This window comes from Hyperolius riggenbachi, chromosome 6 (genome assembly GCF_040937935.1).
Source record: "Hyperolius riggenbachi isolate aHypRig1 chromosome 6, aHypRig1.pri, whole genome shotgun sequence".
NCBI lineage: Eukaryota > Metazoa > Chordata > Amphibia > Anura > Hyperoliidae > Hyperolius > Hyperolius riggenbachi.
This window is the reverse complement of record NC_090651.1, coordinates 382,451,713-382,595,891: the sequence shown is the minus strand read 5'-3', so window position 1 is coordinate 382,595,891 and position 144,179 is coordinate 382,451,713. Positions and strand designations below refer to the sequence as shown.

Genomic DNA, 144,179 nt, shown 5'->3' with positions numbered 1-144,179 from the left:
TCCCCAGTATATGTAGGCAGGGGTATATGTGCCCAGTATATGTAGGCAGGGTTATATGTGCCCAGTATATGTAGGCAGGGTTATATGTGCCCAGTATATGTAGCCAGGGTTATATGTGCCCAGTAGATGCAGCCAAGGTTATATGTGCCCAGTATATGTAGCCAGAGGTATATGTGCCCATGGGTAGCCAGGGTTATATGTCCCCAGTCTATGTAGCCAGGGTTATATGTGCCCAGTAGATGTAGCCAGGGTTATATGTGCCCAGTATATGTAGCCAGAGGTATATGTGCCCATGGGTAGCCAGGGTTATATGTCCCCAGTCTATGTAGCCAGAGGTATATGTGCCCAGTAGATGTAGCCAGGGTTATATTTGCCCAGTAGATGTAGCCAGGGTTATATGTTCCCAGTAAATGTAGCCAGAGGTATATGTGCCCAGTAGATGTAGCCAGGGTTATATGTGCCCAGTAGATGTAGCCAGGGTTATATGTGCCCAGTAGATGTAGCCAGGGTTATATGTGCCCAGTAGATGTAGCCAGGGTTATATGTGCCCAGTAGATGTAGCCAGGGTTATATGTGCCCAGTAGATGTAGCCAGGGTTATATGTCCCCAGTAGATGTAGCCAGGGTTATATGTGCCCAGTAGATGTAGCCAGGGTTATATGTGCCCTGTAGATGTAGCCAGGGTTATATGTGCCAAGTAGATGTAGCCAGGGTTATATGTGCCCAGTAGATGTAGCCAGGGTTATATGTGCCCTGTAGATGTAGCCAGATGTATATGTGCCCATGGGTAGCCAGGTGACCCCCCAAAGCAGGAGGGGAGCAGCTCGCTCTCCCCTCCTGAACTAAGATTGAGTGGCTGGCAGTGGCAGGCGGCAGTGAGCGGAACTTACCTGCGTCTTCTCTCGTCGCCGGCGCGGGATGATTTGCCGCTACTCTGGTCTGGTCCAGACCAGAGCAGCAGAACTTCTGGCACAGGAGCGAGACGGAAGGTAAGTCCCGCCCGCTGCCAAGCACCACTGCCAGCCACTCAGTCACTTAGATCAGGAGGGGGACAGTCAGCGAGGGAGGGAGAGCACTAAGGTGAGAGAAGGGGGGAGATTGCCCCCCTTCTTCACCGCTGCCCACAGCTCTTCATCAACTGCGCCGCTGTCCTCCTGCAACAGAGCGGGCGGCCGATTGGCCGCCCTTTTACGGACGCTGCTGAATTCCTTACGGAATTCACGGGCAGCTTAATTTGTATAAAAAATTACGGGCTGCCCGTCATTTTATGGGCGGTTGGCAACACTGACCGGGACAGGTGAGACGCTACACTGCCAAAGACATTGCAGGGTCCATGGGAAGCACAGTTTAGTTGGAGGGTGACCTGTGGGGCCTGGCTTCTGCTTGGAATCCTGGGGCAGTTGCCCAGGCTACCCAAATGGTGGCGGCGGCCATGGGAGTGGTGAGTAGGGATGCTCATTCAGAGTCAGCGGAATTGAAATTTCCAATCGGAAATCCTAATTTGCAATTCGGAAAACGTATTCCGTGGAAATCCGATTTAACACAACTCAGGAATTTTAGCCCAATCACAGAACTTGGAAGCATTGCACCAATCAGACAATGCTGAATTTTCCTGCAAAATTTCAGACCAATCACAAGACTGATTTTCCTTTTTTTTAAATTTCTGTTTTCCCGATATTTTCTTTTCCTTTTTTTTGCATTCACTGATGCAAAAAAATGACTAATAAAACACTTCCCGAAAATCAGAAAAACGAAAACATCGGAAATCGGAAAATTAGTAAAATGGAAAATTGGGAATCGGGAAAATTGAATTTCCAACCATCCCTAACGGTGAATGGCAGGTGAAATCCTAGAGAAATCATGTATGTTTAGTACACTGTGTCCTTTATGTTGACTTCTCCCACATTTTTCCCCCCACGTTATGGAATTTCTCTAGTGCCGCCCAACAACAATGATGTGAGTGGGGTGATTTGCCCTGCCTGCTTTGTCATCAACATTGATCGATGTCTACACAAGACCTCTATAAAGTGTAAAGGAAAGGAGACCCGCTGCACATACTATGTAAAAGACGACAATCATGGTATGTACATATAACACCCATCCACTGTCAATATATGAAAGGAGATGAGCAAAACGCTGGAAATAGGAGCTTCTGAATTTCCCAAAGTTTGGCTGGAGGGTCCAATTAGTGTTGGGCGAACAGTGTTCGCCACTGTTCGGGTTCTGCAGAACATCACCCTGTTCGGGTGATGTTCGAGTTCGGCCGAACACCTGACGGTGCTCGGCCAAACCGTTCGGCCATATGGCCGAACTAAGAGCGCATGGCCGAACGTTCCCCGAACGTTCGGCTAGCGCTGTGATTGGCCGAACGGGTCACGTGGTTCGGACCCGAACGCGCTCTGATTGGCCGAACTGTCACGTGGTTCGGGTAAATAAATACCCGAACCACGTCATATCTCCGCCATTTGTCTGTGGGTTTAGCTTTGGGTAGGCAGGCAGGGTAGTTCGCGCTCCAGCCACGCTAGCCAGGGTCCCCCCCAGTCATTGTGTGTCACTGCTGGGAACAGTAGTACACCGCTCGTTCAGCCACACTATATAGCATTCTGTGTACTGTTCTGTGTCTGCTGGGAACAGTAGTACACCGCTCGTTCAGCCACACTATATAGCATTCTGTGTACTGTTCTGTGTCTGCTGGGAACAGTAGTACACCGCTCGTTCAGCCACACTATATAGCATTCTGTGTACTGTTCTGTGTCTGCTGGGAACAGTAGTACACCGCTCGTTCAGCCACACTATATAGCATTCTGTGTACTGTTCTGTGTCTGCTGGGAACAGTAGTACACCGCTCGTTCAGCCACACTATATAGCATTCTGTGTACTGTTCTGTGTCTGCTGGGAACAGTAGTACACCGCTCGTTCAGCCACACTATATAGCATTCTGTGTACTGTTCTGTGTCTGCTGGGAATAGTGGTACACCGCTCGTTCAGCCACACTATATAGCATTCTGTGTACTGTTCTGTGTCTGCTGGGAACAGTAGTACACCGCTCGTTCAGCCACACTATATAGCATTCTGTGTACTGTTCTGTGTCTGCTGGGAATAGTGGTACACCGCTCGTTCAGCCACACTATATAGCATTCTGTGTACTGTTCTGTGTCTGCTGGGAACAGTAGTACACCGCTCGTTCAGCCACACTATATAGCATTCTGTGTACTGTTCTGTGTCTGCTGGGAACAGTAGTACACCGCTCGTTCAGCCACACTATATAGCATTCTGTGTACTGTTCTGTGTCTGCTGGGAACAGTAGTACACCGCTCGTTCAGCCACACTATATAGCATTCTGTGTACTGTTCTGTGTCTGCTGGGAACAGTAGTACACCGCTCGTTCAGCCACACTATATAGCATTCTGTGTACTGTTCTGTGTCTGCTGGGAACAGTAGTACACCGCTCGTTCAGCCACACTATATAGCATTCTGTGTACTGTTCTGTGTCTGCTGGGAACAGTAGTACACCGCTCGTTCAGCCACACTATATAGCATTCTGTGTACTGTTCTGTGTCTGCTGGGAATAGTGGTACACCGCTCGTTCGCCACTGTACAGCATTGTGCTCTGTGTCGCTGCTGGGAATAGTGGTACACCGCTCACCCGTCACTGTATAGCATTGTGCTCTGTGTCGCTGCTGGGAATAGTGGTACTGTATAGCATTTCTGTACTGCCACTGTACTGCTGCCAGTCAGCGTGTACTGTAAGGATAAGTGAAATGAGGAAGAAATCCGGTGAAAGAGGGAGGGGCAAGGGAAGAGGTGTTTCCCCTGACGGTTCACGTACAGGCCACAGGGGAGCACCCAAGAAAACCCACTCAATACCGCCCATGTTGTCCAGGACAACAACCCTCACAAATCCAAAAGAACAGGACCAGATAATTACTTGGATGACCTCTCAAGCGTCCAGCAGTGGGTTAAGCAGCACCAGCACATCACGCACGAGGTCCGAGTCCTCAGCCAGTTACAAGGAGCCAGTGGGCACAAAGCTGACACAACCGGCAGCGACACCACGCACACAACTGCCAGATAACCAGTCCGATGAATTACCTCAGGACACAATGGGGTATTCGCAGGAGCTATTCCCAGCCCAACAAACTTCCACCTTTCAAAGGTCAATGGAGGAACAGCCAGAAATGTTGTGCCTGGATTCACAACCGTTAACTGTGGGAAATGCACCGCGCACTGAAATACAAGGCGAGTCCGAAGAGGACTCGGAAACCCAAATCCCAGAGCAATTTGGGCAGGAGGGGTTGCAATTGCAGGAGGTCGGCCGACAAGATCTGGAAGACGACGTTGGAGTGTGCTGCGCAGAGGTTGTTGTGGGGAGCTCTACTCCACGGCGGTGGCCCACAATGACATATGACGAGTTTGAGGAGATGGAAGAGGAGGGTATGGACAATGTGGACAGAGACCCAGATTTTGTTTGTGAACGAGAACATCGCCGTCGTAGCAGCAGCACAGATGAGTCTGTTGAAGAACACACTGCTGCACGAGTTCGCCTTGTGCCACAAGGTAGGCGGCGCGCAATTTCAGGCACCACAAGCGTGGAAGTTCAAGTGAGAGGCAAAAGAGGAGCAAACAGAAATCGCCAGCAAGGAGGCAGGTGCTCCAAAGTCTGGGCTTTCTTTGAAGACTGCACTGAGGATGTTACCATGGCGATTTGCAAGGTGTGCAAGACCCGCCTGAGCAGGGGGAAAAATATTAACAACCTCTCCACCACCAGCATGAGCCGTCACATGCTATCCAAACATCCCACTCTTTGGGCAAACGCGTCAGGACAGGGTACCAGAAACAACACTGCCTCCCTTGGGTTCACCAGACTCACCACCAGACCCGCCTCAGCAGCAGCAGTAGCCCAGCCATTGCGTGGTTCACAACATTCACAAACATCAGACGACGCTGACACTGTCACTTTCCGGAGTAGTGCTCTTGAGGTCTCCCAGTGTTCATCAAACACAACAACCAACAGCCCTTCCGTGTGCAGCGCTACGGTTCAGTTGTCTGTGTCGGAGATGTTTGAGCGCAAGAGGAAATTGCCAGCAAATGACCCCCGGGCCGTGGCAGTAACAGCCAGCATAGCCAAGCTTCTGGCCTGCGAAATGCTGCCATATCGATTGGTGGAGACAAACAGCTTCAAGGGCATGATGTCAGTGGCCATCCCACGTTACGTGGTTCCCAGCCGCTACCACTTTGCACGCTCTGCAGTGCCTGAGTTGCATGAGCACGTGGTCAGCAAAATAACCCGAAGCTTGAAGAATGCCGTTGCCTGCAAGGTTCACCTCACCACTGACACCTGGACGAGTGCGTTCGGCCAGGGTCGATACATCTCCCTTACCGCGCACTGGGTGAACCTTGTGGAGCCTGGCAGCGATTCCTCACCTGCTACGGCACGGGTGTTGCCCACGCCACAAACAGCTGCACCGCCGTCCCTCCCACTGGATAACAGCAGCACCTACCTCTCTGACTCCTTCTCCTCCAACGCATCTCAAAGCTGTACCTCATCCGGAAACGCTAACCCAGCAGCAGTAGGATCGTGGAAGCAGTGCAGCACAGCTGTTGGCATGCGTCAGCAAGCGTTGCTGAAGCTAATCTGCCTTGGGGATAAGCAGCACACAGGGGAGGAAATTTGGAGGGGAATAAAGGAACAGACGGATTTGTGGCTGGCACCGCTGGACCTGAAACCGGGCATGGTTGTGTGTGATAATGGGAGTAATCTCATTCGCGCTTTAAGGTTGGCTAAGCTGACACACATCCCTTGCCTGGCGCACGTGATGAACCTAGTAGTTCAGCGGTTCCTGAGGACATACCCAGGCGTGCCCGATCTGCTGTTGAAGGTGCGTCGAGTGTCCAAACATTGTAGAAATTCCAGTACTGCTTCGGGGGCACTCGCCAAGATGCAGGAGCGCTTCAATCTCCCCCACCATCGCTTGCTGTGTGATGTCCCTACGCGCTGGAATTCTACGCTGCACATGCTAGCCCGCTTTTGCGAGCAGAAGAGTGCAGTGGTCCAGTACATAACGGCGCAGTACCGAGGCGCATCCGGCCAGCTGCCAAGCTTCTGTGGATCCGATTGGGCCAACATGTTGGACCTCTGCCAAGTCCTCCAAAATTTTGAGCAATCCACGTTGCTTGTGAGCAGTGACAACTCTTCAGTCAGCATTACCATACCACTGCTGTGTTTACTGAAGAGGTCGATGTTAAAAATCAAGGAAACAGCTGTCATGATGCAACTGGGGGAATCTGAAGGAGAAAACGATCAGCGTGATGGTACCAACATCAGGCCATCCGCCTCAGGGAACGCTGGCCCCAGCAGCTATGACGAAGAAGAGGAGGAGGAACAGCTGGAGTTGGAGCAGGAATTTCATGCCACCACTGACGAGGGCCAGAGCGGTGCACGTTGGACTTCCACAATTCAACGCGAATGGTCAGCAGAAGCAGACCAGGAGGAAGGTGACGACTATGATGCATCACAACAACTATCACAACGCTCACAAGAGGATGATGAGGATTCTGGTAGGACTCTGGCACACATGGCTCAATTCATGCTAGACTGCATTGAACGTGACCCACGCATTGTGCGCATTCTGGACAACACCAATTACTGGGTTTATACCCTTCTGGATCCACGGTACAAACACAATGTTCCAAAACTGCTTGAAGAAAGAGTCAGACAGGTCAAAATGGAAGAATACCAGCAGGCCCTTGTGGAGACTTTAGAGAGGAGATTGACATCCTCCCCCTCCTCTAGCCAGTTGTACGCAGACAGACTGACTTCCGCAAACCCAGGACGACCAGGAGGGCAGCAAACAACGCAAGCCGCAGCTAGTACCCAAAAGGGAATGGTATCGGCAGTGTCCTTGGAGTGGGAAAATTTTCTGACACCCATGCAGCCGCAGCCCACTGAACAGCAAGCGTGCAGATCCACCTCCAACACCGATCGCCTGGAGAAGATGGTCAAGGACTACATGTCAGATGGCGTAGCTGTGTCGAACCATCCATCTGCACCCTTCAACTATTGGGTATCGAAGCTAGACACCTGGCACGAACTGGCAATGTACGCAATAGAGGTGCTGGCTTGCCCGGCAGCCAGCGTTATGTCGGAACGCTGTTTCAGTGCTGCCGGAGGCATCGTCACAGATCGGCGTATCCGCCTCTCTACAGAAAATGCAGACCGTCTGACTCAAATTAAAATGAATCAATCCTGGATTGGAAATGACTACGCAACACTCCAGGACCCCAACCAAGTAACATGACCAATGAACATCTGGGATGGTGTTGCGTTTCCGGGCCCTGTTTATTGAACCTCTCATCTGTATTACATTTATGACTGCATGGCGGCAAAAAGCATTGCTGCTATATCCGCACGCTTTTTGTCCACATGCAAGGCCTGGGTTGTTGTGTCTCACAAAGCGTGGCCTTCTCCTCCTGCGCCTGCTCCTGTTCCATCACGTCTGCTGCTGCTGGGTTAGCGTTGCCGCGTGGTCCCTGTTTATTGAACCACTTATCTTTATTACATTTATGACTGCATGGCGGTACAAAGCATGCTATCCGCACGCTTCTTGCCCTCATGCAAGGCCTGGGTTGTTGTGTCTCACAAAGCGTGGCCTTCTCCTCCTGCGCCTGCTCCTGTTCCATCACGTCTGCTGCTGCTGGGTTAGCGTTGCCGCGTGGTCCCTGTTTATTGAACCACTTATCTTTATTACATTTATGACTGCATGGCGGTACAAAGCATGCTATCCGCACGCTTCTTGCCCTCATGCAAGGCCGGGGTTGTTGTGTCTCACAAAGCGTGGCCTTCTTCTCCTCCTGCGCCACCCTCCTCCTGTTCCATCACGTGTGCTGCTGCTGGGTTAGCGTTACCGGTCCCTTTTCCTGGAACCTCTTATATGTATTACATTTATGACTGCATGCCGACAAAAAACATGTTACCTGTGCAAAGAAAACAGACATTTCCCGCATTTAAAAGACAGTTTTCCCTTTGAAACTTTAAAATCGATTTTCTCAAAAACTATAAGCTCTTTTTGCTAATTTTTTTTCCCTCTTGTACCCACTCCCAAGGTGCACATACCCTGTAAATTTGGGGTATGTAGCATGTAAGGAGGCTTTACAAACCACAAAAGTTCGGGTCCCCATTGACTTCCATTATGTTCGGAGTTCGGGTCGAACACCCGAACATCGCGGCCATGTTCGGCCTGTTCGGCCCGAACCCGAACATCTAGATGTTCGCCCAACACTAGGTCCAATTAAAGCGGAATATAACCCAGCATTTCAACTTTGCTCTAAAACATTATTTACAGCATATTATATGCAACCAGCATTTTTTTTTACTAGGCCAGCACTGGAAGGGTTACACACAGAGCTTTAAAGTTCCGTGGAGAGAAATGTGGACGCATCCGAAGTTTAGATAGATACATTTAAGTAAACACAATGTAACAAGTGTGGAATGTGATACACACTCTGACTGTGCAGGAGCTCCCGGACACAGAGAGAGAGTGAGTCACATTCCACACTTGTTACATTGTGTTTACTTAAATGTATCTATCTAAACTTCGGATGCATCTCCATTTCTCTCCACGGAACTTTAAAGCTCTGTAAACCTTCCAATGCTGGTCTAGTAAAAAAAAATGCTGGTTGCATATAATATGCTGTAAATAATGTTTTAGAGCAAAGTTGAAATGCTGGGTTATATTCCGCTTTAAGCCCCGAGCCAATGTATTAAAACCTGTATGTAAAAATGGGGAAACTTCTTACAACATACAGAGGATAATTCTGTTCTGGGCAGAAGTCTGGGATTTATATTACAGGAGCCTATAGGCACAGATGTCCTCCTGGCACCCTAGACTCTGCCCTCCCTGAACCTACAAACCCCCGTTGAACTGCTCCGCAAGCAGGGGTGCAGCTAGGGTTATGGTGGCCCAAGCAACCTATAACTTGAGGCCCCCTCCCCCAACCCCTTCCATGAATGAAGTATTGCAAAACGAGTGGGGTACCACCACCAAGGTGAAAAAAGTGGGCGTGTCCAAGACAAGATGTGGGTGGAGCCAAACATTAGCAAAATACAGGTAGTCCCTGATTAATATGTGAGATAGGGTACAGGTGGTACCCTCAGTATAGGAAGCGAGCTATAGGTGCTGCAGTATAGGTAGCCAGGTACATATGGTGCCCTCAGTAATAGGTAGGGAGCTATAGGTGCTCCAGTTATAGATAGCCAGGTTCATGTGGTGCCCCAGTAAAGGTAGCGAGCTATAGGTGCTCCAATATAGACAGCCAAGTCCATATTGTGCCCTCAGTATAGGCAGCAAGCTTTAGGTGCTGCAGTATAGGTAGCCAGGTACATATTGTGCCCTCAGTATAGGCAGCAAGCTGTAGGTGCTGCAGTATAGGTAGCCAGGTACAGGTGGTGCCCTCAGTAATAGGTAGTGAGCAGTAGGTGCTGCAGTATAGGTAGCCAAGTTTATGTGGTGCCCCAGTAAAGGTATCGAGCTATAGGTTCTCCAGTATAGACAGCCAGGTACATATTGTGCTTTCAGTATAGGCAGCAAGCTTTAGGTGCTGCAGTATAGATAGCCAGGTACATGTGGTGCCCCAGTATAGGTAGTCAGGAATAGGTGTAGCCAGTATAGTTAGAAAAAGGTGGTCAGGAACAAATGTAGCAAGAAACAGGTTATCAGGAATAGGTAGTCAAGAATAGGTGTAGCCAGGAACAGGTAGTCAGGAACAGGGGTAGCAAGGAACAGGTAGTCAGGAACAGGGGTAGCCAGGAACAGGTAGTCAGGAACAGTGGTAGCAAGGAACAGGTAGTCAGGAACAGGGGTAGTCGGGAACAGGTAATCAGGCATAAGGGTAGCAAGGAACAGGTAGTCAGGAATTGGGTAGTAAGAAACAGGTAGTCAGGAATGAGGTAGTCAGGAACAGGTAGTCAGTCAGGAATAGGTAGTCAGGAACAGGTAGTCAGTCAGGAATAGGTAGTCAGGAATGGGGTAGCCAGGGAGAGGTAGTCAGGAATAGGAGTAGTCAGTCAATAGGAATAGGTAGTCAGGATTGGGGTAGTGAGTCAGGAACAGGCAGTCAGGAATAGGGTAGCCAGGAACAGGTAGTCAGTCAGGAACAGGTTGTCAGTGAGGAACAGGTAGTCAGTCAAGAACAGGTAGTCAGGAACAGGTAGTCAGTCGGGAACAGGTGGTCAGTCAGGAACAGGTAGTCAGGAACAGATAGTCAGTCAAGAACGGGGTCATCAGGAACAGGTAGTCAGTCAAGAACAGATAGTCAGAACAGGTAGTCAGTCGGGAACGGTTGGTCAGTCAGGAACAGGTAGTCAGGAATGAGGTAGACAGGAACAGGTAGTCAGTCAGGAACAGGTAGTCAGGAACAGGTGGTCAGTCAGGAACAGGTACTCAGGAACAGGTAGTCAGTCAGGAACAGGTAGTCAGTCAGGAACAGGTAGTCAGTCAGAAACAGGTAGTCAGTCAGGAACAGGTAGTCAGTCAGGAACAGGTAGTCAGTCAGAAACAGGTAGTCAGGAATGGAGTAGCCAGGAACAGGTAGTCAGGAACGGGGTAGTTAGTCAGGAACAGGTAGTCAGTCGGGAACAGGTAGTCAGTCAGGAACAGGTAGTCAGGAACAGGTAGTCAGTTGGGAACAGGTAGTCAGTCAGAAACAGGTTGTCAGTCAGGAACAGGTAGTCAGGAATGAGGTAGCCAGGAACAAGTACTCAGTCAGGAACAGGTAGTCAGTCAGGAACAGGTAGTCAGGAACAGGTAGTCAGTCAGGAACAGGTAGTCAGGAATGGGGTAGTCAGTCAGGAATGGGGTAGTCTATTTCTCCCCCGCCCCATTTACCTATTTTTCCGCCTGGTCCCCTACGATCAGATCCCCCTCCTGCCCGGCGGCTCAGCTGTCACTCCGCATACCAGCGGTGACATCATGCAAGTAAGCAGCTGGCAGCGAGGAAATGTCCAATAACAGAGCTGCTCGTATACAGGAAGTGATGTTTAGGAGATTTAAGGTACCCATAAATCTAGCAACTCCGACCATCGACCATCCAATTCAATAATTATTATCAGGGCAGTTTCTAGGCTCAATTACACCCAGGGCAAGGGTGTAAAAATTGCCCCCCCCCCACCACCGTGGAGCCAGGTATAGGTGCCCACGGTATAGGTTAGCTACGTCGGTGCCCCCAGTAGGTGTTAATTGCCTAGGTGCCCGCAGTATAGGTTAGATAGGTAGGTGTCTGCTGCATAGGTTAGGTAGGTAAGTGACTGCAGTATAGGTTAGATAGGTAGGTGACTGCAGTATAGGTTAGATAGGTAGGTGCCAGTATAGGTTAGATAGGTAGGTGACTGTAGTATAGGTTAGACAGGTAGGTGACTGCAGTATAGTTTAGGTAGGTAGGTGACTGCAGTATAGGTTAGGTAGGTAAGTGACTGCTGTATATGTTAGATAGGTAGGTCCCAGTATAGGTTAAATAGGTAGGTGACTGCAGTATAGGTTAAATAGGTAGGTGACTGCAGTACAGGTTAGGTAGGTAAGTGACTGCAGTATAGGTTAGATAGGTAGGTGACTGCTGTATAGGTTAGATAGGTAGGTGACTGCAGTATAGGTTAGGTAGGTAAGTGACTGCAGTATAGGTTAGGAAGGTAAGTGATTGCAGTATAGGTTAGATGGGTAGGTGCCAGTATATGTTAGGTAGGTAAGTGACTGCAGTATAGGTTAGTTAGGAAGGTGACTGCAGTATAGCTTAGATAGGTAGGTGCCAGTATAGCTTAGATAGGTAGGTGCCTGCTGTATAGGTTAGATATGTAGGTGACTGCAGTATAGGTTAGGTAGATAAGTGATTACTGTATAAGGTAGATAGGTAGGTGCCAGTATATGTTAGGTAGGTAAGTGACTACAGTATAGGTTAGATAGGTAGGTGACTGCAGTATAGGTTAGATAGGTAGGTGCCAGTATAGGTTAGATAGGTAGGTGACTGCAGTATAGCTTAGATAGGTAGGTGCCTGCTGTATAGGTTAGATATGTAGGTGACTGCACTATAGGTTAGGTAGATAAGTGATTACTGTATAAGGTAGATAGGTAGGTGCCAGTATATGTTAGGTACGTAAGTGACTCCAGTATAGGTTAGATAGGTAGGTGACTGCAGTATAGGTTAGATAGGTAGGTGCCAGTATAGGTTAGATAGGTAGGTGACTGCAGTATAGTTTAGGTAGGTAAGTGACCGCAGTATAGGTTAGATAGGTAAGTAAGTGGCTGCTGTATAGGTTAGATAGGTAGGTGACTACAGTATAGGTTAGGTAGGTAAGTGACTGCAGTATAGATTAGGTAGGTAAGTGACTGCAGTATAGGTTAGATAGGTAGGTGACTGCAGTATAGGTTAGGTAGGTGATTGACTGCTCTATAGGTTAGATAGGTAGGTGACTGCAGTATGGGTTAGATAGGTAGGTGACTGCAGTATAGGTTAGGTAGGTAAGTGACTGCAGTATAGGTTAGATAGGTAAGTAAGTGGCTGCTGTATAGGTTAGATAGGTAGGTGACTGCAGTATAGGTTAGGTAGGTAAGTGATTGCAGTCTAGCTTAGTTAGGAAGGTGACTGCAGTATAGCTTAGATAGGTAGGTGACAGTATAGCTTAGATAGGTAGGTGCCTGCTGTATAGGTTAGGTAGATAAGTGATGGCAGCATAGGTTAGGTAGGTAAGCGATTACTGTATAGGTTAGATAGGTAGGTGCCAGTATAGGTTAGGTAGGTAAGTGACTGCAGCGTGGTGGGAGCGGGCATAATAGTAATAACTCACCTTCCTTCAGCCGAATACATAGCCGATCCCACGCTAAGCTAGCAGGCCATTTTGGAATGGCGAAGACACTCGAGTTATTACAAAGAACTTTTTGGTGGCCTGAGATGACCAAGGACTGCTATCATTTTGTGGAGACTTGCGAGACCTGTGCCCGGTCCAAGAGTTCCCGCACCAAGCCCTGGGGTCTGTTGAACCCGCTGCCCATTCCAGAACGGCCCTGGGAGAACATAGCCATGGACTTCATAGTAGAACTTCCGCCTTCCAAGGGTTTCACGACTATCTTGGTGGTAGTCGACCGATTCTCCAAAATGGCACACTTCTTCCCTCTTAGGGGACTGCCCACGGCTGCAGAAACTGCGGAAATTTTTTTGAAAGAAGTAGTTAAGCTCCACGGATTACCTAGAGACATTGTTTCAGATCGAGGAGTCCAGTTCACCTCTAAGTTTTGGCAGGAGTTGTGCAACAGACTGAATATTCACACTTCATTATCATCAGGCTATCATCCGTAAACTAACGGTCAAACAGAACGGACAAACCAGACCCTTGAACAGTACCTCCGATGTTTTTCATCTGCTTCACAAGAAGACTGGTCTTCACTCCTGGCCACTGCAGAATTTGCTTTTAATAACACAATCCATGCCTCCACCAACCAATCTCCATTTTTTTTGAATTATGGATTCCATCCTTCATTTCTGTTAGGTTTCAAGTCGGAATCTAAGGTTCCAGGAGTCCAGGAGAGAATATCTTCCATCACCGACAACTTCTTTAAAGTACAAAGAATTCTGAAAGAATCCCAAGAGAAGGGAAAGAGATTCGCCGACAGACACAGAAAGCAGGGGCCAAGTCTTGTACCAGGAGATCAGGTTTGGCTCTCTACAGTTAATTTAAAGCTTCGATGTCCATCCAAGAAGCTTGGGCCAAAATTTATTGGACCTTTTCCTATTCTGAAGCAGGTGAATCCAGTAGCCTTTAAGTTGTCATTGCCAAGGTCCTTACGGGTGCACCCAGTATTCCATGTCTCCTGTTTAAAGAAAGTGGAGGTTAGTAAATTTCCTGGACGTTGCCCTTGCCCTCCTGCTCCAGTTCTTGTAGAGGGTGTGGAGGAATTTGAGGTAGAGAAGATCCTGGATAGCAGGAGGATTAGGAATTCCATTCAGTATTTAATTAAGTGGAAGGGTTTTGGTATGGAGGAGAACTCTTGGGAACCGGGCAGGAATATTCACGCTCCGAGATTGATTAGGCAGTTCCATCAAAGATTCCCACAGAAACCAAGACCTGAGGGCACCCGGAGGTTGCCATTAGGGGGGGGGGGGCAATGTCATACTCACCGGGTCCGTGACCCTCAACGCTTCCAGGCAGGGGTCTCTACGCGTGCGCGCGGAGGGACGCTGAGTCTTGTAGTCCCTTTCAAGTCAAGATGGCGCACGATGTTGCGCGCGCAGCGCGCATGCGCTGCGCGCTGGGCGCGCGTGCGCGGAGCTGTGTGCGCGCACGCGACGCTGCGCACTGCACTTGCGCAGGGTGGTGCGCGCGCTCGGCACGGCGCACTGCGCATGCGCAGGCGTTAATTCTGGCGCCAGATTCAATTGCCACCAGTATTTAAGCAGCACTGCCCTTCACTGCAGTGCTGCTTGTTCTGGCAGTTTGGCTATTGTTCCTAGTGTGATACCTTGATATATTTATCTCTGATCTCCTGTTGTGACCCGGCCTGTGTACTCGACTATCCTTGAACTCCGCCTGCCCCGACCTTCGGCTTGTGACATCGATCATCCTTGAACTCAGCCTGCCCTGACCCTTGGCTTGTACTGTGGAATACATCTCTTCACCCCAGTCCTTCACTCAGCAGTATCCTCCTGTTCTCCGAACCACTGTGGAGCTTCCTCTGGCGCAACCTGGTGGGCACTAGGCAGCGAAGCGCGGCATCCCCATTAGGGGGGTGTTCCGGCATCTCCATTAGGGGGGTGTCGGTGAAGACCCGTGGTCACTTAGACTCTGCGCTGGAGTGGTTCTATATCAGTGGTGAGGTCAACAGTCTCCTGATCATAACAGGCGCAGTGTAGGAGGGGGCGCACAATTCATTAAGCTGTCATTCCCAATTGTGTTTGAAGCAGAAATAAATAAGAAAAGAGGATACATGACAGTGACTGCAAGACAGATAACTAGAGATTAAGGTGTTGGGGAGGTTGGGGGCCTTGGGGCACCTATTAGTCTAATAGCAATCAGTGTGTGACTGCTGGGGTGGGAGGGATGGAGGGGGAGCACTTTGGTGTCTCAGCCTTGGGTGCTGGAGGACCTTGTCCCGCCTCTGGGAAGGGCTACCATAAAGATTCTGATCACAATAACGTCTCGATGAATATAGTAGGAAGCCCATTCCAGATGTATAATGTGACTAAGGAATATACCAGCAAGAATGCCAGTTTTTGCCAAAGTTTTTTTCAGCGACAAAGTCTCAGTTGCAAAAATGAATCCCTAGTGTTTTGCAAAAAAATATATTATGAATTAAAACACAACCTTTGTTGCTAAGCTTATAAGGTCTTCTATAATTACTGTTTCCCCCCAGAAAACTTCACCGTGAAGGAGATCTTATATGGCTGTACCACCAATGAGATCTGTGAAGCTGGACCCAGATCCTTCTATGAAAAAGGAATGTATTACAAGACCTCAAAAACAGTTATTACCTGCAACAGCGCACCCCAATGGAGGAGCGGGGCTCCCAGATTATTATTACTAACTGTGACCGCCCTCTCTGTCTTCATATTTCATTGGCTGTCAGCCAGTGACTATGCAAGAAATTACATGTGAACTGGAATGCTAGTTAATATGATAAGGACATGATCTAATCTTAGCATTGCAATAAGTGATCTGTCCATGCAGTTCCAGTTCTAGACTTTTTGCTGCCTGCGGCAAACTTGTGAGGATGCGCCTGTCACACGCCCCCTAGTGGCCGGACCGCACAATTCCTTCCAATTGGTTTCAGCACACAGACCATCCAATCTCGTGGACGCAATCGATGAGCTGAAACCGCTGGAATTTTGGCAGCAGATAGACCAGAGGGAGGCATGAGATCTATTAAACACAAAATACTAGGCTGCCACCCCCTCTTTTTGATGGGAAGAGGAGCCCCAATCTGCCTAACTAATACCTGCAAATAGAACGGTTAAAACACACCCTGTTCTGACTAATAACAATTATCAGTAGCGATCTTCAGAAGCTAGAATTCAGTTTGTGCAGCTGAATAGTAGGAGTAGCTGAACAAATAAATGACTTTTGAGTTGTTTATTATAAATGCAATATAAATAATTAATATATACAGAAAATCATTAAAATCAACAATTATAGAGACAATAGTAGCACAGGATGAAAATAAAAATAAGGGAAGAAATAAACTGATACTTAAGCTCAGGTTAAAATATGTCCTTTCTGGGAAAACACGTGAAGTTTCTTTGTTTCCGGAGCAAAGTTCAAACAAAGATGGCCGCTGCTCAATCCTCAGAGCAGCAGCATGCTTGCATGAAGATGGAATTTTGAGGACCAAGGGAGGAGTCCCTAGCAAGTTCTTTTAAATGACCCACATTTTTGGGTGGGGTCTCAGGTTCAGCCCAGGGGCTGGACAGGGGCAGTTACCCTCCTGGGTGGGACATTTCCCATTCACCAAATATGACATATTTCATAACTCAGCTTACACTTCCCACACACACATCACGACCACAGATTCATATTCCTCAGAATCTGACAGTTCATATGACATCAAACTTGATTACCATATTATGTGTAGTTCCTGAGATGTTTAATACTTTGTTGTGGCTTATCCCTGGCCCCCGAAGACGGGTTTCAAAATGTCCATCATAGCACCACGAATCAGGTGATATACCTCCCATAACTGTCCTGGGCACGGTATTCCTTAGACACGCAAAAAATCATATATAGCATTTATTTTCTCTCTGCTTCCAATGGAGTCGAGCAGTCTGATCTCCTGCTGAGTTTATCAAGCCCTTACAGGAAAAAAAACAACACTTTGCCATTTGGGGCTTAAGGTAGCCATACACTGGTCGATTTGCCATCAGATTCGACCAACAGATAGATCCCTCTCTGATGGAATCTGATCAGAGAGGGATCGTATGGCTACCTTTACTGCAAACAGATTGTGAACCGATTTCAGCCTGAAACCGTTCACAATCTGTGGTGGTGGTGCTGCCGCTGCTCCCCCCGCATACATTACCTGCTCCGCCGCGTGACTGCCCCCGGTCACCGCTGCTTCGTCTCTGCTCTGGTCTCCGGCATGCTTCACTTCTTCCTGCCCGGCAGGAAGTTTAAACAGTAGAGCACCCTCTACTGTTTAAACTTCCTGCCGGGCTAGAAGAAGTGAAGCATGCCAGACCGGAGACCAGAGCGGAGACGGAGCAGCGGTGACCGGGGGCAGTCGCGCCGGCGGAGCAGGTAATGTATGCGGGCTCTATTGCGTGGGTCGTTAGCTAGCGATGCGCTCCCTACCCGCGGGCGATCGACGGTAATTTTCCGCACGGAGCGATTCACGGGATCGGACGGGATAGATCGAAATTCGGCGTGTAGCGGGAACGATGTGACAGCAGATTCAATCCCAGTGATCGAATCTGCTGTGGATCTGGCGGGAGTATGGCCAGCTTTACTGCTGGGAAGCCTTCACACCTAGCTTTCCCTGGTCAATGAAGGAACTCCTTTTGAAAGAGTTAATTACACAAACAGGTCTTATCAGAGAGCCAACTTGTCTCATGAAAAGAAAGTTCTGCTAACGGCTATGAAGAAAACAGAGACCCCCAGGCTTGGCTGCCTGCTAAACCCTGTCAGTGCAGCAAACAGATTGTGATTGTGTTCTCTTTTCTCATGGCTCTTCCGTGACAGTGCCCCCTCCCCCCCCGCCCCCCACAACCGGGCAATTTACTCTGCTTCATTTAATGTTCTCACATGACATGCTGCAGCTCAACACAATAGTAGCACACTGGCTGGCTGTGAGTCTGTGACAAACAAACTGCTCACTCTCAGCCACTCCATTTCTGCTCAGGAAGGTACACACAGTACAAAATGCTGCCCCCTCCCTTTGGAAGCCGGACTGCAAGGCAGTATTCCAACATGATAACAACCCCAAACACACCTCTAAGATGAGCACTGCCTTGCTATAAAAACTGAGGGTAAAGGTGCTACACTGGCCAAGCATGTCTCCAGAGTCCAGACCTAAACCCTATTGAGCATCTGTTGGGCATCCTCAAGGGCAAGGTGGATGAGCACTATGATCACATCCACCAACTGCGTCATGGAGGAGTGGAAGAGGATTCCAATGGCAACACATGAGCCCCATGCCCCGGGAGCAGACAGTGCTGAAAAATCTTGGTGGGCACATAAATATTGACACTTTGGGCACAGTTTTGCCATTCTCCACTCAGGGGTGAATTCTGTTGCTAGAAGTCTAGACAATAATGGCTGTGTGTTGAGTTATTTTGATGGGACAGCAAATTTACACTGTTACACAAGCTGTACACTTACAATGCATCATAGTGTAGTCAGGGCCGGATTTGTACTTCTTACCGCCCAAGGCCGACTATTACCAGCCGCCCCAACCGAAACTGTATCCTACCACCTCTCTCCACACACACCAATCCAAAAAGTTTTGGGCCGATGGTGTCCACTATTGGGGCTAGTGCCGAGGTCTCCATGGCAATGTGAAGTGAATCAATCATGTCACACGGGGGAACTGGTCAATCAAGCGATCTACAGGTGATGGGCGTGGTGGGAGCCTTCCACCACACACACAGTCTAAAGTGGCTCACAATTGGACATTGGGTGGGGTCAGCAACACGTAAAAGTGAGTCCTGTACCCACTGCTGTCTCCAGGGTAACAGCGCTGGCCAATCAATAATTAAGAAATGGGTACTGTGAGAGGCTGCCTTCTGTATTCTGTACTATTTGCTGGTGCTGCCCCTTGTCCTTTCATCCCCCACACCAAGTGCGTGAGACCTGGCCTTCTGTAACTGCCTGCAGCTGCTGCTATGTCATTGGACAAGGTCTGGCTTTTTGCTAGTCACACACTGTTCACAAACATTTAATTAACGGACTGCAGCTGCCTGTAGCACTGCACAGGCAGATGCCAGCTGGTACTAATAGTGCAGTTATCCTGACCACTTTCATTTGTTTGGACACTTGCAAATAATGCCTTGCAAATAATGCCCACTGTCTGCAGGCCGCCCCTTGTTTATCTGGTGCCCTAGGCCATGGCCTATGTGGCCTTGCCAGAAATCCGGCCATGAGTGTAGTATCTTTAGTGTTGTTCCATGAAAAGATATGATAAAATATTTACAACAATGTGAGTGGTGTACTCCCTTTTGTGAGATACTCCCTTTGTAGCTCACACATTCCCAAAACATCAGTGGTCCACCACCATGTTTTACAGTAGGAATGATGTACTTTTCATCATAGGCCTTGCTACCTCCTCTCCAAATGTAGCATTTATGGCCAAAAAGTTACATTTTAGTCTCATCACTTCAAATGTCTTTGTACCAGAAGGTTTGAGGCTTTTCTCTGTGCTGGCATATTGCAAGCGGGATACTTTGTGGCATTTGCGTAATAATAGCTCTCTTCTGGCAACTCGATCATGCAGACCATCTTTCTTCAAGCTCCTCTTTACTGTGCATCGTGAAACGGCCACACCACATTTTTTCAGAGTCCTGCATTTCACCAGAAGTTATTCGTTTTTTTTTTCCTTGCATCCCGGACAACTTTTCTGGCAGTCGTGGCTGTTGGTCTACCTGCCCGTGGTTTGGTTTCAACAGAACCTATCATTTTGTACTTCTTAATTAGAGTTTAAACACTGCTGATTGACATTTTCAATTCCTTGGATATTTTCTTATATCCCTTTTCCTGTTTTATAGAGTTCAACTACCTTTTCCCGCAGATCCTTTGACATTTCTTGTGCTTTCCCCATGACTTAGATACCAAACAACATTCAGTGGTGCCCTGGATGAAAGATGCAAGGGTCTATCCCAGGTCTAGAAACTCATTGACCTTTTATACGCACCCAATAATTACAAGCAAACAGTTCACAGGTGAAGATGGTTACCATTAAAAGCCATTAAAGAGGAGCTGTCAGCCATACTATCTCAGAAAAAAAACATATATAAGTAGATAAGGAAGCAGTAGATTTGGGCGCATGAGACAAGTGGACAAAAAGGGCGCCCCATTCACTTCCATTATAAATATCGTTTAATGGGGGGTCTTAGGTTTAGGCACCAACAGGGGGTCTAGGGGTTAGGGATAGGTACAGGGAGGGTTTTTAATAAACGAAAATATAAGTTTCACTTTACAAACAGGGAAGATTAACGTTTTAAGAATTGCCGATCTCATACACATTATTTAGTGATTTATAAATTCTTAAAACACTATTTATAAACGAAATTCTGCACAATAATTTCTATAAACGATATTTCCATTTATCGTTTATACCACGCGCCCTTTTTTCCCGACGCCCTTTTCGTACGTACGCAGTAGATAAATACTTGCTCTACTTACATAACATATGTATTGCACTGTCCACGTTTTGCGTTTAGTGATTTTTCTACAGTAAAAAAAGAGAAAATCCTTCTTAGCATTTCCAATTTTAAGTGTGGCTATTTTGAAGCCAATGCCGATATTATTTCCTACTTTAGTCTCCTCTGCTTGATTGTGCATGCACTATCCACTATAGAAAGTGCATTCTCTGCATGAGAAATATTGGCCAATCAGAGAGGAACGGTGGTGTGGGAGGGGAAAACAAGAGGGAAAGAGGCTTCAGCCAATCAGGCTGCATTAGTGAAGTCTGAGGGGAAGGACAACATAGCAACTTCCTTTTTGTGTACCAAATTGTGTCTGTATCAAATAAGAGTCAGGTGAACTGGGGAATGATCATTAATCAACAAGAAAAATAATAATGATTTTAACTTTTGGATTGCCTGGTTAGCATACTTATTACTTGTTTACCAGATAAAAATAAAGAATTGATTTTTGATTTTATGCCCCACAGTTACTCTTTAAAATCCGTTTATGTCAAGTTGTTTGCATGATAGCGGTCCAAGTCCTTAGGGTAGGTAAACTTTTGACCAGGGTCATTTGGGTACTTTGTGTAGTGATTATACCGTATATACTCTCATATAAGCTGACCCGCATATAAGCCGACCCCCCCCCCCGTTTTACCTAAAGAAACTGTAAGAAATGATTGACCCCCATATAAGCCGGGGGTAGGAAATGCTGGCCGCCTTATTCCCCTAGTGTGTCCCAGTATAGCTAGTATAGTGCCCTGTATAGCTAGTATAGTGCCCAGTATCGCTAGTATAGTGCCCTGTATAGCTAGTATAGTGCCCTGTATAGCTAGTATAGTGCCCAGTATAGCTAGTATAGTGCCCTGTATAGCTAGTATAGTGCCCAGTATAGCTAGTATAGTGCCCAGTATCGCTAGTATAGTGCCCAGTATAGCTAGTATAGTGCCCAGTATAGCTAGTATAGTGCCCAGTATTGCTAGTATAGTGCCCAGTATTGCTAGTATAGTGCCCAGTATCGCTAGTATAGTGCCCAGTATCGCTAGTATAGTGCCCAGTATCGCTAGTATAGTGCCCCAGTATCGCTAGTATAGTGCCCAGTATAGCTAGTATAGTGCCCTGTATAGCTAGTATAGTGCCCAGTATAGCTAGTATAGTGCCCAGTATAGCTAGTATAGTGCCCCAGTATAGCTAGTATAGTGCCCAGTATCGCTAGTATAGTGCCCCAGTATAGCTAGTATAGTGCCCAGTATCGCTAGAATAGTGCCCCAGTATAGCTAGTATAGTGCCCAGTATCGCTAGTATAGTGCCCCAGTATCGCTAGTATAGTGCCCAGTATAGCTAGTATAGTGCCCTGTATAGCTAGTATAGTGCCCAGTATAGCTAGTATAGTGCCCAGTATAGCTAGTATAGTGCCCCAGTATAGCTAGTATAGTGCCCCAGTATCGCTAGTATAGTGCCCCAGTATAGCTAGTATAGTGCCCAGTATCGCTAGTATAGTGCCCCAGTATCGCTAGAATAGTGCCCCAGTATCGCTAGAATAGTGCCCCAGTATCGCTAGTATAGTGCCCCAGTATCGCTAGTATAGTGCCCCAGTATCACTAGTATAGTGCCCCAGTATCGCTAGTATAGTGCCCCAGTATCGCTAGTATAGTGCCCCAGTATCACTAGTATAGTGCCCCAGTATCGCTAGTATAGTGCCCCAGTATAGCTAGTATAGTGCCCCAGTATAGCTAGTATAGTGCCCAGTATCGCTAGTATAGTGCCCCAGTATCGCTAGAATAGTGCCCCAGTATCGCTAGAATAGTGCCCCAGTATCGCTAGTATAGTGCCCCAGTATCACTAGGTAGTGCCCAGTATAGCTAGTATAGTGCCCCCAGTATAGCTAGTATAGTGCCCAGTATCGCTAGAATAGTGCCCCAGTATCGCTAGTATAGTGCCCCAGTATCGCTAGTATAGTGCCCCAGTATCACTAGGTAGTGCCCAGTATAGCTAGTATAGTGCCCCAGTATAGCTAGTATAGTGCCCCCCGCCTCCCCTCTCCCCCGCGGCCGCCGCTGCTTTTACCTTAGCCGACGCCGCTTCTTCTATTCCCCTCCTCTCCGGCTCCGTAGGACAGCAGCACTCTTCACGGCGGCTGCTGTGATCAGACAGGAAGCAGCGGAGAGCGCGGCTTCCTGTAGCGGCGGTTGCTATGGGAACTGCTCTCTCTCTACTGCAGCCGCTGTGAAGAGCGCTGCAGTGAATTACGGAGCACCGGAAAGGAGGGAAATAGAAGAAGCGGCGCCCGGTACGATAATTGCAGCGGTAGCGGCAGTCGCAAGGGGGGGGGGTATCTTGGATGCGGGGGGCTCGGACCACCACTACCACCACCAGCACCAGACTCGCATACAAGCCGACCCCCCAACTTTTGACCCACTTTTTGGGGGTCAAAAATTCGGCTTGTATGCGAGTATATACAGTAATTTAAAAAGAATAAACAGTTATTTTCCTGTTGGCAGCTGCACTATACACCTTGACTGCATTAAGTGCGGTAACTGTTGGGGCGCCTTGACTCATATACGCCTGGCTTTAATTAATTGCACTCACTTATAAAAGTAAAATATGTTATATTAAGTGTGGTATAAAATAAAATATTGTTGACTGGCCACAATTTGCTTTAGATGATGCGTCAACCTAGAAAGATACTGGAAGAACGTTTTTAGTGAAATGAAGCCAAAATAAATATTTTTTTCTTTTTTGGTTTAAAATGGACCTGAACTCTTGCACAGCACTGAAGAAATACATAGAGAAATGCATCCTGTATGTATTTACAGAGTTTTGCCTGTCTAATTCCCCCTCATTTGTGACTAATCACAAGTTGTAATCTGATCTCTCCCCGTGTCACCTGACTGCCTATGGCAGAGATGGCAGATAAGCCCATTTGAAAGCACAGGCTGTAAACAATATGTCTACTTCCATGAATCAGGAAGTAGAAACAGTGCAGATTTATTTAAGAATTTGTATCAGCTGTAATAAATAAATGGGTTTTTTTTGTTTAAAGGTTATTTTGCTGTTACATATCTTTTAGAGCAGAGAGGTTGTTCTGAGTTCAGGTCCAATTTAAATGAGGAGAATGAATTTGAATTAGAACCTTATCCCATCTGGGAAACGCCATGTTGGGTTTTCTGGTTTGGGCTTGCCAACTGTGGATGGAACAATTAATTTTGTAACAGAAAAAGGAAAGACGAGTGAGAGCCCTTGATAGTGTAGTATGTTAGATGTCCAATACAATGTAGAAAGGATAGGAAAAAAAAAGGGGGGGAGGGGTTGTGCATCCCTAAAAACATGCTGCGATTGACTGGTTAATCGCTCAGGCATGCACCACCTCTACTAGGCTGAAAATGCATGCCCTGCGTCCAAACAAATGCTACATTTATTATACTATGGAGGAACTTTAGCATCCACTATGGTTTGCATGCAAGTTATAATACACTTGACACTTGCACCACGATGAGGTAAACCTCCAAGCAAGAGGCCTAACCTTAGTTAAAAACAACATATGTATAACTCTGGGAGCAGCTAGGAAAAAATGTGTAACTTACATTTAATGGACAGCGAGGAGAATTTATACTGTATAAAGGATGGCAGGGGCGTAGCAATAGGGGTTGCAGAGGTTGCGACCGCATCGGGGCCCTTGGGCCAGAGGGGCCCCGAAGGGCCCTTCTTCAACTACATTATTAGCTCTCTATTGGTCCTGTGCTCATAATAATCACTTCTATAGATACTTTGAATAGTGATAATCATTAAAAAACTGTTCCCCAGCCCCTTCTTGCACCTCTGACACTGTAGTTGCCATTGGCAGGGATTGCTATGTATAGAGTGCTTGGGGGTAATCAGTAACAAGCTGTTCCCCATCCCCTTCTTGCTCCTCTGACACTGTAGTTGCCATTGGCAGGGATTGCTATGTATAGAGTGCTTGGGGGTAATCAGTAACAAGCTGTTCCCCATCCCCTTCTTGCTCCTCTGACACTGTAGTTGCCATTGGCAGGGATTGCTATGTATAGAGTGCTTGGGGGTAATCAGTAACAAGCTGTTCCCCATCCCCTTCTTGCACCTCTGACACTGTAGTTGCCATTGGCAGGGATTGCTATGTATAGAGTGCTTGGGGGTAATCAGTAACAAGCTGCTCCCCATCCCCATCTTGCACCTCTGACACTGTAGTTGCCATTGGCAGGGATTGCTATGTATAGAGTGCTTGGGGGTAATCAGTAACAAGCTGCTCCCCATCCCCTTCTTGCTCCTCTGACACTGTAGCTGCCATTGGCAGGGATTGCTATGTATAGAGTGCTTGGGGGTAATCAGTAACAAGCTGCTCCCCATCCCCTTCTTGCTCCTCTGACACTGTAGCTGCCATTGGCAGGGATTGCTATGTATAGAGTGCTTGGGGGTAATCAGTAACAAGCTGCTCCCCATCCCCTTCTTGCTCCTCTGACACTGTAGCTGCCATTGGCAGGGATTGCTATGTATAGAGTGCTTGGGGGTAATCAGTAACAAGCTGCTCCCCATTCCCCTTCTTGCTCCTCTGACACTGTAGTTGCCATTGGCAGGGATTGCTATGTATAGAGTGCTTGGGGGTAATCAGTAACAAGCTGCTCCCCATCCCCTTCTTGCACCTCTGACACTGTAGTTGCCATTGGCAGGGATTGCTATGTATAGAGTGCTTGGGGGTAATCAGTAACAAGCTGCTCCCCATCCCCTCTTGCACCTCTGACACTGTAGTTGCCATTGGCAGGGATTGCTATGTATAGAGTGCTTGGGGGTAATCAGTAACAAGCTGTTCCCCATCCCCTTCTTGCTCCTCTGACACTGTAGTTGCCATTGGCAGGTTTTGGTGCGCCATAACGATTGTTATGGATAGAGTGCTTGGGGGGCCCCATTGTAAAACGTGCATCGGGGCCCACAGCTCCTTAGCTACGCCACTGAAGGATGGTACTCACAAAGGTGAGTTACGGCTAAGGTCGGGGCCGGCTCTAGACTTTTTGAGGCAAACTTGTGAGGATGCCGCCCCCCCCCCCATAGGTAGTAACAGTGCCCCCAGTATAGGTAGCCTAGAGGGGGTAGCAGGCAGGAAGGGGGAGGATCATTCACATCGGTGGAGAGGGGGGTCGGACCAGGGCCGGATTACCCACCAGGCACCCTAGGCAGCTGCTTTGGGCCCTGGTGGGACGTACTGTACATCATTTAGGGGTCCCAGCTGCCATCCTTTAATGCCGATGGGAGAGCAACAGTAGTCGCTGTCTGTGTGTGCCTGCTGTGCAGTGCACGCTGAACACAGCAGCACAGCCCGCACTGCTGTGAAAGCTCCAGGGCCGGGCCGACACATAGGCTGGCAAGGCTGCAGCCTCTGGGCGCTGGTCAGTGAGGTCATTGATGGGCGCAAGATCGGGTCCTTCTATGTGCACACACTGCCCATCGCTTGCTGTGCTATTTGCGTCTATTTAATTAGTGCTGCGGGCGGCGCGAATTGTCTCTGCAGTCTGCACAGCCCTCTCTGAGAGAGAGTGTACAATAGTTGCCAGGGCGACAATAATGCCGCCCCCCTCCTCTCTCCAGCCAAGCATGGTTGCAAGCGTGCGGTGCGCCTCACGGAAGCCGAAGCAGGAAGCAAGCAGGGGCCGGGAATTATGACACTGACACATGGCATGAAGCTCTGCAGAGGTATGGACCGTGCCATGTGTGTCACCAACAGAAGGGGTGAAACTGGGGGTAAGGAGAGACAAAGTTTTTATACTTAGACCAGGATAGTGTATTAGTGCCTGCCTGCTTGATCTGACTTTTCTTCCTCAGTCCTAGCAGCAGCTCCGTGGCCATCAAAGTGCAAAGAGGAGGAAATTCTTTCTATCCATCCATCCCTCCCCCCTACCTCCAAGAAGCCAGCTCTTCCATAGTACTGAAGTGGAGGAGAGAACACGTTGGTCGGCTCGGCAGCACCGGTGAATTCAGTGAGCAAGATTGAAGGGGGATGTCAGTGAGTGTGTCTTTGTGTTTATGTGTGTGTCAAGATGGAGAAGTGTGTGTGTGTGTGTGTGTGTGTGTGTGTGTGTGTGTGTGTGTGTGTGTGTGTGTGTGTGTGTGTGTGTGTGTGTGTGTGTGTGTGTGTGTGACTGTAATATGTGTGTGTGTGTGTGTGTGTGTGTGTGTGTGTGTGTGTGTGTGTGTGTGTGTGTGTGTGTGTGTGTGTGTGTGTGTGATTAAAGAGTGCTGCAAGTTTGAAGGGGGATGGGTGTGTGCATACCAGTGAAAGTGAGTGTGTGTGTGTATATATATAGATCTGTGAGTGCTGCTAGGAGAAGTGTGTGTTTGTATCAGTGAGTGCTGCTTGAAGTGTATGTGTGTGATTCAGTGAGTGCTGCAAGTGTGTCTGTGTATTTATTTGTGGGTATATATGCATTATCTATGTAATGTGTGTTGGTTTTGTGTGTATTTGTGTCTATCTGCATGGAGAGAGAGAGGGGTGAAAGAGAGAGGGGTGAGAGAGTGTGAGCGCTTATCCTGGGTCCCGCTGGCAGCTTCTAATGCTGGGCATACACTATATGTTTTTTTCTTATCAATCGAGCCGCTGATGGCTCGATTGATAAGTTCCGACATGTCCGATTGCCCGCCGGATCGATTCCACGCTCGATACCCGCGGGCAGGACAATGGAACTAAATGAGCGCAAGATTAGGAAGTGCCCGCAGGGACAAGCGGGAATCGATCCAAACGCGAGCGGGGACGTGGAGGGAGTCGATCAGGCAGGTAATCGAGCCGCAGAAACGTATAGTGTATGCCCAGCATAAGGATTGCTGAACCCTGATGGGTTGCATCTTCTGCGCATGCTTGCGCCTGCCCACGAATGCGCTTATGTCACTGGGAGCATTCTACGCCTGCGCAGTAGTATGCTCCCAGTGACTTGGGTGTGTGCACGCATGCGCAGAGGACACCAACCGATCGAGGGTAGCCAATCCTTAGATGCAGCCAGCGGGACCCAGGAGAAGACCGGCGCTGTGGTGAGGGACTTAAGCTGTGGTGAGGGAGTTTTGTAGATGAAGGAAACAGAGGAGAACGGATATGCCACATTTGTACATCGAAAGGGGGGTGTATAGGTGGAAACTAGGAAGGGGGGGCGCTATGAAATTTTTGCAGGGGGCCCCAAGGTTTCTATTTATGCCCCTGCAAGTAAGCCTACATGTGGCTCTTGCGTGAGCCTCGTCCCCTTCTCTTGACGCTGGCTGGTGTCTGACTGGCCTGAATGCGTGTATCTGACTCAGACCCCCCTTCTTATTAAGTCCCTCGCAGCGTCTTCTTGCTGGCTGGCTACGTAATTGGGACTGGCACCTGTGGCCATATTTTCAAAAATTAAAAAGTCAACTTAAAATCCGTTTTCCTGTGGACAAATACTGATTTATTTATGCATAATTTATTGGTACATTTAAACGGGGGGGGGGGGGGGCGCACTTGGACAGCTTAGCCTCTGTTGGTGGTGGACCTTGTCCCGGCCCTGGAAAGCTCATTAGCATATTCACAGGACTTCCGTTGGGGCTGCCTTCCTGCATGTTGCTCTGCTCTGTACAGGGGCCCTGCGGAAGACTTCTTATGTTATGCTGCACTCACTCACACACAGAGGACACACAGACTGCTGACCTGTATTGCAGTCTCCTGTGTCTCTGAACTTCTGACCCCCTGTGAGCTGCTGCCACTGTTATCTCCCCTCTCCCGACCTTAAAGGAGGAAAGAACACCGACACTTGCAGGGACAGTGCCCTGTGCAGACTCAAGTCAAGTGAAACGTCATCTCCATTCTCCAGCTGACTGCTCAGGACAGGATGATCCCAGCAATATCCTGCCCAAAAGTTCCCAGGAAAGTGAAGCAGCCAGCCTGGAGGTATGGTGAACAGTGTGGCAGGAGAGAGGCTGTATTTTTTATTTTCTGTGGAGTTGCCATGATAGAGTTGCCAGCCACTCACAGATATCATCATGGTATAATAGCTTTGTGGCATATGCCTTTTTAATGCAGGTCTGAAGCCACTTAAAGGATACCAGATGCAAACTAAATAGGAAAAAATGGGGGGAAGGGGGGGGTGCAGGCATGTACTGGCAGCTATCCTGATGCCCACAGTTTCCCCCTTTCTCCTCTCTGCCCCTCCTTTACTACCTAAATGCCCCCCAGCAGTCTCCTCCGGTTCACTGGAGTCGGGAATTAGTGCACAGGAACTGGCCTGGCTGCGCGCATCCTACAGTACACGCCTGCGGCCAGGAGCGCACAAAGTCACAACTATGTCATGCACAGATCGCTCACAGCCGTGCACTGTAGGATGTGCACAGCTGGGCCATTGTTTGCGCACTAATGACCAACTCCGGTGAACTGGAGGAGACTGCCAGGGGGCATTTAGGTAGGATTGTATGGGCAGAGAGGAGAACGGGGGAACATCTTCCAGTACATGCCTACCCCCCCCCCACCCCACACACATATTTCCTACTTAGTTCGCATCTGGTATCCTTTAAAAAATTACATACTCACCTATGGAGAGTGACAGCTCAGGATCTTAAAGAGCCTTCCCTCCCCTTTCTTGGTCTCCTTATTCCAGTGCTGTCCTCCATGCAAATTTGTCATCTTCAGCGGCAATCAGAAGGCTCTGAATCATTCATGTCCTCCAAGTGCTTCTGAAAACGAGCGGCTTCATACTGTGCATGCACTCCTAAGCGCTCACGCATGCGCAGTATGGAGCAACCCATCTTCAGAAGCACTTGGGGACACTATGTGGTAGTATAATTCCCTGAAGTCTTCTGTCACCTGCTTGACTTAGGGCTCTTTCACACTACAGCCCCTTTTTCAGCGTTTCAACGCAAAGTAAAAATTTTGCGTTGACCAAGGTAAAATGAAAGTCCATAGACTTTCATTTTACCTTTCACACCCGACGCTGCCTTTCGATGCGTTGCAGTACGACGCACCCAGGAGCATTTTATCGTCAGGAATCGGCGTTTCCCTGTCGGGTTAATTAATTACCACCGCTGCTACTCGGCGCCACACCGCAAATTCCCGACAACATGCCACAGCCAACGGCTCCTGCACGTGTTGTTAATGTGAAAGAGGCCTAAGATTTTCCATATGCCTGATCACTTTTTCAGTCAATGTAGCAGGGGGCCCAAGGCCATTGCTCTGCTTGGGGCCCAGTCTTGTCTTAATCCGGCTCTGGGTCGGACCCCTCCTCCCTCACCTGGAGCTGCCCTGACCACGCTCCCCCTCCAGCTATTTTGCCTACATTTAGGTCATCAGTGAGCGGGCTGGGGAAGCAATGACTCACCTTCCTTCTTCTGTTCCAGCATTGCGCTCCACCGCTCGTGTCACTTCCTGCAATTCCGCACACTGGTCAGTGCGGTCGGGGGAGCCCCAGGTGAGGGAGGAAGGGGTTCCAACTCCCCTCCCCACCACTGTGCTCGCTGCTCCCCCTTTCTGGCTACTACCCCCTCCAGCTCAGCAGCCTCCCCCACTCACGGCCAGGTGGGCGCTGCCCCCCCCCCACTTCCGCCACCTGAGGAACCTGCTTCACCCCACCTCACGGGTGGCCCGGGACTGGCTAAGGTAATGAATTACATGCATGATGAATTTTGTACTATACCAGAGAAATCTAAAGGAAAGCATCAGGAAATCTTTCTGTGAACTGAATCTCAAGAGACAATGGCTCATTATTAACTTTCCTACCGTGTTTTCCCTAATATCATAATTCAAAACCTTGCTATCGTTAAAGTCCCCACCAAGCAATACTTCAAATAAGTTTGATATTACTTTTTTACCTACCTTGTAGTACTTTTATGGCTAAGTGCTGAAAAGTTATTTTTTTTACATACGATTAAAGAGTAACTGTCAGGCTGCAGAAGCTAATTTAAACCTCTATTCTCCTGTGTTAAACAGTTTAGAAGGAAGCCCAAAAGCAATTAGTGAAGATAAAAATCTCAGTTACCTTTGATGTGTGCTTATCAGAAAGGCTGTTATAGACCCATAAGGACGCAAGCCGCATACTAAACTGCAAAGCATTCTGGGGCCCTCCCCTCGGCTGCTAATGAGACGTTACAGCAGCTTGTAATCAGTCCAGCGCGTAGCACTGATAAATCTTCGGGCAGAGTACACTGCAGGAGTCAGCTATTGTTCCTAGCCACATGGCTCATTAATATTCACTGCACACTGTGTTATTTAGTACAAGCTTATCTGTGATCAGGAAGCAGGCAGGACATGACGACACATTTGACAGAAAAACATGGAGCCTGCCATGAGCTGTCAGGAGCATCTATCTCTGCATATACTATATACAAATTCTGTGAAATCCAAACGTGGACAGTGAAATGCATATGTAATGTAAGTACAGCCAATCTTTAGCTACTGATATATGTGTTTATTTTCTCTGAGACCTTATACCTAACAGCTCCTCTTTAAAAACAATCCTCTGAGTTCTTTACTAATCTTCCAGCCCTATTTAGCTGTCACATGATTTTGGAATGCTATCTCAGAGCCAGGACCATGGCGCATACAATAGGCCAATACAATAATATCTACCTAAGTAGATCTATCTACTGTATTTCTGAATAGTAAATAGACTCCATGCCGTGGTGAGTGAGGTCTTTTGTTCCCTTTACCTTAATTGTATTACCGTACTTTATTGACCCCCGGCGCCGTCCCCCCTTATGTTAAGTGTACGCCCCCCTTCCCTGTGTCCAGTGCATGTTATACATTACCTTTCCGCCACCTCCACTTGTCCTTGCTGGCTCCAGGCGCACTCCTCTCTACATACACGTGCGCCCCATGTGGTTGCCTAGTAAGGCGTCAGACGTCACACGTGGCCATGTTACTAAGTGTATGAAGAACAGACTGCACCTGGAACCAGCGGGGACAAGTGAAGGCCGCAGACAGGTATTGTATAACATGCACTGGGCACTGGGGGACACTTAACATTAGGGGCAAAGCTCAGGGAAGAGAGGAGGTTGAATGCAACGTCACAAGGCTGATCCCAGATCGATTTCAGAATGAAATTGATCAGGAATCGGCCTGCGGTGTATGCGCATTGGGCAGCTGATACATCTCTCTCTAATCAGATTCAATTAGAGAGAGATTTTAATCTTTGTCAAACCTGCCCATCATTGCTAGATGTACGGTTAGCTTTACCCCTCTGTGTAATGACTACTATGTTACCTGATCTGCAATATATTCATGTCTTGAAGTAAAGATACAATAAAATGATCAGATTTTACGGCAATTCGATAAAAACGATCGGATCACTCGAAAACAATCGAAAGCTTTTTTTTTTCATTCGACTGAAAAATCCGATCGGATTTCCCGTTTTTTTTTTATCGATCCGGAATGCCAGATATTTTAATTCTTTTCTAAAGATCACATGGTGTGTGTTAAGGTGGCCACACACCATACAATTTTTTAAATATCTGTTCAATTTAAGAATTGCAATCAATTTTTCTGACTGATTGCAACATTTCAAAAATCTGACCAATGTACCACACACGTATGTTAAATTTTTCCCCCAATTATCATAAAAATGATTGGAAACTCTGAAAAAATTGCTAGGGTGTGTATATGAAGAAATTGACAATCCAGGAAATGGTTCTGATCTCTGTTCTTGGAGTATAGCTGGTGCAGCGGTTGCTACCAGCTATCTCTTCTGTTCTGTCTCCTGGGATCGTGCTAGCCACTTTTCGCTAGCGCTGTGGATCCTTCTGTTCTGTCTCCTGGTATCGCGCTAGCCACTTTTCGCTAGCGCTGTGGATCCTTCTGTTCTGTCTCCTGGGATCGCGCTAGCCACTTTTCGCTAGCGCTGTGGATCCTTCTGTTCTGTCTCCTGGGATCGCGCTAGCCACTTTTCGCTAGTGCTGTGGATCCTTCTGTTCTGCTACTCTGTACCTGGATCGCACTCGCTTTGCGCTAGTGCTGTGGATCCTTCTGTTCTGTCTTCCTGGATCGCGCTAGCCACTTTCGCTAGTGCTGTGGATCCTATCTCTCGCTTGTCCCTGTTTTCGTGTGTCTGTCTTGTCTGCTACGGACGCTTGCTGGAGGCTCGGTGAGGTAATCGTTAAGCAAGCGTTCGCGTCCTCTGTTTCATGTTTGTCTGTCGATTGTTAGTTAGGCGTGCTTGTCTCTATTGTGCTTATCACGTGGAGACCGCGCATAACCGCGTGCACTGTTGCGAATGACTGCGGTGTTCGCGATTAGCTAGCGTTTGTTGTTTTCCGCATCTCCTCATTGTATGATTTGCTGTGCCTTTGCTACTCTCGTGCTCCGCCTTGCTGTAGCCTTGTGTCACGTCTGGCGATTGCACCTCTCGTGATCGCGTTCCTGTTTCATATCTGCAGTTGTGTGTGCACTGTTGCGGGGTGGCGACTAGGTTGGTGCACACACATACAACCTGTCCCTTTGCTCGTTCTCATTCGCAATCGCCTCTCTTGCGATTGCGTTCTGCGCTTCGTACAATTCCTGTCTGGAATTTGTGGAGGTACAGAGGATTGGTTCCTCTGCACTCCCCAGCGCCATCTGCCGACAGGAATTTTCCCTCTACGGGTGTGTAGCACCTTTTGCTGGGTGCCTGCAAATATACGCTTGTGGAGGATTTCCGCCGTATCAGCGCACGCGTTGTGCGCTCATCACGGAGAAAGTTCCACAATCGTTACAGTATGACCAGCCCAACCCAAAACCCCAGTGTAGACGGAATTTCTGATTTGTACGATTTTGTCGAGTTTGGGTCCTGTGTCTTTAAGAGCTTTAAAGGGCTAAATTCAGAGACCAAGGCGGAATTTCTTTCTAAATGTGTGAAGTTTTGTCTGAATCCCACCTTTCAGATTTCTGATCCATCCACATCGGCTCTTCTTTTTGCCTATGTGCTCTTAAAAGACGATTTGTTCACCTGGGCATATGATCTGTTAAAAATCAATTCCTGGAATGATAATCTGTATCAGTTTCTTGCAGTGATATTCTCTCACTGGTTTAAACTGCCTGGCTTGCCACCTGCTCTGATTGAGTGTGTAGCTGCTGATAGGTCAGCTGATCTTTCCCTTCCATGCAAAACCTTTCAGTATGACAATCAGTTCAATGTGTCTGTTGCCACTTCAGGTTTTAAACAGCTGTGAGGGACTAGCATCAACTGGTAGGCTTGGCAGACAGTGAAGCAGGCTCTGACACAGTTTCAAAGTGCAAAACTTTGTATTTTTTTATTCCACAGCAAAGTGACACAAACAGTTCAAAGACAGTAAGTCCACAGCAAAGCAAACCTTAATATGCAGCGGGTTTCAAACAGCACTTTCCATGCAAAGTCCATATGAAAGGTGGTAGCTTTTGAATAATGCAATCCTGGATAACTCCCAGCAGTTTTGTCAGAGTCTCTGACTAGCAGCCATGCTGCTCACACACACACCAACCAGGAAGTGATCACCTTTTTTATGTGTCAGCTGTGAAGCTGACCAGTTGAGGTAAAACCCGGAGTGCAATTCCACCCAGGATAGGACGACCAGAAGCACCCACCCGCCTTGCTTCTGGTCAGCTCCAGCCCAATAGTGAGACTTAGCTATTCACATAACCAAGCCACACAAACTCTGGAGCTGCTACTGCATGTAGCGTCGGATCCTGGGTGCAACATACCTCCCATCTACTACCATTCCAGACAAAGTGCATAAATACTTTCTATCCACTTTGTCACATACCTCCCCCCTCTGTTCGAACCCATGGGTTCGGACACCTTCTGCCATGAGAGAATGTGTCCTTGAGAGGGCATCAGCATTTCCTTGCAGTTTCCCAGCCCTATGTTCCACAGTGAACCTGAAGGGCTGTAGTGCCAGGAACCAACGTGTTACCCTGGCATTCTGCTCTTTATTTTTACACATCCAGGTGAGTGGAGCATGATCAGTAATGAGACGAAATTGACGACCCAGGAGGTAGTATCGGAGAGCCTCCAGAGCCCACTTGATAGCAAGGCATTCACGCTCTACAATACTATAATTTCTCTCCGCAGGTGTCAGCTTTCGACTCAGATACACAACTGGATGCTCCTCACCTTCCACTTCTTGAGACAACACTGCTCCCAACCCAACACTTGAAGCATCAGTTTGTACAACAAATTCTTTATTAAAGTTAGGAGTGATAAGCACCGGACCCCTGCACAAAAGGGTTTTAAGATCCTGAAATGCCTTCTCAGCCTCCGGGCCCCAGTGTATTTTACCGGAGTCTTTCCCTTTTGTCAAATCAGTAATTGGGGTGGCTACCGTGGCAAAATTGGGCAAAAACCTTCTGTAATAACCCACCAGGCCTAAAAAAGTCCTTACTTGTTTTTTTGTTTTAGGCTGAGGCCAGTCTCTAATGGCCTCAACCTTGTTTATTTGGGGCTTTATCAAACCCCGCCCTATGGTGTATCCTAAATACCGGGCTTCCTCTAGTCCTACCGCACATTTCTTTGGATTGGCTGTCAGCCCAGATTTTCTGAGGGAGTCTAAGACAGCCTGCACTTTGGGCAGATGACTGTCCCAGTCATGGCTAAATATGACTATGTCATCTAAATAAGCTGAAGCAAAGTATTGATGGGGCTTGAGAATTCTGTCCATCATTCTTTGAAAGGTAGCAGGAGCCCCTTGCAACCCAAAGGGCATTTTTTTGTAATGAAATAACCCCTCAGGAGTGGTGAATGCTGTCTTCTCTTTGGCCTGCTCAGTTAGAGGGACCTGCCAATATCCCCTAGTTAAATCAAGGGTTGTTATATACCTGGCCGGGCCCAACCTCTCAATTAATTCATCCACCCTGGGCATGGGGTATGCATCAAATTTCGATACCTCATTTAATTTTCGAAAATCGTTGCAAAACCTCAAGGTCCCGTCTGGCTTAGGGACTAGAACTATGGGACTGTTCCACTCACTGTTAGACTCTTCAATAATCCCCAGCTCTAGCATTCTCTGAACCTCCTCTGCTACTGCCTGTCTACGGGCCTCAGGAATTCGGTAAGGTTTCACACGAACTTGTACATAGGGATCAGTAACAACATCATGCTGTATCACACTAGTGCATCCTGGAAGCTCTGAAAATATGTCTTTATTTCGTAACAGGAACTCTTTAACTTCCTGTTTCTGGGAAGGGGACAGGGTATCAGCAATTGTTACTTCTGGAACTCCCCCACCTCGTGATTCCTGTGACACCACTGTAGCGGCCAGGGCCACTCTATCTTTCCAAGGCTTAATGAGGTTGACATGGTACACTTGCTCTGGCTTTCGTTTCCCCGGTTGGTATACTCTGTAATTTACTTCCCCCACCTTCTCAATGATCTCATAGGGGCCCTGCCATTTGGCCAGGAACTTACTTTCTACCGTGGGAATGAGCACGAGTACCCGATCCCCAGGGTTGAAAGTTCTAACTTTTGCTGCCCTGTTATATATACGGCTTTGAGCTTCCTGAGCTTGTTGCAAGTGTTCTCTGACCACGGGCATCACTGCTGCTATCCTTTCCTGCAGAAGGGAAATGTGCTCTATTACACTTCTATGGGGAGTGGTTTCTTGTTCCCAGGTCTCTTTGGCTATATCCAGTATACCACGGGGTTGCCGTCCGTACAACAACTCAAAGGGCGAGAACCCCGTGGAAGACTGGGGAACCTCCCTAATGGCAAACAATAGATAGGGCAGGAGACAGTCCCAGTCCCTGCCATCTTTTTCCACTACCTTTTTCAGCATATTTTTTAGTGTTTTGTTAAATCGTTCTACCAGACCATCCGTCTGTGGATGGTATACTGAAGTACGTAACTGTTTGATTTTCATTACTTTACACAATTCCTTCATTACTTTGGACATAAAGGGTGTCCCTTGATCTGTTAAGATCTCTTTTGGAATACCAGTGCGAGTAAACATCTGAAACAGTTCTTTTGCTATTGTCTTGGAGGAGGAGTTCCTCAATGGAATTGCCTCCGGGTAGCGGGTGGCATAATCCAAGACAACTAAAATGTATTGGTTTCCTCTGGCAGATTTAACCAACGGGCCCACTAGATCCATTGCTATCCTATCAAAGGGTACCTCAATGATAGGCAATGGAACGAGGGGGCTGCGGAAATGTGGCAGAGGAGCAGACATTTGACACTCAGGACATGATTCACAGTATTTCTTTACATCGCCATGCACCCCAGGCCAAAAGAACCTTTGTAAGATCCGATCCTTTGTCTTTTCAGCCCCCAGGTGACCCCCCAGAGGGTGTTTATGTGCTAGATCTAAGGCTAGCTGGCGAAAAGGTTGAGGAACCACAAGCTGTTCGACCACTTCACTTCGGACTTTTTCAATTCTATACAGTAACTCATTATTAACAGCCATATGTGGAAACTCACCCTCTGCACCTGGAGCCTGACTCACACCATTTATTACAGTTACATTTTCCCATGCCCTAACCAGAGTAGGGTCCCTCATTTGGGCAGTACCAAAATTTTCTCGGGAGACCTCCCACTCTGGCATAGGAGATTCACTGGTTGTTTCCCCAGGTTCCCCTATTTCACCTGCCATAACTGTTAAAGGGTAAGACACAGCATCACCTCTGAGTTCCTCATCATTTTTACACACATTTTGCTCACATACAGGCAATAATACTGGAGGTTCAGATACACATTCCAACTTCATATTGCATTGTTTTTGCCCCTCCCACAAGGTCCAGAAAAGGGGAAAATCTCTTCCCAAAATGACACTGTGTGCCAAGTTTGGGACCACTGCTACTTCATGAGAGGCCACTCCACAGTTTGTTTCCAGGGGTAAAACAGCAGTGGGGTACTTTTTACAGTCTCCATGAACACACAGAACCGCTATGTGCCGTTCACCAAGCAGGTTACTCTTTACAAGACTGCCATGGACCAGTGTCACAAGGCTGCCTGAGTCCAGAAGTGCATGCACACTGTTACCAGCAATCTTGACCACAGTCATATGTGACTCAGAGTTCCCCTGGCAGACTGTTAGAGCAAAGAAAGACAGTCTGCGAGCATGGTCACACTCCATAGCAAGCGGACAGTTAGCTGCAATATGTCCCCATTCGTTACACCGCCAACATTGTATAAGTCCTGGGTTTCTAGAGGGAAGTCCCACTCGCTTCCCAGCAAACCCTTTAAGTCCCTCTGCAGCATGACGCTCCCCTTCTACACCCCCAAACACCACAGGTTTAGTCTTACCCATTGCCTTGGGAGCTGACGGCTTTGGGGCTGGGGCTCGCTGAGCTGTCGACCAGGCCAGGGATTCCTCAGCAGCAAGGTAGCATTCCACCATCTCGATTAGCTGGTCTGCCGATTTTGGATTCGAATGGCTCACCCATCTCCGTAAAGCTTGAGGAAGCGCTCGCAAGAAACGGTCCATAGTGATCCTTTCCACGATCTGAGGACCTGTTAACACTTCCGGCTCAAGCCACTTTTTCATCAGATGAATCAAGTCGTGCATCTGGGACCTAGGAGACTTTGACGGTGAATACTCCCAACTGTGTACTCGTTGGGCCCGTACGGCCGGCGTGACACCCAGACGTCTCAGGATTTCATTTCTCAGTTTGTCATAATCCTTGGCGTCTTCCAGGGCAAGGTCAAAATAGGCTTTCTGGGCATCGCCCGTCAGAAAAGGTGCTACCAACCCTGCCCACTGGGTTTTAGGCCAGGCCTCCCTTTCTGCAGTCCTTTCAAACGTATGCAGGAAGGCCTCCACATCATCATGCGGTGTCATTTTTTGAAGAAAACAACTAGCTCGGATAGAGCCAGCATTGCCCGGGACACCCGCTTGGGCCTCTGAGCTTCGCTCAGCAAGTTTTTGTACAACCTCAGTCAGAAGCTTTCTGTCAGCCTCTGCAGCTGTAGCCAGTCTTTCATACATTTCCTTAGATTGCTCCTGCATAGCTGTTGTTTGCTGCTGAAGGACTGCATTAGTTTGCCGCTGTTCAATAGTAGCCAGTGCCAATTGCTTGACTAACTCCTCCATTCTGCTGTACAGATTCTCAGTCCAAGGAGATGAAAACAATTATCGATGGCACTGTCCCTTTAAGAGCACTGCATTTCACTCTGCCACTTTGCCCGCATCCGAGCACCAATTGTGAGGGACTAGCATCAACTGGTAGGCTTGGCAGACAGTGAAGCAGGCTCTGACACAGTTTCAAAGTGCAAAACTTTGTATTTTTTTATTCCACAGCAAAGTGACACAAACAGTTCAAAGACAGTAAGTCCACAGCAAAGCAAACCTTAATATGCAGCGGGTTTCAAACAGCACTTTCCATGCAAAGTCCATATGAAAGGTGGTAGCTTTTGAATAATGCAATCCTGGATAACTCCCAGCAGTTTTGTCAGAGTCTCTGACTAGCAGCCATGCTGCTCACACACACACCAACCAGGAAGTGATCACCTTTTTTATGTGTCAGCTGTGAAGCTGACCAGTTGAGGTAAAACCCGGAGTGCAATTCCACCCAGGATAGGACGACCAGAAGCACCCACCCGCCTTGCTTCTGGTCAGCTCCAGCCCAATAGTGAGACTTAGCTATTCACATAACCAAGCCACACAAACTCTGGAGCTGCTACTGCATGTAGCGTCGGATCCTGGGTGCAACATACCTCCCATCTACTACCATTCCAGACAAAGTGCATAAATACTTTCTATCCACTTTGTCACACAGCAGACATGCAAAGTTGCAAAAAAGGGAAAAACTAAAAAGCGCAAACATCTGAATAAAACACTCCCTAATGATGTGTATGATGATGTTGCTCAATCTCCAGGGTTTTTGCCCCAATCCAAAGCTTATGTGGATCCTGCAGTAGGTAGGATCGCACACTATATTAAAGCAGTTAAAAAATCTGTTCTTGCTCCTGAACTCCACCCATATGGAGATTATCTAGATACTGGCTTGTTTGAACCCCCATTTGCTTCCTGGGATGTTGGGGCCTTGCTGGAGGAATTCGATTTTGATTGGAAAGCCTTTTGCGATTTTTACATCGCAAAAAGCGAAGATGTCTTGAATGCTTGTCTCGATTCTATGTACCTTCTGATTGATTCCGATGAATGTGACAAGGATGATGTGGATCTGGTGATCTATGTATGGCAAACGATTTTGGATGAATTGCACACACACCAATTGATTCCAATAAAGAGACATCGTTGTCGGATGATTGTTCCTGCCTTTCTGGGGTAAAGCATGAGAGTCTTGACTTTGTGCAATCTGAAATGAATGAGTATGCTGCTGTGGTTGATTCCTGTGCGAATCCTGAAGGATTCTCTCCTGACAGTGTGCAGTTTGAATCTGTGCGATCTGATGCCTGTTTTTCGGATGTTCCTGCAGATTGTGATCGGCATGAGTCTGCCGGTTTCCTCAAGGATGTGTGGGATCCTTTGTCATTTAGAAACAGATCTTTGAGATCTTCCGTCTGTGACCCTGCTATGGGGAAAATTCCTCGACTATGCAGCCTCAAAAGTAAAATTAATATGCCTAATAAAGTTTATCCTGTTGATGTCGCTATTTCTTCTGCAAATGAGTCTCTGTCTCACCCTGTTCACACTTGTAAGGGCCCGTTGCCTGGGGACAGTTGCTCCAGTGTTTTGGTCCTAGATGCCTTGCAGTCTGCTCCGCAGATCGCGGAGGTTTGCGCTATGGAAGCGTCAGTTTCACAACCTAAAGCGATTTTTGATTCGCAGGTTTTGCGTTCTGGCTCCTCGGATTTGACATTGTTAGCCGAATCTAAGAGTGAGACAGCGCTTCAGTTTTGCGAATCTGACTCTGAAACAGCTCTGCTGGGTCCAGAGAAAGTTTCTCTGAGCCTGCCCTGTACCATGAATAACAAAATGATGTCCAATCACACTGACATTTGGGAGTCCCTTTCTTGCTTTGAAGAAAGTTCTGACTCTCCACCCTGTACTCTGGATGAGTCAATAATGCCTTGTACAATATCTCCTGCCCTGCCCCTAGAGGCTCGTCTAGGTATTGCTGCTATTTTTAGCTGTTTTTCTGCAGTTTTGGAGTTGCAAGCTAGTTTGACTACTACGCAGAATTCTGGGTGCAGCGAGATTAAAGTTAGGGAGTCAGTGTGTGGTCCAGTGAATATTCCTGTACGTTCCACTCATGATGATGAAATTCAGTCTCAGTTTATGGTGGAACCTTCCCTGGGACATCTGCCCTGTTCACAAAATAAAGTTCCAGTTTTGCCCTGTAACATGGATAGTACAGAATCCTTCTTAGAAAACTTGAAAAATGATGTTCCTGAGGTCTTGTTTGATGTTCTGGAGGTCTCCGAGTTCCTCCCAAAGGGTACAGAACTTGTAGGAGATGTCTCCTGTCCCCCAAGTCCTTCTGAGGTGTTGCCCTCTTCCGTAGGCATTGCTGCCTTGTTGGCTACCTTTTTAGCTCTGGTGGAGCTTCAGTCATGTGTAGTCAATGATGATATTGCAGTCACAGAAATTTCCGAATTTGAATCCGAGTCTTCTTTTGAAAGTCCAGTGCTTGAGACCATTGCTCGTGATGATTCTCTGCCCGGTCCTGGTTTTGGTTTCCTCGTGTCGGACTCTGAGGTTAGCAGTTCCCCAACATGTCCTGAGGTTTCTCCTGTGCTGGTGTACCCCATTGTGCTCTGTGACCCAGAAAGCCCAAGTGTGCCTCAGTTATCAGCATACTCAGATGCTTCCTCGGTGGAGACATGTTCTGATTTAGCCTGCCTGCTTGCATGCCCAGAAGTGGTCCCTGAAAGTCTTGATCTTGATGGGTGTCCTCGTAATTCTGAGTCTGGAATTGTCATTGGTTCCATAGGGGTTCTTGATAGTTCTCCATGTGAACCTGGTGATTGTTCTGCCCTCTTGGGATCTCTGTGGAGCTTCAAAAGGTTCTGGGAGATTCCGGGAGAAATTTTGCTTGGTACCCTGGATAAGATCAACGGTGGCTTTTGTGTTGTAAGGGACACTTCGAACAGGTTTTGTGGCAGATTTGGTATTTTCGGACGCTCCTTGGAAGGTGGTGGGTATTGTCTGGAGGGTTTCAGTGGCTTCTTCACTGGTATCCACAGTCCTGATGGGTGTTACGCTGAGACTGGTAGTGCTGATGGGCATGTTTCGGTGGCTTCTGTTTCCGATGAGGTCGGTTTCGGGTGGACTGACTCTGGAATTGGACTTTGTCGGGCTGTCCCGACCTTCATGAGTCTTCAGTTTGAGTCTGTTGCTAATAGCACTTTTGAGGGTTGTCTGGAATTCGACCCTGGAGGGGGGGGTACTGTGATGATTTGCTCAGCTGCCTGTGCAGGCAGGCAGCTTTTTGACCATTGTATAGGTTTGCATGCTGCAGGACTCTGGAAAGAAGAGCTTCTGTCAGTTTTGCAACTTGTGCTTGCAGAGGAATTTGCATACGTTGTCCTGCAAATTGCCTGGCCACATTCATTGGAGGCGTGTACTATAAGTACTATGTCTTTCCCACAATGCTTGGCTGTTCATAAGGAGTCTTCCTGTGAAACACTCTGGAGAGTGTCAGCCATGCTCTTTGTTTGAAGATCAGCTTAGAGTAATTCCTGGAAACTGTGCTAGGCAGATTCCCTAGTTGCAGTTAGGCTTGTTTATCTGTTTGTTTGTTCTGTTGCTGTTGTCCTGTCCCAGCGTTGGTCGACAGGAAATGGTTCTGATCTTCTGTTCTGTCTCCTGGGATCGCGCTAGCCACTTTTCGCTAGTGCTGTAGATCCTTCTGTTCTGCTACTCTGTACCTGGATCGCACTCGCTTCGCGCTAGTGCTGTGGATCCTTCTGTTCTGTCTTCCTGGATCGCGCTAATGCTGTGGATCCTATCTCCCGCTTGTCCCTGTTTTCGTGTGTCTGTCTTGTCTGCTACGGACGCTTGCTGGAGGCTCGGTGAGGTAATCGTTAAGCAAGCGTTCGCGTCCTCTGTTTCATGTTTGTCTGTCGATGGTTAGTTAGGCGTGCTTGTCTCTATTGTGCTTATCACGTGGAGACCGCGCATAACTGCGTGCACTGTTGCGAATGAGTGCGGTGTTCGCGGTTAGCTAGCGTTTGTTGTTTTCCGTATCTCCTCATTGTATGATTTGCTGTGCCTTTGCTACACTCGTGCTCCGCCTTGCTGTAGCCTTGTGTCACGTCTGGAGATCGCACCTCTCGCGATCGCGTTCCTGTTTCATATCTGCTGTTGTGTGTGCACTGTCGCGGGGTGGCGACTAGGTTGGCGCACACACATACAACCTGTCCCTTTGCTCGTTCTCATTCGCTATCGCCTCTCTTGCGATTGCGTTCTGCGCTTCGTACAATTCCTGTCTGGCATTTGTGGAGGTACAGGGGATTGGTTCCTCTGCACTCCCCAGCGCCATCTGCCAACAGGAATTTTCCCTCTACGGGTGCGTAGCACCTTTTGCTGGGTGCCTGCAAATATACGCTTGTGGAGGATTTCCGCCGTATCAGCGCACGCGTTGTGCGCTCATCACGGAGAAAGTTACACAATCGTTACACCTAGCAATTTTCTCAGAGTTTCCAATCATTTTTATCATAATGGGGAAAAAAATTAACATAGGTGTGTGGTACATTGGTCATATTTTTGAAATGTTACAGTCAGGAAAATTGATTGCAATTCTTAAATTGAACAGATGTTTAAAAAATTGTATGGTGTGTGACCACTTTTAGACAAGTCCAGTTTTGTATATGGTGTATTGATAATAGCGATTGAATGGTCCGAGGACCACTGCTCCAATGATGGTTGGTGAATCCGTGGCTTAATGGGGACCACAGATCTTTTGGAGATGTCAAATTACAGAAATGTATCCTTATACATTTTAATTCACTGTAACATACATTTATGTTTATTAATTATAGTAGTTTACTCAACCAGAATAAACATTTTAGGATATCAGTGATGCTTAGAACACCTTTTCATTTCTTTTTAAAGAGAGTCTGAAGCGAGAATAAATCTCACTTCAGAGCTCATATTCAGCAGGGACATGTGTGCCCCTGCTAAACCGCCGCTATCGCGCTGCTAAACGGGGGTTCCTTACCTCACAAATCCCCTCCGTGCAGCGGGGGATCTCTTCCGCATAGAGGCAGGGCTAACCGCCGCAGCCCTGCCTTACACGCATCTGTCAGCGCGTATCTCCGCCTCTCCCCCGCCCCTCTCAGTCTTCCTTCACTGAGAGGGGCAGGGGAGAGGTGGCGATGCGCCGCTGATAGACGGCGCTGAGAGGCAGGGCTGCAGCCATTAGCCCTGCCTCAACAGCAGCAAAATCTACGACCAAGTTGGTCGTAGATTTTGCAGGGGGAGGTTTGGGGGGTAAGGGACCCCCGTTTAGCCACGGGATAGCGGCGTTTTAGCAGGGGCACACATGCCCCTGCTGAATATAAGCACTGAAGCGACATTTATTCTCGCTTCAGTGTCTCTTTAAGGAATATTTACCTGAGTAAGGGGCTCCAAGTCACAAAACGCGTTGTTGTTTGTCCTTTTTGCTTGTCCTTTCATTGAACCACTGTATACCTGTTCTATCAACCAAATATTACAGACAACTATGACAGTGTTTTTTTTTTTTTTCTTTTATTGGGGTGGTTTGTCCTAGGAAGTCTGGTGCTAAAGCATGGTGCTAGGGATTCTACAGAATTCAAATTTCCGCATTTCCGATCGAAATGGAAATCGGAATTCAGCGGCGATCCGTTTTACTGCAGATCGGTAATTTTGGCCCAATCACAGAACTCTGAAGCATTGGACCAATCAGTGAATCCAGAATTTTTCAGCAAAAATCGGATTACCGCGCTAATTTTAAACCAATCACAAGACTTTGTGTTTCCGATATCCAATTTTTAGGGGGCGTTTTTTTTTTTTTTTTTTTTTTGCATCAGACAATGCAAATAAAATATGACAAAATACTCCTCAGAAATTTGAAAATCGGAAAAACGGAAAATCAAAAATTGGAAAAGCAGAAATCAGCTAAAAAGAAAATTGGAAATTGGAAAAATGGAAAATCAGAAATCGGAAAAAGAGAAATCAGAAATTGGCATTGGCGTAAATCAGAATTTCCACGGGAATGGGCATTTCTGACCATCCCTACATGGCGCTATCTGCTCTACACATTATACTCTTCAAAGAGGTACTGCCTACAAATCAACTTTGTCATGAAAAAGAAGAAAACTAGGCGGGCTTTGCTAGTCCATGTGGTGGCGCTGTTACAGACAATGTCAGTTGTTACGGTCTTGAAATAATTTGCTCTCGGAATAGACTTGCTGGATCCCGCTTTACAAATCCCCTCGGTGGCGCAGCCATATAAGCTTTCTGTAACTGTAAGGACACCTGTAAGACACAAGGGGATTCAATCAGGTTGAGGTTAGTGCAGAAATAGAACTTTACTGGATTGTTTCTATCGATGCTGAATCTAATTTTGCCTTCTTAAAACAGAAGGTATTTGCAATAATTCTGCTTTAGAGTAAACCAGAGATGGCGTGTGTGGGCCATGAGGTGCTTGGAGTCCCTCGCCATCCTCCCCGACTGCTCTGTTCTCTTAGAAAACCTCCCGTTAATCAGGTCAGCCACACTCTCCTGCGCATGCTTGCACGCACGCACCCCTGTTTTGCTCCTGCAGCCTGGAGCATTCTGCGCCTGCACATGTGCTGAAGAAGACCACGACTGGTGGCAGCTGATCTGATTGACAGGAGGATTTCTGATAGAACGGAGTGGCCAGAGGACGTTGAGGGACTCCAAGCACCTTGTGGGCCTGAAGGAAGCCCCAGGTAAGTATTAATTGGCCCACACACACCATCTCTGATGCACTTTAAGTGAGCAACTGTGGTCTCCCATGATGCATAGCACCTGAATATGCAAATCCTATCTTTCTGCCCCTGATGCCAGGCTTACAGTCAGAACCGCTGGTGTATAGCAAGCCTATAGCGTATAAATTGTAAAGAGTGACATCAACCCAACATGCAGACTGTTCTGGACTTTCTGTACATCAGTGCATGGCAGGGATTCATATGACTCTATGTGATAGCACTTGGATCAGTACTACAGAATACCCAGACAGCTCATGGTGACTCACAACCACTAGGAGAGTATAAGGAGCTAAAAGTAGGGATAGTCGAAAATGCACATTTACGATTAAGTGTAAATTCCGATTTCTGCCATGTCAATTTCCGATTTTCTGTTTTTCCGATTTTCAATTTTTCAATTTTCGAGGAGCATTTTATTTGTCAATTTTTTGCTTCGGAAAATGCAAACAATTACAAAAAAGTCAGAAATTCGGAAATCGGAAAAAATGGAAAATCAGTCTTGTGTTTGGTCTAAAGTTATCACAGTAATCCGCACTCTCTGATTGGTCCAATGTTTCTGAGTTCTGTGATAGGGTTAAAATCAGTGTTGCTTGCGAATTTTCGCCAAAGCCATTTTCGCATCGAAAATCCCATTTTCGATTTCTACGAATTTTCGCGAAAATATATACTATTTTCGCTTCAAAAGGCGAAATTTCGCATTAATATTTTCGCATTAATTTTCGCCTAAAGTCCGTTTTTTTCGCGTTGAATATCTAAGCCCCCTTAAAAGCTAGAATCACCAAATTTGCAGGGTATATTAAAGAGATATGTGGGTACAAGAGGAAAAAGAAATTTTTCAAAAAGGCCTTATAGTTTTTGAGAAAATCGATTTTAAAGTTTCAAAGGAAAAAAGTATACATTTAAATGCAGTAAATGACAGTTACTTAAAGGGAACCTTAACTGAACGGGGGGTAAAGAGTTTCACTTACCTGGGGCTATTACCAGCCCCCTGCAGCATCCCTGTGCCCTCGGCGCCGCTCTGGAATCCTCTGGTCCCCCGCTGTCACTTAGTTTCGTTTTTGACGACTCACCAGTCGCCGGCCGCCATGCGTATTATTGGACGCATTCACCAATGCAATTAGCGCTATTGCGGACCGCAACACGCACAAAAATACGCGTTGCCGCATATCTACGCATGCGGAATGCGGCAACGCGTATTTTTGTACGCGCTGCGGTCCGCAATAGCGCTAATTGCATTGGTGAATGCGTCCAATAATACGCATGGCGGCCGGCGACTGGTGAGTCGTCAAAAACGAAACTGAGTGACAGCGGGGGACCAGAGGATTCCAGAGCGGCGCCGAGGACACAGGACTGCTGCAGGGGGCTGGTAATAGCCCCAGGTAAGTGAAACTCTTTACCCCCCGTTCAGTTAAGGTTCCCTTTAAAAGGATACTGTTGGAGGGGGTCGGGGTAAAATGAGTTGAAGTTACCCGGGGGTTCTAATGGTCCCCCACAGATATCCTGTGCCCACGCAGCCACTCCCCAATGCTCCGGCCCCGCCTCTGGTTCACTTCTGGAATTTCAGACTTTAAAGTCTGAAAACCACTGCGCCTGCGTTGCCGTGTCCTCACTCCCGCTGATGGTACCAGGAGCATACTGTGCAGGCCCAGTATGGTCTGTGCTTGCGCCGTGTGCTCCTGGTGACATCAGGGGAAGCGAGGACACGGCAACGCAGGCGCAGTGGTTTTCAGACTTTAAAGTCTGAAATTCCAGAAGTGAACCGGAGGCGGGGCCGGAGCATTAGGGAGTAGCTGCGCGGGCACAGGATGTCTGCGGGGGACCATTAGAAGCCCCAGGTAACTTCAACTCATTTTCCCCCGACCCCCCCTACAGTATCCCTTTAAGCAAACCTAGAGGTAGTGTAAAATTACTAATATCAAAAGAAAGGGCCAAGTGCCAAGTGCAAACTGCCAAGTGCAAAGGGCCAAGTGCAAAGGGCCAAGGGTCAAGTTCAAAGGGCCAAGTGCAAAGGGCCAAGTGCAAGGGCAAAGGCCCAAGTGCAAAGGGCCAAGTGCAAAGGCCCAAGTGCAAATGGCCAATTGCATGTGCAAAGGGCCAAGTGCAAAGGGCCAAGTGCAAAAGCAAAGGGCCAATTGCAAGTGCAAAGGGCCAAGTGCCAAGGCAAAGTGCAAAGGCAAAGGGCCAAGTGCAAAGGGCCAAGTGCAAGTGCAAAGGGCCAAGTGCAAAGGCAAAGGGCCAAGAGCCAAGGGCTCTTTGCACTTGGCCCTTTGCACTTGGCCCTTTTCATTTGACCCTTGGCCCTTTGCACTTGCACTTGGCCGTTTGCACTTTGCACTTGGCACTTGGCACTTGGCCCTTTGCACTTGGCACTTGGCCCTTTGCACTTGGCAGTTTGCACTTGCTCTTGGCACTTGGCCCTTTGCACTTGGCACTCAGCCCTTTGCACTTGGCAGTTTGCACTTGGCACTTGCTCTTTGCACTTGGCAGTTTGCACTTGGCACTTAGCCCATGGCACTTACACTTGGCCCTTTCTTTTGATATTAGTAAATTTACACTACTGCTAGGTTTGCTACAGTAACTGTCATTTACTGCATTTAAATGTATACTTTTTTCCTTTGACACTTTAGAATCGATTTTCTCAAAAACTATAAGGTCTTTTTAAAAAATTTATTTTTCCTCTTGTACCCACATATCTCCTTAATATACCCTGCAAATTTGGTGATTCTAGCTTGTAAGGGGGCTTAGAAATTCAACGCGACAAAAACGGACTTTAGGCGAAAATTAATGCGAAAATATTCGGCGCATTTTCGCCTTTCGAAACGAAAATAGTACTTATTTTCGCGAAAATTCGGCGAAAAGAATATTTGCATTTTCGCTCATCACTGGTTAAAATTACTGAGTTTCGACAAATTGGATTTCTTTGAAATTCCAATTTCCGATCGGAAAGTCAGCTGAATGTGAATGAGCATTCCGAGCTAAAAGAGACAGAAAAACATTTCTGAGTTTAAAAATCATTTTTCTTTGCATTTTTAAAATCGCTTTTTCTCAAAAACTACAAGGTCTTTTTGGAGAATTTTTTTTTTTGGACTTGTACCCCCTATTCTCCTTAACATATGTAGCAATTTTGGTGTCAATGGCATGTATGGTGGCTTTGATATTTGCTGCCAAAGACGGCATGAAATTACGCAAAAATTACACAAAATTTTACACAAAATTACAAATGACTACACAAAATCAATTAAATGTACAAATCGTAATTACATATAGGCTAAATTTACACAAAAATTTCCGTAATCGTAATTAGCCGATTTTGATCATCACTAAAAATAACTAATAAATAAACAATAAAGCCCATTGATACTTACCTTTTATCATCCACTGCCCTACTTTCAATAAATGCAATTGGGACCAGTGCCAGTATTAGTAATTTTAGCATGAGGGTTAGGCTTTGCATCAGGACTAATTTAATGAGATGTCAACAATCGACACCCCACCTCTCTCCTCCAGGTCTCTATAGCTGCCTCCATGGCTGGTACAACCATTATGCTACTGCATAACACGCAATATACATATTTGAACTCTCGCCTTGTCACGCATACCAAGACCTACCCTGAAAATAAGACCTAGCTTATACTTTGAGTATGTTCGAAATATAAGCCATCCTCCTAATATAAGACCTAGTGTGGCAGTGGACCAGGCAGGGACACAGCTGGTATTGGGGACCTGCTCCCTGACCCCCCGCTTTACCTCCTCTTTTCCTGCCCGCTTTACCTCTTAAGTCCTCGGCTCCCAGCCCCCTCCATTAAGAAAGTCCGGATCCCCTGCTGCTTATCCTTTGCATAACTCAAACTGCAGATCAGCGGTGACGTCAGCCATGTAGTCCGATAACAGCGCCACCCTTTACAGGAAGTAAACAGAGATCACTTCCTGTATACGGCAGAGCTTACTGGACTACATGAGCTGCCTTTACCGCTAATCTGCATTGTGAATTAGGCAAGGGATAAGCAGCGGGGGATCCGGACTTTCTTAATGGAGGGGACCGGGAGCCAAGAACCTAGGTAAATTGGTCAAGCGGGAACTGAGGAAGTAAAGCTGGCGGGCAGGCAGGTGGAGATCAGTTTGTATACTAAGGGGATCTGGCTATATCCAGGAGGAATCGGGCTATATACTAGGGGATTTAGCTATTGCCAGGAGGAATCTGGCTATATACTAGGGGATTTAGCTATTGCCAGGAGGAATCTGGCTATATACTAGGGGATTTAGCTATTGCCAGGAGGAATCGGGCTATATACTAAAGGGAGATCTGTCTACCCCCCAGAATATAAGACTCCCCCAAAAATATAAGACAGGGTATTTTTTTCGGGGAAACACGGTATGTACCTACTTTTTTTTTCAGTCCTCATGTAGTGTATGCAACGATTTTCCTCTCCGGTACATTTTAAATTGTTGCGGCCTATACATCGATCAGAGTTGGGGACAAAGCAAGCTGAGCAGATCACCCCGTTGTCCTCATGGCTGGCTGATGGCACTAAGAAAGGATGAGAGCGATAACAGTAAGTAAATATCAACTTGAGTGGAAAATTATAATTAGATGTACTTTTTTGGGGGTTGAATTCAAATCAGACTGTTCCATTTCAAAGAACTTAGTGTGACTTTGTTTTACCAATTTGTAGGTAGTCATGCTACACGATGCACCTTAGTTCCAAGATTCTTACCTTGGTATCATGAAGTTTCTTATGTGCAGAGAGCTTATATGAACGAAGATAGTAATATACAGTAAGTTCCAGTACATACACATGCACACAGACCATGCATTCAGTCCACACACTAAGCCTTATTTTGTAATGCTGTAGTCAGTGGATAAACTATGTGAGCCAGTAAACCTGGGCTGAATTCTTTCGACCCTTTCAATGTTGATATGATTGATTATTTAATTAGGTCATAATTGTTAAAACTGCCACAGATGATCTTTTTGAGTGATGGCAGTTAAGCATTTGTAAGGGCCTTTGTTACTTTGTGAGGTGGGTGTGAAGAGTTCTCCATGGAAGGAAAACAAAAGAATTGAATTAACCTTGAAGAACTGGCTTAACCTCAGAATATATGGAGAAAATGAGAGAAACTGGTTTGACATCATGTTGCTAGAAGTACGGTAAGTAATTTAGGACACATGCATCATTGAATAGTTTATTTGAGGAACTCAAGGAAGGTCTAGGAAGATAGTAGTAAATCATTTATACTGTTCCTCAGGGCCCGGGCCGAGGCAGAGGCAGGATAGGCTCCAGCCTCAGGGCACAGTGTAGGAGGGGGGAGCAGGGCCAGGCCGAGGCAGAGACAAGAGAGGCCCCGACCTCAGGGTGCAGTGCAGGAGGGGCGCACAACTCACTCAGCTATCATTCCCCTATTGTGTTTGAAGCAGAGAGAAATAGGAAAAGGGAATACGTGGCAGTGACTGAAAGCCAGATAATTAGAGATTAAGGTGTTGGGGGCAGGGGCGTAGCAATAGGGGGTGCAGAGGTTGCGAATGCATCGGGGCCCTTGGGCCAGAGAGGGGCCCTACTTCAGCTGCAGTAGTAGCTTTCGATTGGTCCTGTGCTCATAATAATCAATTCTATAGATACTTTGAATAGTGGTAATCATTAACAAGCTGTTCCCCATCCCCTTCTTGCACCTCTGACACTGTAGTTGCCATTGGCAGGTTTTGGTGCACCATATCAATTGTTATGTATAGAGTGGGCCCCAGTGTAAAACTTGCATCGGGGCCCACAGCTCCTTAGCTATGCCACTGGTTGGGGCTCCTGGGGCACCTCTTAGTCTAATAGCAATCAGTGTGTGACGGCTGGGGTGGGAGGGATGGAAGGGCGCACTTTGGTGTCTCAGCCTTGGCTGCTGGAGGACCTTGCCCCAGCTCTGCTGCTCCTTTCTTTGTAAAGATACTTGCTTTTTCTTCAGTTCGTATCAATATTCACAAATTTTGCTGGGGTTTCCTCTTGAATCTCTCTAGCTGTATGTTAGAAGTTTCATGATAATTCCACAAGAATGTAGCTATACTGTAATGTCCATAGTAGCAGCATGGTGGCGTAGTAGTTAGAACTTTGGCCTTGCAGTGCTGCATCCCAGCCAGGGCATTATTGGCATAGAGTTTGGATACCCCCCATGTCAGTGTGGGTTTCCTCTGAGTACTCTGGTTTCCTCAGACATCCAAAAAACATACAGATAAGTTAATTTGCTTCCAGCTAAATTGGTCCTAGACTACGATACATAAATAGTCATATGACCATGGTAGGGATTACATTGTGAGCCCCTCTGAGGGACTGTTAAGTGACAAAACAATATACTCTGTACAGCACTGCGGAAGATGTCGGCACTATATCTATATATATAAAATCGTATGTATGTGTGTGTGTGTGTATGTGCCGCGATCACTCGAAAACGCCTTGACCGATTTGAACGAAACTTAGTATACAGACTTCTGACTACCTGGGATGATATGTTCTGGGGGTCTCGGGTCCCCCCTGCACACCTGGGCTGAGCTACAAACAGCCAATCAGATTCCACCCATTTAAGTGAATGGAAAAAATGGAAAAGGCTGCCATTCTCACAGTAATTGAGCCAGAGTCCCCACACTTGGCACAGTTGGTCACTTGGTGACCGAGGTTACAAATCCAGGAAAAGTGGGCGGAGCATAAAACAGCCAATGAAATTTCAGACATTCATTTTAAATGGAAAAATGTAAACTGCAGCCATTCTTACACTGTTAATAGCAGGGTTCTCAAACTTGCCACACTTGGTCACTGGGTAAATGAGATTAAGATTCAGGAAAGTGGGCGGAGCCTGCAACAGCCAATCAAAATTCACCTATTGATTTTCAAGGGGTATATTTAAACTGCTGCCATTCTTACACTGTTAACGGCAGAGGCTTCAAACTTTCTACAGTCGGCCATTGGGTGATTGGGGTTCAAATTCACTAAAGGGGTGGATAAACTGCTTCCATTCACACATTATTGATGCCAGGAACCAGAAAGCTCACAAGCTTGGTCATTGAGTGACTGTGTGTCCAGGTTATAAAAAGTGGGTGGAGCCAAAAATAAATTTCTCTTGGAAAATTTAAACTGCAGCCATTCTTACACTGTTATTGGCAGGGTTCTCAAACTTTGCCCAGTTGGTCACTGGATGACTGGGACTAATATTCAGGAAAATGGGTAGAGCCTACTACAGCCAATCAAAATTCACCTATTGATTTACAAGGGGAATATTTGCATTGCTTCCATTCTTACACTCTTAATGGCAGAGGCCTCAAACCTGGTACAGTCAGGGCCGGATTTGTACGTCTTACCGCCCAAGGCCGACTATTACCAGCCGCCCCAACCGAAACCGTATCCTACCACCTCTCTCCACACACACCCAAAAAACTTTGGGCCGATGGTGTCCACTATTGCGGCTAATGCCGAGGTCTCCATGGCAACGTGAAGTGAATCAATCACGTCATATGGGGGAACTGGTCAATCAAGTGATCTACAGGTGATGGGCGTGGTGGGAGCCATTGACCACACACACATAGTCAAAAGTGGCTCAAAATTGGACATTGGGTGGGGTCAGCAACACGTAAAAGTCCTGTACCCACTGCTGTCTCCAGGGTAACAGCGCTGGCCATCAATAATTAAGAAATGGGTACTGTGAGAGGCTGCTTTCTGTATGCTGTAGTATTTGCTGGTGCTGCCCCTGGTCCTTTCATCCCCCACACCAAGTGCGTGAGACCCAGCCTTCTGTAACTGCCTGCAGCTGCTAGTCATTGGACAAGGTCTGGCTTTTTGCTAGTCACACACTGTTCACAAACATTTGGTTAACGGACTGCAGCTGCCTGTAGCACAGCACAGACAAATGCCAGCTGGTACTAATAGTGCAGTTATCCTGACCCCTTTCATTTGTTTGAACACTTGCAAATAATGCCCTGCAAATAATGCCCACTGTCTGCAGGCCGCCCCTTGTTTATCTGGTGCCCTAGGCCATGGCCTATGTGGCCTTGCCAGAAATCCGGCCATGGGTACAGTCACTGGGAGACTGGGGTTTAAATTCTGAAAAGGGAGCTGGGCCACAAACAGCTAATCAGATGTATTTAATTTCAATGGGAAAATGCAATGTATTCATGCCAAGGGCCCCAAAGTTCATAAACTTGGTCATTGCGTGACTGTATGTCAAAGTTAGAAACAGTGGGCAGAGCCAACAACTTTTTACATGGGAAAATATAAACTGCAGCCATCCTTACAGTGTTAATGGCAGGGTTCTCAAACTTGACACAGTTGGTCACTGGGTTACTGGGATTAATATTCAGAAAAGTGGGTGGAGCCTACAACACCCAATCAAAATTCACCTATTGATTTTGAAGAGGAATATTGAAACTGCTGCCATTCTTTCACTGTTAATGGCAGAGGCCTCAAACCTGCTACAGTCGGTCATTAAGTGACTGGGGTTCAAATTCACTAAAGGGGTGGAGCCACAAACAGCAAATCTGATTTGTTGAGTGAGTGACTGCGTGTCAAGGTTACAAAAAGTGAGTTTAGTCAAAAACAGATTTCCCTGGGAAAATGTAAACTGCAGCCCTACTTCAAAGTGGATGGAGCCTAAACAAGCCAATCAAAATTCACCTGTTGCTTTTCAAGGGGAATATTACAATTGCTGCCATTCTTGCACTGTTAATGGCACAAGCCTCAAACCTGGTACAGTTGGTTATTGGGTCACTGGGGTTCAAATTCAGAAAAGGTGGCAGAGTCACAGCCAATTAGATTTATTTAATTTCGCTGGGAAAATACTAATTATTGATGTCAAGGACTCCAAAGCTCAAAAACTTGGTAATTGAGTGACTGTGTGTCAAGGTTACAAAAAAAGTGGGCGGAGCCAAAAACAAATTTCCCTGGCAAAATATAAACTTCAGCCATTCTTACACTGTTAATGGGAGGGTTCTCAAACTTTGCTCAGATGGTCATTGGGTGACTGATTCATATTCGAGGAAGTGGGTGGAGCTTTTAATAACCAATCAAAATTCACCTGTAGAGTTTCAAGGGGAATATTTAAATTGCTGCCATTTTTACACTATTAATAGCAGATGCCTCAAATCTGCTACAGTAGTTCATTGGATGACTGGGGTTTAAATACTGGAGAGGGGCGGAGCCACAAACAGCCTATCTGATTTGTTTAATTTCTATGGGAATATACAAATTATTGATGCCAAAGACTCCAAAGCTCACAAACTTGGTCATTGAGTGGGATAGAAAAATGGGCGGAGCCAACACCAGCCGAATACAAACCCGGGCAACGCCGGGCCATCAGCTAGTACTAAATAATAATAGAAAAGACAGAGTAGTGATACTTAGTTAAATATAAACATGTGCCCTGCCATATGGCTGAATGCCTGTTTCAGACTTGACTTTTAAGCTTTATAGTCAAAAGCTCTTACAATTCAATGGCAGAGATGCAGTGACTCCTCATGGTCTCTACAAATAAAATGGCCCAGTTTCAAAGATAATTGTCAGACAAAAAAAAAAAAGGTAAATACAGATATATGCGTGTGTGTGGCATGGTGTGAGGAGACACATTTTTGAAGGTGTCTACCTAACAATGAAATCATTTTTGAATAAAAAATTTTGTATTTTTAAATCTTTTTTTTTTTGTCTAATGGTTGTATTGGGCCAAAGGCCTAGTAGGTAGTGTTGGGCGAACAGTGTTCGCCACTGTTCGGGTTCTGCAGAACATCACCCTGTTCGGGTGATGTTCGAGTTCGGCCGAACACCTGACGGTGCTCGGCCAAACCGTTCGGCCATATGGCCGAACTAAGAGCGCATGGCCGAACGTTCCCCGAACGTTCGGCTAGCGCTGTGATTGGCCGAACGGGTCACGTGGTTCGGACCCGAACGCGCTCTGATTGGCCGAACTGTCACGTGGTTCGGGTAAATAAATACCCGAACCACGTCATATCTCCGCCATTTGTCTGTGGGTTTAGCTTTGGGTAGGCAGGCAGGGTAGTTCGCGCTCCAGCCACGCTAGCCAGGGTCCCCCCCAGTCATTGTGTGTCGCTGCTGGGAATAGTAGTACACCGCTCGCTCAGCATTCTGTTTACTGCCACTCTGTGTACCTCGCTCAGCCACACTATATAGCATTCTGTTTACTGCCACTCTGTGTCTGCTGGGAATAGTAGTACACCGCTTGCACAGCCACACTATATAGCATTCTGTTTACTGCCACTCTGTGTACCTCGCTCAGCCACACTATATAGCATTCTGTTTACTGCCACTCTGTGTCTGCTGGGAATAGTGGTACACCGCTCGCTCAGCCACACTATATAGCATTCTGTTCACTGTTCTGTGTCTGCTTGGAATAGTGGTACACCGCTCGTTCAGCCACACTATATAGCATTCTGTGTACTGTTCTGTGTCTGCTGGGAACAGTAGTACACCGCTCGTTCAGCCACACTATATAGCATTCTGTGTACTGTTCTGTGTCTGCTGGGAACAGTAGTACACCGCTCGCTCAGCCACACTATATAGCATTCTGTTCACTGTTCTGTGTCTGCTGGGAATAGTGGTACACCGCTCGCTCAGCCACACTATATAGCATTCTGTTCACTGTTCTGTGTCTGCTGGGAATAGTGGTACACCGCTCGCTCAGCCACACTATATAGCATTCTGTTTACTGTTCTGTGTCTGCTGGGAATAGTGGTACACCGCTCGCTCATCCACACTATATAGCATTCTGTTCACTGTTCTGTGTCTGCTGGGAATAGTGGTACACCGCTCGCTCAGCCACACTATATAGCATTCTGTTCACTGTTCTGTGTCTGCTGGGAATAGTGGTACACCGCTCGCTCAGCCACACTATATAGCATTCTGTTTACTGCCACTCTGTGTACCTCGCTCAGCCACACTATATAGCATTCTGTTTACTGCCACTCTGTGTCTGCTGGGAATAGTGGTACACCGCTCGCTCAGCCACACTATATAGCATTCTGTTCACTGTTCTGTGTCTGCTTGGAATAGTGGTACACCGCTCGCTCAGCCACACTATATAGCATTCTGTTTACTGTTCTGTGTCTGCTGGGAATAGTGGTACACCGCTCGCTCAGCCACACTATATAGCATTCTGTTCACTGTTCTGTGTCTGCTGGGAATAGTGGTACACCGCTCGCTCAGCCACACTATATAGCATTCTGTTTACTGTTCTGTGTCTGCTGGGAACAGTAGTACACCGCTCGCTCAGCCAGAGTATATAGCATTGTGTTTACTGCCACTCTGTGTACACCGCTCAGCCAGACTATATACCATTGTTTACTGACACTCTGTGTACACCACTCAGCCACACTATATACCATTGTTTACTGACACTCTGTGTACACCGCTCAGCCAGACTATATACCATTGTTTACTGCCACTCTGATTCTGCTGGGAACAGTAGTACACCGCTCGCTCAGCCAGACTATATACCATTGTTTACTGCCACTCTGATTCTGCTGGGAACAGTAGTACACCGCTCGCTCAGCCAGACTATATAGCATTGTGTTTACTGCCACTCTGTGTACACCGCTCAGCCACACTATATAGCATTGCGTACTCTGCCAGTCAGTGTGTATATTGCTGGGATCAGTAATACTCCACTCACCGTCAACCACTATATGAGCTCAACATGAGTTCCCCAGAGACCTCCGCTGTGAGCAGCACGCCCAACAACAGCAACAGCCAACGCCCCACGCAAGCTATAACATCCACCCCAGCAGCCAGTGGTCAGCAGCAGCCCTCCCCGGAGGAGAACGTTGTGTCCATCAGTCCGTCGCCAGAGCGATTAATGAGGGCTGCCATTGAGGAGATGATGGGGCCTGATGTGGAGGAGGAGGTCTGGCTCAGGCCAGCATCCCAAGTTAATGTTGAGGACGATGAGGGGTCTGTGTCTGGGGATGTTGGGGTGGCAGAGGTGGTGGGTGGGTCAGACTCAGGAGAAGAGTTGTATGATGAGGATGATGATCGGGACCATCTGTATGTGCCTCAGAGTCCGACCCCGGAAAACATGTTGTATCGTGTGTTTAGGTACTAAAATCTGCGTTCCCTCCCAGTAGTGTTGGGCGAACAGTGTTTGCCACTGTTCGGGTTCTGCAGAACATCACCCTGTTCGGGGTGACTATATAGCAGACTATATAGCATTGTGTTTAATGCCACTCTGTGTACACGGCTCAGCCACACTATATAGCATTGTGTTTACTTCCACTCTGTGTCTGCTGGGAACAGTAGTACACCGCTCACCCGCCACTGTATAGCATTGTGCTCTGTGTCACTGCTGACAATAGTGGTACACCGCTCACCCACCACTGTATAGCATTTCTGTACTGCCACTGTACTGCTGCCAGTCAGCGTGTACTTTAAGGATAAGTGAAATGAGGAAGAAATCCGGTGAAAGAGGGAGGGGCAAGGGAAGAGGTGTTTCCCCTGACGGTTCACGTACAGGCCACAGGGGAGCACCCAAGAAAACCCACTCAATACTGCCCATGTTGTCCAGGACAACAACCCTCACAGATCCAAAAGAACAGGACCAGATAATTACTTGGATGACCTCTCAAGCGTCCAGCAGTGGGTTAAGCAGCACCAGCACATCACGCACGAGGTCCGAGTCCTCAGCCAGTTAAAGTCTGGGCTTTCTTTGAAGACTGCACTGAGGATGTTACCATGGCGATTTGCAAGGTGTGCAAGACCCGCCTGAGCAGGGGGAAAAGTATTAACAACCTCTCCACCACCAGCATGAGCCGCCACATTCTATCCAAACATCCCACTCTGTGGGCAAACGCGGCAGGACAGGGTACCACCAGCAACACTGCCTCCCTTGGGTTCACCAGACTCACCACCAGACCCGCCTCAGCAGCAGCAGTAGCCCAGCCATTGCGTGGTTCACAACATTCACAAACATCAGACGATGCTGACACTGTCACTTTCCGGACTAGTGCTCTTGAGGTCTCCCAGTGTTCATCAAACACAACAACCAACAGCCCTTCGGTGTGCAGCGCTACGGTTGAGTTGTCTGTTTCTGAGATGTTTGAGCACAAGAGGAAATTGCCAGCAAATGACCCCCGGGCCGTGGCAGTAACAGCCAGCCAGCATAGCCAAGCTTCTGGCCTGCGAAATGCTGCCATATCGAGTGGTGGAGACAAACAGCTTCAAGGGCATGATGTCAGTGGCCATCCCACGTTACGTGGTTCCCAGCCGCTACCACTTTGCGCGCTCTGCAGTGCCTGAGTTGCATGAGCACGTGGTCAGCTAAATAACCCGAAGCTTGAAGAATGCCGTTGCCTGCAAGGTTCACCTCACCACTGACACCTGGACGAGTGCGTTCGGCCAGGGTCGATACATCTCCCTTACCGCGCACTGGGTGAACCTTGTGGAGCCTGGCAGCGATTCCTCACCTGCTACGGCGCGGGTGTTGCCCACGCCGCAAACAGCTGGATAACAACAGCAGCACCTACCTCTCTGACTCCTTCTCCTCCAACGCATCTCAAAGCTGTACCTCATCCGGAAATGCTAACCCAGCACCAGCAGCAGTAGGATCGTGGAAGCAGTGCAGCACAGCTGTTGGCATGCGTCAGCAAGCGTTGCTGAAGCTGATCTGCCTTGGGGATAAGCAGCACACAGGGGAGGAAATTTGGAGGGGAATAAAGGAACAGACGGATTTGTGGCTGGCACCGCTGGACCTGAAACCGGGCATGAAGCTAGACACCTGGCACGAACTGGCAATGTACGCAATAGAGGTGCTGGCTTGCCCGGCAGCCAGCGTTATGTCGGAACGCTGTTTCAGTGCTGCCGGAGGCATCATCACAGATCGGCGTATCCGCCTCTCCACAGAAAATGCAGACCGTCTGACTCAAATTAAAATGAATCAATCCTGGATTGGAAACGACTACGCAACACTCCTGGACCCCAACCAAGTAACATGACCGATGAACATCTGGGATGGTTTAGCGTTTCCGGTCCCTGTTTATTGAACCTCTCATCTGTATTACATTTATGACTGCATGGCGGCAAAAAGCATTGCTGCTATATCCGCACGCTTTTTGTCCTCATGCAAGGCCTGGGTTGTTGTGTCTCACAAAGCGTGGCCTTCTCCTCCTGCGCCTCCTCCTGTTCCATCACGTGTGCTGCTGCTGCTGCTGGGTTACCGTTGCCGCGTGGTCCCTGTTTATTGAACCTCTTATCTTTATTACATTTATGACTACATGGCGGTACAAAGCATGCTATCCGCACGCTTTTTGTCCTCATGCAAGGCCTGGGTTGTTGTGTCTCACAAAGCGTGGCCTTCTCCTCCTGCGCCTCCTCCTGTTCCATCACGTGTGCTGCTGCTGCTGCTGCTGCTGGGTTAGCGTTGCCGCGTGGTCCCTGTTTATTGAACCTCTTATCTTTATTACATTTATGACTACATGGCGGTACAAAGCATGCTATCCGCACGCTTTTTGTCCTCATGCAAGGCCTGGGTTGTTGTGTCTCACAAAGCGTGGCCTTCTCCTCCTGCGCCTCCTCCTGTTCCATCACGTGTGCTGCTGCTGCTGCTGCTGCTGCTGGGTTACCGTTGCCGCGTGGTCCCTGTTTATTGAACCTCTTATCTTTATTACATTTATGACTACATGGCGGTACAAAGCATGCTATCCGCACGCTTTTTGTCCTCATGCAAGGCCTGGGTTGTTGTGTCTCACAAAGCGTGGCCTTCTCCTCCTGCGCCTCCTCCTGTTCCATCACGTGTGCTGCTGCTGCTGCTGGGTTACCGTTGCCGCGTGGTCACTGTTTATTGAACCTCTTATCTTTATTACATTTATGACTACATGGCGGTACAAAGCATGCTATCCGCACGCTTTTTGTCCTCATGCAAGGCCTGGGTTGTTGTGTCTCACAAAGCGTGGCCTTCTCCTCCTGCGCCTCCTCCTGTTCCATCACGTGTGCTGCTGCTGCTGCTGCTGCTGGGTTAGCGTTGCCGCGTGGTCCCTGTTTATTGAACCTCTTATCTTTATTACATTTATGACTACATGGCGGTACAAAGCATGCTATCCGCACGCTTTTTGTCCTCATGCAAGGCCTGGGTTGTTGTGTCTCACAAAGCGTGGCCTTCTCCTCCTGCGCCTCCTCCTGTTCCATCACGTGTGCTGCTGCTGGGTTAGCGTTGCCGCGTGGTCCCTGTTTATTGAACCACTTATCTTTATTACATTTATGACTGCATGGTGGTACAAAGCATGCTATCCGCACGCTTCTTGTCCTCATGCAAGGCCTGGGTTGTTGTGTCTCAAAGCGTGGCCTTCTCCTCCTGCGCCACCCTCCTCCTGTTCCATCACGTGTGCTGCTGCTGGGTTAGCATTACCGGTCCCTTTTCCTGGAACCTCTTATATGTATTACATTTATGACTGCATGCCGACAAAAAGCATGTTACCTGTGCAAAGAAAACAGACATTTCCCGCATTTAAAAGACAGTTTTCCCTTTGAAACTTTAAAATCGATTTTCTCAAAAACTATAAGCTCTTTTTGCTAAATTTTTTTTTCCTCTTGTACCCACTCCCAAGGTGCACATACCCTGTAAATTTGGGGTATGTAGCATATAAGGAGGCTTTACAAAGCACAAAAGTTCGGGTCCCCATTGACTTCCATTATGTTCGGAGTTCGGGTCGAACACCCGAACATCGCGGCCATGTTCGGCCTGTTCGGCCCGAACCCGAACATCTAGATGTTCGCCCAACACTACTAGTAGGGAAGGTTTCCTCTAATACTGATGCCTTTGTTCATTAGGTTTCACAGATACTTACAGGCTGGCACAGGTGGATGGCACAGAGTCTGGTTGCAGCAAGTGGTGTTCATTAGTATAGCCTTAGTTGAGCTTGTGATAGTCCCGGCGCGGCTGCACTCACTGGACTTCCCACACCGTCTGGTGATCTCGGTTTCATCCTTTCCATCTAGTGAAGTATGGTCCGGTGTTAGTCGAGTAGCAGAAATGCAGACATCAAACCAATGAAGGTTGATTTCGGTGATACCTTTAATGACTAGTTGTATATGGTTTATTGCAAGCTTTCCAAACTTTAAGTTTCTTCTTCAGGCATTATACAGAACTGGATTGTATGGTTCTGATCCAGTTCTGTACATTGCCTGAAGAAGAAACTTAATGTTTTGAAAGCTTGCAATAAACCATGTACAGTTAGTCATTAAACGTATCACCAGAATCAACATCCTTTCCATCTGAAACAGAAGACTGGAAAATGTCCCATCTCTGATTTCCATGACTTAGTATTAGAGATGGCCTGAACGGTTCGCCAGCGAACGGTTCCAGGCGAACTTTGGGTGGCTCACGTTCGCCAGCGAAGGAGAACTTTTCCGAAGTTCGGTTTGCCCCCATAATGCTCCATTAGGGTCACCTTTACCCTCTACATCACAGTCAACAGGCACATTGTCGCCAATCAGACTACACTCACTGCTGGAGCCCTATCCCCCCTTATAATATGCAAGGTTCTCCAGCCGTTTTACTCACTCATCTGCCTACAGTAATTAGTGAAGGGACAGCTTCTGACAGACTCTGCTAGGGAAAGCTTAGTTAGACTCTTGTAGGCTTGTTAGCTTGCTGATTGTTATTCCTTATATAGCACCCCACAACAGCTTCTCCCTCTTCCCTCCTCCTCCGGAGGAGAATCTTGTCTTCCAGGGATGTGTAGGATGTCAAAAGCACACTCACATACCTTGGCCAGGTATCTAACCCAGGTCAACTGCTTGGAAGGCAGCTATGCTCACCACTATACCACCAACTCTACAGGCTGGCCTGGGAAGGATGAAAAGCTAGGTGGCCATGCAACCATTCCTGCTAACCTAAAGCTTACTTGTGTCTTACAACACATTGGCTTAATACTGTACCAAATCCAATGCTCCAATATGGGGAAGCTTCTCTGTTTGCTGTTTTTTGGTGTCACAGTTCACTCATCTCTTCAACTACAAGAAAGGCCCAGGAGTAGTCTTAGCTACCTTAAATATCTATGTTACGGCAGGACCCTTATTAAACTTTCTCTTTCAGGGCTATGGAAACCATTTTGCACATGCGATAAAGCGAGGTGCAACAATGAAATCATGCCTAGCAGAGGATGGTTTCGATCCATCAACCTCTGGGTTATGGGCCCAGCACACTTCCGCTGCGCCACTCTGCAGTCTGTTTACATTTGTATACAATATTTAAAGCGAACCCAAACCAAACATTTTTTTAATTCAAAATATTTAGTTGCACCACTCTAACACATACAAAGATAAGTAAACACTCCTGCAAGCCTATGAGCATTTCAGTGCATGCTCAGGAGGAGGAGGAGGAGGAGGAAGAGGAGGACTACAATTCCGTTCCGACTACCAGAATCGGAAATGACCTATTTCCGGCCGGAAACACGGAATTTATCGAGCATCCCTAGTGGTGAGCATAGCTGCCCTCCAAGCAGTTGACCTGTGTTCGATTCCTGGCCAATGTATGTGAGTGTGCTTTTGACACCCTGCAAATCCCTGGAAGACAAGATCCTCCTCCTCTGTTGTGGGGTGCTATATAAGGAACAACAATCAGCCAGGAGCAAGCTAACAAGCCTACAAGAGCCTAACTAAGCTTTCCCTAGCAGAGTCTGTCAGCAGCTGTCCCTTCACTAATTACTGTAGGCAGACGAGTTAGTAAAACAGCCTGAGAACCTTGCCTTTTATAAGGGGGGAGTGGCTCCAGGAGTGAGTGTAGTCCGATTGGCGACAATGTGCCTGCTGACTGTGATGTAGAGGGTCAAAGTTGACCCTAATGGAGCATTATGGGGGCGAACCAAACTTCCGCAAAAGTACTGTACACACACACACACAACACACACACACACACACACATTGTGTGTGCACAGTGTGTGTGTGTACAGTGTGTGTGTGTACAGTGTGTGCGTGTGTGCACTTGTTTAAATAAAATGTGCATATTGAAGAAAAAATTACTGTAAATGTTTCTTATTTTTTCAAATAAACAGACGTCTTCATCGAGTGAGCACAGAGAAGGCATGTCCTTGCAGTTTTCAACATTGTTATTGGAACAAATATAACACCGGAGGAAATGACCTGAAAGAAAAAGAGTTATATGTAATTATGTTTAATTAGAGAGCTGTTCAAAAAAAAGTCGTTTTAACTTCCATGCAAATTTAAAGCCAGGCACTTCAACATACACACACACACACATGTTAATTGCGGTTAGTGCTGATCATAATCTGCTTATTATGATTACAAACAATTTTTCTTGAATTTTTGCAATTACAGCCATACGTAATTATGATTTGAACATTCAACTGATTTTGTGTAATCCTATATAATAATCCTCCTGTATCCTCATTTGTCCCTGTGCCAATGCATTTTTGCTACTGTGCATGTTCAGCCCAGACAGCCATTGGAACAGGAGGACAGGGCCAGGGGGCCAGGCGGTGTGCGCGGACGGTCATGTGCTCGTGCGCACAGAGCGGGGGTGTGCGTACAGAGGTCAGAGAAAAATGGCACACAGTGCCGATGTTTGAAAAATGGCGCCGCATTGAAAACATAGCCTTAACGTTATTTAGCAATATCAATGTTTAATTATGGCGCGCAGACGAAAAACTAATTGAAAGGTTAAATTGTTAAGCGGCATATCGCTAATTATCATTTTACAGTCTTTAACGTTAATTAACCCACCGTGAGGAGGGTTTCCTCTGCTGCTGGCTCATTCACTGACACAATTTCCTCGTATGTGGCGGCTTCTCAAGTTTTAAAATAAGCAGCAGGAGGGAAGAGAGAGGAGTGGACGGGTGGAGAGCGGACACGTTAGCCCTGCCGGCTGCCACCTTTGCCATCTAGGAAAATCAGATCCTGGGATGAGGATGGTTGGCACAGCTCGGGGATGATGCTGGCAGCAGGAGAGCGCAGCAGCAGGAGGGAAGAGAGAGGCGTGGACGGGTGGAGAGCGGACACGTTAGTCCTGCCACCTCTGCCGTCTAGGAAAAGCAGATCCTGGGATGAGGATGGTTGGCACAGCACAGGGATGATGCTGGCAGGAGGAGAGTGCAGCAGCAAGAGGGAAGAGAGAGGAGAGAGGAGTGGACGGTTGGAGAGCGGACACGTTAGCCCTGCCACCTCTGCCATCTAGGAAGAGCAGATCTCGGGGTGAGGATGGTTGGCACAGCACAGGGATGATGCTGGCAGGAGGAGAGTGCAGCAGCAAGAGGTAAGAGAGAGGAGAGAGGAGTGGACGGGTGGAGAGCGGACACGTTAGCCCTGCCACCTCTGCCATCTAGGAAGAGCAGATCTTGGGGTGAGGATGGTTGGCACAGCACAGGGATGATGCTGGCAGGAGGAGAGTGCAGCAGCAAGAGGGAAGAGAGAGGAGAGAGGAGTGGACGGGTGGAGAGCGGACACGTTAGCCCCGCCACCTCTGCCGTCTAGGAAAATAAGATCCCGGGGTGAGGATGGTTGGCACAGCTCGGGAATGATGCTGGCAGGAGGAGAGTGCAGCAGCAGGAGGAAGGGAGAGGAGTGGACGGGTGGAGAGCAGACACATTAGCCCTGCCACCTCTGCCATCTAGGAGAAGCAGATCCCGGGGTGAGGATGGTTGGCACAGCACAGGGATGATGCTGGCAGGAGGAGAGCGCAGCAGCAGGAGGGAAGAGAGAGGCGTGGACGGGTGGAGAGCGGACACGTTAGTCCTGCCACCTCTGCCGTCTAGGAAAAGCAGATCCTGGGATGAGGATGGTTGGCACAGCACAGGGATGATGCTGGCAGGAGGAGAGTGCAGCAGCAAGAGGGATGAGAGAGGAGAGAGGAGTGGCTGGGTGGAGAGCGAACACGTTAGCCCTGCCACCTCTGCCATCTAGGAAGAGGAGATCTCGGGGTGAGGATGGTTGGCACAGCACAGGGATGATGCCGGCAGGAGGAGAGCGCAACAGCAGGAGGGAAGAGAGAGGAGTGGACGGGTGGAGAGCAGGCACGCTACTTCTGCCACCTCTGCCATCTAGGAAGAGCAGATCCTGGGATGAGGATGGTTGGCACAGCGCGGGGATGATGCTGGCAGGTGGAGAGTGCAGCAGCAGCAGAAAGAGAGAGGAGTGGATGGGTGGAGAGCAGACACGTTAGCCCCGCCACCTTTGCCATCTAGGAAAAGCAGATCCTGGGGTGAGGATGGTTGGCACAGCGCGGGGATGATCCTGGCAGGAGGAGAGCGCAGCAGCAGGAGGGAAGAGAGAGGCGTGGATGGGTGGAGAGTGGAAACGTTAGCCCTGCCACCTCTGCCGTCTAGGAAGAGCAGATCCTGGGATGAGAATGGTTGGCACAGCACGGGGATGATCCTGGCAGTAGGAGTGCGCAGCAGCAGGAGGGAAGAGAGAGGAGTGGACGGGTGGAGAGCGGACACGTTAGTCCTGCCACCTCTGCCGTCTAGGAAAAGCAGATCCTGGGATGAGGATGGTTGGCACAGCACAGGGATGATGCTGGCAGGAGGAGAGTGCAGCAGCAAGAGGGAAGAGAGAGGAGAGAGGAGTGGACGGGTGGAGAGCGGACACGTTAGCCCTGCCACCTCTGCCATCTAGGAAGAGCAGATCTCGGGGTGAGGATGGTTGGCACAGCACAGGGATGATGCTGGCAGGAGGAGAGTGCAGCAGCAAGAGGGAAGAGAGAGGAGAGAGGAGTGGACGGGTGTAGAGCGGACACGTTAGCCCCGCCACCTCTGCCGTCTAGGAAAAGCAGATCCTGGGGTGAGGATGGTTGGCACAGCTCAGGAATGATGCTGGCAGGAGGAGAGTGCAGCAGCAGGAGGAAGGGAGAGGAGTGGACGGATGGAGAGCGGACACGTTAGTCCTGCCACCTCTGCCGTCTAGGAAAAGCAGATCCTGGGATGAGGATGGTTGGCACAGCACAGGGATGATGCTGGCAGGAGGAGAGTGCAGCAGCAAGAGGGAAGAGAAAGGAGAGAGGAGTGGACGGGTGGAGAGCGGACACATTAGCCCTGCCACCTCTGCCATCTAGGAAGAGCAGATCTCGGGGTGAGGATGGTTGGCACAGCACAGGGATGATGCTGGCAGGAGGAGAGTGCAGCAGCAAGAGGGAAGAGAGAGGAGTGGACGGGTGAAGAGCGGACACGTTAGCCCTGCCACCTCTGCCATCTAGGAAGAGCAGATCCTGGGATGAGGATGGTTGGCAGAGCTCGGGGATGATCCTGGCAGGAGGAGTGCGCAGCAGCAGGAGGAAAGAGAGAGAGAGGAGTGGACGGGTGGAGAGCAGACACGTTAGCCCCGCCACCTTTGCCATCTAGGAAAAGCAGATCCTGGGGTGAGGATGGCTGGCACAGCGCGGGGATGATGCTGGCAGGAGGAGTGCACAGCAGCAGGAGGGAGGAGAGAGTAGTGGACGGGTGGAGAGCGGAAACGTTAGCCCTGCCACCTCTGCCATCTAGGAAAAGCAGATCCTGGGGTGAGGATGGTTGGCACAGCGCGGGGATGATGCTGGCAGGTGGAGAGTGCAGCAGCAGGAGAAAGAGAGAGAAGTGGATGGGTGGAGAGCAGACACGTTAGCCCCGCCACCTTTGCCATCTAGGAAAAGCAGATCCTGGGGTGAGGATGGTTTGCACAGCGCGGGGATGATCCTGGCAGGAGGAGAGCGCAGCAGCAGGAGGGAAGAGAGAGGCGTGGACGGGTGGAGAGCGGAAACGTTAGCCCTGCCACCTCTGCCGTCTAGGAAGAGCAGATCCTGGGATGAGAATGGTTGGCACAGCGCGGGGATGATCCTGGCAGGAGGAGTGCGCAGCAGCAGGAGGGAAGAGAGAGGAGTGGAAGGGTGGAAAGCGGACACGTTAGTCCTGCCACCTCTGCCGTCTAGGAAAAGCAGATCCTGGGATGAGGATGGTTGGCACAGCACAGGGATGATGCTGGCAGGGGGAGAGTGCAGCAGCTAGAGGGAAGAGAGAGGAGAGAGGAGTGGACGGGTGGAGAGCGGACACGTTAGCCCTGCCACCTCTGCCATCTAGGAAGAGCAGTTCTCGGGGTGAGGATGGTTGGCACAGCACAGGGATGATGCTGGCAGGAGGAGAGTGCAGCAGCAAGAGGGAAGAGAGAGGAGAGAGGAGTGGATGGGTGGAGAGCGGACACGTTAGCCCTGCCACCTCTGCCATCTAGGAAGAGCAGATCCTGGGATGAGGATGGTTGGCACAGCTCGGGGTTGATGCTGGCAGGAGGAGTGCGCAGCAGCAGGAGGGAGGAGAGAGGCGTGGACGGGTGGAGAGCGGACACTTTAGCCCCGCCACCTTTGCCATCTAGGAAAAGCAGATCCTGGGGTGAGGATGGCTGGCACAGCGCGGGGATGATGCTGGCAGGAGGAGTGCGCAGCAGCAGGAAGAAAGAGAGAGTAGTGGACGGGTGGAGAGCGGAAACGTAAGCCCTGCCACCTTTGCCATCTAGGAAAAGCAGATTCTGGGGTGAGGATGGCTGGCACAGCGCGGGGATGATGCTGGCAGGAGGAGTGCGCAGCAGCAGGAGGGAAGAGAAAGGCGTGGACGGGTGGAGAGCGGACATGTTAGGCTTAGCCCTGCCACCTCTGCCATCTAGGAAGAGCAGATCTCATGGTGAGGATGGTTGGCACAGCACAGGGATGATGCTGGCAGGAGGAGAGTGCAGCAGCAAGAGGTAAGAGAGAGGAGAGAGGAGTGGACGGGTGGAGAGTGGACACGTTAGCCCTGCCACCTCTGCCATCTAGGAAGAGCAGATCTTGGGGTGAGGATGGTTGGCACAGCACAGGGATGATGCTGGCAGGAGGAGAGTGTAGCAGCAAGAGGGAAGAGAGAGGAGAGAGGAGTGGACGGGTGGAGAGCGGACACGTTAGCCCCGCCACCTCTGCCGTCTAGGAAAATCAGATCCCGGGGTGAGGATGGTTGGCACAGCTCGGGAATGATGCTGGCAGGAGGAGAGTGCAGCAGCAGGAGGAAGGGAGAGGCGTGGACGGGTGGAGAGCGGACACTTTAGCCCCGCCACCTTTGCCATCTAGGAAAAGCAGATCCTGGGGTGAGGATGGCTGGCACAGCGCGGGGATGATGCTGGCAGGAGGAGTGCGCAGCAGCAGGAAGAAAGAGAGAGTAGTGGACGGGTGGAGAGCGGAAACGTAAGCCCTGCCACCTTTGCCATCTAGGAAAAGCAGATTCTGGGGTGAGGATGGCTGGCACAGCGCGGGGATGATGCTGGCAGGAGGAGTGCGCAGCAGCAGGAGGGAAGAGAAAGGCGTGGACGGGTGGAGAGCGGACACGTTAGGCTTAGCCCTGCCACCTCTGCCATCTAGGAAGAGCAGATCTCAGGGTGAGGATGGTTGGCACAGCACAGGGATGATGCTGGCAGGAGGAGAGTGCAGCAGCAAGAGGTAAGAGAGAGGAGAGAGGAGTGGACGGGTGGAGAGTGGACACGTTAGCCCTGCCACCTCTGCCATCTAGGAAGAGCAGATCTTGGGGTGAGGATGGTTGGCACAGCACAGGGATGATGCTGGCAGGAGGAGAGTGCAGCAGCAAGAGGGAAGAGAGAGGAGAGAGGAGTGGACGGGTGGAGAGCGGACACGTTAGCCCCGCCACCTCTGCCGTCTAGGAAAATCAGATCCCGGGGTGAGGATGGTTGGCACAGCTCGGGAATGATGCTGGCAGGAGGAGAGTGCAGCAGCAGGAGGAAGGGAGAGGAGTGGACGGGTGGAGAGCAGACACGTTAGCCCTGCCACCTCTGCCATCTAGGAGAAGCAGATCCCGGGGTGAGGATGGTTGGCACAGCACAGGGATGATGCTGGCAGGAGGAGAGCGCAGCAGCAGGAGGGAAGAGAGAGGCGTGGACGGGTGGAGAGCGGACACGTTAGTCCTGCCACCTCTGCCGTCTAGGAAAAGCAGATCCTGGGATGAGGATGGTTGACACAGCACAGGGATGATGCTGGCAGGAGGAGAGTGCAGCAGCAAGAGGGAAGAGAGAGGAGAGAGGAGTGGCTGGGTGGAGAGCGGACACGTTAGCCCTGCCACCTCTGCCATCTAGGAAGAGAAGATCTCGGGGTGAGGATGGTTGGCACAGCACAGGGATGATGCCGGCAGGAGGAGAGCGCAACAGCAGGAGGGAAGAGAGAGGAGTGGACGGGTGGAGAGCAGGCACGTTACTTCTGCCACCTCTGCCATCTAGGAAGAGCAGATCCTGGGATGAGGATGGTTGGCACAGCGCGGGGATGATGCTGGCAGGTGGAGAGTGCAGCAGCAGGAGAAAGAGAGAGGAGTGGATGGGTGGAGAGCAGACACGTCAGCCCCGCCACCTTTGCCATCTAGGAAAAGCAGATCCAGGGGTGAGGATGGTTGGCACAGCGCGGGGATGATCCTGGCAGGAGGAGAGCGCAGCAGCAGGAAGGAAGAGAGAGGCGTGGATGGGTGGAGAGTGGAAACGTTAGCCCTGCCACCTCTGCCGTCTAGGAAGAGCAGATCCTGGGATGAGAATGGTTGGCACAGCACGGGGATGATCCTGGCAATAGGAGTGCGCAGCAGCAGGAGGGAAGAGAGAGGAGTGGACGGGTGGAGAGCGGACACGTTAGTCCTGCCACCTCTGCCGTCTAGGAAGAGCAGATCCTGGGATGAGAATGATTGGCACAGCACGGGGATGATCCTGGCAGTAGGAGTGCGCAGCAGCAGGAGGGAAGAGAAAGTAGTGGACGGGTGGAGAGCGGACACGTTAGCCCTGCCACCTCTGCAGTCTAGGAAGAGCAGATCCCGGGGTGAGGATGGTTGGCACAGCACAGGGATGATGCTGGCAGGAGGAGAGTGCAGCAGCAAGAGGGAAGAGAGAGGAGAGAGGAGTGGACGGGTGGAGAGCGGACACGTTAGCCCTGCCACCTCTGCCATCTAGGAAGAGGAGATCTCGGGGTGAGGATGGTTGGCACAGCACAGGGATGATGCTGGCAGGAGGAGAGTGCAGCAGCAAGAGGGAAGAGAGAGGAGAGAGGAGTGGACGGGTGGAGAGCGGACACATTAGCCCCGCCACCTCTGCCCTCTAGGAAAAGCAGATCCTGGGGTGAGGATGGTTGGCACAGCTCAGGAATGATGCTGGCAGGAGGAGAGTACAGCAGCAGGAGGAAGGGAGAGGAGTGGACGGATGGAGAGCGGACACGTTAGTCCTGCCACCTCTGCCGTCTAGGAAAAGCAGATCCTGGGATGAGGATGGTTGGCACAGCACAGGGATGATGCTGGCAGGAGGAGAGTGCAGCAGCAAGAGGGAAGAGAGAGGAGAGAGGAGTGGACGGGTGGAGAGCGGACACATTAGCCCTGCCACCTCTGCCATCTAGGAAGAGCAGATCTCGGGGTGAGGATGGTTGGCACAGCACAGGGATGATGCTGGCAGGAGGAGAGTGCAGCAGCAAGAGGGAAGAGAGAGGAGAGAGGAGTGGACGGGTGGAGAGCGGACACGTTAGCCCTGCCACCTCTGCCATCTAGGAAGAGCAGATCCTGGGATGAGGATGGTTGGCAGAGCTCGGGGATGATCCTGGCAGGAGGAGTGCGCAGCAGCAGGAGGAAAGAGAGAGAGAGGAGTGGACGGGTGGAGAGCGGACACGTTAGCCCCGCCACCTTTGCCATCTAGGAAAAGCAGATCCTGGGGTGAGGATGGCTGGCACAGTGCGGGGATGATGCTGGCAGGAGGAGTGCGCAGCAGCAGGAGGGAAGAGAGAGTAGTGGACGGGTGGAGAGCGGAAACGTTAGCCCTGCCACCTCTGCCATCTAGGAAAAGCAGATCCTGGGGTGAGGATGGTTGGCACAGCGCGGGGATGATGCTGGCAGGTGGAGAGTGCAGCAGCAGGAGAAAGAGAGAGGAGTGGATGGGTGGAGAGCAGACACGTTAGCCCCGCCACCTTTGCCATCTAGGAAAAGCAGATCCTGGGGTGAGGATGGTTGGCACAGCGCGGGGATGATCCTGGCAGGAGGAGAGCGCAGCAGCAGAAGGGAAGAGAGAGGCGTGGATGGGTGGAGAGTGGAAACGTTAGCCCTGCCACCTCTGCCGTCTAGGAAGAGCAGATCCTGGGATGAGAATGGTTGGCACAGCACGGGGATGATCCTGGCAGTAGGAGTGCGCAGCAGCAGGAGGGAAGAGAGAGGAGTGGACGGGTGGAGAGCGGACACGTTAGTCCTGCCACCTCTGCCGTCTAGGAAAAGCAGATCCTGGGATGAGGATGGTTGGCACAGCACAGGGATGATGCTGGCAGGAGGAGAGTGCAGCAGCAAGAGGGAAGAGAGAGGAGAGAGGAGTGGATGGGTGGAGAGCGGACACGTTAGCCCTGCCACCTCTGCCATCTAGGAAGAGCAGATCTCGGGGTGAGGATGGTTGGCACAGCACAGGGATGATGCTGGCAGGAGGAGAGTGCAGCAGCAAGAGGGAAGAGAGAGGAGAGAGGAGTGGACTGTGGACGGGTGGAGAGCGGACACGTTAGCCCCGCCACCTCTGCCGTCTAGGAAAAGCAGATCCTGGGGTGAGGATGGTTGGCACAGCTCAGGAATGATGCTGGCAGGAGGAGAGTGCAGCAGCAGGAGGAAGGGAGAGGAGTGGACGGATGGAGAGCGGACACGTTAGTCCTGCCACCTCTGCCGTCTAGGAAAAGCAGATCCTGGGATGAGGATGGTTGGCACAGCACAGGGATGATGCTGGCAGGAGGAGAGTGCAGCAGCTAGAGGGAAGAGAGAGGAGAGAGGAGTGGACGGGTGGAGAGCGGACACGTTAGCCCTGCCACCTCTGCCATCTAGGAAGAGCAGATCTCGGGGTGAGGATGGTTGGCACAGCACAGGGATGATGCTGGCAGGAGGAGAGTGCAGCAGCAAGAGGGAAGAGAGAGGAGAGAGGAGTGGACGGGTGGAGAGCGGACACGTTAGCCCTGCCACCTCTGCCATCTAGGAAGAGCAGATCTCGGGGTGAGGATGGTTGGCACAGCACAGGGATGATGCTGGCAGGAGGAGTGCGCAACAGCAGGAGGGAAGAGAGAGTAGTGGACGGGTGGAGAGCGGAAACGTTAGCCCTGCCACCTTTGCCATCTAGGAAAAGCAGATCCTGGGGTGAGGATGGCTGGCACAGCGTGGGGATGATGCTGGCAGGAGGAGTGCGCAGCAGCAGGAGGGAAGAGAGAGTAGTGGACGGGTGGAGAGCGGAAACGTTAGCCCTGCCACCTTTGCCATCTAGGAAAAGCAGATCCTGGGGTGAGGATGGCTGGCACAGCGCGGGGATGATGCTGGCAGGAGGAGAGCGCAGCAGCAGGAGGGAAGAGAGAGGAGTGGATGGGTGGAGAGCAGACACGTTAGGCTTAGCCCTGCCACCTCTGCCATCTAGGAAAAGCAGATCCCGGGGATGAGTATGGTTGGCACAGCGCGGAGATGATGCTGGCAGGAAGAGAGCGCAGCAGCAGGAGCCGGAATGCCACGCAGGCAGCAGTGTGCTGGGTCACCCACACGGGATCGGCTGCCTGACCACTTCCAGCACCACCAGACAGCGGGCACTGCCAGCCAGCCACTAGCCTGGAGCATCATGCACAGGGTAAGAAAGTACTTTCAGTGGCAGTGGCAGAGCCCTTGCATTTATATTTGTAGCCTCTGTCATCTGGCTGATAACATTTTATAGCTAAACGTTAAATAAAGTTTAATAACGTTTATAGCTTATTGTTAACCACTTGAGGACCACAGTCTTTTCGCCCCTTAAGGACCAGAGCCTTTTTCTCCATTCAGAAGAAAGAAAACACACTTCGCGCTGACCACAAATGTTGTGCACTGGATCGCCCCTCTGGAGATCAAAGATAAACTATAGCAATGCCAGAGGTAGGCGCTCACAGTGCCAGCAAAGTGTCTGGCTTTCGCCTGCCCAATTCTAAGGTGCGGATGGAAATTAATCTATATGTCTAGGCATTATCATCAACAGCATGAATAAACAAACAAATGTTCCAGGTTGCGGGGACAATGTTCCCAAATTGCACACAGTTCCAATCCAGGAGTCAAGGATCTATACACATAGCATCACTCGCTCCACAATATTTTCCAGCATGTATGCTATCAGCAGCACAGTGAGTTCAAGTCCTTTAGGTGGCTATAAGTCTCCTCTCAGGAACAGATAAAAAGCCGTCACCACACCCCTGTGAGATACACTCACCAGATATTAGGACCTACTCGTAGGTCATAGGAAGCCTTGGGACAGTCACCGGGTCGTCCCTCACCACATCGGAAAACCTTAGTCCAAGTCCAAACGGCCTTAATATACTTTCATCTTCCTCAGCCTTAAAACCTCAATAAGAAAAACTCCACATAGCGTAATACTGTTACTTTAATAAAACCTTTAAAAATCAGTTGCACTTACAATTTCCATGAAGTAAAAACAGCGTAGAGTTTTTATCGCGCGGGCTCTCCCCCGCTATGTTGGCCGGCTGGCACAGGTATCCCCCTGCTCTGGTGGACTTCCGACCGCCGCGCGCTCAGTCAGTTCCGTCCTCCCAGCTGCGAGACCCCGCCGTGCCGCGTGTGTGATCGTGCTGTCTCTTCCGCGTTAGGCCCCGCCTTACATGTTTCGTCACTACGTGACTCATCAGAAGCTCTTCTGATGAGTCACGTAGTGACGAAACATGTAAGGCCGGAAGTCCACCAGAGCAGGGGGATACCTGTGCCAGCCCAAGGCTTCCTATGACCTATGAGTAGGTCCTAATATCTGGTGAGTGTATCTCGTGACTCCTGGATTGGAACTGTGTGCAATTTGGGAACATTGTCCCCGCAACCTGGAACATTTGTTTGTTTATTCATGCTGTTGATGATAATGCCTAGACATATAGATTAATTTCCATCCGCACCTTAGAATTGGGCAGGCGAAAGCCAGACACTTTGCTGGCACTGTGAGCGCCTACCTCTGGCATTGCTATAGTTTTTCTCCATTCAGACCACTGCAGCTTTTATTGCTCGCTCATACAACCTACCACCTAAATGAATTTTACCTCCTTTTCTTGTCACTAATACAGCTTTCTTTTGGTGCGATTTGATTGCTGCTGCGATTTTTACTTTTTATTAGAGTTGGGCCGAACCTCCGATTTTAGGTTCGCGAACCGGGTTCGCGAACTTTCGCGGAAGGTTCGTTTCGCGTTAAAGTTCGCGAACCGCAATAGACTTAAATGGGGATGCGAACTTTGAAAAAAAAAAATTTATGCTGGCCACAAAAGTGATGGAAAAGATGTTTCAAGGGGTCTAACACCTGGAGGGGGGCATGGCGGAGTGGGATACACGCCAAAAGTCCCCGGGAAAAATCTGGATTTGACGCAAAGCAGCGTTTTAAGGGCAGAAATCATATTGAATGCTAAATGACAGGCCTAAAGTGCTTTAAAACATCTTGCATGTGTATACATCAATCAGGTAGTGTAATTAAGGTACTGCTTCACACTGACACACCAAACTGTTCACTGAACAGAACAGGTATGCAGTGGTGGGTTCACAGAACAGGTATGCAGTGGTGGGTTCACAGTACAGGTATGCAGTGGCGGGTTCACTGAACAGAACAGGTATACAGTGGCGGGTTCACTGAACAGAACAGGTATACAGTGGCGGGTTCACTGAACAGAACAGGTATGCAGTGGCGGGTTCACTGAACAGAACAGGTATGCAGTGGCGGGTTCACTGAACAGAACAGGTATACAGTGGCGGGTTCACTGAACAGAACAGGTATGCAGTGGCGGAACAGAACAGGTATGCAGTGTCGGGTTCACTGAACAGAACAGGTATGCAGTGGCGGGTTCACTGAACAGAACAGGTATGCAGTGGCGGGTTCACTGAACAGAACAGGTATACAGTGGCGGGTTCACTGAACAGAACAGGTATGCAGTGGCGGGTTCACTGAACAGAACAGGTATACAGTGGCGGGTTCACTGAACAGAACAGGTATACAGTGGCGGGTTCACTGAACAGAACAGGTATGCAGTGGCAGGTTCACAGAACAGGTATGCAGTGGTGGGTTCACAGAACAGGTATGCAGTGGTGGGTTCACAGTACAGGTATGCAGTGGTGGGTTCACAGAACAGGTATGCAGTGGTGGGTTCACAGAACAGGTATGCAGTGGTGGGTTCACAGAACAGGTATGCAGTGGTGGGTTCACAGAACAGGTATGCAGTGGTGGGTTCACTGAACAGGTATGCAGTGGTGGGTTCACAGAACAGGTATGCAGTGGTGGGTTCACAGAACAGGTATGCAGTGGTGGGTTCACAGAACAGGTATGCAGTGGTGGGTTCACAGAACAGGTATGCAGTGGTGGGTTCACAGAACAGGTATGCAGCCAGGGACAAGCTAAGCCTAACTAATCTTTCCCTATGAGAGACAGTGCAACAGCTCGCCCTACTCTCACTAATGCAGGCAGGCAGTGGCACACGAGTGACCGTAATGGCCGCCGCTGCCTGCCTTATATAAGGGGGGTGGGGCTCCAGGGGCTAGTGTAGCCTAATTGGCTACACTGGGCCTGCTGACTGTGATGTAGAGGGTCAAAGTTGACCCTCATGGTGCATTATGGGGCGAACCGAACTTCCGCAAGAGTTCGCCTGCGGGACGCGAACGCGAACCACGGAAGTTCGCATGGAACCGTTCGGAGGCGAACCGTTCGGCCCAACTCTACTTTTTATTATATTCAGCAAAAAAGACATGAATTTTGGCAAAAAAATTATTTTTTTAACTTTCTGTGCTGACATTTTTCAAATAAAGTAAAATTTCTGTATACATGCAGCGCGAAAAATGTGGACAAACATGTTTTTGATAAGAAAAAAAAAAAAATTAAACAGCGTATATTTATTGGTTTGGGTAAAAGTTGTAGCGTTTACAAACTATGGTGCCAAAAGTGAGTTTTCCCATTTTGAAGCATCTCTGACTTTTCTGAGCATCTGTCATGTTTCATGAGGTGCTAAAATTCCAGGATAGTACAAATACCCCTCAAATGACCCCATTTTGGAAAGAAGACATCCCAAAGTATTCACTGAGAGGCATGGTGAGTTCATAGAAGATATTATTTTTTGTCACAAGTAAGCGGAAAATGACACTTTGTGAGAAAAAAAAAAATATCCATTTCTGCTAACTTGTGACAAAAAAAAAATGAAATCTGCCACGGACTCACTATGCTCCTCTCTGAATACCTTGAAGTGTCTACTTTCCAAAATGGGGTCATTTGTGGGGTGTATTTACTGTCCTGGCATTTTGGGGGGTTCAAAATTTTAAGCACCCCTGTAAAGCCTAAAGGTGCTCATTGGACGTTGGGCCCCTTAGCGCACCTAGGCTGCAAAAAGGGGTCACACATGTGGTATTGCCGTACTCAGGAGACGTAGTATAATGTGTTTTGGGGTGTATTTTTACACATACCCATGCTGGGTGGGAGAAATATCTCTGTAAATGACAATCTTTTGATTTTTTTACACACAATTGTCCATTTACAGAGAGATTTCTCCAACCCAGCATGGGAATGTGTACAAATACACCCCAAAACACATTATACTACTTCTCCTGAGTACGGCGATACCACATGTGTGGCACTTTTTTGCACCCTTACTGCGCTAAGGGGCCCAAAGTCCAATGAGTACCTTTAGGATTTCAAGGGTCATTTTGAGACATTTGTTTTCAAGACTACTCCTCACGGTTTCGGGCCCCTAAAATGCCCGGACAGTATAGGAACCCCACAAATGACCCCATTTTAGAAAGAAGACACCCCAAGGTATTCCGTTAGGAGTACGGTGAGTTCATAGAAGATTTTATTTTTTGTCACAAGTTGGCGGAAAATGACACTTTGTGAAAAATCCAATAAAAATCAATTTCCGCCAACTTGTGAAAAAAAATAAAATCTTCTATGAACTCACCGTACTCCTAACGGAATACCTTGGGGTGTCTTCTTTCTAAAATGGGGCCATGTGGGGTTCCTATACTGTCCGGGCATTTTAGGGGCCCTAAACCGTGAGGAGTAGTCTTGAAAACAAATGTCTCAAAATGACCCTTGAAATCCTAAAGGTATTCATTGGACTTTGGGCCCCTTAGCGCACAGTTAGGGTGCAAAAAAGTGCCACACATGTGGTATCACCGCACTCGGGAGAAGTAGTTTAATGTGTTTTGGGGTGTATTTTTACACATACCCATGCTGGGTGGGAGAAATATCTCTGTAAATGACAATCTTTTGATTTTTTTACACACAATTGTCCATTTACAGAGATATTTCTCCCACCCAGCATTTGTATGTGTAAAAATACACCCCAAAACACATTAAACTACTTCTCCTGAGTACAGCGATACCACATGTGTGGCACTTTTTTGCACCCTAACTGCGCTAAGGGGCCCAAAGTCCAATGAGTACCTTTAGGATTTCACGGGTCATTTTGAGAAATTTCATTTCAATACTACTCCTCATGGTTTAGGGCCCCTAAAATGCCCGGACAGTATAGGAACCCCACAAATGACCCCATTTTAGAAAGAAGACACCCCAAGGTATTCCGTTAGTAGTACGGTGAGTTCATAGAAGATTTTATTTTTTGTCACAAGTTGGCGGAAATTGATTTTTATTGTTTTTTTCCACAAAGTGTCATTTTCCGCTAACTTGTGACAAAAAATAAAATCTTCTATGAACTCACCATACTCCTAACGGAATACCTTAGGGTGTCTTCTTTCTAAAATGGGGTCATTTGTGGGGTTCCTATACTGTCCGGGCATTTTAGGGGCCCTAAACCGTGAGGAGTAGTCTTGAAACCAAATGTCGCAAAATGACCTGTGAAATCTTAAAGGTACTCATTGGACTTTGGGCCCCTTAGCGCAATTAGGGTGCAAAAAAGTGCCACACATGTGGTATCGCCGTACTCAGGAGAAGTAGTTTAATATGTTTTGGGGTGTATTTTTACACATACTAATGCTGGGTGGGAGAAATATCTCTGTAAATGGACAATTGTGTGTAAAAAAATCAAAAGATTGTCATTTACAGAGATATTTCTCCCACCCAGCATGGGTATGTGTAAAAATACACCCCAAAACACATTAAACTACTTCTCCCGAGTGCGGCGATACCACATGTGTGGCACTTTTTTGCACCCTAACTGCGCTAAGGGGCCCAAAGTCCAATGAGCACCTTCAGGCTTTACAGAGGTACTTACAATTTAGCACACCCCCCCACTTGCCAGGACAGTTAACAAACCCCACAAATGACCCAATTTTGGAAAGAATACACGCTAAGGTATTCCATGAGGGCCATGGTGAGTTCATAGAAAATTTTATTTTTTGTCACAAGTTAGCGGAAAATGACATTTTGTGAAAAAAACAAACAAACCACAATTTCTGCTAACTTGTGACAAAAAATAAAATATTCTATGAACTCACCATGCACCTAACGGAATACTTTGGGGTGTCCTCTTTCCAAAATGGCATCATTCATGGGGTCTGTCCTGGCATTTTAGGGTCTCTGCAATCATTACATGTATGGCCAGTATTAGGAGTTTCTGCTATACTCCTTATATTGGGCATAAGGGTAATGCACTCTGGGCTGAAAGGAAAAATGAACGTCAAACAATCAATCAATCAATGTGGATGAAAGAATATCTGCCAAAAAATTTTGAAAAAAATAAAGAGGGGAAGGCGTCTGCCAGGACATAGGAGCTGCCACCCCAAAAATCCAAACCCACCACCTCGTATGCCCTGGCAAACCTGATTTATCAATTCACACCGATCGATGTGGATGAACAAATCATTGCCAGAGTTTTTTTTTGATACAAAGTGCTTGCCAAAGCATATGAAACCCCAACACCACTCCTCGGCCCATATGCCTCGGCAAACGTATCTTTTTGACTGCGGAGGAGAAATCTCGTCCTGCAGCGCTGCATGCACCGACTTGTGTGTAAGCTGACAGACGCGCAATGTTCTGTCAGGATGCACCATCAGTGCTGCAGATGGTTAGTCGTTCGCTCGGTCCACCTGGAAGGTTATTGGATGGAAAAAGAGAAAAAAAATACAAAAAAAAACGAAAAACAAGCAAGCAGCAAAGCAATTGCTTCATTAACATTAATAAACTTTGAACTTTTTTAATAAAAACTTAAAACATTGAAAACCAAACATTAACTACTTTGCTTACCTGTTTTTTGTTTTGTTTTGTTGTTTTTATTTTAACTTACCTCCCGAGGACAAACCTCTCCTCCCCCATGGAACAATGTGCGAAGTGCAAATCGCACAGAGTTGTGGCGAAGTACATTACGCAATTTGTCCCAAGTGAAAGGAGAGGTTTCTGGCAGCCCTGTGTATTAGGGTCTCTGGAAACCCGATGTTTGGTTTCACACTGCATATTGACATATCCGGTGGGTCGAGCCCGCCGCACCGTATCGTCCAAAACAGACCTTCAGGCAATACCACAAGAGTAGCATTTGGCCTAGTAATGAACTGCGTCGCCATAGACTAACATGACTTTCGGGCCGATCGATATTGCCACAGAAGCCACGCAGTAACGTAGGCATGCACTAGCGTTGAGTCAAGCACTTCCGGCGTAGGGGGGGACCGCAAAGTGTGACTTTTGCTAGGCATTTTGCCCTAACGCATCGCATCAGTGTGAAATAGCACTGAGAGACCCTTGTGTGCCTACCGCTGTGTGTGGAGTTCCTTACACTCTAATAGTGTACCTGCTCGTGGTACCTCTCAAAACTCTCCCCTAGGCATAGGCCAGGCTGGTCAGGACAGGTGGGACAATAAACAGTGGTGTCACGCCTTATTCCAGCCCTGCTGCAGACACTACAACGTTTTCTTCGGATTCGGTGACCTGGGGTACTCGGAATTGGATAGGCGTAATGCCTTCCATGCAGCCGGCTGGTTGCATCTTGGGGTTGGGCCACGGCACCTCCTGGATACAGGAGTTCCATCACGATCTGTTTATGAAATTGAATAAACGATCCAGTTCTCCCAGCCTTACTGTAGAGAACAAAGCTGTTGTAAATTGCCAATTGAATGAGGTAAAAAGACACTTTTTTATACCAGCGTCTTGTTTTTCGGGCAACTAAATAGGGCGCTAACCTCTGGTCATTGAAGTCCACCCCTCCCATGTTAGTATTATACTCATGGACGACAAGGGGTTTTTCAATTACCTCAGTTCGCCGTTGAATTTCAACTGTCGTGTCTGCGTGAATGGTGGACAGGAAGTAAACCTCCCTCTTTTCCTTCCATTTCACCGCGAGCAGGTCATCAGCACACAAGGCGGCCCTCTGCCCCCGTTCAAGTCTGGTGGTAATGAGCCGTTGGGGGAAGCCCCGGCGACTAGGCCGCACGGTGCCACAGCATCGGATTTTTTCTATTTTTAAGTGCTGAAAGAGGGCCACACTTGTGTAATAATTGTCTACAAAAAGATGGTACCCTTCCTGGAACAAGGGTGACACCAAGTCCCACACAACCTGTCCACTGCTCCCCAGGTAGTCAGGGCATCCGACCGGCTCCAATTTTGAGTCTTTTCCCTCATAGACCCTAAAATAAGATGTATAGCCTGTGGCCCTTTCACAGAGCTTATACAGTTTCACCCCATACCGGGCGCGCTTGCTTGGGATGTACAGTTTGATGCGAAGGCGCCCGGTAAAGCGTATGAGGGACTCGTCTACGCAGATGTCCTGGTCAGGGGTATAAGCATCTGCAAATCTGGATGACAGGTGGTCTATGAGGGGTCGAATTTTGTGGAGCTGGTCAAAAGCAGAGTGGTCACTTCGATGACAGGTTTCGTTGTTATTGAAGTGCAGGAAGCGCAGGATGTTCTCAAATCGTGTCCTGGACATGGCAGCAGAGTACAGGGGAACATGATATGCTGGGTCCGTAGACCAATAAGACCGCAACACATTCTGCTTTACTAGTCCCGTGTGAAGGAGAAGGCCCGAAAAAAATTTCATTTCGGAAACTTGGACTGGTTTCCACCGAAAAGGCTGGGCAAGGAACTTTTCCGGATTGGCGGTTATATATTGTGTGGCCTTACGGTTGGTCTCTGCCACAATTAAGTCTAAGAGATCCTGGGTGAAGAACAGATAGAAAAAGTCTAGGGCCGATCCTAGATTATCTGTCTCCACCTGGACTCCAGACTGGGCGGTGAAAGGGGGAAGTACGGGTGCGGCGGAATCAGGGGATTGCCAATTTGGGTTTGCCAGCACCTCTGGTAAACTAGGGGTAGTACGGGCCCGTCTTCTTGGTGGCTGCGACTGGGATCTTACTGCACGTGCCACCGAACCAGTTTCAACTTCCATGCTGGTGCTCGCCACTTCACCAGGGTCTACGGAAGTACTGGTGCTAGGTCCAGGAGATGTTGTGCTGCTGGTGCCTGCCCCACCATGAAATCTCAGACCAGCACGAACACCACTCTGCTGCCCTTGAGGCCGATCCTGCGCCACCTGCGGTCCAACATGGGGTGTGGTACGCCTGGCTTTAGCCGGGACCTCAACCTCGTCATCACTATCGGTCAGTGAGCCACTGCTCAATTCAGGTTCAAACTCTGACCCGGAAGATTCGTCGAATGAGGCGCCCCAATCGTCCTCATCCGACTGGGCCATGTACCTGAGAACCTCATCATCGGAATACCCCTTTCTTGCCATGTTGGGCTGCTAAATTTAGTGGGTATTCCTCTGAGACTACCTAGAAAAAAAGAGCACCTACCTAGCAAAAGGGAGTATTTGAGAGGTAGAAAGCTGTGGTCACTGAGTTTTGATAAAAAAATCAAAACTGATGTTTACAGTGCCACAGCTATTGTACAGTGTTTTTTGCAGTGATCAGAAAAAAAAAAATTCTGTCACTGCGGTGGGGCGGGCTGAACGCAAGTGCAGGCGAACGATCAGGCCTGATCAGGCAAACACTGCGTTTTTTTGTGGATCCTAGTGACCATAATAGATCTGACTGTGATCAGTAATGATCACTTACAGATACTATATAGTACTAATGTTGATTAGCGACAGTGATGACGCTAATTAGTGACTGTGGTGCAGTGGGCTGAGCACTAACTGACACTTACAAAGGGGCCTAGCTAACTGGCCTAACTGCTAACACTAGTGATACTAAAAAAGTGACAGTTTTCACTGTTTTTAGATCACTTGGATAGTGACAGGGGGGTGGTGGCGAGTGGGGAATCGGAGGCAATCAGAAACAATCACAGGACAATCAAAGGCAATCACAGGGCAATCGCAGGCCAATCACAGGGCACTCAATTCCCGGGACAATCAAAGTCAATCACAGGGCAATCAAACCAATCACGACACAATCAAAGCCGATCACAGGCCAATCAAAGCAAATCACAGGCCAATCACAGGGCAATCACAGGGCAATCAAACCAATCACGACACAATCAAAGCCGATCACAGGCCAATCAAAGCAAATCACAGGCCAATCACAGGGCAATCAAACCAATCACGGCACAATCAAAGCCGATCACAGAACAATCAAAGCCGATCACGGGACAATCAAAGCCGTTCACGGGACAATCAAAGCCGATCACGGGACAATCAAAGCCGATCACGGGACAATCAAAGCCGATCACAGGCCAATCAAAGGGCAATCACAGGGAAATCATGGGACAATCAAAGCCAATCACGGGACAATCAAATACAATTACAGCACAATAAAATTGAATGTCAGCACAATGAAATTGAATGTCAGCACAATCAAATACAATTGCAGCACAATCAAATACAATGCACTGGGAAGGTGATTGGGGGGGGGGGGGGGGGGGGGGGCTGAGGGCGATCTAAGGGTGTGGGGGGTTGATTAGGTGCCCGCACGGGGCAGACTGGGTCCTGATCTGGTGGGTGGCAGACACAGGGGGTGACGATAGGAGATCAGTGAGGGATTACAGGGGAGAATAGATGTAAACAATGCACTGGGGAGGTTATCAGGAGGGGGGGGTCTGAGGGCAATCTGAGGGTCTGGGTGGGTGATCAGGTGCCCCCAAGGGACAGTTTAGGGTCTGCGCTGATGGGTGGTGGTGACAAGGGGTGATAGACAGGTGATAGATGGGTGATAGACAGGTGATCAGTGGGTAAGGCAGCTATATAGCTGTATACAGCATACAGGGGGGTGGTCTGGGAGGGGGGTCTGGGGGGGATCTGAGGGTAGGGGGGGTGATCAGGGGACCCTAGGGGGCAGTCAGGGACCTAACCTAGGGGATAGCGTCCCTAGATAGTGACAGGGAGTGATTGATGGGTTTTTAGGTGGGTGGTGGGGGGCAGATACTGGTGTGCTGGGGTGGTCAGGGGGGGTTCTGAGGGCTGGGGTGGGCGATCGGGGGGTCTGTGTGGGTGAAAATGTGTTTTGGTACACTTAGCTGCAAGGCTGCCGTCCTCTCTGATGGTCGCACGACGAGTGACCATCAGCGGAGGAGGCAGCCAGTATAATACACTTTGTTACAATAACAAAGTGTATTATACTCCTCTGATTGGCCGGATCGCCGCATTTGAAACCCGCCGGCGCTGCTAATTGGCCGGCGGGTTTCCGAGCAGGGTGGGCGGAGCCTATTGCCGGCGGCGATCGCGTCATTGATGACGCGATCGCCGCACAGCCACCGCTGATGCCGCCCCCGTCGATGGGCGTATTGCGGTCGTTTGGGCCCGGTCTTTGCCGCCGCCCATCGGCTGGGGGCGGTCCTCAAGTGGTTAAATAATGATAAGCGGCAAAAAAAAAAAAAACAGCGGCATCACCGTGCGCCATTTTTCATATGTGCCATTTTTGACTGGATCCGTGTGAACATGACGGTTTGTGTGCGCATGCAGCGGGGCGCATGCATGTGTGTTGACATGCGGCCGGTGGTGGCAGTTGCAGGAAGGGAGGGGGTTGTGAGAGTGGCCTACAGCCTACAGTCTACAGCCTGTTTTTAAACGGGCTTAGGCCTACTAGTTCATTCATAATTTTTTGTAATTTTTGCAGAATTTTTGTGCCGGAATTTTGTAGTAAATAGCTAAAGCATTTGATTATTTATTATTTTATTGGGACCATGCTACTTTATTTAATTTTTTAAAACGTTTAAAACTTTTTTTTTTTTGCCCAACTTTATTGAATGTTTGTTGCTTTTTGCTAGCAGCAATGATTCACTTACTTTAGCACAAGACTGAGCACGTGCACAAGCATGCACGCGCACGTGCAACGGTGACAGCAGACATCTTTATGGGGGACGTAGGTTCTAGGGCCTCGAAACCTACTGCAGCATTATTTAGGTCAAGGTTAAGTTCAGGAACTCAAAGCAATTAAAAAACATACAGTACAATTTAAAACCACAGAAAAAATGGAGCAATGCAGGGGCGTAGCAATAGGGGTTGCAGAGGTTGCGACCGCATTGGGGCCCTTTGACCAGAGGGGCCCCAAAGGGCCTTCTCTCAACTACAGTATTAGCTCTCTATTGGTCCTGTGCACATAATAGTCACTTCTATAGATACTTTGAATAGTGGTAATCAGTAACAAGCTGTTCCCCACCCCCTTCTTGCACCTCTGACACTGTGGTTGTCCTTGGCAGGGATTGGTGCGCCGTATCAATTGTTATGTATAGAGCGCTAGGGGGGGGAGGCATGGGCAATGTAAAATTTGCATCGGTGCCCATAGCTCCTTAGCTACGCCACTGGTCAATGTGGGTTCATTCACTAGCATTAAATGTAAGGCAAATGCAATTTTGCAAAAATGAAAGCCACACGCAAATTCGGTTGTGTGAACGGAACCATAGGCTGGATTTACTGTGGTGTGCTGCATAACGCAGGCATTAAAATGTGTGTGAGCTGCAATGGAGACTTGATGTTGGGTAAAGGAGATCCGCACAATGTCTCAACAATCCATAAGTTTATTCAGGACGTATCCCATGTACGGAAAATCCACAAGGCTTCTCTCTTCCGAATCAGGGCCAATAAATCTCCCCCCCTTTCTGTTCAGTATGTAGGCTGTACTACCAGGGCTCTTAAAGCTCGCATTGCTGAACATTATTTGGGGGCCGGTTGGCTCACAAGTAATATTTCAAATGTGGCGAAACATTTTCGTCTGGCACATGGGGGCAACATGTCCGGTTTTCGTTTTCAGGGCATTGAGAGGGTATTCCTGCCTAAAAGGGGGGGAGATTTATTGGCCCTGATTCGGAAGAGAGAAGCCTTGTGGATTTTCCGATTGGGGACCAGGGCTCCCCTTGGTTTGAATGCCAGGTGGGATTTAGCCTTGGTGACCGGATAGCTATTATTGTACTTAAGTTCTGCTATCCGGCTGACCTCTGGAGTCATTAGGATGTAGGTTGGTTAGCATCCAACTATTTCTAGCTGTGTCTTTTGCCTTTAACCCTGAGTGTGGTGTGTTGTTTGGGGTTTTTATTCATTATTTTGTATTTTTAATAATTGTTTTAAATTTGCATGCAAATAGTGTAAAGGCTGATGTGGTAGCCATTATAGAGGATGCAGGCTTGGGTCACGCCCATTTTGGGCGTGGCCAGTCTGACATTCCCCCTGGCTTTGCCCACCATCCTCTATAAAACCTTGTGAGTAGGAGCCATAAAAAATGGCTATGATTAAGAACCATGTAGGTTCGAAACATGTCAGTCGGAGTACTTCCTTTTCATGTACATGGGATACGTCCTGAATAAACTTATGGATTGTTGAGACATTGTGCGGATCTCCTTTACCCATCATTCAGTCCGGGCTGGGCAGCCCTAGTTCCAGCACTGTCTCCGTTTTGTGAGTCGAGCGGTATTTCCTTTCTTGGTTCTCTGGAGACTTGATGTGTAGCGTTACTACCAGCAGCAGGTTACCACGAGTTACGCTATGAGTACTCAAGTATAGAGATGTCGCCAACATAGAATTTTCCATTCGCGAACAGTGAACACGAACTTCCCCGATTGTTCGCAAACATGCAAAAACTGTCTATATTGAACTGCCATAGACTTCAATGGGCAGGTGAATTCTATAACCTACAAATTTTATAACCTCGCATCCAGTCTGACGCAAGAGAAGTGCGCTTTTTACTCATCCCTCCAGCCGCTGCCGGAGAGATACGTAAAGGGCGCACTTCTTTTGCTCAGACTGGACGTGACTGGCTAAAGCTACGGGACCCGGTACTGAAGAGGTAGAAGACTGAGGATGGCTGCGTGGGAGCGATCCGTGCGAATGGGGCTGGAGGAAGCCCCAGGTATGTATAAAACTTTTATTTTATCTCAGCTCTGGTACACTTTAAAGGATACCCGAGGTGACGTGTGACATGATGAGATAGACATGGGTATGTACAGTACCAGGCACACTAATAACTATGCTGTGTTCCTTTTTTTCTTTCTCTGCCTGAAAGAGTTAAATATCAGGTATGTAAGTGGCTGACTCAGACAGGAAGTGACTATAGTGTAACCCTTACTGATAAGAAATCCCAACTATAAAATGCTTTCCTAGCAGAAAATGGCTGCTGAGAGCAGGAAAGAGATAAAAAGGTACAATAGTTCATAGATTTTAGCTCTGTCATATTTCAATGAATGTGTCATTGAGCAAAAGCAATAAAACAGTTAAAACTTAAAAAGTAGATTTAAACATGAAATAAAACTGTGGAATATCTTAAAGAGACACTGTAACATCAAAAAGTTCCCCTGGGGGATACTCACTTCGGGAGGGAGAAGCTTCAGGGTCCCAATGAGACTTCCCACGCCGTTCTCCGTCCCTCGGGGGTCTCGCTGCAGCCCTCCGAACAGCGGCCCGACAAATCTGACAGCTTGTTCAATATTTACCTTTCTAGGCTCCAGCAGGGACGCCGTTGCAGCTTTCGGCTCCGAAGTAGATGGAAATACCCGATCTCAGTCGGGTCCGCTCTACTGCTCAGGCGCCGGAAACTTGCGCCGGCGCAGTAGAGCAGACCCGACGGCGATCGGGTATTTCCGCCTGTTTCGGAGCCGAGAGCCACAGCACCTGCTCAGGAGCCGGGAAGGTAAATATTTACATTGCCGCTGTGTGGAGGGCTGCAGCGAGACCCCCGAGGGACGGAGGACGGCGTGGGAAGCCTCATTGGGACCCTGAGGCTTCCCCCTCCCGAGGTGAGTACCCCCCAGGGGAACTTTTTGATGTTACAGGTTTTCTTTAAAAAGTCCTTTTTAGGAGAAGGAAGATAGATACAATCATTTATTTATTTAGTTTATTTTCGCTTCATGTGTCCATTAACTCACCTGGTTTTAGATCAGTGTTGCTGCTCACTTTACTGCAGACGTAAGTGTGAGTGCTTACATACGGATTCTTTAAAAAGTGCAAAGATCGGTCCTCCGGGCAAACGTCCTTACTGGCGCAGCCACTGCCATAAGTAGTATATTCCACTATTGTAATAAACAAATACAACAAGGGTAAAATCCTTAAAACACTCTTGGAAATGGTCCTCATGATCTCCTTAATATATAGGGAGTGCAGAATTATTAGGCAAGTTGTATTTTTGAGGAATAATTTTATTATTGAACAACCATGTTCTCAATGAACCCAAAAAACTCATTGATATCAAAGCTGAATATTTTGGAAACTAGTTTTTAGTTTGTTTTTAGTTTTAGCTATTTTAGGGGGATATCTGTGTGTGCAGGTGACTATTACTGTGCATAATTATTAGGCAACTTAACAAAAAACAAATATATACCCATTTCAATAATTTATTTTTACCAGTGAAACCAATATAACACCTCAACATTCACAAATATACATTTCTGACATTCAAAAACAAAACAAAAACAAATCAGTGACCAATATAGCCACCTTTCTTTGCAAGGACACTCAAAAGCCTGCCATCCATGGATTCTGTCAGTGTTTTGATCCGTTCACCATCAACATTGCATGCAGCAGCAACCACAGCCTCCCAGACACTGTTCAGAGAGGTGTACTGTTTTCCCTCCTTGTAAATCTCACATTTTATGATGGACCACAGGTTCTCAATGGGGTTCAGATCAGGTGAACAAGGAGGCCATGTCATTAGTTTTTCTTCTTTTATACCCTTTTTTGCCAGCCACGCTGTGGAGTACTTGGACGCGTGTGGTGGAGCATTGTCCTGTATGAAAATCATGTTTTTCTTGAAGGATGCAGACTTCTTCCTGTACCACTGCTTGAAGAAGGTGTCTTCCAGAAACTGGCAGTAGGACTGGGAGTTGAGCTTGACTCCATCCTCAACCCGAAAAGGCCCCACAAGCTCATCTTTGATGATACCAGCCCAAACCAGGACTCCACCTCCACCTTGCTGGCGTCTGAGTCGGACTCAGGGACGGATCTAGGGGGGGGGGGGGGGGGGGGGCGAGCGGGTCTCTTGCCCCAGGCGCAGTTTGTTGAATTCTTAAAAAGGCGCCAAAACTGGATAGGGAATGGCATTTTGGGCGCCAAAACCTGACCTTGCCCCAGGCGCAATTTGGTCTAGCTCCGTCCCTGGTCGGACTGGAGCTCTCTGCCTTTTACCAATCCAGCCACGGGCCCATCCATCTGGCCCATCAAGACTCACTCATTTCATCAGTCCATAAAACCTTAGAAAAATCAGTCTTGAGATATTTCTTGTCCCAGTCTTGACGTTTCAGCTTGTGTGTCTTGTTCAGTGGTGGTCGTCTTTCAGCCTTTCTTACCTTGGCCATGTCTCTGAGTATTGCACACCTTGTGCTTTTGGGCACTCCAGTGATGTTGCAGCTCTGAAATATGGCCAAACTGGTGGCAAGTGGCATTTTTGCAGCTGCACGCTTGAGTTTTCTCAGTTCATGGGCTGTTATTTTGCGCCTTGGTTTTTCCACACGCTTCTTGCGACCCTGTTGACTATTTTGAATGAAACGCTTGATTGTTCGATGATCACGCTTCAGAAGCTTTGCAATTTTAAGAGTGCTGCATCCCTCTGCAAGATATCTCACTATTTTTGACTTTTCTGAGCCTGTCAAGACCTTCTTTTCACCCATTTTGCCAAAGGAAAGGAAGTTGCCTAATAATTATACACACCTGATATAGGGTGTTGATGTCATTAGACCACACCCCTTCTCATTACAGAGATGCACATCACCTAATATGCTTAATTGGTAGTAGGCTTTCAAGCCTATACAGCTTGGAGTAAGACAACATGCATAAAGAGGATGATGTGGTCAAAATACTAATTTGCTTAATAATTCTGCACTCCCTGTAATTTATATTTACATCTAGTTAGCAAACTGCATCTATCAAGGAGATTTCCTTATTATGTACCCCCACTATGGGGCTCTCTGCTTTGCAGCCATTAGAAGTGAAAGGCTGACTGGTGCTGAGTTTGCAAGGGGATTTCTCACAGGAGGAGGTCAATAGCAGCTAGACAGAATGTTACCCACCCCCACTCCTTCCATTTATCCCTGTAACCGTGAATACAGTGGCAGGGATTCTGCCTTTGTGCACTCCTCTGATAACACTCTGATTACTGTGGTTAGACTTAAAGAGGAACTGTAGTCAAAATAACATAATGAATACAATTGCTTTTTTTTTCTTCCAAATTTAATTACAGTAATAGGTTATATAGTCAGTATTTGTCCATTGTAAAATATTTCCTCTCTTTGATTTACTTTCTGAAATGTATCACAGGCGGCGACATCATTAGTACTGGCAGGGTGATCTCTTGTGGAATGTTCAGTTGCTGAGAGTTCTAATGTGAGTAGAAAAGATCTCTGGCCCCCCCAGAATGCTCTGGGGAAGGTCATTGGGGAGGGAATTACGCATAATAAACTGCCTAGGCTAAGCATTGCTGTGTGGGTGGGGCTACAAAGCAACATACAGCAATATACAGCTATAGGAAGTGCTTTTTGAGGCACTTTACACAGTTTAATACAAAAGGAATATCTTCACACATACCTCAGCTGCATCACCGCTGACTTCCCCTGCCTGCTCCTGATGGTACGCCTTCCCCTTATTTCCCTTCAGACTCACTACTCGGTTCAGTTTTCTACTGATCTTATTGCACACCTCCTTCTCTTATGTTTATGGCCGTTATTTCATCAGCAAAGAAGATTTATACTCACTGCCAGTGCTGGGCCGAAATTACGCATGAGCGTAATTACGCATCATAATTCAATGTAAATTTACGCGTAAGCGCTACGCGTAACTTACGGTCTTACGCGTAATTATTTACGCGTAAGCAGTTAAGTGGTATCGTAATTACGCTGTCTACCGTAATTGCTAGGTATGCGTAATTTTACGAAGACTTACGCGTAATTTTACGCGTAATTACTAACGTAAAAACTCCCCTTTTCTAAGAGTAGCCAATCAGTCAACATCCTAAGCAACCAATAGTATCTTCTCCCGCCCTTCAGTATATAAGCGTACGTTTTGACGCATACGAATGATGTGTACGCAATAGCTGTCACATTGAGGCTATTGCGTACACATACATCGGCATACATCGTCTGTATGTGTCAAAAAATACGCATTAAAGTGAACCTTAAGTGTCCAAAAAAAATTGAGTTTTACTCACCTGGAGCTTACCTCAGCCCCCTGCAGCTGATCGGTGCCCATGACGAGTCGCTCTGATCCTCCGGGTCCCGCTGGCGGCCACTTCCGGTTTCGCCGTCAGGACCCGTCAGGCTGGGGAACGCGGCTGATACTACGCGTTCCCAGCCAAAATAGCACCCCTATGCGGCCATATGTCCGCATAGGCACCCGTATGCGGGCACTACGCGTAACATCATGGTGTAAGCGCCTACATTACGGTATCCTTACGCGTAACTGCGTAAGTTAACGCGTAATTACAGTGATGAACCGTAGATAATTTCCTACGCCGTAACCGTAATTGCGTAATGCGTAATAGCATAAAATTACGCGTAGTGATCCGTAAGCGTAGATTTTTCCATTACGACCAGCACTGCTCACTGCACTTTGCTTTTGCTTTGTGTTTTATTATTGCAGGTTGCCTTTTCCTCTTGCTATCAGCACTTTAGTGCACTGTGAGGGTGTTGGAGGTCCCGTGTTGAGGGAGCCCGGCTGGGGTGCTGCGCCTGTCGGGGGAGTGGCCAGTGCTATCAGAACTAGTGCAGCATAGTGATGATATCGTAATCAGCAACATTACGATTTCCCAACATTTCACGTACATTTTCACAATTACGCCTATATGTAATTACGATTTGCAAACTAAATTGATTTTGTAGTCATTCGTAATTTCGCATAAAAATTTGCGTCATTTTCGCGAAATTTCGCCTAATTTTGTGCCGACTTTGGAGGTTAATAGCATAGCCCCCACATACATGCTATTGACACCAAAAAGTGCTACCTAGGTTAAAGGGAATAGTGGGTATAAGGGAATTTTTTTTTTCCCAAAAAAAACATAGTTTTTGAGAAAATCGATTTTAAAAATACAAAGAAAAAATGTTTTTTAAACTTTGAAAAATGACAATTTAAAAACCATTTTTCTTTGCATTTTTTAAATTGATCTTCTCAAAAACTACACTGTTTTTTGAAAAAATTATTTTTCTGCCTTGTTCTAATATTTTCCTTAACATATGTACCAATTTTAGTAGCAATAGCTTGTATGGGGGCTTTGCTATTTACTGATAATGTCGGCACAAAATTTCGTGAAATTGCGCCAGAAATTATGCGAAAAATTACACGAAATTATGAAATACTACTATTACATACGCAATAAAATCAATTACGATTTCCCCCAAAATTTCTCATTACGATTACGATGCGTAAATGTGAATTTCGATGCAAAATTTCACATATGCGAAATTTTGGCCCACCATTGGTGCAGCAGTGGGGATCTCATTGGGGAACCCCAGTGGCAGATTTAAAAATGCTTAACCGGAGGGTTGCTGAACATTTGTAAATTTTGTGCTGGCGGGCAACGACGTGTGCAGTGGATCTTTTCTATTTGCCATAAATACCTCACAATCACTACAAGATCCCTTATAATTGATGTATCTGGATTACACTTTTATTTGGAAAAAAAAATTCTGATTGTATGTTTTAACACTGTCAGTCAACAGTAATAGCTGAAAGGTTACTGTTTTTTTTATTTATTTTTATTTAAATACTCAGGCTGTCATGGAGAGTTTCTTACAGACCCTATCCTGTTCATTGCATTTCCAGGTGGGTGGGGTGACGGGTTTGGGAGGTAGTTCCCCAGCATACCCCAGTGTAGCACCACTGCTGCTCCTCCATGCCCCTTTGTGCCCCTGCGTGTCCACCATTGCCCCCTTGTGTCCTCCTCTGTTTCCCTCTGTGCCCACTGTTGCCCCCTTGTGTCCTCCTTTGTGCCTACCCATACAGAGTCATTTGTATCAAAAGCCATGCACGTGTCTCACCTTATCCGAATGTGTCTCCGGTGATCAGAGACGTCTCTTCAGCCTCACTGTTCCCCTAGTGCCGGCTTCTGCTGATCGCATCATTACAGGTGACCATCACTAGGTGAACAGTGAGGGGGATGAGATGTCTCTAATCACTGTGGGTGCCCTTGGATCAGAGAAAGGGCGCACAACTTCCGATACTAATTACTCTGCATGGGGTGAGTGGAGGATGACACAGGGGACAGGCCATGAGGCTCCCAAATCGTGGAGGCAGTTTGTATGGGCGGGGGTCCTAAGTCGGGGGACACCCTGATCAACTATAAGACACAGTGGGCCAAATTTATGAAGAGTGTCTGAGACAAAATGCTGATAGGCTTGTAGAACTCCGTGCAGAACTGTCTCAGGCACCTTAAGAAGCCACTAGATGGTGCTGTTTCTGTCCTAAACTGTTCTAAGTGAGGAGGAGCTAGTACAGTGTCTCAGACGAACAATCACAACAGTGTATGACTTGTTTGTTTATCCATCTGGGACACAGCAGCCCAGGCTGTAACTACTCTCCTAAACTTCCATTCTCAAATAATCCCGATGTCTGCTCTGTCTTTAAAGCCGCATCTACACGAGTAGATGCGGCCGCGATGCTCCTTATCAATCGAGCCGCTGATGCGGCTCGATTGATAAGATCCGTCAGGATGGATCTCCGCACCGCCGATTCCCTGCTCGCTCCCCGCGAGGGGACAATGGCAGCGAATCGTGCGGGAGATAAGCGGCGCCGGCGGGGACGAGCGGGGAATCGAATGCGGCGCACGCGCGGCGAGCGGGGACGCGGCGGGCACGCGGAAGAGGCGATCCAGCGGCTAATCGAGCCGCCGGATCGCTGCAATGTCCCATGGTGTAGATGGGGCTTTACACACATTTTTAACATGCTCTAACCAGTCAATTCTCTACACACTCCCCTCCACAATTCCCCCCTTCTCTTAAACAAATAAACATCACCAGGGTGAAGGGGAGTTCACCTCAGTAACAAATGAGTGTGCGTAGATGGCAGTAAATTAAAAAGGAAGCTATGAGGTGTCAGCGTAAACCTGCTCTGTGGGGTTAAGAAGTGGTATTAGCCACTTCTTAATCAGGGACAGTTCTGCACTGTTCTTAATCTGAGGAAAACTCTCAGAACTGCCGCAATCTCCCTTCACTTAAAGGGGAACTGAAGTAAGAGGTATACGGAGGCTGCCATATTTATTTCCTTTTAATCAATACCAGTTGCCTGGCAGCCCTGCTGGTCTAGTTCTCTGCAGTAGTATCTGAATAACACCAGAAACAAGCATGCAGCTAGTCTTGTCAGATCTGACTTTAAAGTCTGAACCACCTGATCTGTTGCATGCTTGTTCAGGGGCTATGGCTAATAGTATTAGAGGCAGAGGATCAGCAGTATTGCCAGGCAACTGATATTGCTTAAAAGGAAATAAACATGGCAGCCTCCATATACCTCTCTCTTCAGTTGTCCTTTAAGAAAGCATTGGGAAGCTTCTTAACAATGTGCAGAACAGTTCCCCCTGCTGGTATGGACAGTTTAAGAAGAAAAAACTGTTGGTAATGCTTTGATAAATCTGGCCTAGTGACTTTTTCTCCCCACTTTTGGGGGGGGGGGAAGTTTAGGCATTGTAATGATCGCTGCTGCAGCAGGTGTTGCTGGAAGTAGTAGTGCTGCAGCTCAGGCAGTTCTGATGTCTTTCCATGCAAGCTGCATAGCTTTGTCTGTCTTTCCCTGCTGTCAGCTTGTGACTGATTATCATTCACCTGTGTGGGAATCTGCATGTCTGCTCCCACTGGATGACCTCAGTATAAAGATCTGCTTCCTGCAGGGTTTCCTTGGGTTTTCATAGCTTCAGTTTAAGCCTGTCTTGCTGTCGCTTCAGCCCTCGATCGTGTTTCTTGTTCTAAAGATACTTTGCTGGTCTTTGCATCATATATTGGTTCATTGCCAATATATATGCATACCAGCACGTTTATTATTTTCCTTGTATTTGTGTTACGTTGATACATCAGTGTCGCTGATGTATACGTACACGAACTGTTTATATCCTGTGTGCAGTTAGTCAGCTTTCCAGCACGTTTTGGTAGGTTGCGCGTACCGTGACCACCCGTGCTGAGGTAGTTACCCTGCTCCTGGTTCTGTTTGTGGATTGCGTTCATCTCTGCGAAGAGATAACGAATCCTTCTGAATCCTGTTCTGTTACCGTTTGTGGATTGCGTTCATCTCTGCGAGGAGATAACGAATCCTTCTGAATCCTGTCCTGTTACCGTTTGTGGATTGCGTTCATCTCTGCGAAGAGATAACGAATCCTTCTGAATCCTGTTCTGTTACTGTTTGTGGATTGCGTTCATCTCTGCGAAGAGATAACGAATCCTTCTGAATCCTGTTCTGTTACCGTTTGTGGATTGCGTTCATCTCTGCGAAGAGATAGCAAATCCTTCTGAGTCCTGTTCCCTGTATTACTCCAGTCCTAGTCAGCGTTCCTGCTTATGTCATATATCGGTTCATTGCCGATATATACATATGTTAGTCAGACGTTACAAATAGTTTCATTGATAGCTGTAATTGTAATACGCTAGGAATACATACTTATTGTATATTTGTCTGTGTTACGTTCATCTATCTTGATCCTGCTATTTCCTGACTATCCTCCTGTCTTTGTGAGGCACGCCATCGCTGCAATCGCATTGGCTGCCTCATTCCAGTCTGTCTTGTTTTGGACGCTTGCTGTCGCTAAGTAGCCGCTAGCTAGCAAGCGTTCATTCTGTCTACCTGTCCTGATCTCCTCAGTTCTGGTTTATGCGCTCAGCGCTACTTTGCGCTGAGACGTTATAACGAAAGCATTGTTTGTGGCTGTCAGATCTGCACCGGCTCTGTGCGCCACAATCTCCTATTGGAGTCAGTCCTCCCCTCCACTATACTAGGGATAGCCTGTTTCCTGGTGCTAGTGTGTGTACCTCCTCCACGCCAGCTCATGCGTTGCATGCTGACTGTGGAGAATACACCACCAAGCCTTACAGGCATGGTTGGAAATGCCGATTTCTGATTCCTCAGAAAATCCGATTTCCACCAATGCCAATTACCGATTCTGTGGATTTCCGAGTAGCCTTTTTGGTTTGTTTTTTTGCATTCTCTGATTGGCAAAATACTTCCGAGTTGTTTCTGCATTCTCGGATTGGTCAAATGCTTCCGAGTTCTGTGACTGGTCTGAAGTTACCAAGCTGTGCCAATGCCACATTTCCATCGAAATCCAATCTCTGAGTTCCAACCGGAAATATTTCTGATCGGAAATGCAGAAATTTCATTTCTGCAAAATCAGAATCAGCATCCCTAAAAAAATGAGTCTTATAGTCCGAAAAATACGCCCTACTGCTCTACTACTAGTATGTGATTGCTGCAGTTCAAAACATACTTACTTATGATAAGCCTGTCTTGGAACGTCACACAGTACTTCTCCTCTCCGGTGCACTCCATTGAATTCTTGGCTTCACACTTTCCTTTACTGAAACAAGCCGGGCAAAATACTCCATTCTTGGTATTGTTCTTTGGTGGCACTTAATGCAAAATAAGGTGGAAGAGGTACAACCATCTGCAAGACTACTACTACTACTACTACTACTACTACTACTACTACTACTACTACTACTACTACTACTACTACTACTACTACTACTACTACTACTACTACTACTACTACTCACTGATCCCCTACCTTTTATGTCCCTACCTCTCCCTCTAGATTGTAAGCCTTTGGACAAGGTCCTCCTCCTTTTGTGTCCTACCTGATCATGCACCTCCATTACTGTGCACCCATGCTATGCATCTGAGTGAACCTAACTTGCCTAATCCCCATGCTCCATCCAGTGACTGACTAAGCATTACCTGGTACTCATACTGTGCTGTGTGATCTCCATGCTCCCATCCAGTGACTAAGCATTACCTGGTACTCATACTGTGCTGTGTGATCTCCATGCTCCCATCCAGTGACTAAGCATTACCTTGTACTCATACTGTGCTGTGTGATCTCCATGCTCCCATCCAGTGACTAAGCATTACCTGGTACTCATACTGTGCTGTGTGATCTCCATGCTCCCATCCAGTGACTAAGCATTACCTAGTACTCATACTGTGCTGTGTGATCTCCATGCTCCATCCAGTGACTGACTAAGCATTACCTTGTACTCATACTGTGCTGTGTGATCTCCATGCTCCATCCAGTGACTAAGCATTACCTGGTACTCATACTGTGCTGTGTGATCTCCATGCTCCCCTCCAGTGACTAAGCATTACCTGGTACTCATACTGTGCTGTGTGATCTCCATGCTCCAATCCAGTGACTAAGCATTACCTTGTACTCATACTGTGCTGTGTGATCTCCATGCTCCATCCAGTGACTAAGCATTACCTTGTACTCATACTGTGCTGTGTGATCTCCATGCTCCATCCAGTGACTAAGCATTACCTTGTACTCATACTGTGCTGTGTGATCTCCATGCTCCCATCCAGTGACTAAGCATTACCTTGTACTCATACTGTGCTGTGTGATCTCCATGCTCCCATCCAGTGACTAAGCATTACCTTGTACTCATACTGTGCTGTGTGATCTCCATGCTCCCATCCAGTGACTAAGCATTACCTTGTACTCATACAGTGCTGTGTGATCTCCATGCTCCATTCAGTGACTAAGCATTACCTTGTACTCATACTGTGCTGTGTGATCTCCATGCCCCATCCAGTGACTAAGCATTACCTTGTACTCATACTGTGCTGTGTGATCTCCATGCCCCCCTCCAGTGACTAAGCATTACCTTGTACTCATACTGTGCTGTGTGATCTCTATGCCCCCCTCCAGTGACTAAGCATTACCTTGTACTCATACTGTGCTGTGTGATCTCCATGCCCCCCTCCAGTGACTAAGCATTACCTTGTACTCATACTGTGCTGTGTGATCTCCATGCTCCCATCCAGTGACTAAGCATTACCTGGTACTCATACTGTGCTGTGTGATCTCCATGCTCCCATCCAGTGACTAAGCATTACCTAGTACTCATACTGTGCTGTGTGATCTCCATGCTCCATCCAGTGACTGACTAAGCATTACCTTGTACTCATACTGTGCTGTGTGATCTCCATGCTCCATCCAGTGACTAAGCATTACCTGGTACTCATACTGTGCTGTGTGATCTCCATGCTCCCCTCCAGTGACTAAGCATTACCTTGTACTCATACTGTGCTGTGTGATCTCCATGCTCCCATCCAGTGACTAAGCATTACCTTGTACTCATACTGTGCTGTGTGATCTCCATGCTCCCATCCAGTGACTAAGCATTACCTTGTACTCATACAGTGCTGTGTGATCTCCATGCTCCATCCAGTGACTAAGCATTACCTTGTACTCATACTGTGCTGTGTGATCTCCATGCTCCATTCAGTGACTAAGCATTACCTTGTACTCATACTGTGCTGTGTGATCTCCATGCCCCATCCAGTGACTAAGCATTACCTTGTACTCATACTGTGCTGTGTGATCTCCATGCCCCCCTCCAGTGACTAAGCATTACCTTGTACTCATACTGTGCTGTGTGATCTCTATGCCCCCCTCCAGTGACTAAGCATTACCTTGTACTCATACTGTGCTGTGTGATCTCTATGCCCCCCTCCAGTGACTAAGCATTACCTTGTACTCATACTGTGCTGCATGATCTGGTCTTTCTTGTATTCCTGTATTGTCATATTGCTGTATGTCACCCCTAAATATTGTCTGTAACCTAAACTAATGCCCAGCGCTGTGTAATATGTTGGTGCTTTATAAATACAATAAATAAATACTTTTTTAAAAGGGTTGCTGTACATAAAACTGATACTTTAATGTTTGATAGATACTGAAAGCAAACCATACCGGGGAGATTTGCAATACACCTTTCCTGATACTTACCTCTGGAGGAGTAAGGCCTTGTTCACATCAAGGCCGTTTCTGTGTGCTTTTCAGAGCTCATTGCCCTGTGCGTTCTGCAAGGTGTTGATTTTCCCATGTAATTAAATGTGCTTAGTTCACATCTATGCGATGCGCTGAGCAGCATTACAAAAACGTAGTGTTGCATGCATTTCTGTGCGTTGAGCTGTTAAGCGCACATCAATGCAAGTGAATGGGTGCGCTTTTTTTTAATGTATAGAAGCGCATGCAAGTGCATAGAAACGCATGCATTTTTTACCCCTATTTGGAAAAAGAATTACATTTACATATGAAAACAAAGCTTTGTTGACAACTGCTACAGATACAATAAGCAATACATTCTTGCACTAAAGCGCACACAAATGCATGAGTTTTTGACCATGCGCTTACACACGATTCTCACCACACCTAGGGGCTTAATTCATAAAGTCGTGCTAACTCATAGCACAGACGCGCGGTTTTTGGGTACAATCGCACATTTTGCGCAACACGCTAGCTCGACTGTACTATTAGTTAGCACGGCTTTGTGACTCATGCCCTTAATGTGAACAAGGCCTTAGACTCTGGTTCCTAAAGATGCCTCCCCCATTGTCCTCTGCAGCCCTGTCCCAGTGCTAGGAGTACCTCCCTCCCCGTCCCCGTCCCGAAATGTGACCTCCATGTGCCTGCGCACTACCACCATCTCACTCTGGCTCTGGTGAAAAGAACGACTCATTCCTGTGCAGTACCAGAGATCCAATCTGGCCCAGAGTTGTGTGAAGAAAGTCGGTGCTAGTGCACCTTCAAGAGCTGCCAACAAGAGTCAACAAGCTCTCTTTAGGCTGGTTTCACAGTTTGACGTTAAAGTCCCACGTTACAGCAGCCAGTAACGCAGCCTAACTCACAGCACTGTAAAATCAATGTGCTGTTCACGGTGCCCACGTTGCGTTATATAGTAACGCAGCACGTTTAAACAAAGTGCTGCATGCTGTACGTAATACTGGGCTAAGCCATGTTAGACTGTTTGCACATGCTCAGTAATGTTGGAGGAGGGGGTCTCCCCTCCTCCTCCGGCCAGCCACATGGCTAATTAATATTCACTGCACTGCAAAGACTCCTGGTGGGACTCTGTAGTGTTGTCCAGAACATGAACGAATCATTCATTTGATCCGGATCTTTTTTGTGAGTCGAATCATCCAGATCATCACAATGAAAGATTCGGTTCACAGTGGATGTCTGTCTGGAAGAAACAGGAACATACAGAATGTACAGTGCAGGGAAAGTCCTGTCCTGCTAGTCATTTCACCCAGTCTGCTTCCCTAGTAAAATGATTCAAACGATTCGGTTCAAAGATTCGGATCTTTTCAATGATCTGATTCGAATGATCCGAATCCTTAAAAAGATCCGGACTTCCTATCACTAACCTGGAGCGGCTGCTTTGAGAGCCGCATAACGCAGCTCAATCTGACGTCCAACTTCAACACCACCACGCGTTGCGTTAGAAGCACGTTATGCGACCATAACATCCCCTGAAACGCAACGTCTTGGTGGGAAAGAGGCCTTAGGATTTTCTTTAGGATCCTGAAGTTTCCCCCTCCTGAGGTAAGTACCCCCTATTTTGTTTAATGTATTATTTTTTGTTGTTGTTCACAAGATGTCCCCCCGTGCCATATCAACATCCCATAGTGTTGCACTGCATCAAACAGTACAACTTCGGGATTCGATCAATTTTTTTATTATAGATTTAATGCTTGAATCTATTGATAATTGATGTTCAATGTGGATTAGGGGTCGATCATTTTCTGTATTGATTCAGAAGGAATTGATTGTTTTGGAACATTGGGCACACATCTATATGTGTATGGTCCGCTTAAGTTGCATAAAAGAACATTTGAAAGCTTTCCCTTTGTGTAAGAACCTTTATTTTCACTGCAGAGAGCAGCACAAGCTTGCTTATCTCTGGCTAATTAGGAAAATGTAATGACTGCTTGCAAGGACACACTCCAGGCTGGCTCTAGATTTGAATTCCACGCAGCGCATGCATAGTCACGTACGCCGGACACCGCACACACAGTACACAATGCCCGGCGCTACTTCCACCCACTTCTGCATGCGTCTCTCGGCAACAGAGACTAATCCATCGCCAGGGATGCACGCGCAGACGCCCTTGCCTAGAGTAGTGATGATTGTAATCAACAAATTACAATTTCGCTAAATTTCACATACATTTTTGCAATTGCACTCATACGTAATTACGATTTGAAAATTCAATTTATTTCGTGTAGTCATTCGTAATTTTGCATAAAATTTCGCAAAATTTCTTGCCGACTTGCCGACTGTAGCAGTGATTTGCAAAGCTCCGATACATGCTATTGACACCAAAATCGCTACATATGTTAAAGCGGACCCAAACCAAACATTTTTTTAATTAAAAATATTTAGTTGCAGCACTCTGACACATACAAAGATAAATAAACACTCCTTCAAACCTATGATCATTTCAGTGCATGCTTTTCACCCTCCTCTTTGCATAACTAGGGTTATACTGGGGGCAGCCATTAGCAATTCCTCCTTTGCTGGACACCATCTACTCCACCAATTTGCTGGATTATTTGCCGGCAATATGAAAGGAAAGGGAGAGGTTTCTCCAATAAATGTAAAATATTTTATATTTGTCATCATGCAGCTGAAAAAAGGCTGCTATTTATTATTATTATTTAGAAAAGAGATCTTATTTCTGAAATCTTGTTTTTTTTAATTTGGGTCCACTTTAAGGAGAATCATGGGTACAAGTCAAAAAAATAATTTTGCAAAAAGACCTTGTAGTTTAAGAAACTCGGTTGTAAAAAATGTTTTTCAAACTTAGAAAAATGACAGTTTAAAAAACATTTTTCTTTGCATTTTTAAAATCAAATTTCTCAAAAACTACAAGCTCTTTTTGAAAAATTATTTTTATATTTTGAAATCTTTGTGACTTGTACCCACTATTCTGCTTGACCTATGTAGCAATTTTGGTAGCAATAGCCTGTATGGGAGCTTTGCTATTAACCTCTACATTTGTCATGAAATTATGGGAAATTTTGAAATGCTACTTTTACATATGAAATTAATTACGATATTCTCTGAAATTTCACATTACAATACGTAATTGCGAATTTCGATGCAGAATTTCACACATGCAAAATTTTGGCTAACCACTGGCCTGGAGACCAACCCGGAAGTGTGAGCCGCGGCAAGCTACAGAGCTCTGACTTCCCCGCAGCGATTCAGCCAGACTGAACAGAGGACCACTCAGAACCCCCAGGACATGGTGAGACAGACATATGGGCCTGACAGACCGCCATATGACCCTGACACATAGCAAAGCACGGTGTAAGCACTTTCAGGGTGATTTTGAAAAATTGCCAGCGCCTAAAAAATGAAAAAGCGCCTCTAGTGTGAACGATCCCTTAGGGATGGTCTGGGAGAATCTTTGATTTTGTTTCAGGAAGAGTGAAAATGTGCTTTTAGGTTTTACTGTACTTACACGCTGGCTTTTTAGGTGTGCACATATCTCCATCGCTGCAGCATGTGACGCTGTATGAAACTTTAAATCCCGGAATCGTAACGCTCCCACTTTCATTGCAGTGCTGAGGCGCCATGCACTCCATTTTGATGTACATGTCTATTTTCCCTTCATCTGTAATAAGAAAGAAGGAAAAAAGTTATGATGGCCACACACTGGCGGGTGGACAAACTTGTCATCAGTGCAGATAGTTTATTGAAGCAAATGTGCAATGAATCGGGGGGTGGGCTGGCACTATGTGTGTGGTGCAGTGGGGGTGGGGCTTGTACAGGGCAGATCTTAAAGGGGCACGGCTTGCATGGAGAAGCAGCGGGTGCCAGGGCCAGGCCGAGGCAAAGGCGAGAGAGGCTCCAACCTCAGGGTGCAGTGTAGGAGGGGAGCAGGGCTGGGCCGAGGCTGAGGCGAGAGAGGCTCCAGCCTCAGGGTGCAGTGTAGGAGGGGAGAAGGGCTGGGCCGAGGCAGAGGTGAGAGAGGCTCCAGCCTCTGGGCGCAGTGTAGGAGGGGAGCAGGGCTGGGTCGAGGCAGAGGTGAGAGAGGCTCCAGCCTCAGGATGCAGTGTAGGAGGGGAGCAGGGCCGGGCCGAAGCAGAGGCGAGAGAGGCTCCAGCCTCAGGGCGCAGTGTAGGAAGGGGCGCACAACTCACTCAGCTATCATTCCCCTATAGGGTTTGAAGCAGAGAGAAATAAAAAAAGGGGATACATGGCAGTGACTGCAGAGCCAAATAACTAGAAATTAAGGCATTGGGGGGCTGGGGAGCCTCTTAGTCTAATAGCAATCAGTGTGTGACAGCTGGGGTGGGAGGGATGGGGAGGGGCCTCTTAGTCTAATAGCAATCAGTGTGTGATGGCTGGGGTGGGAGGGATGGGGGAGGGGCCTCTTAGTGTAATAGCAATCAGTGTGTGACGCTGGGGTGGGAGGGATGAGGGAGGGGCCTCTTAGTGTCATAGCAATCAGTGTGTGACGGCTGGGGTGGGAGGGATGGAGGGGCCTCTTAGTGTAATAGCAATCAGTGTGTGATGGCTGGGGTGGGAGGGATGGGGAGGGGCCTCTTAGTGTAATAGCAATCAGTGTGTGACGGCTGGTGTGGGAGGGATGGAGGGGCCTCTTAGTGTAATAACAATCAGTGTGTGACGGCTGGGGTGGGAGGGATGGAGGGGCCTCTTAGTGTAATAGCAATCAGTGTGTGACGGCTGGGGTGGGAGGGATGGAGGGGCCTCTTAGTGTAATAGCAATCAGTGTGTGACGGCTGGGGTGGGAGGGATGGGGAGGGTCCTCTTAGTGTAATAGCAATCAGTGTGTGACGGCTGGGGTGGGAGGGATGGAGGGGCCTCTTAGTGTAATAGCAATCAGTGTGTGACGGCTGGGGTGGGAGGGATGGAGGGGCCTCTTAGTGTAATAGCAATCAGTGTGTGACGGCTGGGGTGGGAGAGATGGAGGGGCGCACTTTGGTGTTTCAGCCTTGGGTGCTGGAGAACCTTGTCCCAGCTCTGGCGGGCACTGTCAGGGAATCAATTGAAAAGGGCTCCTGAGCCGTGTGTATTAAAATGACGCTTCCATAGACTTCAATGTTATTCCTGCAAATATGGGCTACAAGGTTGTGAAAAGGGCTTATGAGTTTTCTTTCGGCTACAAGGTTTTTGATTTGGCTACAAATTGACGCCACTTTCTAGCCCATATTTTTGATTCGGCTACAAGGTTTCTAATTCTGCTATAAAAGTTGAATAAACATAGAAGAACCAAGCGCTAAATGATGTACACTATTCAACTGAAAACGTGATGAAAAAAGTACCTGATCCGTGATGAAAAGGCTTATATTTCGTACTCACATCCTGTAAACAAATAATCGGCAGAAATGGGTCGGGTCTCAGTCCATACTGCACAATGCTCTTTGCGTGTGTTGGAACAAACTGTTTCCACCCAATGCATCAGCCAGAAATTACTTATCGCAATATATTGATCTATATCTTATTTTTCTGCCACCAATAAGGCTTTCTTTGGGTGGTACATTTTGCTAAGAATTATTTTTTTTCTAAAAGCATTTTCACAGGAATATTAAGAAAAAAATGAAAAAAAAAGCATTATTTCTCAGTTTTCGGCCATTATAGCTTTAAAATAATACATGCTACCATAATTAAAACCTATGTATTTTATTTGCCCATTTGTCTCGGTTATTACACCATTAAAATTTTTGTCCGTATCACAATGTATGGAGCCAATATTTTATTTGGAAATAAAGGTGCATTTTTTCAGTTTTGCGTCCATCACTACAGTGGGATGCGAAAGTTTCGGCAACCTTGTTAATCGTCATCATGATTTTCCTGTATAAATCGTTGGTTGTTACAATAAAAAATGACAGTTAAATATATCATATAGGAGACACACACAGTGATATTTAAGAAGTGAAATGAAGTTTATTGGATTTACAGAAAGTGTGCAATAATTATTAAAACAAAATTAGGCAGGAATATACATTTTGGCACCACAAAAAAGAAATGAAATCAATATTTAGTAGATTCTCCTTTTGCAGGAATTACAGCCTCTACACGCTTCCTGTAGGTTCCAATGAGAGTCTGGATTCTGGTTGAAGGTATTTTGGACCATTCCTCTTTACAAAACATCTCTAGTTCATTCAGCCTTGATGGCTTCTTAGCATGGACAGCTCTCTTTAACTCACACCACAGATTTTCAATTATATTCAGGTCTGGGGACTGAGATAGCCATTCCAGAACATTGTACTTGTTCCTCTGCATGAATGCCTTAGTGGATTTTGAGCAGTGTTTAGGGCCATTGTCTTGTTGACAGATCCAGCCCCGGCGCAGCTTCAGCTTTGTCACTGATTCCCGGACATTGGTCTCCAGAATCTGCTGATACTGAGTGGAATCCATGCGTCCCTCAACTTTGACAAGATTCCCAGTCCCTGCACTGGCCACACAGCCCCACAGCATGATGGAACCACCACCATATTTTACTGTAGGCAGCAGGTGTTTTTCTCAGAATAGTGTGTTGTTTTTCCTCCATGCATAACGCCCCTTGTTATGCCCAAATAACTCAATTTTAGTTTCATCAGTCCACAGCACCTTATTCCAAAATGAAGCTGGCTTGTCCAAATGTGCTTTAGCATACCTCAAGCGGCTCTGTTTGTGCTGTGGACGGAGAAAAGGCTTCCTCTGCAATGCATTTCTCTCACATACAGCATCTTCTTGTGTAAAATGTGTTGAATGGTTGAACGATGCACAGTGACTCCATCTGCAGCAAGATGATGTTGTGGGTCTTTGGTGCTGGTCTGTGGGTTGACTCTGATTGTTCTCACCATTCGTCGCTTCTGTCTGTCCAAGATTTTTCTTGGTCTGCCACTTTAAAGCCTTAAAGAGAGACTGAAGCGAGTATAAAACCCACACTTCAGCTCTTATATTCAGCAGGGGCATGTGTGCCCCTGCTAAAACGCCGCTATCCCGTGGCTAAACAGGGGTCCCTTACCCCCCAAATCCCCTAGTCTACTCACGGGGATCTCTTCCTGTTTGAGGCAGGGCTAATGCACGCAGCCCTGCCTCACACGCGTCTATCAGCGCGCATCTCCGCCTCTCCCCCACCCCTCTCAGTCTTCCTTCGCTGAGAGGGGCAGGGGAGAGGCGGCGATGCGCCGCTGATAGACGGCACTGAGAGGCAGGGCTGCAGCCATTAGCCCTGCCTCAACAGCAGCAAAATCTACGACCAAGTTGGCCGGGGGGGATTTGGGGGGTAAGGGACCCCCGTTCAGCCGCGGGATAGCAGCGTTTTACCAGGGGCACACATGCCCCTGCTGAATATAAGCTCTGAAGCGAGATTTATTCTCGCTTCAGAGTCTCTTTAACTTGAACTGAACCTGTGGTCTTCCATTTCCTCAATATGTTCCTAACTGTGGAAACAGTCAGAGTAAATTAAAAGAAGAGGGAAACTTACAATTGACCCCCGTAAATACTCTTTCTCATAATTGGATTCACCTGTGTATTCACCTGTGTAGTGCCTAAATTTATGCACCTGCCTAATTTTATTTAAACAATTATTGCGCACGTTCTGTAAATCCAATAAACTTCATTTCTGTAATGATCCGCTCAGCTGCCTGCGCAGGCAAGCAGCTTTTTGACCACTGTTCAGGTCTGCATTCTGCAGGTCTCTGGAAGAGAGACCTTTTGTCAGTTTTGCAGCTTGCTGCTGCTAGGGAATTTGCATGCGTTGGTCATGCAAATTTCCTAGCCACATCCTCTGGAGGTTTGTACTATAAATACTATGTGATATCACAGACCTGGGCTGGTCATAAGGGTTAGTCCTGTGAAACACTCCTGGAGTGTCAGCCTTGCTCATTGTTTAAAGATTAGCTTAGAGTAATTCCTGGGACTGCACTAGGCAGATTCCCTAGTGCAGTTAGGATTGCATATCTGTTTTGTTTGTCTGTTGCGATTGTTCTGTCCCAGCGGTGGTCGACAGGAAGTCGTTCTGATCTTTGTTCTTGGAGTATAGCTGGAGCAGTGGTTGCTACCAGCTATCTCATCTAATCTGTCTTGCCTGGATCGCACTCACCTTGCGCTAGTGCTGTGGATCCGTCTCTCACTTATTCCTGTTTTCGTGTATCTGTCTTGTCTGCTACGAATGCTTGCTGGAGGCTCGGTGAGGTAACTGTTAAGCAAGCGCTCGCGTCCTCTGTTTCATGTTTGTCTGTCGGTGGTTAGTTAGGCGTGCTTGTCTCTGTTGTGCTTAACACGCGGAGACCGCGTATAAACGCGTGCACTGTTGCGAATGAGTGCGGTGTTCGCGTTTAGTTAGTGTTTGTTAGTGTCCTTATCTTCTCATTGTATATTTGCTGTGCCTTTGCTACTCTCGTGCTCTGCCTTGCTGTAGCCTTGTGTCACCTCTGGCAATCGCCTCTCTCGCGATTGCATTCCTACTTCATATCTGCTGTTGTGTATGCACCGTCGCGGGTTGGCGACTAGTTTGGTGCACACACATACAATCTGTCCCTTTGCTCAATCTCATTCGCAATCGCTTCTCAGGCGATTGCGTTCTCACTCGGTTTCCTTTGTTGTGTGTCCGCCGTCGCAGGTGGGCGGCTAGATTGGTGGACATACATACATTCCTCATCTGTGCTTATTCGGTCTTGTGTCGCTGTTAGCAACCGCCATCTCCGGCGATTGCCTTCTCACTTTATCTTCCTGGTTGTGTGTCCATCGTCGCAGGGTGGCGACTAGATTGGTGGACACACATACCCTCTGTCGCTTTGCTCTCTCTCTTTCAGGGCTATCTTGCCCTGCGTTCCTTCCCTTCGTGCAATTCCTGTCTTGCGTCTGTGGCAGGGCAGAGGAGCTGTTCCTCTGCACGCCACAGCTCCACCTGCCGACAGGAATTACCCTCTGCAGGTGCATTGCACCTTTTGCTGGGTTCCCTCAAATTATACGCTTGTGGAGGATTTCCGCAGTGTCAGCGCACGTCTTATGCGCTGATCACGGAGAGAATTCCACAATCGTTACAATTTCACTTCTCAAATATCAGTGTGTGTGTCTCCTATATGATATATTTAACTGACATGTTTTATCGTAACAACCAACGATTTATACAGGAAAATCATAACGATTAACAAGGTTGTCCAAACTTTTGCATCCCACTGTATCTATCAATTGGTATTTAAAATGTACATTGTCTGCTGAGGTTTCGTGTTGTTGCGTGCATGAAAAAAGGGCACAGTGAAAAAAGGGGTACCGGTGGATAACGAAAATCTGATAACAATAAACATAATTGTCAAACTTAAACAACAAGTGTCAGCGCCAAGGCAGAAGGCGACCGCAGCCGAGAAGGACAATGTCCAAAAGTCCACACAAGCAATGAATATATAAAGTCAGCGCAGGTCTATAGTAATACAGCTTTCATCATTTTTTGGTATACAGGATCTTCGAACAAAAGGGTAAAGAAGCAAGGCTTACCAGATTCCAACAACCCACATTATAAGGTTGTAAACGAGTTTGATAGGTGGTCCGCAGAGCTTTCAAATGGTGTCGTTTCACCAGCGATGTTGCACACTACAGATTCCTCCGGAATATAGTAGATATCCTGAGATCGCAGAGACTCACCAAAGGGGAGTCCAGTAGGATAGTGACATGAAAGAGATGTACGGCACATCTAAGTGTAAACCGTCTTTATTACATAACAAGTAAAACAATTCAAAACAAGGATAAAGGAAAACTCACATACGGGGCCCGTGCACTGAGAACCCCGAAAAAGTAGCGCGCATAAAATGGTCAATAGAAGACCTCAAATAAAATGGTGCCGCCTGTCGATAGTGACAACTAGTAGTAGGAATGAAGCTATTTCTGTCAGTCTCTTTGAAAAAGGTTTTTGTAGTAAATTGATTGTTGTCAAGAGAAATCACTAAATCCAAAAAATTTATCTCTGAGGAGCTACAGACACAGTTAAAGACCAAATTATCCGTGTTATTATTAATATGTTGAATAAAGGGTTGTAAAGAATTTAAATCCCCCCTCCTCAATTACTGTTATACAAGAGGTACATAGATGATGTGGTGGTCATCTGGAGGGGCGATTTAAATTCTTTACAACCCTTTATTCAACATATTAATAATAACACGGATAATTTGGTCTTTAACTGTGTCTGTAGCTCCTCAGAGATAAATTTTTTGGATTTAGTGATTTCTCTTGACAACAATCAATTTACTACAAAAACCTTTTTCAAAGAGACTGACAGAAATAGCTTCATTCCTACTACTAGTTGTCACTATCGTCCATGGCTTAAGGGGGTACCTAGGAGTCAATTCCACCGTGTGCATAGGAATTGCTCCTCCCAAACTGATTATTTTATCCAAAGTGACCTTCTTATCTCTAGATTTAAAGATAAAGGCTACCCGGCCTCAGACCTTGTATCTGTGAGGGATGAGATTGGTCAGGAGGTCCGGTCTTTCACCAAGAGGAATAGAACAGTGGATACTACTAAACAGAATGGCATTAACTTTCTCACTCAATATAATATCCAACACAAAGACATAAAAAAAGTTTTGTACAAGAATTGGCATCTCCTGAGGAGTGATCCAGTGATTGGTCCTATGCTTGCGGACAATCCGGGAGTTATCTTCAGGAGAGCGCCTAATCTTAGAGATCGTCTTGTACATAGCCATATAGATCCACCTTAAACTGCCTCTGCCCATTTATTACCCCTAAAAGGTTTTTTTCGATGCAAGAAATGCAAAGGTTGTAAGGCTTGCATTAATATGCCCAAAAAAATTACTTCCTTTGCTGGGAATAATCACCGAAGTCCCACACTGCAGATTAGACGTCTTTTCACATGCGAAAGCACACATATAGTTTATCTTTTAGAATGTCCTTGTGGACTGAGATATGTAGGTAGAACCACTAGAACCTTTAAAGAAAGATTGGGAGAACACGTCTACCTTATACGTAAAGGGTTTAAGGATCATTCGGTCTCAAAACATTTTGCCCTCCATCACGACAGGAACCCTTCAGGCTTGAAGTTTTGTGTTATCGATGGTACTAAAAGATGCTGGAGGGGACAACATTTAGAAAGAGATATATCGAGGTTAGAAACTGAATGGATCTTTAGACTGAATACCCTCAGTCCAGCTGGTTTGAATATTGAACTGGATGTAAACTGTTTTATCAATAATTCTTAATGCTTTATCATATTTTTTATTTTTCATACATTTGCATGCTTTTTTGTAAGGCCCGCATATACTGGTCAATTTGACTGCATTTTTAATATTTTTTAATAATTTTTAATTTTTTGCATAAATTTCACTGTTTCCCTTGGGGCCTGTTTTGCACGATTATTGTGACTGTTTCTCATTTCACCACTAGATGCCCTCGGAGCTCCGTTTGAGGCTGTTCTATTCTGTCACTGTTTTTTCACCAAGCATACAAATTTATATACCCTCTTAATTTGGATAGGATATATTGGGAGGTTGTGGTCCCTCTTTTTCCCTTTGTTGCTCCCTACCCCACAGAGTGCTGTCTGTTGTCCTCTGTTATCGGTTCATGGAGTTTTCTATGCATAATCATAGCCGCACTACACGGCTGAGTATATGAATTTGCATAATTTTGCATAATTTCCATTTATCGGATACCTATGGGATCTGTCTTGCATGATCACTATGGATGCTCCTCACGTTCACCACTTGAAGTCCCCAGAGCTCTCACGGAGGCTGTTCTATCATTTCATTGTCTCCACTATACATACAGATTTATGCACCTTCTTAGTACAGTATATTAGACGTGCTTTTCATGTCACACCTAACCACACTTCATGCATATGTATAGACGCACTGCACTGCTATGTGCTTCATTGTTTACGCTTTTATGATAGTATGCGTCACTGCATACGCATTGCATTTTTTTTTTTTTTTTTTTTTTACTAAATGCGACTTGATTGCAGCATAAGATCAATTATTTTAGTTTATTGTTCCATATGTCGGTTTAGATGCTCGTAGTGGATTTTTGTCCCTATGTGCGCTTTTTGTTGTTTTATGCTTCGCCGCATGCGTGTTCCACATTGTAATAGAGACCGCTTTCACTTTAGATGTGCTCTTTATGGCACGCTTAAGTAATCTTTATGCGTAATCATAGCCGCATTACACGGCTGTGTATATACATTTGCATAACTTTGCACAATTTCCATCTATCGGATACCTATGGGATCTATCTTGCATGATCACTATGGATGTTCTTCACTTTCACTACTTAAGGTCCCTGGAGCTCCCATGGAGGCTGTTTTATCATTTCATTGTTTTTACTATGCATACAAATTTATGCACCTTCTTAGTATAGTACATTAGACGCGCTTTTCATTGCACACCTGAGTACACTTGCATATTTATAGCCGCACTGCACTGCTATGTGCTTCATTGCTTACGTTTTTATGATCGTATGCGTCATTGCATACGCATTGGAATTTTTTTTTTTTTTTTTTTTCTCCCTTCACAGGAAGAACTTGTGCTCCACTTGACCCTGGTGGAGTGCAAGGCTACTTCCTGAGTTCCAGTGACTACTTCTGGTACAGGAAGTGCCTGCTTTTCAGCTAGAGAAAAGTTTTTTCATAGGAAAGATATGCCCTAGGGCAGAGTAATCAATCTAGCTTTTAATTTAGCCTTAACTAGCCTACTACGAATTGAATATGCAGGTAATATTGCATTCACCTCTTTTTATTCACACTATCTGAGAGATCTTTTGCTACTGTCTCTCTGACACAATGCAATTTGTCACAATGTTTTATTTTATGTTTGATGCTTTCTGCCTTTGACTAGTGTAGTCTGAATAAGGTGGAGCCTAACCACTCCCACTTTTTAATTCAAAAATGTTATAAAGTTGGTGCTGGCCGCCTGGTCGCCTTTCTCCCCTGATGACGCAAGATTGCGAAACCGGTCGGGAAGGCGACAGGCGGCACCATTTTATTTGAGGTCTTCTATTGACCATTTTATGCGCGCTACTTTTTCGGGGTTCCCAGTGCACGGGCCCCGTATGTGAGTTTTCCTTTATCCTTGTTTTGAATTGTTTTACTTGTTATGTAATAAAGACGGTTTACACTTAGATGTGCCGTACATCTCTTTCATGTCACTATCCTACTGGACTCCCCTTTGGTGAGTCTCTGCGATCTCAGGATATCTACTATATTCCGGAGGAATCTGTAGTGTGCAACATCGCTGGTGAAACGACAGCATTTGAAAGCTCTGCGGACCACCTAACAAACTCGTTTACAACCTTATAATGTGGGTTGTTGGAATCTGGTAAGCCTTGCTTCTTTACCCTTTTGTTCGAAGATCCTGTATACCAAAAATGATGAAAGCTGTATTACTATAGACCTGCGCTGACTTTATATAATAATTGTCAAACTTGGTTAATGATAAATACCGTTGTAAAACAGATGGGAAATAATAATGAAAAGATATTAACGTTAAAAATCATTACGTAGTTCAACAATACAGCTTAAGGGGTAACTGAAGTAAGAAGTATACGGAGGATGCCATATTTATTTCCTTTTAATCAATACCAGTTGCCTGGCAGCCCTGCTGGTCTATTTCTCTGCAGTAGTATCTGAATAACACCAGCAGCAAGCATGCAGCTAGTCTTGTCAGATCTGACTTTAAAGTCTGAAACACCTGATCTGTTGCATGCTTGTTCAGGGGCTATGGCTAATAGTATTAGAGGCAGAGGATCAGCAGGGCTACCAGGCAACTGGTATTGCTTAAAAGGAAATAAACATGGCAACCTCTCTCTTCAGTTCCCCTTTAACCCAGCCCAACCCAACACTCACACAGAATACTCCCTGGTGGTGCCTAAAACTAACCTCCCCCCCCCCTCCTCAGTGGTGCCTAACCCTAACCACTCCCCCTGGTGGTGCCTAACCCTAACCTTCCCCCCCCTCCTCGGTGGTGCCTAACCCTAACCACTCCCCCTGGTGGTGCCTAACCCTAACCACTCCCTCTGCAGAAACACCTTTTTACACATAGAAACTATAATATATTTGAAAACGTAAAATCTGTACATACAAACGGAATAATATGACAAAAACTATAACATTTCAAGCTTTCTAAATTGATAACATACTTCAAAAACTGTAATATTCTAATGTTTTTAACGTTTATTGCGGCGCCCTTTTTTTTTTGCTTTTTTTCGCCGTATTAACGATAATTGCATTTAAGTCTATGGCGGCGCCCTTTTTGTCTACTCTCAGCCGAAACCCTTTTTCATGAACATTTGCATATGTGAAGCTTATGATTGGCACTTTAATGTTAGCCTATTTTTGAGATCCGCTGCCTTTACTCAATAGGAAGTTTGGCCTCAAAGGATATGGAATTTTGTAGAAATACTTGAGAGCAAATATTGGCAGCCTTCTACTCAGTCTATACATTAAAACACAACACCACTAGTATAGGCACATGCCTACAGGCGCCTGATGATGGAAACGGTGGCTCACTATCCTCCCAGAGTGCCTCCCTCTCTCCTTCCCTATACAGAGTCCTGAGCGAAGTATAGATGAAAGGTTACTCACCCAGCTTTCTGCATTTCACTGATGGGATCTCCTTTCAGTCGGGGGTAGGGATGATCAGAAAGAGCAAATTCCGTTCCTCTGGAAATCACGGATTCTGTCAGTGTTAAATTGCGTCGCTATGAAAATTCCGCCGGATTTGTACGAAATTCCGTGGAATTCCGGATTCCGTTGGAAAAATTGAAAAAAATCGCTAAAGTTACCTTGTTTATCCTATATGGTAGCCCATAGACCCTATTAACTGTTCCCTTGGTCCCCTCCTCCCTCTCTTACTCCCTCCTCCCAGAGGGAGGAGGGTCTTGTCTTCCAGGGAATTGTAGTATTTCAAAAGCCAGCTTACATACCATGGCTGGGAATTGAACCCAGGTCTCAGTGTGTGGTAGGTAACTCACTTAACCACTATACCCCCACCAACACTAGAAACTGAAGCCAGTCTAGCATGTACCATTATGATGTATCTAAGAGAAAAATTAGCTTGCTTAACCACTTAAAGACTGCCTAACGCCGATAGGCGGTGGCCGGCCGTAAGTGTAATTACATGGAAATGGCCGCTCCATGTCCGTTCACAGAGGGTGTCTCCGTGAACCGCCTGCGAGCCACTGATCGCGGCTCGCAAGCTAAATGTAAACACACGGGGAAGAAATCCCCGCTGTTTACATCATACGGCGTAAAGGAGATCGGCGATCCACGGCCTCTGATTGGCTGGAGATCACCGCAGTCTGATAGGCTGAAGCCTATTAGAGGCGGCGCAGGACGAATCATCCGTCCTGTGCTGCCCATAGCCTGCGGGAGAGGGAGGGAAGGACAGGGAGGCTGGGAATCGCTGCAGAGGGGGGCTTTGAAGAGCCCCCCCGCAAGGCACAAGTAGCCGGTGGCGATTAGACCCCCCAGCAGGACATCCCCCTAGTGGGGAAAAAAGGGGGGAAATCTGATCGCCCTAACTGATTCCTGATCTGTGCTGTGGGCTGGAGAGCCCACGCAGCACAGATCAGCCAGAAATCCCGTGGTCCTTAAGTGGATTTGTAGCATGTCAAAAGCCAACTCACATTGGCTTTCAACGATCGGGAGACTATTAGATGGCGAAACTGCCGTATTTCCACTAAGTACAGTGCTGCGATCCACAGCAGCGCTGTACTGGGGACAGCCATGTGACACGGCTGTCCGCCTGCCACACAGGAGAGCGATTGGCTCTCATAGGCTGAAGCCTATGACAGCCTATCGCGTCATTGGCTGGGGGGAGGGAGGGAGCAGGGGAATAATAATTAAATAAATAGAACATTTTATTAAAAAAAAAACATAAAAATATTTACATAAACAAAAATAAACACAGGGGGGGGGGGGGGGGGTCGATTAGACTCCCCCAATAGAGAACTCTGTCAGTGGGGATAAAAAGGGGAAGGGAGGATCACTTGTGTGCTGTGTTGTGCGGCCCTGCAGCTTGGCCTTAAAGCTGCAGTGGCCAATTTAGTGAAAATTGCCCTGGTTTTTAGGGGAGTTTAACACTGCAGCCCTCAAGTGGTTAAAAAAACTTTGAAAATGTATTGCACTTACAATTTCGATTGCTTTGAAACACACATAAGGTTTTTCTACGGGCTCTGGAGGGCTCTCTCGTATGTCAGTCGTGCTCAGGTAAAGGCTGCCTCGAGCACAGCTGTCAATTCTACATGACCCTATACATCACAGTCAGCAGGCAGAGGGTAGCCAATCAGGCTACACTCCCTGTTGGAGCCCCACCCCCTTATAAAAAGCAGGCAGCATCAGCCATTTCACTCACTCCTGTGGCTGCAGTAATTAGAGAAGGGAGAGGTGCTGCAGAGACATTAGGGAAAGCTTAGTTAGGCTACAGTTAGGCTTGTTAGGTTGCTCTTTCTTGCTGATACTTATTGCTAAAAAGCACTCCTCATCCACAACAGCTCTTTTGAGAGCTAATTTTGTTCTTGTGATCTATTTTTTTTGTGTGTGTCCCACAGACACTTGTGTTGCATACACAGCCTTGTCAGTCAGTCTTAGCTGCTGAACCTTGGCCCCTTGATAAATCCTACTGTGCCACTGCCAGGCCCAGCACATTCAGTGACTACCTGTGTGTGTGACAGCTGCACATTTGTAATACCCATCACTGCATATACCTACCTGTTGTTCAGTGCACCCACCTAACTATGTGAGCGCACGCAGTGTCACTGTACCTGTTCACGGTACGTGTGTGTGTGTGTGTGTGTGTGTGTGACAAGATGACCAAGGGGACAGTTCAGAGGGGGAGTCAGAGAGGAGTAGGAGGAGACAAGTTCCTGAAAGAAGCAGGGAGAGCTCGTCATCAGAAACAGCTGGCGGCAGTGTCCGGTGCCGTGTGTCGCCACCTATGTACAGCCAGCCAACATGCACTTCAACGTCAGCTGCAGATGCCACCATAGTACCCACACCCCAGGGGGGCTCAGCGGTTTGGAAATGTTTTAGTGTGTCTGCCTTAGATCAGAGCAATGCCATCTGTTCTCTTTGCCTCCAAAAATTGAGCCGTGGAAAGGCCAACAGCTACGTAGGGACAACTGCCTTACGAAGGCACATGGAGAAAAGGCACAAACTGCAATGGGAAGAGCACTAGAGGAAAAGCAGCACACAAAAGCAAAGCCACCCTCCTTCTCCTCTTCCTCCTTCAGGTGCATCATCTTTCTCCCTTGCACCTTCACAATCACAGCCACCCTCCTCCACTCCGCCTCTCACCTTGAGCGGTTCCTGCTCCTCTGCCCACAGCAGCAGTCAGGTGTCTGTGAGGGAAATCTTTGAGCGAAAGAAGCCAATTTCTGCCAGTCACCCCCTTACCCGGTGTCTGCCAGCTAGATTGGCGAAACTGTTAGCTTGTCAGCTGTTACCATACCAGCTGGTGGACTCTGAGGCCTTCCGTAAATTTGTGACCATTGGGACACCACAGTGGAAGATACCAGGCCGCAATTATTTCTTTAAAAAGGCGATACCCAAACTGTACCATGAAGTTGAGAGGCAAGTGGTGTCATCTCTGGCACACAGCGTTGGGTCAAGGGTCCATCTGACCACAGATGCCTGGTCTGCCAAGCACGGTCAGTGCAGGTACATTACTTACACAGCCAATTGGGTCAACCTGGTGACTGCTGGCAAGCAGGGAGTACGTGGCTGTGCAGCGGACCTAGTGACACCTTCACGGCTTGCAGGCAGGCCTCTCTGCCACCTCCTTTCCCTCCTGCTACATTCCTTGTGCTGTCATCATCCGCCTCCTCCTTGGCTGAGTGGCAGTTCAACTCTACTGGTGCTGCAATCTCCTCTCCAGCTACACAGCCCCAGCTCCCCAGGGTCTATGCTGCATGCCAGGTACGACGGTGTCATGCCATCTTAGACACGTCTTGCCTCAAAACGGAGAGTCACACTGGAGCAGCTCTCCTGGCTGCTCTGAACAAACAGGTGGATCAGTGGCTGATCCCGCACCAACTGGAGATCGGCAACGTGGTGTGTGACAACGCCACCACCTCATTTCGGCTTTGAATTTGGGAAAGTTGACACATGCTCCCTGCATGGCACATGTGCTGAATCTCATAATTCAAAGATTTTTGTCTAAGTACCCAGGCTTACAGGACGTCCTGAAGCAGGCCAGGAAGTTGTCTGGGCATTTCAGGCGGTCTTACATGGCCATGGCATGATTTGCCGATATTCAGTGGAGAAACAACTAGCCTTCAGTGTCGTTTCACCTAAGGCATACAAGCAACTTTCACCTCCCATTCATTCACCAATAACTTTATCACTACTTATCACAATGAAATGATCTATATCTTGATTTTCCACCACCAACCAATTAGGCTTTCTTTGGATGATACATTTTGCAAATAATTATTTTATTATAAATCCATTTTAACAGGAAGAATAAGAAAAAAAATTGAAAAAATTCATTATATCTTAGTTTTTGAACATTACTGTAACGATTGGTGTCAGCATGCAGAGAGAATCTGATTATTGGTGATCTGCAGTATCACCAAGAATCAGATATATACCCGATTATTGATGATCTGCAGTATCACTGATAATCAGATATATTGCTAACCTCTGGACACCTATGGATATGTGAGTGTTTAGTGTAACAGTAATACTTTGAGTAATGTACCTGCCAGGGGCGTAGCAATAGGGGGTGCAGAGGTAGCGACCGCATCGGGGCCCTTGGGCCAGAGGGGCCCCGGAGGACCCTCCCTCAACCACAGTATTAGCTCTCTATTGGTCCTGTGCTCATAATAATCACTTCTATAGATACTTTGAACAGTGGTAATCATTAACAAGCTATTTCCCATCCCCTTCTTGCACCTCTGACACTGTAGTTGCCATTGCCAGGTCTTTGTGCGCCGTATTAATTGTTATGTATAGAGTGCTTGGGGGGCCCCATTGTAAAACTTGCATCGGGGACCACAGCTCCTTAGCTACGCCACTGGTACCTGCTGAGCAAGCGATATACAGTACAGAGACACCACTCTGTGAACACAGGAACCTTCTAGCAGCCTGAGGCTCTCCAAGGGGAGGAGTCAGACTGGAGACGGGAAGGGCCTAGGAGAGGGTGACACCTAAGATGGATGTCACTATCTGATCTGGAGACTATCTCTTTAAGGGGAGAGATAGCTCTCGAGGTCGGGCACGCCGGGTCGGCAACACATTGACAGATAAAGTACAAAGACAGAAGGCTGATTCGGTATCCAAGTCAAGCAGGGTCTAGCAACGGAATATCAGATATACGAGGTACCGAATCAGAAGACAGAGGAGTAGTCAGAAAAGCTATAAGTCATAACATATAATATTATTATTATTATTATTATTATTATTATTTTTAGTATTTATATAGCGCTGACATATTACGCAGCGTGTACAGTGTATATATATATCTTGTCACTAACTGTCCCTCAAAGGAGCTCACAATCTAATCCCTACCATTGCAATATGTCTATATTATGTAGTGTAAGTACTGTAGTCTAGGGCCAATTTTTAGAGGTAGCCAATTAACTTATCTGTATGTTTTTGGAATGTGAGAGGAAACCGGAGTGCCCGGAGGAAACCCACGCAGACACGGAGAGAACATTCAAACTCTTTGCAGATAGTGCCCTGGCTGGGATTCGAACCAGGGACCCAGCGCTGCAAGGCGAGAGAGCTAACCACTACGCCACCGTGCATATATCAAACAATGCCTATTCTGGGTGCGAGGTCCTTGGTCTCAGCACCCCGGAACTAGTCTGAAGAATACACAGATGATAATACAGTATTCCCTAGACTGGGTGCGAGGTCCGTAGTCTCAGCACTCTGGAACTAGTCTGAAGTATAACACAGATGATAACACAGTTCCCTAAGCTGGGTGTGAGGTCCTTGGTCTCTACACCCTGGAACTAGTCTGAAGTATAACACAGATGATAACACAGTTCCCTAAGCTGGGTGTGAGGTCCTTGGTCTCTACACCCTGGAACTAGCTTGAGGTATAACACAGATGATAACACAATTCCCTAAACTGGGTGTGAGGTCCTTGGTCTCTACACCCTGGAACTAACTTAAGGTATAACACAGATGATAACACAGTTCCCTAAGCTGGGTGTGAGGTCCTTGGTCTCTACACCCTGGAACTAGCTAAAGCATAAACAGAATACAATTCAAATAATCTGGCTAAGTGTGTATTCCCAGGTCCACCTGGTTCAAACACACTGAAGGATTTGACTAGGTCTGAATGCTTCCACGTAGTGATCGCAATGGCAGACAATTTGCAAGTGAACAGCAGGAACTATATATGGAGTAGTGCTCTCCAGCACCACCCCTAATTGCTCAACCAATAGTATCCCGCTCAGGAGTCAGCTGATCGGCGTCGTCAGCTGAATCTTCCTGCTTAGTATAAGAATTCTGCCTCTCAGCGCGCGCGCGTGTATTCCTAAGCCTATGTGCACTAACAGACTCAGCCATACCAGCCACACACTGCCGCGTGCAAACCACTGCGCTGGACGCGGAAGCAGCCGCCTTACTGTTGCATGCGGCGGCTTTTCCGCGTTCTGCCCTGCTGCCAAACACACGCTTCCATGTACCAACCGCCGCACTGGACGCGGAATCAGCCGCCTGCTCAGTAGCACCTGTGGCAGCTTTTCCGCGATCTCTCACAATTACAGTTTTAAAATAATACATGCTACCATAATTAAAACCCATGTATTTTATTTTCCCATTTGTCCTGGTTATTACACCATTTAAATTATGTCCATATCACAATGTTTGGCACCAATATTTTATTTGGAAATAAAGGTGCATTTTTTAAGATTTGCGTCCATCACTTATTACAAGCCCATCATTTAAAAAAAATAATAGTAATATACTTTACTACATACATATTAAAAAAGTTCAGTCCCTAAGGTAACTATTTATGTAATTTTTTTGTTGGATATATTTTTATTTTACAAAAAAACATTATGTGTACCTATTGGGGAGTGTGGGAGGTAAGGGGCTAATTTTAAAAGTAAAACAATGTCATTATCTGGACATTTTTATTTCCAGATGTAAATTTACTATTTGGTCACAAGATACCCTCGCAGCTCACTTCTGCATGCAGAAAGTTCCTCCGTAAAGCGGAACTAATGAGTGGATGGGGCAGAAGGGGATTTGTGAAAGACGGAACTGTCTCGTTGACGGTGTCGGTCTTTCATAGGGGGACTTAGACCAATGAATGAGAACTTTGTTCCCATTCATTGATCTCTGGGCTAACGGAAGGTGGTGGGAGCGTGCGCGCGCACCAGGCAGCGGCAGCAGTAAAGCCTATCTGGACGAATATATCCTTCCAGATAGGATTAAGTGGTTCAATCGTCGCACATTCGTAAATGATGTCACCTCTCTCTAGTTCAAACCAGATTACACTCTCTACATGCTTTGCATCTTCGGCTAGGAAAAAAACCTACCTCCTGCCACCCCTGCAGATTTGTCCTTCCACTAGGGGGTCCCACACAGCTGGGCACCATGAGATTTCTGTAAGTAGGTGCCTTTCTGTGTATAAATTTGGGTTGATCCAGGATGAGTTGCCTCAATATACAATCAGTACCCAGTATGCCCCCGTGTTTTTTTTTTATTTATTTATTATTCTCTCAAAATTCCCATATTGTGAACTAAAATTAATTGTAATGGCTATTTGTGTATCCAATTCTTCATTTATTTTACTATTCCCAAAAATCAGTTCAGTTCTACTCTATCCCTTTCCCTTATTCCTGCTCTTTCCCTATCCAGCTCTGGCTCCTGGTACCCCCTTTCCAGAAATCTAGTTTTTAACACTCCACTCTGTTGATCATAATCCTCATTTGTTGTGCAGTTTCTTCTCATACGTAAAAACTGTCCTCTAGGAAAACTTCTAATCCAATTAGGATGATGGTTACTATTGGTGGGTACATACCCATCACGGTCTGTAGCTTTAAAAAAAGCTTTTAGATTTCAATTGGTTAACCTCCTTTCTAAGTTCCAAGTCTAGGAAGTGGATTTTGCGAGGATCATATTCCACCGTAAGGCTCCCTGCACACCGTAAATCCGATTTGCAATTCTGATCTGCGATTCCGATTTTCCCTGGATGCCATCAAAAGAAAAATGCGGAAAAAAACGCAGCATGCAGTACCTATTAACCACTTCGCCGCCCGGGTACAGTATATCTACGCTCCTTTGGACTTCACTTCCCCGCCCGGAGCGTAGATATACGCACCCCCCCGCCGCTACCGCCGCTGCCACCGCTGTCCACGCTCCCGCTCGCACACTCGCGATCGTGCACGCCGCTGCCCGCTCACCCGGAGATCAATGAACGGGAAAATCCATTCCCGTTCGTTGATCTCTGCCCCCGCAATGATCGGCATGCTTCTACGAGAAGCAGCGCGATCATTGTGAAAAAACTCAGTTTCCCAGCCTCCCTTCCTGCAAGCGTCCTTCCGAAGCTTGCAGGACGCCTAAAAAAAAAAGTAATACTACACCCAAACATTTTTTTCACATACAAATACATTATTTTCTCTATTTATTTTAACTAATTAACTTCCACACTCCCCAATTGTTACCAATATTTTTTTTTTTGAAATATTAAAATAAATTAAAAAAAATTACAATAAAAAAAAAACTTAAATAGTTACCTTAGGGATTGAAATCTTTAAATATTTATATCAAGAGGGTATAACACTGTTACTTTATAAATTATGGGCTTGTAATTAGGGATAGACACAAAACTGAAAAAAATGCACCTTTATTTGCAAATAAAATATTGGCGCCAAACATTGTTATAGGGACATAATTTAAATGGTGTAATAACCGGGACAAATGGGCATATAAGTTACATGGATTTTAATTACAGTAGCATGCATTATTTAAAAACTATAATGGCGGAAAACTGAAAAATAATGTTTTTTTTTCCAAATGTTTTCCTATTTTCCCATTAAAACACATTTAGAATAAAAAAATTCTTGGCATAGTGTCCCACCTAAAGAAAGCCTAATTGGTGGTGAAAAAAACAAGATGTAGATCATTTTATTGTGATAAGTAATGATAAAGTTATAGGCGAATAAATGTAAGGAGCGCTGAAAGGTGAAAATTGCTCGGATGCTGAAGGGGTAAAACCCCTCAGTTGTGAAGTGGTTAAAAATCGGAAATCAGAATTGCATGTGAAAATCGATTAAAAATCAGAATCACATGTAGGGCTCGCTTCTCTAAAGTGTGATAACCGGTATTACAGCTGTTATCACGTGAGCTGCCGATATTTTGTACAATTAGCCTTTTGGAGAGTAGACTTTCCGTTTTTTTCTCCTAAATTTCTGCTAGCGCAATAGAAATATTACTGTTCCAGGGGATAGATACAACAGGTCAGTAGTTAATGTATTTTAGCTCTGGGACACTTAGTAGACTGCCATTGAGCAGAGAGAAGAAAACATGAACTCTACTTTGTGAATGTTTAAAAATGTTAAAATGTTAAAATAAAATCATGGGATATATTTTTTTTTTTTTAAATGTCATTTATAGTAGTAGAAGTACAGTACAGTTGTTTATCTAATCAGTTTATTTTCACTTTGGGCTCACTTTAACCTCCTTAGCAGTAATCACAAGTTCGGCTTGGGGGGAACAAACATGCCAGGAGCGGTATCCCCGAGCTGAACACGTGGTAGCCGCCGGGAGGTTACTGCAGAGTATAGCGCGCAGCGGGTGTTTTAACTCACCTCCCGGGGGATCCCGACGTCGGCCGCCGTCCTTCTTCCTCTCCTCCAAGGCTCTGCTTCCCCCTGGTGAGATCGCCGCCTGTTGTCATGACAGCCGGCAATTTCACTATAGGGTTACAGCGCCACTCGGGGGACAGAGAGACAGAGAGAAAACTGCAGTGCTGGATTCCAGAGAGGTGAGTGAGTGCTGGGGCTGCTGCAGATCTCCCAGGCAGCATGATTTTTTTTTCATGGTTTTAGGGTCTGAAATCATGCAAAAAGTGGCACCGCTTTTAGACACTAAAATTCGGAAAGAATCATAACGCCAAGGAGGTTAAGGGACCACTGCAGAGCCCTGGTGACACAAGATGCTTTGCTGGTGCTTGCTATACCATAGTATGGCAAGCCTAAGCCCGCATGACTGCTGCCAGCAACCGCCGTCCCTCCCCACCACAGACACACATAGCACCCCGCCCTGACACCTGCCGACTCCCTCACACATGCCACACAGCCGCACCTTACTGAGGAACCCCGGCAAAAGAATCTTTGAATTTGCCATGGGAGGTTCCCATTAGTTATTACTCTAACCAATAAGGTCCCTCTATTTGAAAGGATCCTATTGGTTAGTGTAATAACCAATCGGAAACCCTAGTGGCAAATGCAAACATGCTTTCGGGCAGTCCCTCTCACACCCCTGGTGACCACAAGGGGGTGCTATGAGTGACGGCAGTGGGGAAGGGGGTGATGTGTGCCAGCAGCTGTCACGTGGTCTCATGGTTTGCTATATTAATGAGGATTTATATACTATAGTGGTAGTCATAGCATGTAGGGGGGCTTTGCTATCGGGCACCAAAGTCGGCGCCATTGACTTCAATATTGACTCAATGCAATTTTTCCCCAAAGTCTGCCAGTGAATTTGAGGAAATGTAAAAGGCATATTTCAAAGCCAAATATGCTGCCAATAGCCCAGAAAAGTTTGGTAAGTGGAAATGTGCCAATTTGCTGAGAAATGAAGTTCAGAACATGTGCCTGCTTATCCCAAGTGAGACTGAACTTAACCACTTAATGAGAAGCTGACTTATAAAAACGTCCTGCTAGAGCCTCTTAATGGCTCCAGGAAGTTTTTATAAGTCAGACAGTGCTGCTGCTGCTGTGCGCGCATGCACATGCGCGCTCCCGCGGGTGCACGTGCATTCCCATGTGCACCCGCACATGTGCATTTTTTAATTTTTTCCTTGTATTTCCCATTAAAATGCATAGAAAATAAAGTAATTACTGAAAAAAAATATCAACCCCAAATAGCCCAATTGGTGGTGAAAAAAACAAGATATAGATCATTTCATTGTGATTAGTAGTGATTAAGCTATTGGCAAATGAAAGGGATGAGCATTGAAAGGTGGAAATCGCTCTTCTCTGTTAGGGTAAAAACCGCCTTTGGGTAAAGTGGTTAACGGACAAGTTTTTTTCCTCAGCCTAATAATCTTCAGTACTTTGTTATAAGGTTGTAGAAGGAGCGGGAGGTCCCGTTTGTAATAATCCAACCCATAGCTCCCAACTGTCCCTCTTTCGGAGGGACTGTCCCTCTTTGGGAGCCCTGTCCCTCTGTCCCTCTTTCCTCCTCATTTGTCCCTCTTTCAGGGTTTTGTCCCTCTTTCTATGTAAATCTATATATTTCTCTACTACAAAAAGTGTTTGATTCACTCTAAACTTTATTCCCATCCTTTAAATTGATATATTACTAATTGTAAGATGTTACTATGAAGGAAAATGAACCAGGATAGAAAGGACCAGTGTGGTTTGAACTATAAAACAACATATTTTTCTTATGAAATCTTTATGATATGTGTGACCAGGGGTATGATGGGGGGGCGTGATTAGGGGTGTGGCAGGGGCATGGCTTAAGTGTCCCTCTTTCTCATCTCAAAGTTGGGAAGTATGATCCAACCCACATTGGGCTTGATTCACAAGAGTAGTAACTGATAGCACGGCCGTTTCACGTGCAAACACAATTTTTCACGAGAAACCGATATCGTTTGCACGCAAAAAAATGCATTTGCGCGCAATGCGAACATTCGCGCGAAAACGTCCGTGCTATCAGTTAACACTCTTGTGAATTAAGCCCATTGTTGTTGGGGAAAAAAAAAAACTCACAGCTTAAGGTGAATTCATACACAGATGCACAGACTTCATCTTCTGAAAGACAGTCTACTTCTTTATGTTGTGGGCAGTCTAGTCTTTCTCTCTCCACCTTTCCATTCCAGTAATTTGCATCATCAGAAAATTGTAGTAACGCTCCACAAGTCTTGCACTTCAAAGAAGAAGCTGAAATGAGAAGAAGAAGTAAATGAGGAAAGGCTGTAATGTGTGGAGGCATCTGTGCTGAACCACTTAGAGGAGCACTACGGTGAAAAAGTGTAACATTCAAAATATGTGCAAACATTACAAATAAGTAGTACACTTTTTTCCCAGAGTAAAATGAGCCATAAATTACTTTTCTCCTATGTTGCTGTCACTTACAGTAAGCAATAGAAATCTGACAGAAGTGACAGGTTTTGGACTAGTCCATCTCTTTGTAGGGGATTCTCAGGGTTATATTTATTTTCAAAAGCACTTAATGAATGGCAGTTGCTCTGTCCAACTGCCAAAAAAACTGTGTAGTGAGCAGGGATGCTGGCCAGCATCATTTAAATCCTTGTTAGGGAATATCTTTATAAAGAGTTAAAGCCTTGCTGAGAATCCCCTATGAAGAGATGGACTAGTCCAAAACCTGTCACTTCTGTCAGATTTCTACTGTAAGTGACATTATTATAGGAGCAACGTAATTTATGGCTCATTTTACTCTGGAAAAAAACATACTTCTTATTTGTTTATGTCTGCATATACAGTATTTTAATTAAGTTGAAAATAAACTGTGAAGATAAACAATTTCTTTTACAAATACCTTTATTGACGAAAGCAATAATCATTACAACTGTGCCAATGGATATTTACATTGAAATTTTCAGAAAAAAAAGCAGAAGATTTGTAGTCATCATCAATAGTAAATATATAGTCTGATATTTATCTCAGTTGCGGTGCCTATTATGATAGTATGTTTTATAAAACAACAAGTGATAACTGAACACATAAACAATGTCTAGTGTATGCATTCTAAGGGACATTCCGAATCCAGCAACCATCTCACAGTACAGAAGTTACTTTCCATAAAATCTAAGGAGGTTCATTAGGGTACATCTTAGTAATACTCCATTCATCCCAATCTCCATGGTATTTATATAAAGTGTTTAACATAGAATGATATATTACATCCATGATTCGCAAATCTTCCATTCTGGATGAGACCAAGTTAAATGGAACCATAGGTTTCTTCCAACTTCTCGCTATTGCCCAGAGAATGGAACTTATGGTTACGTAGTATACTCTTCTCCATTTGCGTGGGACAGTGTGGTTAGGGGCAAATAATAAAGCTTGTGCAGGTGTCAAAGTAATGTTATTGTTAGTAATGTTATTTAAACCTTCCACTATTTTACCCCAGAGGCTCCCTATCTTAGGGCAGTCCCAAAATATATGAAGGATTGAGCCAATCTCGGTGCATCCCCTAAAACAACAGGGTGATACATCTGGATAAATTTTATGTAAGCGAACTGGAGTTCTATACCATCTGGTGATAAGTTTTAGGGCTGTGTCCTTAACCGCAGGTGTTTTAGTTGCTTTATGAAGATTATTAATAATAATATTCCATTCAGTGGATGTACGATTTTGTTGGAGATCCTGGTCCCAATCTGTCATATATTTAGTTTTTTGATCTGAGGAAGCACTATTGATCGATGAATATATTCGTGAGATTTGCCCAGACCCTAGCTGTGGTGATAAAAATATTTTTTCATAATATGTGGCTTCAGCTAGACCTGAGGGGTTTGAGTTAGAGGTAAAAAAGTGTCTTAATTGACAGTATTGAAGATATTGAGTTCTGGGCAAGTCTCTACCAAACTGTAACGTTTCAAAAGATATAAATTTTCTTCCCATCCAGAAGCGATTAGAAGTGGTGTAACCATGTTGTATCCACCATGAAAAGGCAGAAGAGTCATAAAATGCAGGTGTAAAGTCGGGGTGTCCAATGAAAGAGAGCTTAGGGGGCTTATTGGAACATAGGTGAAATTGTTCCTTATATCTATGCCAGAGAGTCAAATTATCTCCAACTAAGAGATTACATTTAGAGATTGTCTTCAAGTGGGTGTGTCCGAGGTAAATGCCTACAGATATATTTATTGGTAATACAGAAGATCACTCAAATGCTATCCAAGGAGTCGAATCATCTGCTCTTTGCCAAGATAACATCTGAGCGAATCTCACCGCTAGAAAATAATTCCAAAAATTTGGAGCTCCTAAACCCCCATCCATAGTTCTTCTATAAAGATATATATTCTTAAAGCGAGCTGGTTTATTATTCCAGATAAAGGAATTAACTGCTTTCTGAAACTTCAACATCAGCATTCTACCAGGGTTTATTGGTAATGCTCTCATAATATAGAGGAGGCGGGGGAGTATTACCATTTTGATTGCTGTGATTTTTCCCAACCACGAAATTTTATATAAGCTCCAGTCCTTAAGCCATTTTTTAACATTTTGTAGTAAAGGGGGATAATTAGCATTGACTAGACCCTCAAAGTCAGGCGAAAGCTTAATCCCTAAGTAGGATATCAGAGGCACCCACTTGAAGTCAAAATTAGCTTGGTATAGCTTAATTACCTGTGTAGGCAAATTAACTGTCATAGCCTGTGACTTATTTACATTAATTTTAACGCCCGAGATTGCCCCGAATTTCTCCAACAATGGAAGGAGAATTGGTAAGGATGTGATTGGTTGGGTGAGAAATAATAGGGCGTCATCAGCATAAAAACTAACTTTGATTTCCATGTCATTTTTAAGGTAACCCTTTATATCGGGGTTGTTCTGGATGGCCAAAGATAAAGGTCTATGGCCATAGAGAACAACAAAGGAGACAGGGGGCATCCCTGCCTGGTGCCTCTTTCTATTTTTAAGGGTTGTGAATGTATTCCAGGCAATCTAAGTTTTGCATATGGGGTATTGTATAATGCCTAGGTTCTCAACATGCGGTACGCGTACCCCAGGGGGTACTTCTGATGGGTCCAGGGGGTACTCGGGCTTGATATACTTAACCAAGAATAACAAATTTAGAGATTTAGAAAATTATAATTCTTATTTAAACAACACCAAATTAGTATTTTAGCTAATTAAAAGCAATAATAAATGCTTGCACATTGTTTAGAACCAATTATCATGTACTACAATTAAATATATATTTGTCAAGGGGTACTTGTGATCATGTTTACTATGCTAGGGGTACTCGATGAGTACAGGGTTTTAAAAGGGGTACACGCTAATAAAATGTTGAGAAACCCTGGTATAATGCTAATATGGCGTTGACGAAAGACCCAGAAATCCCCATCTTATACAATACCTTATGTAGATATGACCATGCGACAGAATCAAACGCCTTATGTAGGTCAAGGCTCAAAAGTAACAATCTGTTATCATGCAATTTGGCGTCTTGCAATATATTACAAGCTAGTCTCGTGTTATCTGTTGTTTGGCGTTGTGGTATAAAGCCTGCCTGTGCAGGTGAAATCAAATGAGTGATAACCTGAGACAGACGATTGGCCATGATCCTTGAAAAAATTTTGGTATCATTATTAATTAATGATATGGGCCGGTAATTTTGGGGGAGGGAATGGTCTACATTAGGTTTAGGAATAAGAGTGACAAAGGCTTGGGTCAGTTCGCTGGGAAATTTAGTTCCCTCAAGGGCCTCATTATATAGGGTGTTGAGTTGTGGGATAAGAATATGATCGAATGACTTAAAATACAGGCCTGTAAATTCGTCAGGACCTGGGGATTTGGCAGTTTTAAGGGAGGAGATGGCCTTTGCTATCTCTTGGTTGGTTATTTTACAATTTAAAGTTTCAAGTTGGTCCGAGGTGAGTTGGGGGATGGGTAGAGAGGATAGCCAGTCGTCTGTCTCAGTAGCTGAACTTCCTTGTGAAGCCTGAAAAAGCTTTTTATAAAATGACTCAAATATTTCCATTACCTTACAGGGGTTTGTTTCCAAAGTGCCATGTTTGCTTCTTAGTTTATAAGTATGAGGGGCTTTGTTTATCTGTTGCAGTTTCCTTGCAAACATGGCACTTGCGGAGTATCCATGTAATAAAAATTTTGCTCTAGTAAATTTCAGCTGTCTCTCAGTGTTATCTGAGAGTAGTGTATTTAAAGATTGACGTTTTTCTCTAATTTCTGCAAGAGTATTGGGATCTGCATTAATAGTATGGTGTTTGTATAGGTTATCTAATGCCCTTGTTAATTTTAAGACAGCAGAGAGTCTTTCTTTTTTCCGTCTTGATGAGAGTTGTATAAATTTACCCCGTATAAAAGCCTTATGTGCTGCCCATATAGAGCTTGTTGAGGCTTCCCCATTGTTATTAAATAAAAAATATTCTTCTAAGGCCTGTTGTATTTCACCCTTAATCTTAGAATCCTGAAGTAAGAGCTCATTTAACCTCCAGTTTTCTTCAAGAAAAGGGGTACCAAGGGATTTCAATTCTCCAGTTAGGATATGATGGTCTGACCAGGGACATGTGACAATAGTGGAAGAACTAGCATTGGCTAATACTACTGGAGTAACCATGAAGTAATCTAACCTTGCAAACGTATCCTGTGGGCAGGGATGCTCGGATGTGCCTCATCCACGAATTCGGAAATCCGCGTGGTTGCAAAAAAAAATCCGCATTCGGCCCCGCCGCATGCGGATTTTCGTCCGCGTCCACGCAACCACGCGGATTTTTTCCCGTGAATGGCGTAATCACGCGCGGATTCACGCCCGGAGGCGGATTTTCTTTTAACGTTAATAACAAAGCCCCCATACATGCTACAGTCCCCCAAATAGCATGGATTATCGAGGTGATAAGGGGCAACATACCTTCAACATAAAAAATTCCCCCCCAAAAATTTTTTCTAGAGAAAATGGATTTTAAAGTGAAATCAACACTTTAAATGGGGCTATTAATTGGTAATAAGTGGTTTTAAAAAGGGATATACGCGTTAAGCAGTCAAAGAGGTGAAGTTCCAATGGCACTTGGCGGCGAAGGTACCGCTGGAGGAGGATGAGTGGCTGACGGCAAAAAGGCTCCAGAGAGGTTTTTGTAATTTTTTTTTTTGTTTTTTTGCAGCAATTAGCAATGACATCGCAGCAGAGTTGTCAGTGGACACGGGCAGTGTGAACGCAGAGTGCAGTGGTGGTAGCGACTGAGTCAGGAGAAGGACTATGCGGGCGGTCAGTTCAGCAGCACAGAAGGACCACGGCAACATACTGGTGGTAGTAGTAGCAGCACAGCGTCATAGTGCTGGCCAAAAAATTAAATGCACCCGGTGACCCGGGCAGTGTGAACGCAGAGTGTAGTAGCGACTGAGTCAGGAGGACAAAGCGGGCGGTCAGTTCCGCAGCAGCAGCACAGTAGTAGTAGCACAGCGTCATAGTGCTGGCCAAAAAATTAAATGCACCCGGCGACCCGGGCAGTGTGAACGCAGAGTGTAGTAGCGACTGAGTCAGGAGGACAAAGCGGGCGGTCAGTTCAGCAGCAGCAGCACAGTAGTAGTAGCACAGCGTCATAGTGCTGGCCAAAAAATTAAATGCACCCGGAGACCCGGGCAGTGTGAACGCAGAGTGTAGTAGCGACTGAGTCAGGAGGACAAAGCGGGCGGTCAGTTCAGCAGCAGCAGCAGCACAGTAGTAGTAGCACAGCGTCATAGTGCTGGCCAAAAAATTAAATGCACCCGGCGACCCGGGCAGTGTGAATGCAGAGTGTAGTAGCGACTGAGTCAGGAGGACAAAGCGGGCGGTCAGTTCAGCAGCTCAGAAGGAGGACCATGGCAACTTACTGGTAGTAGTACCATAACACCAAAAAATTAACCAAGGTAGGCACTAGGCAGGTAGTAAATGTCTTTATAAAGGCAGGCATAGTTAACAACAGCACATGCAGCAGCCACTTCATGTCCCCCTGTGTCCGACAATAGGGGCCAGGAACTCACCTTCCACCCAAGCCTGGTTGATTTTCAGGAAGGTGAGTTTGTCCACAGAGGCGTGGGAGAGCCGAGAGCGCTTCTCTGTGACCACGCCACCGGCCGCACTAAAGCATCTCTCTGAGAGGACACTGGAAGGAGGGCAGGATAGGAGTTCCAGGGCGTACTGGGAAAGCTCGCTCCAGATGTCCAGTCTCTTGACCCAGTACTCCAAGGGGTCCACGGGGCTGTCGGTGTCATTGAGCCCGCTGGATGACCCCATATAGTCAGACACCATGGTGGTCAGTCGTTGCTTGTGCTGGTTGGTGGTGGATGCTGTGGCGGGCACCTCTGTTCTGGGCTGCTGCACTGCATACAGGCTCTTGCTTAGGCTCTTCAGGTCTCCGGGGCGCCAGTTGCTGCTGCTGCTGCTGGTGGTTGTTGTTGTGCTGCTAGTGGCAATGGCAGGCACCTCTTGCTGGCTTGGCAGAGCAGTTACAGTGGGGGTGGAAGGCTGGGGGAATGCTTCCAGTAGTCTGCGCACAAGGGCCTCCTTCAACTCCCTTGTGCGTTGCTCGGTGGTGGATGGCGTCATTAAGTCTCCCAGCTTCCCCTTCAGACGGGGATCAAGCATCAAGGTAATCCAGATGTCCTCCCTTGAACGCATCTGGATCACCCGGGGGTCCCTGCGAAGGCAGCGCAACATGTGCACAGCCATGGGAAACAAGTGGGCCCTGCCAGTAAGATCTTCCTCGTCCTCGCCATTGTCCCATAACGCATGCCTGTCCTCTTCCTGTGCCATGTCGTTGTCCTCCTCAAACCGCCATCCACGTACAACGCCTGCTGCACTCTGCTCCTCCTCCTCCTCCTCATTCAGGTTAGGGACCTCCAACTCTTCCACTACCTGCTGTGAGCCCTCCTCTGAGCTGGACTGTGCTGCCATCTGCTCCTGTTCTTCCAACTGCCTCAGGGCTTCATCCCCACGCTCAATTAAATTGTCCATTGCCTGCTCCAGTAGACAAACCAAGGGCACCCACTGGCACACAGAGGCCCGCTCCTCACTGACCATCTTGGTTGCCTCCAGGAAGGGACTCAGCACCAGGCATACTTGCTGCATCAGTGTCCACTGAGTGGCAGTAATCATGGGGACTTGCTGGTTGCTGGGGACACTTGGGTCTAGCATGTAGGCCCTAAGAGCCAGCCTGTGCTGACACAGCCGCTCCAACATGGCCAGAGTCGAATTCCAGCGAACTGGCATGTCGATGATCAGCCGGTGTTGTGGCCTTCCATACTGCTGCTGTAAGGTGGACAAGAGTGCAGAGGCAGTGGCTGACAGGCGGAAAAAGCGTACCACCGCCCGGGCATCCTGCAGCAGCTCGCTCATCCCCTGGTAGGTGCGCAAGAAGCGCTGCACCACAAGATTGAGCACGTGGGCCAAGCAGGGGATGTGCTGGAGGTTTCCCTGCTGCACTGCTGCCACCAGGTTGGCCCCGTTATCAGCTGCCACATACCCCACTTCCAGGCCTCTGGGGGTCAGCCACCTCCGCTCCTGCTTCCTGAGGGCGGCCAGGACGTTGGTGGCCGTAAGCCTCTCCTTCCCCAGGGTCACCAATTTTAAAAGGGCTTGGCAGTGCCGAGGCTTGGCGCTGCTGCTGCCGAGGCGGGCTTGCTTTCCGGGTGCTGAGGGAGTGTCGTGACAGGACCCTTCTGCATCCCCCCTGATCCCGCGTGGTGGCACCACTAGCTGGGCTGATGCGCTCTTGTCCTCCCTCCCTTCCATCAGTGTCACCCAGTGGGCCGTAAAGGACAGGTAGCGACCTGTCCCAAATCTGCTACTCCACGAGTCCATGGTCACGTGGACCCGCTTGCCCACAGAGTAGTCCAGGGAACGGGCCACGTTTTCCACCGCAAACTTGTGGAGTGCTGGGATCGCGCTCCTGCTGAAATAGTGGCGACTGGGGACTTGCCACTCGGGGATGCCAAATTGGAGCAGCGTCTGCATGGCGCTCCCCTCCTGCACCAGGGAGTAGGGAAGCAGCTGTGATGCCATGGCCCGGGCCAGCAAGCCATTTAGTTTGCGGATCCGCCTGTGGCTTGGAGGCAGAGGCTTGGTCAGACCCTGAAAGGTGTCGCTCAGCAGGGTCTGACGACGCTGGGATGCAGGGGAGACAGAGGAGAGAGACGAACACTGGCTGCCAGCCTCAATGTCTGTGTCCTGAGCAGCCGAGGTGGAAGAGCGCTTGCGTGCTACTACTGCTGCTGCTGCTGTGGGGGATTCACGACCCTGAGGGAGGGATGATGCTGCTGCGCTGGTGGGCCTTCTGCTCTCAGGAACCCCTGCCAGCAGTGCCTGCTTCCTCTTAAAGTCCGCATACTCGCGGCAGTGGCGGCTTCTCAGGTGGCCCTGGAGGGATGAGGTACCCATCTTGCTCAGACTTTTCCCACGGCTCAATCTTTTGCTGCATAACCTGCACACCGCATACCTTTTGTCATCAGTACATTCCTCAAAGCAATCCCACACTGGTGACTTTAATTTACTGCGGCCCCCACTAGCAGAGGGTGCAGCGGAGCAATGTGTGGTAGTAGTTGCCGGGGGTTGCATGGTGGTGGTGCCGGCTGAAGCAGTGTCCTGTCTACTTCCTCCACGCCCACTGCTGCCGATGCCCCTGCCCCTGCCTGACACATGGCGATATCCTTGCCTAGGCCGAGGTGACTCGTCATCCTGCTCTGACCATTCTTCCACGGACTCAGCAGGCTGCACATAGTTAGGGTCCACAACGTCATCATCAGCAGCATCATCATAATCCAGCTCTTCCTCTGACTCCCCCGCCTCCTCTTCTGTCCCTACATCCCCAGACACAGACCCCTCTTCTTCATCACCAGAACTCAACAACGCTTGTGATTGTGGCCCGATCTCAATCTCTGCCACATCAGTCCCCAGTAAGTCCTGAGCTTCTTGCATCAGCAGGTTCCCAGATGCCGGACTGAGGGACAGAACGCTGTCATCCTGGGAGGGCTGCTGACCAGTGGGTGCTGGGGTGGATGTCACAACAAGCGTGGGATGTTGGCTGCTGCTGCTACTGCTTAGAGTGGTGCTCACAGTAGAGGTCTGGGAGGAAGTCATGATGTCCATGAGTACGTCAGGTTCCATTTGCTCAACCACCACACGGGGACCAGAAACTTTAAAATATTTGGACAATGGCGTCTGCTGACTCGGCCCAGGCTTTGCTGCCCCCTTTTCTGCTGCATCACGACCACGTACAGCTGGGCGTCCTCTCCCTGGACGTGGAGCAGTCCCAGAAGTGGCTGAGGCAATTGAACTCCCTTTCCTCTCGCCCCGCGAAACCCTGCCAGACATGTTGCTAGTAATGAATCACTGGATGCAGTGGGCACAGTACAAGGTCACTGAAGGATGCAGTGGCCACAGTACAAGGTCACTGAAGGATGCAGTGGGCACAGCAGTGGGCACTGGATATACAACTAGGTCACTGAAGGATGCAGTGGGCACAGTACAAGGTCACTGAAGGATGCAGTGGGCACAGTACAAGGTCACTGAAGGATGCAGTGGCCACAGTACAAGGTCACTGAAGGATGCAGTGGGCACAGCAGTGGGCACTGGATATACAACTAGGTCACTGAAGGATGCAGTGGCCACAGTACAAGGTCACTGAAGGATGCAGTGGGCACAGCAGTGGGCACTGGATATACAACTAGGTCACTGAAGGATGCAGTGGCCACAGTACAAGGTCACTGAAGGATGCAGTGGGCACAGCAGTGGGCACTGGATATACAACTAGGTCACTGAAGGATGCAGTGGCCACAGTACAAGGTCACTGAATGATGCAGTGGGCACAGTACAAGGTCACTGAAGGATGCAGTGGCCACAGTACAAGGTCACTGAAGGATGCAGTGGGCACAGCAGTGGGCACTGGATATACAACTAGGTCACTGAAGGATGCAGTGGCCACAGTACAAGGTCACTGAAGGATGCAGTGGGCACAGCAGTGGGCACTGGATATACAACTAGGTCACTGAAGGATGCAGTGGGCACAGTACAAGGTCACTGAAGGATGCAGTGGGCACAGTACAAGGTCACTGAAGGATGCAGTGGCCACAGTACAAGGTCACTGAAGGATGCAGTGGGCACAGCAGTGGGCACTGGATATACAACTAGGTCACTGAAGGATGCAGTGGCCACAGTACAAGGTCACTGAAGGATGCAGTGGGCACAGGAGTGGGCACTGGATATACAACTAGGTCACTGAAGGATGCAGTGGGCACACAAGGATGTCACACTGTGTAACGAGATGCTCATATGCCAGCGAGCGAGCGAGCAGTGGGCACAGGGCACGGCACAAGGTCACTGACAGAATGAATGAACAGCGCTGGCAGAGAGTGGCGGCGCCGGTGGTGTGATTGGCTGCCTGCAAATAGTACAAGTGTATAACTGTCACTGGAATATACAAGTGAACACTGCAGCTGCACTAACCTGCCTGCCTGCACTCTACACACAGATAATCCCCACTCCCACTACACTGCAGCACTGAACCTGCCTGCACAGCACTACACACAGTTAAATAATCACTAGACTCCCACACTCCCACTACACTACACTGACTACAACTAACTACAGCAATCACTCACTGACTAGCTAATTGTGTACAGTATAAGAACAGTGTTAGCAAAAAAACCGCTTTGTTTTTAACACAATAAATGCACTTGCTCAAACAACAATGGCCTGGAGATAATCCTCTCAGCACCCCAGTCTAACAAGGACAGAGCTTTTCCATCATGGCCGCCGCTTTATATTCAGGAGGGGAGGGCATAGCTCCCCTCCTGTGATTGGTTGCTAGGGCCTGGCTGGGGCACTCTGATTGGCCTGCAATGTGTCACTTCCGCATAGTTTGACGCATTTCCGCAAACCACGACTTCAGCCCCGGGTTTCACGAGCGTGAATGCGGATTTCTGTCCGCATTCACGCGAAGCCGAAGTAGATTTTCGTGGTTGAAAATCTATTCACGGCTTAGCGTGTCCGAGGCGGAATGCGTCAAAATGGTCGTGAATCCACGCGTAAGCGTGATCACGACCTGGCGGTGAGCACCACTGCCTGTGGGTTAGAATAATATGTATACGACCTGTCTCCCATATTAAATGTGCGCCAAAGATCAATTAATTGGCAGGTATTCTAAGCTTTGCATAATGTTCTAGGAATGCTGCTTTCTGAAGTTTTGCTTCTGTCTACTAGTGCATTGCTGACACAGTTAAAATCCCCTGCAATTATCAGGTGAGGGGAGTGAAAAGCTTCCAGTTTTTTAAACACTTCAACAAAAAATGAGGATTGTGAGGTATGGGGGGCATATATATTGCATAATGTTACTTCTTTACCATCTATTAGAGTTTTAAGAATTATATATCTACTATCTGGGTCTCTGTAGACCTTCTGGCATTCAAACTGAAGTCTATTTTTAATAAAGACAGCAACACCTCTGGTCTTCGATTCAAAAGTGGTGAAATAGGCTCGACTGTAAGATTTATCGAAATAAGTTGGACAATTATTAGTGGAAAAATGAGTTTCTTGTAAAAACAAGAGATCGGCCTGCAATAATTTATATTGCCTAAAAGCTTTCCTTCGTTTGTGTGGAGAGTTCATACCTTGAACATTGTGACTGAGAATTTTAAGTACCATGTTCTTTAGAATAGGGGTGTAGGCAATAATAGATCAAGACCAGAGGCATTACAGTCCCTAGACATGTGAAGTGGTTACTACAAAAAGCTGCTGGATCGGAATTATCCCTAGAAAAATTAAAAGTACTGGTTAACTTATAATCATAACAACAAAAAACAGAGCTAATGAGACAATAAAGAGTCCACATGGCAATGTAACCCATGAATGTAAAAGGCCAACTATAGCCAAACGTGGAAAACCAAGATGTTGGCGTTCAGAGATCGTTTCCCACTTAATAAGAGGAGAAGAGTTCTGGACCTACAATGGTCACAAGAAAAAGTTGCGACCAAGGGGGGAGACACCTAGCCCGTGGTCGAGCCCAGAAGAACGCTGTTTCACATTTAAAGGATAGGCATGTCCAGTGAAACTGAAGGAGGCCGAAAGTTAAGTGCTCTAATAGGAAAAAAGAAAGTTATAAGCAGAAAATCATAATAGAATGTTAAGTAGCTGTTCCCTGTTCACTCCGCCTCAGCTTCTTGAGTGATAGCTAGTTGCGGCATGGTATTTCTGTTTTCGCTTTGCTGGGAGTCCAGATCGTCGAGAGGGCCCTAGCTTGTCTCTTTTGCGGAGAATGTAAAGGAGGCTGTAATCCAAGTTTACGCAAAAGCTTGAAACCATCAGTAGGTGTTGTTGCAATAAGATTAGTGCCGTTCTGTGTCACGATCAGCTTAAATGGGAATCCCCACTTATATCGGATGTTAGCATCAGAGAGGACTTTAGTGACCTGCTTCATTTTTTGCCTTTTTTCTAGGGTGACAGGGGAGAAGTCCTGATATATCTGGATTTTGTGCCCCTCGTATTCAATGCTTTGCTCTTGCCGTGCCTTTTGTAATATTTGCTCCTTTATTAAAAAGTCCTTCATGCAGAGAACTACGTCTCGTGGCGGTAGATCTGGGCCTGGTTGCGGCCGGAGCGCTCTATGGATTCTATCACAAATGAACCCCTCTGGTGAGATATCAGGGAGAAGAGAAGTAAAAATCTTACTCACATGAGGCATCAATTCCTGGTAAGTTTCTGGGAGGCCTCTTACCCGTAAGTTATTCCGCCTTGTTCGGTTGTCAAAGTCCTCCGATTGGGATTGCAAAGTTTTCACCGTCTCCGATAGTGTGGAGTCCTCTTCCTGGAGTTCTTGGTGAGCTTTTAGCAAGTCATCGTGTTTCGTCTCCAGTCTATCCACACGGAGGCCTAATGTAGATATTTCATGCGTCAGAGAGGCCTCCACGCGGCGGAGTTCCGTCTGGAACTTACCAGAAAGCCGTTTATACATGTTATCGAGGCCTTCCATTAGGTCTTGTTTGGAAAGACCCTTCTCCCTTCTAGACTTGGCTTGAGACCAGTCCGGGTCCGGATCAGTTAGAGAATCTTGTGACGGTGTAGGTGAGGCGCGACCATCTTGTGAGCCCATGATGGAGGAGCGCGGCCGGAGCAGGTAATCTGTCACCGTTCTTTGTTTCCAGGTCGAGTCGGCCTGCTTCTTTCTCCTGGACATGCACTAGTGCTTTGTGCAGGGGGTGCGAATGAGAAAACTCCAAAACAAGTGCAGAGAAGCCCCTGGTTAAAGCGTTAAGAGCTACCGAGCTGCGGAGCTACATATGGCTGCTTCCGTCCTCGAGCGCGCCGCGCATGCGCCCCGTGAAGATAAACAATTTCATCCATCCTACTCCTGAAAAATATATTCATTTTTTTAGAACCTCCCAGTTTTATTTTCTGTTTTAAAAAGCTAAAAAAAGTAGGTTTATTGCTATTGTCTCATATGATGATGATTCAGCTTTTCCATAGTCTTGCAGTTAGCAATCATGTGACCCCCAACAAGACAAATTCAGCAATCATGTGACCCCCAACAAGACAAATTCAGCAATCATGAGGCCCCCAACAAGACAAATTCAGCAATCATGAGGCCCCCAACAAGACAAATTCAGCAATCGTGAGTCCCCCAGCAAATCATGAGACCCCCAACAAGACAAATTCAGCAGTCATGAGGCCCCCAACAAATCATGAGGCTCCCAGCAAGACAAATTCAGCAATCTTGAGGCTTCCAACAAAACATAAGGCTCATAAGGATAAATTAGTGTTGCTTGCGAATTTTCGCCAAAGTCATTTTCGCATTGAAAATCCCATTTTCGATTTCGCCGAATTTTCGCGAAAATAAGTGCTATTTTCGTTTCAAAAGGCGAAATTCGTTTTTTTCGCATTAAATATCTAAGCCCCCTTACAAGCTAGAATCACCAAATTTTCAGGGTATATTAAGGAGATATGTGGGTACAAGAGGAAAAAAATTTTGCAAAAAGACCTTATAGTTTTTGAGAAAATCGATTTTAAAGTTTCAAAGGAAAAAAGTTTACATTTAAATGTAGTAAATGACAGTTACTGTAGCAAACCTAGAGGTAGTGTAAATTTATTAATATCAAAATAAAGGGCCAAGTGCAAAGGGCCAAGTGCAAGTGCCATGCGCCAAGTGCAAACTGCCAAGTGCACAGGGCCAAGTGCCAAGTGCCAGCGCAAAGGGCCAAGTGCAAGCGCAAAGGGCAAAGTGCAAGCGCAAAGGGCCAAGTGCCAAGCGCAAGCACAAAGTGCCAGGTGAAAGCGCAAAGTGCCAAGTGCAAGCGCCATGTGCAAAGGGCCAAGTGCAAAGGGCTAATTGCAAAGGGCTAAGTGCAAAGGGCCGTGCAAAGTGCAAAGGGCCATGCAAAGTGCAAAGTGCCAAGTGCAAAGTGCCAAGTGCAAAGTGCACTTTGCATTTAACACTTTGCACTTGGCACTTTGCATTTGACACTTGGCAGTTTGCATTTGACACTTTGCACTTGGCACTTTGCACTTGGCCCTTTGCATTTGACACTTGGCAGTTTGCATTTGACACTTTGCACTTGGCACTTTGAACTTGGCCCTTTGCATTTGACACTTGGCACTTTGCATTTAACACTTTGCACTTGGCACTTTGCACTTTGCATTTGACACTTGGCCCTTTGCACTTGGCCCTTTCATTTGATATTAGTAAAATTACACTACCGCTAGGTTTGCTACAGTATGTCATTTACTGCATTTAAATGTATACTTTTTTCCTTTGAACATTTAAAATCGATTTTCTCAAAAACTATAAGGTCTTTTTGCAATTTTTTTTGCCTCTTGTACCCACATATCTCCTTAATATACCCTGAAAATTTGGTGATTCTAGTTTGTAAGGGGGCTTAGATATTAAACGCGAAAAAACGGACTTTAGGCGAAAATTAATGCGAAAATATTCGGCGAATTTTTGCCTTTCGAAACGAAAATAGTACGTATTTTCGCGAAAATTCGGCGAAAAGAATATTTACATTTTCGCTCATCACTGGGATAAATACATTAACAAATTCAGACACAGAATCTCTGACAGGATCCTGAGTAAAAGAAAGACACTGGCCCAGAATGTAACACCACAGGAGCAACAGGCCATCAGATCCCTTAAGGAGAATAAGGACATTATTATTAAACCAGCGGATAAAGGTGGTGCCATAGTCATAATGAACACCAGTGACTACATCCAGGAGGCACAAAGACAATTATCCAACACCGCTCACTATGCCAAATTACAGGGGGACCCCACAAAAGGCTACAGGATGGCACTTAATAGGATGGTTAACAGATTGCCTGCAAACATCAGACTACATGTAAGGACCCTTATCCCTGAAGAGCCTAGAACAGCCTGCTTTTACATGCTTCCCAAGATCCACAAAGAGGGAAACCCAGGCAGGCCCATAATCTCAGGGAGCGGAACTCTTACAGAGAACATCTCAGGGTGGCTGGAAAACATCTTGAAACCTCTTGTCTGTAAAAGACCCAGCTACTTACAGGATACCACCCACCTCCTGAACAAACTGACAGCCATCGGCCCAGTACCTGAGGGAACCATACTGGCCACGATGGACGTGGAGTCCCTGTACACGAACATTCCCCATGATGATGGTATTGCGGCCTGCCGTAAATATCTTCAGGGTCAGGGCATACCTGTAAAGCCTATTACTGGACTGATCAAATTCATTCTCACTCATAATTATTTCACTTTTGGACAGGACCTCTATTTACAGCAGATGGGCGTGGCAATGGGTTCGCGATTCGCGCCACAGTATGCAAATCTATTCATGGCCAAAATCGAAGAGGAATACCTCAATGCATGTGGCATAAAACCCTTGGCCTACTTCCGCTTCATTGATGATATTTTAATCATCTGGTCCACAAGTGAGGATGATCTTCTCCAGTTCCACAGGAACTTCAATGCCTTCCATCCTACAATCAAATTGAAACTTACCTATTCTCGCACAGAGATTAACTTTCTGGACACCACCATATACATCAGGGGTAACAACATACAAACCTCTGTGTATCGCAAACCTACAGACCATCCCACATACCTAAGATATGACAGTTTTCATCCCAAGCACATTAAGAACTCTATAATTTACAACCAAGCAATAAAGGTACAACCGGATTTGTTCTGACAGGATGGACAGAGACAAGCACCTGGATCGCCTTAAGAACACTTTCATTAAACAAGGTTACAGTCCTCCCATGGCTGAGGCCCAAATCAGAAAAGCCAGCAACATCCCCAGGACTGAACTCCTGAAATATAAGCAAAACCAGAAAGAGGAACGTGTCCCTTTGGTTGTCACCTACAACCCACACCTGGAAATCTTAAGGAGGATTGCTAAGGAACTTCATCCCATTTTACACAAGGATCACAGACTGAGAACGATATTCCCTAAACCTCCACTCTTGTCATATCGGCAACCACACAATCTAAAACAGATGATTGTCAGGAGCTCTTTGAATAGGCCTCAACAAAACGGAACATCACCCTGCCGACAAAAAATATGTGCGACCTGCAGACACATTTACTCCACTGACAGGGTAACGATACCAGGTTCACAACAGGAGTACAGAGTACAAGGTACATTTTCCTGTGGTTCCACCAATCTGGTATATCTGATCATGTGTGCTAAATGCCCCAATGTTCTGTACGTGGGAGAAACTGGGCAAACACTGCGCAAACGTATGAATGGACACAGGCACACTATTAATGATACCAAATCTGGACTCCCAGTTGCTACACACTTTCGCTCCAACGGACACAGCATGGATGATCTTCGTGTCACTGCCCTGAAGGGCGGCTTCAAAACGTCAAATGACCGATTAATAGCAGAAACAAAATTTATAAATTGGTTCAAAGCTGTGCAGAAGGGTTTGAATAAGGACAACAACTTTCTATATTGGTATGAGATTGATGATATATGAACTGTCTCAGCCACTCTAGCTGAACTTGTGAACTAAGAATTTACGATACCTCTGGGTCAATCCTAAATACCAGGTCTGTGAGCAATGGAGTAAACAAGGATTCTTATCTTACCCCATTTAGATGGTCTGTTTGTATTAAGGCATCTTAATGACGTATTTATGCTTGAAAAAAATATCTGTTTTCCCTTTTGATGTTGCATGTACAGTATATAAGCTGTCTGTACCACCAGCTTGCAAACTAACAGGATGTAAACCTGACGAAGGCTGCAAGGCCGAAAGCTTGTTTATTCTTATTCATTTGTAGTTAGCCAATAAATGGTATCATCCTGATTTAAAACTTCCCCCTTAATATGGTAGACAGCTCTCACCTGGCTTCTGAATTCTCCTGTACTGGCTGCTGCGCCTTCTGGCAATACTGTTTTTGGCTGGATTGGGGATAATGTGTGGGCTGAAAGGACTGGCAGTGATGCTGTGGCCGGGTTGGCTGGTGGTGATGCTGTGGCCAGGTTGGCTGGCGGTGATGCTGGGCTGTGCTTGGCTGGTTGAAGTAAATGCTGTCCTGACTGGTGGTGATGCTGTGCCCTTTTTGACAGTGATTCTGGGCTGGTTGGCTGGTGGTGATGCTGGGCTGGCTGGCCTGGATAGTTTAGGTAGTGAAAGGTGCCCCCTAGTTAAGGTAGCGCCAGGAGTCCCCCAGTTTAGGTAGTGACAGGAGTCCCCCAGTTCAGGTAGTGACAGGAGCCCCTCAGTTCAGGCAGTGACAGAAGCCCCCCAGTTCAGGCAGTGACAGGAGCCCCTCAGTGTAAGTAGTTTCAGGTGCTCCCCAGTTCAGGTAGTAACAGGGACCCCTCAGTTTAGGTAGTGACAGGGACCCCCCAGTGTATGTAGTGACAGGGGCCCCCAGTTTAGTTAGTGAGTGACAAGGACCCCCAGGTTAGGTATTGAGTGACAGGGACCCCCAGGTTAGGTAGTGAGTGACAGGGACCCCCAGGTTAGGTAGTGAGTGACAGGCGCCCCCCAGGTTAGGTTGTGAGTGACAGGGACCCCCCAGGTTAGGTTGTGAGTGACAGGGACCCCCAGTGAGGTAGTGAGTGACAGGGACCCCCAGGTTAGGTAGTGAGTGACAGGGACCCCCATGTTAGGTTGTGAGTGACAGGGATCCCCAGGTTAGGCTGTGAGTGACAGGGACCCCCCAGGTTAGGCAGTGAGTGACAGGCACCCCTCAGGTTAGGTAGTGAGTAACAGGCACACCCCAGGTTAGGTAGTGAGTAACAGGGACCCCCAGGTTAGGTAGTGAGTGACAGGGACCCCCAGGTTAGGTAGTGAGTGACAGGGATCCCCAGGTTAGGCTGTGAGTGACAGGGACCCCCCAGGTTAGGTAGTGAGTGACAGGGACCCCCCAGGTTAGGTAGTGAGTGACAGGCACCCCCCAGGTTAGGTAGTGAGTGACAGGCACCCCCCAAGTTAGGTTGTGAGTGACAGGGACCCCCAGTGAGGTAGTGAGTGACAGGGACCCCCAGGTTAGGTAGTGAGTGACAGGGACCCCCAGGTTAGGTAGTGAGTGACAGGGATCCCCAGGTTAGGCTGTGAGTGACAGGGACCCCCAGATTAGGTTGTGAGTGACAGGGACCCCTAGTTAGGTAGTGAGTGACAGGGACCCCCAGGTTAGGTAGTGAGTGACAGGCAGCACCCCCCAGGTTAGGTTAGGCCGCCATTTTGAGGGCTGGAGGGGTTGTAGCATGAGGGGAGAGCTTGGTGGAACGTCGGTGGGGAGGGGGGATGGGCCACCCTCCCTCACCTCAGGCTCTCCCCTCCAGCATTAAATAGCGTGGTTATGCAGGCGGCGGGCAGCGGCAGATACATACCTTCCGTGCGCTCCAACGTGGAACTTCCTCTATCTAGCCTCTGACACGACTTCCTGTATAAAACACCACCGCCTGCATAACCACGCTATTTAATGCTGGAGGGGAGAGCCCGAGGTGAGGGGGGGGGGCCCGTCCACCCTCTCCCCTCCCCACCGACGTGCCGCCAAGCTCTCCCCTCATGCTGCAACCCCTCCAGGTCCTGGGGGGGGGGCATCCTGCTGTGGGCCCCCTGTGATGTAGGGCTCGGGCGGGCCCCATAGCAACCGCTAAGAAATGGCACAATCTTGGCGGAATCCCAACAAATCGCCCCACATACTCACCGCAATTGCCGTCACCGCCACACGGCGGAAACCTGGGCCACCCACTCTGCCATCTCTATGACAGCAGAGTTCCTGTGAGCCGCTTAAGGAGCCGCTTCCATTGGCTCCTGACCCTGCCTATCAATGTAAGCCAATGGGAGTGGCTTACGTTGATAGACACGGCCAGCAGCCAATGAAATTGGCTCCTGACCCGATCACAGGGCTCTGCCGTCATAGAGACAGGCAGAGCCAGTGAGCTGCGATGAAAGACGGCGGGGATTAAAGGAGAACTGTAGTGAAAGATAAATGGAGGCTGCCATATGTATTTCCTTTTAAGCAATACCAGTTGCCTGGCAGCCCTGCTGATCTATTTGGCTGAAGAAGTGTCTGAATCACACCAGAAACAAGCATGCAGCTAATCTTGTCATATCTGTCAAAATTGTCAGAAAAACCTGATCTGCTGCATGCTTGTTCAGGAGGGGCTATGGCTGAAAGCAGTGCTGATCGGATACCACTTTTTACTATCTGGATCTAATTCAGAACCGGATACCCCTATATCGGATCCGGGTCGGATATCCGAGTTCAACATTTTCCGATCCAAATCCAAATCGGATATCCGACCGCAATATCCAACGGATTCGGATATCCGGATAGAAAACCGGAAGTGGGCTTTTTTTTAGGGTATATGAGGCATGTAGCATCATTATTTTGTAAAGGGGAACACTAATTGATGATGTGGGGACTTATAATCTCCCCCCCCCCCAAAAAAAAATGGCTGTCAATTAACATCAGGACTAGGTTCCAGAAAGCGGTCGTACTGCCGCAGTTGGGGCCTCCCGACAACTTGGACAGC

General features: G+C 47.3%; 1 protein-coding gene across 1 annotated transcript; it reads right to left on the bottom strand.

Moving 5' to 3' along the window:
- Window positions 1-44,239: 44,239 nt before the first annotated feature.
- Window positions 44,240-101,983, bottom strand: LOC137523106 (phospholipase A2 inhibitor and Ly6/PLAUR domain-containing protein-like). Its single transcript, XM_068243323.1, has 7 exons — window positions 101,854-101,983; window positions 95,812-95,949; window positions 87,289-87,432; window positions 63,112-63,231; window positions 60,936-61,082; window positions 49,512-49,655; window positions 44,240-44,654 (listed from the first exon to the last, which is right to left on the bottom strand). Exons 1-7 carry the CDS (start codon window positions 101,975-101,977, stop codon window positions 44,431-44,433), a joined length of 1,041 nt encoding a protein of 346 aa, XP_068099424.1. The 5' UTR covers window positions 101,978-101,983; the 3' UTR covers window positions 44,240-44,430.
- Between the last annotated feature and the right edge of the window lie 42,196 nt (window positions 101,984-144,179).

Bases quoted from the DNA above. Each gene is read 5' to 3' on its own strand.
- LOC137523106 (XM_068243323.1), bottom strand. From the start codon at position 101,977: ATGGAGTGCATGGCGCCTCAGCACTGCAATGAAAGTGGGAGCGTTACG. The intron at 87,433-95,811 runs GTAAGTATGTTT...TTATTACAATAG, and splicing joins CCAAGACAGGCTTATCATAA to TGGAATATACTACTTATGGC. The intron at 49,656-60,935 runs GTAAGTATCTGT...ATCCTTTCTTAG, and splicing joins CCATCCACCTGTGCCAGCCT to TGCCATCAGCCAGCCATGAG.